General features: G+C 37.0%; 2 protein-coding genes across 4 annotated transcripts in view; both read left to right on the top strand.

The window, feature by feature from the left end:
• Positions 1 to 1382: 1382 nt before the first annotated feature.
• LOC139122554 (disks large homolog 5-like) lies at positions 1383 to 115533 on the top strand. 3 transcript variants are annotated; one of them, XM_070688044.1, is made up of 21 exons: positions 1383 to 2010; positions 58366 to 58428; positions 83792 to 85367; positions 88661 to 88793; positions 90671 to 90792; positions 93331 to 93433; positions 94608 to 94784; positions 95278 to 97205; positions 98073 to 98232; positions 98760 to 98862; positions 99171 to 99342; positions 100303 to 100615; positions 101569 to 101671; positions 101990 to 102212; positions 102875 to 103089; positions 105432 to 105473; positions 106010 to 106111; positions 106310 to 106437; positions 109918 to 110027; positions 110928 to 111037; positions 111880 to 115533. In XM_070688044.1, exons 1-21 carry the CDS (start codon positions 1722 to 1724, stop codon positions 111984 to 111986), a joined length of 6279 nt encoding a protein of 2092 aa, XP_070544145.1. In that variant the 5' UTR covers positions 1383 to 1721; the 3' UTR covers positions 111987 to 115533. The 3 variants fall into 3 exon arrangements, with proteins under 3 accessions (XP_070544145.1, XP_070544147.1, XP_070544146.1); XM_070688046.1 differs by lacking the exon at positions 1383 to 2010 and adding an exon at positions 47345 to 47388; XM_070688045.1 differs by lacking the exons at positions 1383 to 2010; positions 58366 to 58428 and adding an exon at positions 75904 to 77437.
• A 2738-nt stretch (positions 115534 to 118271) lies between these two features.
• Positions 118272 to 121896, top strand: part of LOC139122553 (peptidyl-prolyl cis-trans isomerase-like) — a 5276-nt gene continuing 1651 nt past the window's right edge. The window contains exons 1-4 of the mRNA XM_070688043.1: positions 118272 to 118472; positions 120314 to 120344; positions 120881 to 121066; positions 121343 to 121418. Coding sequence (XP_070544144.1) covers positions 118404 to 118472; positions 120314 to 120344; positions 120881 to 121066; positions 121343 to 121418 — 362 coding nt within the window. The 5' untranslated portion in view covers positions 118272 to 118403. The remainder of the gene's footprint in view (positions 118473 to 120313; positions 120345 to 120880; positions 121067 to 121342; positions 121419 to 121896) is intronic.

The following is a 121896-nucleotide window of genomic DNA, read 5'->3' as shown; positions in this document are numbered from 1 at the left end:
ACGTCCTTTTCTCGTTGTCTGTTGCTATTCAAAATCTGTATTCAGAAGCAGAACATTCATTGTCATGGCAGCCATGGCAGCGTTTATACATCGTTGTCTACGACCAGGCACTCTAATTCCTACCTATTTGTCGTTGGTTATGTTTTGTTTGTGTACATATCATATAATGTCTGCTTTGTTTACAAAACATTCGATAAATAGACCTTGAAATTTTGTTGTTTGTGTTGTTGCTGTTATATGTTGGATGTGTTTATATAAGATGAAGTGCAGACCCTAGAAACTTTTTTATTGCGGCCATGGAGCTCCATGTTGCGGCCTACGAATAAAGTAAAAGATGCCGCAAGAGGACTTTTGGATATATCGGAGATGATTTTGACTGAACATCTTTTGTTCGTTTACGGTTGATTTGTTCTCGACTTAGGCCTACACTGAGTTGAAAAGGTATGGCTGTCCAGAATTTTGTGTTACGAATTTGACAACTTTCACTAAAAATATTACCGGATGAACATCGTGTAATATTTGCCAGCTGCAAACAGGCGCCCATGAAAAAAAAAATCCAACGACTAATTTGGAGGAGGGAGATGACGGTTTCAAAAAGTCTTGACGTTCGATATCGTCTGAAATGAAGCTTGTCGAAACCATTGCTTTCATTATCCGATGCAACGACTCTTTTCAGTTTGCAAATCAAGAGTTCTCACTTGCGTTGTTCAAAACTTACAGGCAGGGATGACAGTCAGGCAAATTACAGCAGATAAATCTAGGCCTTCGTTAGCCTTTTGATCCAGGTTTGCTCGTACCCTGCGACAAAAGACGTGATAGGCAATTTTAATGTAGCTGCGATATTATTCACGTGTTTGTTTTTCCCATCGAAGTTATACGGTGTTTTGGACCCTGGATGTCATCATCGCAAACGTAAACACGACGGGTGTAAACACAAACGCCTACCCAAGAAATGTCAAATGTTAAAGACGCTCCGCTATCGTACTCAATAAAGTACGAGCGATGTTTTTATTCTCGTTAATGAGCATGTACAGTTGGCAACAGACAATATTGTCATCCCCCTTTATCAAGTTGCTTATCATCGGTAGGGTCACTTGAAAGAGTTTGGTCGACCGCCGCCCGCTCTCGGTCACCGCGAATAATAAACACTCGGTGCTCAATTGTGTATTACAATTTGTGCAAGGCAGCATGACTGGAGGGTTTTCGAGTTTCGAAATAGACTGCGGCCACAAACTGTGGGAAAATGAAGCGGCAATACATAAAGCAGGACAAATCAACTACATGCGGAAGTTACCTGTGCAAGGGGCGGGGCTTTGCCTTATACGGAAGTGTAATCAACACCTGCTCGCCGTATACGGAGAGTTGGGTACTTGATTGACAGCCAGCAGCTGTTATCATTACCATGCCAAATGAGAGAAAGATGGCGAAAGAACCCGTTTACGTAGCACCGATATCCTCGATACTGCCAAGATTTCTCACGATCGGGAACCTGTGTTAGCCTACCATTGCACATAGAGGGTAACCAATGACTTAGAACACCAACAGCGTGGTCAAATGAGTGATTTTTAACGGGGTTTTGTGTTGGGTCGCGGAAGAACCGTTCCAACTGTACCTTTTGCAACTGACAAGATGGCTGCCTCTATGGCCAACCATATTTGTGATCAAATAGTTCGTTGGACAGACACAACTTTCGGTAACTGTTAATATTTTAAGCATTATTGATGCTCAGCAAGATGGAGGAGAAACACAAGGAACTCTTACAACGACATCGGACTAAATTTGTTCAGTCGGTCGAAGTGGAACGCCTGTACCCCATACTTCAAAATTCTGGTGTACTGAGCCCGAAAGACACCGAAGAAATCGGACGAATGGGAACCCCACATGGCAAAGTGGAAAAATTACTGGATATTTTGCCGATCAAAGGGGGTCAGGCCTTCAAATCGCTGTGTCTCGCCTTGGAGACCACGTATCCACATCTGCTGACTGTGATGTTTCTGGGTAGCAACGTAGGTAAGTACGAGGCTGGTGATTGGAACAACAAACCGGTTTATATATACACCGACTGTCATACTCATACTCAGTGTGTGCAGTGACAGTGGTGTTTGAACTCTGAGCATTGCAATGACCAGTCACAAACTCTGTGGAAACTTCAACAGCAAGTTTGCACAGCCATCGAGTTTGTGTGTTACGATATTCTGCGTCGCCCGCTGCATTTCACGGCACACCTCTGATGTTTCGTTTTGGTGTATGATTCACATTTTAAGGTGGTGTTTGAAAACACGCTACTCACAGAATGAATAATTGAAAGGTACAGAAGAAGCCATAGTACTCCCCAGTCACTGGGACCATGACAAAATGAAACGGGGTGGAGCTGAAATTACTTCTCTACAGAGTTTGAAGCCAGCTGGAGATAGTCACCCTCCATATTAAGTTTTTTCTGTAATTTCAACCCTGCCGTGTGTTGTCTATAACCCCATGCAGAGAGCTAATTGGTCCTGGTATTTGTCGTGAAAGGTGGTATACCCGTTATTTCAGCAGTACCTCCATAGTGTCTCCCAGTTCGCCATTGGACAGCAAAAACATAATTCCGGGTGACTCAACTCGTCTTCGGTCGTGTTGGACCAACAGAGTCAGTTGTCCCTGACAGCTCCTGTCCCTTGCAAGCCTGTTCGTGCAAGAGTGTACAGTCAGTTGCGGTTATTTGTCGAGTTCATTGTCACTGAAATCTGGCCGAGCTCTTTTTTCCATGCCAGCCCAGTGAATGTGTGATTTTTGGACTTGGCCCAGGATCTGAACAGCGGAAGGTCACCGCAAATTGTCACAAGTTGGAGTGTCACTATTGTTTCCAATTCAGTAAACAGCGACCTATTGTAGTGCTTGTTAGTTCTCCAACAGAACTAGTCCTTGTTTACGGGCATAGAGCAGTCTACAGGACAATGGAAACGGCACAATTCTAATTTATAAGTCAAATATTGTGATCTTATTCAAAATTTTCAAACTTCTATAATTGAATAATATTAGTTCAATATCCCCGTGTTCATTTAGCCAGGCATAGTATTACTCTACTGTTTCTTAATACTTCCCTCTATGATATCCTTCTTATAAAAAATAATTTCCTGGCAAAATCTTGGCAACTTGACAGTGTTTCCTGTATTCTAAAACAATCATGCCACTTGTGTTTTGGATGGATAGGCAATTGAGATCAGACAGCTGACAGATTAGAATGACCGTTTTGCAAGGGCTAAAATGTGGTTTCACCTCCGTGAATGAAATCTGTACATATTCATAGTTAAACTTTTTGCATCGCTGCCGGATGTTGTAGTTCTACCGTGGGGAGGATGGATAAGCCTTGATCTGTACTTACGGATTACTGCCACTTTGAACAGTTGTGCTTTTGGTTTAACTTGAATTCAGTTTGACAGGTTTGGTGGGGGTGATGATGACACTTACACAAAAAAAACCCAGATAGGAACTTGTGGTGGTATAGCTCAAATCAAACAAAGGACATGTGTGGGACTGAGGGAGTCGCCTGTCAAAAGGGTTTCAAAAACTGAAAACCCAGCTGACTCAGTTGTTTCTGTGAAAAACAAATGAAAAAACTCCTCCCTGTATTGTTTTATACAGTAGGAATCATTGGTAACTGTTTAATACCATTTTTTTGTGTCACAATGACTTGGCCTAGGTCACCGTTATTTTAGAGGGTGGATCCTGTAGGGGATCAAGGCTGAAGTCATTTTCAGATGGTGATCGTTTTTGTTGATGGATTTCTTCGGATGACTGTTCAGAAAGACAGTCAGTTGGACGTTGGTTTCGTGGAATTAAGAGTTCTTTGGACTTTGACAGACATGTCCAATTTAAAATTATTGCCTTATCCAAATTTATAAGTGTTAAAAGATGCTTGTAACTCATCATCAACTCCTAACCAATAATAATCTCAGTACCTCACTTCAATAGCTTAGAATCAACAAGTGAATTGCTCTGAAATTGTAATATTCTGTAAACTTAAGGCATCAATTGGCAATTGATTGAAGAAGAAAATGGCTGTAATTTATTTGTTAAACAGAAATAATTTTCCAATTTCCCATGGATAAATTATTACCATAGTTTAATGAATGAGTTACCAAGATGGACTAGTGTGTATTCACTTCATACAGTGAAGTTGTCAAAAAATGTACAAACATTCAAAACTTCAAAAGTTGACAAGGCAGCATTGTATCACACCAAAACCCGTCAACAAGATTGTAAATAGCTACCCCATCTAAAATGTTTCCACAGATGCAGAAAATGCATAGAATGAAGTACAATATTTGGCTTTTGTAACGTTTGAAAATAATTTCATACTGGCTATCAGTTTGTGGGAGTTTGCAATGATACAGTTTATGCATAATTGAAATCTGTATCAAGTACAGACCCTGTAGTGTGTAGCTATTAATGATTCTGTTAACAGCCATGGATATTGGAAGTAATTATTGGGTATTAGTACTTCAAATGCTTCAGTTCATTGAACAAAATAAATAAATAGACCTCCCCACCAAGCTAACCTGATTTATTTGCATTGCATTGATATAATTGTTGGGATTATTCCAGCATTGTTTTCTCTAATTACTGTGGATCATTTAGATATGAATTGTTGAATTGTTGGTGGCAATACCCCATTATTGTCACTCTGGTAATTTTAATTTTGACATAATAGGTATTATATCATCAATTAACTGTAATTCATATCAGGACCCTTTTTTCTAAAGTGAAATTTGAAAGTAATGCAACATCCTGATTAGTCCTTTTAGTGCCAAAGTCAATTTTTGTCACCTTTGTGGAATAAAACCCAAACAATTTTGAAGCAATGGGAAACCATATAAATTCAGTCCAAAACTGTAAAAAAATTTACAGAATAAGGCATAAAAAATTACAAAATGTTGCACTAAAATTTTGGAGGGAAAAATTATGGTTCTCAAATGATTAAAGAGAAAGAATCATTTCCCAGCCAGGTATTGTGAAAACTTTGTGCGTCAATTCTGATAGTTCTGTGTATTTCTGTAATATTTCCTGGTGACATAAAATCTTTGCCTCTTGTGTTTCTATAAAAAAGCAAAGCTTGCCTAGCTTTTCTTGTCGGAAAGGCAAACAACAATTTTTGTATAAAGACTGAAGTTGTAATGACTGTTAAACATCGTAGGGTGTGCATAGATGTACATCAAAGATCAAGACGTGTATCTTTGTCGTACACACTTCGAAAATCCAAGTTCAAGGAAACTTCAAACACATTTGTCACACATTGAAAAAGGAGGGTTCACTTTAGAAAGTTTTTCCAATCAGAAAACGAAATCACTGTAAATTTACCAGTCTGAAATTCAAAATGGCTACCGTCCCTACAGTTATATCTGTCAGGTGGATTCTTGAATTGTGAAAACAATAGTCAGCACCCTATCTTGATTTTAATGTTCAAATAAATTCCTAAAAGCATGCTCATAAAGAGATAGTGCTTAAAGGACTTACAATTTTCTTCAAATCTGTCCCCAAGGTGCATTTTTTCGCACAAGATAAAATGGTTGTTGCTTTTTAATTGAAGTAAGACTTTGTGATCTTTTAATATTTTATTGTTACTGACAGTGCTAGAATTTTTGGAAAATTCCAGTCACACTTCATGTTACCAGATTACAAACTGTTGTTGTACTGTAGAAAACTGGGTCCACATGAAGCCCTATTAGTATCGGTGTAATTCTGGTGGGCTGTATTCTATTTATGTTGTGAAAGAGACCCCTTAACATCGCACAAGCATAGAATGTAACTCCCATAAGGCAAGTCAGTTTCTCTACTCCTGTTAGGTGCACCCAAGATGTTCTGTAAAGTTCAAGGAATAAAAGGTTGTAAGTTTTAACCCTGATTGTTATCAAATTGTGGAATTTTGGCCCTAATGTGGTTTTTAGTACACTCTGTAAATGGGCAGGGAAATGGGTTATTAAAGAAATTATTTATTTGATAAAGTGTTCAGAAAGTACTCAGAAAGAACTTCAACTATTACAATACGAGGATGTCATACACTGGATTTCCTTTATAATTTTATGGGGTTGTATGGAAACACTCATGTTCTCAGTTTGTGTCCTATACATGTCGGTATATGGAGGTTGTAGCTAGACTGCCATGTGTGTAAGTATTGTGAAGCTAGTTACCAGTACGTTGTTGCCCATTGCATTCACTCACAGCATTCAGAATTCTTTGTATGGACTCTCAAACAAACATTGTGTCCTTATGATTTCACTCTGTGAATTGTAATTAAGATTGTTGTCACAATATTTTAGAAATATACTGAAACTTAAGTTATGCCTTACAATTCCAATACTCTGTAATTGAGTTAATTCAGTTATTAATTTATTATGATACTCTGGCTCCTTTATTAGCTACAGTCAAATCGTGTATCTTGAAATTGACAGAAACTTGATATACTGCAAATTTCACTTTGGTTATGAGGATTTTGAAATTTCTCATCGGGCGTTGGGCTTTGTTTGTTGGCCATGTTTTCTGATGTGACAGACATAAAGTACTAGTAGCCTCTACTTTACATGAATCAGAGAAAGAACGTAGCAATACTGGTCCAAAGATATCATAATGTTAGCTTCAGGTAACGCTGAGGACTAGTTGAGACCAATCTTGATAGAGAATAGATGATTTCTAAAGTTTTAGAATCTGAGTATCAGAGTATATGCATATAATTTGTCTATGCCTGTGCTCACATGCAACTGAAAGAAAATAGTTTTACACTAGTCACTAGTATTACTGTGTTTGATTATGTATATTTGTGTATCTGTTCTTTGTCTCTATAGTATTTGAGATTGGCAGTTTGTTTTCACGGACAGTGTGCTTGCCAATTAAAGAAATAACAAGGTGCATTGACCTGTGCCATCCGCATGTTGGTACCTTTGTCAGTGTAGGGTTGCCCAAAGTCAGAGCTCGGGTAGTACCGACCATTGTTTGGAACAAAACAGAATGCATCAAGTATCCAGACAAGGGGGAGGTACAGTCCAAGGGTTAATTCACGTAAATGCTGACACTCGCATGATGTAATGCTTAGAAGAGTTAGCTCAGTTGGAATCCATCTGTTAGTTTATTTCCAACTATGTTTTTGGTTTTCTGACTCTAAACAGACACAAAGAATGATCTGTGTTTCATTCTGGCATTGAAGAGGAAGGGTGACATTGACGTCAGCGTCATCGTAGAAAAAGTTTAATTGCTGGTTATCATGTCATATATCCCAGTTGTAGCGTTCTAAACTCTTTGTTTTTACTGTACATATTAAAGTCTCCAAAATAACACCCTGCTAATTTTGCATTACAATAATTATGTCATTGATATGCAATACAGTTAAACAATTGTTTGAATTTCCCTGTTTCGTAACAGAACTTCGTATTTCTTTTTCATTTTTTGCATGCAGTGTTCTTTCATAACTCTGCTTTCAACTGCTAATGTTAGATTACTGGGCAGGGTATCTTGGAAATTGAACTTCTCCGGTACCCATTATTGGTGCACGCGAAGTCCGTGTTTTCTGATGGACTGCCTGGCTATTGAGGATTTAAGTGTCAATTACAGGAGGCTCCCATTAGCGAGGCGGTTGTCAGGAGTTCTGGCCAGCATTTTGTCAAGATTTGTGAGGTTTTTGCCCAAGGTCTCAAGTGTATGTCTCCTGGCTGATACGATCCACTGCTCAAATGAGCCATTTCCAGCGTATCTCTCTCATCACGCCATCTGTCAACAGTGGGGATTCAGTCTACCCCATCAACTTAAAACCCCCCTTACCTTACCCTCCACGAGGACATTACCTCACACCAAAACAAAAATGATCACTGTTAAAGTTTAATCCGGCATTTCACCATTTACGTCAGTGTTCATTTGAGGCATGTACCTCCCAGAAAGCAAGATACAGAACAGAACGCGGGGAGCTAATGTCGGGCAGATTTTTACTAGGTTATAACTGCTACCATTTTCACTTTATTGTGGCCATCTTTGTCTACTTAATGTCCAATTTCTTCCAACTTAAGAGACTCCAGACAAGGCCGTGAGTGAGGTCACGCACAGGTCTTTAATTTTATCCCAAAGTACACTTTTGTTGAGAGTTCTAGTCCCAGTGATCTCATCAGTGGCTTATGTTTGTAGTTCCTCTGATAAATAAACTTGAAAATAAACTACTGATGTTACAGTTTCTGCTCAGAAACCTTTCTACTTTCAGAAAATTATAATCTGTGGTAAAAAAAGTTTCTTCTCAAATTGGCACAAGCAGTTTACATTAGCCAGTAGGATTTTTCCAAGCAAAATTTTGCTGTACAATAATTGTCCAGAAAACAGGAGTAATTTTCGATTTTCCATAAAAGAATTTTTGGTTTGTTATTGTCTGTACAAATGAAAGATGCAATTGGTCATAACAAGTGATGTTAATTAATGTCATGGCAGAGAATTGTGAAAATATTTTGGCATATTTGCGTGTATCGTGTGAAAATTGAAGATGTGTGACTTTAGGTTGTTGAAGTTTGTGGAAAGAAAAACTGGTTTCAACTTGTTCTAACAGCATGTGTGAGATGTTACTGTTGTAGCTGACCTCCCCATCTGCCACAGATACTTGGCTTCCCAGGATAATTAAATCATGGATGACTGACCCACCGACAGAAAACACCCTTGTCTGCAGCTGTTGTGCAAAGTTGTCACAAAATACTCATCTTTGTCCAGGTTAATGTTCAAAATCATTCGGTTGAAATCAGTCAAGAAAAAGTGAAAATGCTTTTGCTTGCTCATATTTTTCAAAATCAAATTTGAAATTATTTAAGGCAAGCATCATTGTATTTTGGTCATATTGAAATATGAAATTAAAAATGACGATATTCCGTCCATTCAGTTTCTAAAGATGAGTGTTTGCTTAAAATCTTATTTCAAAAGAACTTCACTTAAAGCAATATCTGTCGTGCAGATCTGATGATAAAACACTCATTAAAATTAATGGACGAGTTTCCAATTTTAGAGTCTCCATATTGTCTGCTTTATTGATCTTATAGTGATGTGATTAGTGGAAAATTGGAATAAAAAATTAACACAAAATTACATCGCTGAGAAAGATAGCCTTTACATGGAGTGCTAGGTATTTTGTCATTGGTCCAATCTGAAGAGAAAAAGTCAGCCTATATGTAGAAGTCAGCTGTGTTTGTCCTCTTCAATTGAAGTAACTGGCACTTAATTGATAATTCAAATGCTCCCAGGGAGATATTTATACTGTTTCCAATATTTATATCAGTAATGGAGGGCCTGTAAATATCAGGTATAGTCGTGCAAAAGTGAAAATTGCTTATGCAAGCTATTTTGTAAATTGTAGTACATGTTTTCTGAAATTGATAATAAATCTGAAACGTGGTGAGGACTAACAAGTTACATACACAAATATATAGATTATTATATACATACACCCCTGTACATATACATAGATTAATTTATGCATATACAATTTGCGATATATGTCCATATATACACAGGAATACATACATATATATTTGAATACATACATACATACAGATACATACATGTACATACATACATACATACGTACATACATATATACACACATATATATACACAAATATATGTAAATATATAGACACATTGTCACATGCAGTTTTGCACAATTGTGTCTGAGATGTGTGTGTGGGTATGTATGTGTAAAGGAAATTCATGTTCTTGGAAGCTTGCAACAATAACTATCACTCGGCAACACTTTGACAGATTTCAAAAATCATGTTGATAATCATTTGAATAAATTCCAATATTGACGATGTTTATTAATTTCAGTGCAACATGCATATCATTATATCCAAAGGTGAATGGAACTCCGCCCTAAGTGTATGGAAATTTTAAATTTTAAACCCCAAAATAAAGTCGTCTTCAACAGTATGATATTTATGTCATGCTCCTGGGTGCAATTTAACTTTGAACTTTGATTTGAATGTCTCCACAGGGTTTTGAGTGGGCATGCTTCTGTTGTGCCTCTTTTTGTGTGAAATAGAATTCCCCATCCATAAGAAATAAGATTTAGCGTACAGCACAAGGAACTGATGACTTAGTGGAGACAGGTGGAGTGATGTCAGTGCCTGTGTGGGTGTACAGACGACTAGACACATTTGTAAAGTTAATGGCTCCATTCGGCGTGGTAACCAAACGATACTTGTCTCACTGGACTGGTTATATGGACTGATTTGTCGACATTTTGACCCGTCGGAAATGTTCACCATTTTTCTTTCCAGCATCGATGTGATCTTCTGTCTGATCCTTGGATCTCGGATCGACAGTTATAAACTTTGGTCGGTCTCATTTCTCTATGAGAAGTGATGCTGTGTCACAATCTTAAAGGGCTTGGCAGTGCAATCTTGAGTCAGATGTTTCTTTGCCAAGAGTTCAGTCTAGCTTCTTTTGCTCACATATTAAATCATAAGAGTTATATCAGTCACAAAGAGTTGACACTGCCCCACAATATTGATTCTATGTTTTCACAGCACGATCTTTTGGTTCATACTTCTTTGCAGGAGTCAACACTGATCACAGTCCCTCTGTCACTGGTGATAGAGGGACTGTTCAATGCCTGACATTTCTGTTTCCAAAGTAACTAGACAAAGGAGATGAAAGGTAGTTGATGAGCTCAGTAGTGTTAGGTTCTTATAGATTTTTTTCTGTGAGAGTTGACTCTGCTTGTGAACGCTGCTTGCCTACATCTGTCGACTGTAAGGTGGTTCATTCTCAAAGTTACCACAGTTGTTGTGACAGTTTTCATTTAGATTTAGTCTCGGCTCAAATGTGTCGTAGACAGGGAATTTGGGTTGAATGGATTAAATTGCTGTGGTGATCCTGGAGAAATCAGACAATTGCAGTCTGAAAAACGAAGTATCTCTAGCTATAGCATCACAGATTACAGAAAAATTTGAAAGGGAATTCTAAACCATTTGGAACGCATTGTTGCAATATAGTGCTGGAGGCCATCACACGCTGTGTAGTTATTTCTGGGAGTTTCTGAATTCAAAAGCTAATAAAATGTACAAAAGGACAGGAACAGCTGGTCAAGTGACCCCCAACTTGTCTCTATGATCATATTGTTTTCTGATTCTGATTGTCAAAATTGGTAAAAAAGATGATGGTAGGTCTGAAATCTTTAAACATAATGTCTCATATATAATATATATATATATATATATATATATATATATATATATATATATATATATATCATATATATATATATATATATATATATATATATATATCATACAGTGTTCTCCCCAGGATTTTTTGAGAAGAGGGCGGAAGACGTGGTGCAAAGCACCACAAGCGACCGCAGCGGGGGGGAGGTCAGGAGGGGGGTGTCCCCCTCCTGCCGTTGAGCTTTTGAAAAACAGCGATTTTAAAATGGGGTTATTTGGTGGCACTTGGGGAGTATTTTTTTCAGATTTTTTTCGTATAAAAAACTCAAAGGAAAGGAGATCTGAGACAGTGTACCATAACTTTATTACAGTTCACTGATTTCAATTATGAAGATTTCATTTAGTCCTTTGGGCCTTTGGCCCAAAGTACTAATGTGATGACGCGGCCTCTGTTGTTGCATACAGTGGGCCGTATGCTGTGGACGCAGGTATCTCAGAAACGCTTCAGTAACTTTTTCTGAAATTTGGTCTGGTGGTCACTTTGGCATGTATCTCAAACGGTCTTTTTTCTTTTTTTGATTGAATATTTTAAAGTCACTTTTTTAGCTTTTTTGTGAAAACCACTATTTTCAATTTTTCCTCAAAACCACTGATTTGATTATTGTGATATTTGGCATGGGTGTTCGTATAGTTGAAATGCCGTCAGAAATGTTCAAAATTTGGTGATACATGCCTTTTATTATTTTTAAACAATATTTTTATCCATTTTTATTTTATATTTACTTGATTTTGACTCGCTTTCGTTAAAGCTACCGTCTGCGCATGCGCACAACTCTAGGACAAAATCTGAGTTGAAGAATCGAATCGGACGCCATCTTGTTTCTCGGTGTGGGCACATTTTTTACGTTTTTGAACGTTTCACTGTGCATTTCAATGTATTCTATAGTTATGACGTTGACAGTGCTGCACTTTTGCGGCTGTCGTGTATTTTTTGGTACGAAAGGCGCCTTTGATCGACTGAAGAATGATGGTACCGGCAGGCATATCAGTTCTACTGAGGAAGTAATCCACTGGCCCGCATAGGTCAGGGACTCACTTAGGGGAGAACCACTTGATTTTGTGGGGGGGGGGTATGGAGGATTTTGAGAAAAAAAATTGTCACCAGGTGAAATAAAAGAAAAAAATAAGCCTGTAATGGCTTGAGAAAAAAAATTCTCATAACAGACAGAAATAAATAAAAAAGGAATTGTCATAATGCAGTTGAAATGAGCAAAATTTTGGAAATTCATTCTCATGTGTTCTTTGCTAGCATGCTGCCATAGGCAGCGCAAATGTTTTTACCACAAGCAATTCTCATGTGTTTTTTTTTCCAGCACTTATGATATAAGCATTCACTACTTTACACCTCAGTGCACTCGATGTTTTCCTTCCCTTTTCTGACCCAAGAAATCATATTTCTGGATTTCTGTTGCAATATCTCAATGTACAGGCAATATCTAGATGGGACTATTTGACTTCTGTACATTGTGAAAATTGAAAACACAAGACAGGAGTCAATAAACTAGTGTAAAAACCAATATATTATTCTCTCAACATAAATATGTTAGAAAGATTACAAGTTGTCAAAGAAAAATTGAGGAACAACAAATATAATGAAATACAATGTGTGAGCCTTGTTTCTCTGACCACAAAAAGATAACATCTCCCCTGAGAACTTAAAAGGAATTGACTGTTATAAAGAAAAGCAGGTATAGTACTGATCACTGTTGATTTGCCAAAAAGTGTTCTATAATTTAAAGTTGTATATATACTAGACTTTCCATTTTGTTTTCATTCGTTGGAATGTAAAATGAATATATAAAACCATCCTGTGATATGTGAAACACTGGCTTAAATTTGAAAAATTGCACTGCTACTCCATTTGATAAAAAAATTGATGCAGGTGTGACAGTTGAAATTAAAAAATGCTGTCTCTCTGACAAAAAAAGTTCCCATACCCACTTCCTGCATACCCCCCCCCCCCCCCGAAATCAAATGGGTCTCTCCTTAATATGCGCATGCGCATATAACAAGTTAGCGTTGTTTTGCAAGGACCAGCTCCTGGGAAGTTAGTAATAGCTGGGTGAGAGCGAGAGAATTCGCTCTGTCCTTCTACCTCCATGTCATAACAAACTAGCGTCGTTTTATGTTGATGTACTGTCCTTTCGACACAGCGATAACTTTAAGTTTTCTGTTGCTTATTTTGGGTAATTTCGACAGTTGTGCATTGATTTTGACATCATTGTTGAAGACAGTGTGTGCTTTAGACTGTCGACAGTCCTCGTGCCTTCTTTTGACCGGATCCGGAGTCACTTGCGGTAGTAATCCAACGTAGGCGATCGAGCGCCGAAGGCGCAAGGTCGAGTGCCGAAGGCACGAGCTTGTATAAATACCGAAAGCTACGCGAGACCAAGCAGTACAAGCGACTGGCGAGAGTCTATGTGTGCTTATGTTGACGATTTACGCGCACTTCAGAATCACGGCATAATCCGACATGGTAATTTGGCATGATCATCAGATCATACATGATCCGAGATTGCACTTTAGCAAGGTCATGATAACTAATGTTGTTTGTTTCACTGTGGTTTAATACCTATAGGGCCTATTTCCACTAAAAGAGTATTAGAATTTCCTCCTGGCTACTTTGAAATCGTGCACTGGCATGCATGTAGTTGTCAACATCACTATGCTTGAATGTAGTAGACTCTTACTATGAATATATCGATGTCACTGCATATTGCATATGTGTGCAAGTCACTCCATATCATATCAAAAAATGTAGTATTGCGACGTTTGAGCTGCCACAAGCCAGAATTTACAGTTTATGAGAAAGTTATCTTACATGTAAAACTCAGTTCTACTGTGAACAAAATGCAAGCTATGTTGCTTAACTATGGTGAATAACATAATATTTTGTACCTATCACCGTGTCAGAAAATCAGAAGGAAACAACCACTCAGACAAACTCTGGTCAGGATGATACTGTCCAATTTTAATATGTCTCTCGGCACACACTAGATACTCATGACTGTAAAACAACATTTCCATATAATTGTATATTCAGTTTTTATATTTAGTTTGCTTTTCACCATATTCTATGTCCTTCCCTGCACTACATAATTCAAAATTAAATATTGTTTTGGCCTATACATACTTGAGGGGTAAGCTTATTTAGTCTCATACATAAAAGATGCACTGTTGACCTTCAGAGTCCAAACTTTTTATCATTGTATTGTAGTAAATAGGTGTACACTCCAAATACTAAGTACAAGTGTGGTGAGTGTAACAAGCAAATGTTTTTTAGTCAATGGCCCAAATTTATTTTCTATTTGATGGACAATAAATACATGTGTAATCAATGCCAACAATCCAGTTTAAGTAATTTGGTTTAGATTAGCCATTGTCCATTATATTACAATAGTTTGTGGCTAAATTTTCTCCCCTTCTGTATCATATAAGTTCACCGTTTCCTGTTTTAGATATTGTTGATCCTATTGAGTTCCATCTCTTATTCTTGATTCACTTTCACATTAACTTTCATTTATGTCCAAACAATTTGACTTTTTGCCAGATTTCACATTTATGGCAATAATAAACAGTAAGGAGGCACAAAGGACGTCGGTGCCCCCGGGCCCCATGTTTGAAATTTATTCATCGATGTCAAAATTATCACCATAACACTCAGGTTTGTGGAGCATTTTTTCAGATTTTTTCGTACAAAAAACTCAAAGGAAAAGAGATCTGAAACAGTTTTTCATAACTTTTATTACAAACGAAAACATAGCGAGTCTAGAGACATACATTTATTCATCGATGGCAAAATTATCACCATAACACTCACGTGTTCTCATCCTGATACAAGTCCGACCGAGCCTAAAATTAGGTTGTTTTGCTTTTGGAAGGAATACACAAACGAAATTCTAACCTCCTATAAAAACTTCAGTGTACTCTGCTGTCCTTGGTTACCCTCAAGCTCCTTGCCATGTTTACTCAGCTAAGTCGGTTACCTAATGCACGGTCCCTATGGAGGGACTGTGGCTAACGTGACGTTACGGACTGAGCCATGCAAATATGGCTGCCTTCGATGAGTTGCACATGGGCTTATGATCTCGGATGACATCACAAACTCGCGAGATTTGCAAGATCGATGAGAATTACGTTTGCAGTCTGCAGGATCGACGCTCACGCTCGCATTTTGCTTGTAAATCACTGTCAACTTTTTCCCCGTACATTTTATTGTTTTATTTTTCAAAAAAAATAAATCTTTTTCATTTCTGGCAAGGGGCGCTCGGAATTTACAAGAGGGCGCCACGCCCCTGTTACCTTATTCAGGGAGAACACTGTCATATACACATATACACACACACACACACACACACACACACACACACAAACAAACACATACATACATATATGTACAGAGACATCTGTGCAGTTGCCTACTTGTGAGATAGATATCCCATAGTGCAATTTAGGTTGTCAGATTTAATGTCATCACTTTTCTTTCTAATAGTCCATGTCAACAACCAATGAGATCTGGACGATATTGTTAACTGTTTTCAGCAGTAGGTACATGTACCAAGAGGATAAGAATTCATGTGCTTATTTCAAAACCGAAACAGGAACATTGCTGATACTATTGTTCATTTCTTGGAAAGGGCGTCTGGTCACATGACTTCCAAGATACTTTGCTGTACGCACCATCTCCTATGTTTGCATATGATGTACATTGATGAAGTTTGTACCATGGTTCATTTTGTGTCCTCAGCATTAAACTTTAATTTTAAAAGTAAATATCTCTGTAAATCGGTTTTACTGTATGCAGAAGAAGCGGGCTGCTTTCGACATATACACTGCATCAATGCATATGTAATCTCTAAAAGGAAAGTTATTCATTGATATCACATACATGTATCATACATCATTGTCAGATTCAAGATGGGTTCATTATGACCTCTGACATATTGTTTCAACATGACCTTTGACATATATTAATATTCATGATCATCACTCAGTTGCCATTTACCATGCTTTCCTTCTTTGCATTTAAAACCTGTAGGTGAGTCATTTTCTCTGACAGGAACTAAAAACCAAATCAGCAAAAAAATCAATAACAAAGACAGTGTCAGCACTAATTACGTTTTCCTTCATTACCTGAGGCAGTTAATCAGATTAAAGTTTTCCACATCATCAGATAACTTCATCAATATTAATCAAACAGTTCACATCAAATATTTTCAAAAAATTACAGTTTAGAATTTTCCTATCATTTTGTAACATGAAACGTATTTTAATTTGACGTATATTTTATGGTGAATATGAAATGAGTCCTATATTGAATGTAATTTGTTCAAAAATAGAGGTGGATCAGGCCATAGGGCAGCTGTTGACATTGTAAAGTTATTTCAGTACAGCTATTTTGTGCATAATGGTTATGAATTATTTGGTATTTCTGTCATTGAAAACACGATGAATGGTCATCACGTCTAACCTTGTTTCTATATTTTGATTCTCTGTGAAGAAGTTGATATTAATAGTAGTGTGATGTCATGTATGAATAACTTGAAAGAATTTGACCAAAATACCATGTCTCCTTGGAAAAGTAACAATGTGGAAAACAGACAGCTTTCCTGTTGTAGAGATAGTGCACATTTATATGAATTTCTATTTCTAGTGCTCAGTAACCTTTTCATAATTATTTTCAGTGCTGTTTTCCCATAAAACACCAACTTTCATCTCATCAAAAGCCCGGATGCATTTACATTGTCTCTGTTGACTGTAGGATTATTCTTAGTTTTGACATAATTAACTCAGATTTGATATGAAGGTGCAAAATTGGAGTACAAATTATTTGCATGGATCACCTTATTACAGTATTTTGTTTTCATTGATATAAAGCATGAGTGGGACAGATGAAACATGCCTTTTGGGGGAGGGCGGGGGTTTGGCTCTTTTTCAGTTATCATTTTGCAATATTGTACTATGCATATGCCTTGTTACACGATGGAAACCTTGTTTGTGTTTGATGCTGAATTAAAATAGCAAATTTTAAAATTTTTTAAATTTTTTCCGAATTTTTCAAATGTTCAAATTTTCTTTTGTAATATTTGTTGTTCAAAAACCTGGCAGCAGTTTCATTCTCCAACAACCTATTCCAGCAATCTGTCATTTTGTTCAGAGGCCATTTTTTTCATCAGAAAACTTGATCTAACAGAATGTGTAAAATAAACAGTTATGTTCTGCAGAAATAAGTTTTGTAATCCATCCATGACAGCGCAAATGAAGTTCATTCACCATGAAATGTGTGGTGCTTTGCATTACCTCTAGATCAAATATGGAAATTACAATTAATTTTCAGTTGGCAGGTGTTATTGAAAGTCTTTACAAGGTCTCACTTGATTTAGGAAAGCAATCAAATTCTTTTTTTGCAAAAGCTGGTGATGAAATGCCTAGTATTAATCCACCCCTGGAACATGTATTGTTTCATGAAAAAAATAAATTAACTTCGTATTTTCTTGAATAACTGCCAAAAATTAATGATAAATTTGATGTGAAGTTTTATTTCACTGTAAGGTAATCAGCTTATGGACCGCAAGAAGTACCTAATCATTGAGATCAACTCGTTACACTTTTCTGGTCATTTCCCCCACAGCCTGCTGATGGCTTAGTCTGCGAATATTTGTCACTGCAGGTAGACAGTTAAACATTATAGTTTTGGCGGGAAATGTATATGTGACCATGTAGAATGGTATTTTGACATATGCAAATGTTAAATGAGTGTTGTACAGAAATTATACATTCCCACTGTCCCCTAAAACAAGCAAATATAGTTGAATTGCTAGGAAATTTGGGAAAAAACTGCCAGAGCATATTATGAGGTCATTTGTTCAAATGAAAACAGATTTAATGTAGTAAAAATGGTACTTCTTGAAAATTGGTAGAAACATCAATAATGCATGTTGACAATTCTGGGGAGAGGTCATAATGAGCGTCATTACTAAATTTGGCTTAATCATCTTTACTGCAAATGTGACCAACTTTTCCTGTGACAGTATTGTAGGTCGGTGAATATGCAATTACAGGCATATGGTAGATATTGACAGTAATTTTTGATTTGGATGATGTAACTTGTCATAATCAGTGAGGCAAGAGGTCTTGATGACGTTTAGAAAATCATTTTTTGACCTGTGGTCAAGCACACACAGATGTTTGGCTTCCAGGATTGTTCAAAAATATCTTGAATTACTACATAGTTCATGATTTTTGTGGTGGGTTTTTGGAATATTTAGATTTTAAGAGCCTGACAGTACAACATAAGAAAATCTGTGTAAAATTGTTCATCCTGTCATCAAACAAACACAAACAAAAAACCCCAAAAAATAGCAAATGGAACTCTAGATGAAAAAGCCAAATAAATAAAACAAATAAGTAGATCATAAATAAAATCAAACACACTTAAACAAAGAAATAATTAACAAAAGAGAGGGAAGAAGGGCAGAAAGGCAAGCCAGTCCACTTGTGTCACATACATCAAACTTCCCAGCTCTTAACAGATTATCTGAAAGACCTGGGTATAATAATATACACACATATATTATATTTTCCTATTTAAGTTTCAGGAAAGACAGCAAAAGTGTTATTACAGATTAATTCAACCGCCTATTTTTAACGTGGGAATCCATTTAGTTAATTGATGTTTTCATCATCAGAGAAAAGTTATGACCTTGTCAAGATTGGAGGAATTTTAATTCAAGACTTCAAATATAAACACTGTCATCTCAAGATCTGATATAATTCATCCGCGGTAATCCCGTCTGATCCTGTAAATCTTTGAGATTATGGATGTCAAGTCCAAAATGGCCAAGTTGTGTTTGTATTAAAATGGATTTACTCCCTGGACGAGAATTAGGACATCATGTGTTGAGGGCAGTGATCTCAGCCTTGGCTGGTGGTAGTGGTGGCAATAAAACCCTCCCCATCCAGTATTATTTATAACTTGATCGATGATGCTGGTAGCATTTGACAACAGCCTTTGGTCAAGCAGTGACCTTTGACCCATAGAGCAACTAGGTTCTGATTGGTACCCGTCTCCTTCTCCACCTTTGCCTCCAAAATTTTTTAAAAATATAATTGTTTTCTATAAGTTAAAACTTATTTACATACCTGTATGCTTGACTGCAAGTTTCCAAGTTTCTGTTGATTTGAAGTTACGCAGTAACACTGCTGCTTATAGCCATGTCTGATACAGTTTGTAAATAGACCATGGTGGGATCTTTATTTAGTTTGTAGTAGCTTGAAAATATATGGGTTGGGTATTTATACAGGTATCAGATTAACCCTGGTCTGGCTAAGTTGAAGTGTTGAACATCTGACTGTGCCTTAAGTACCTGCAAACTATTAACATTCAACTCCAGTGTAGAACAACTGAATTTAACTGAATGCTATTTCAAATCTTCAAATATTAATTTCAGTATTACCTTATATGGCAATAAAACAATTTAATTCAAAATAAACAAATGTATTTGACTGTTCTTCCCAGGTTTCCTAACCTGATTTTCCTCCAAGTCTTGATACAAGCTCATATTGTTTTTATAAGTAATTGCATTTTATGAAAGTTTGTTTTGTCTTCCAATCCAATATGGCAGCCATTATTGGCAACTTAAATGTGTGATAATGTGCAAAATTTTAGGCCAATGAATATTTTCCATCAAAAATCAATCATTATCATTTGATTTGCATACTTTAGCAATGCTTATACTCAGCTGTGATGTGAGCAATAAATTCAGAATGGAAAGGTTTCTGAGGTTTTCCTTTTTTGATTTCCTTCAAAGTCAGTACAAGAGCAGTGTACTATGTGTTTTTAGGTTACCATCATGAAGTACCGTACATTGTGCAACCTTTCACTCAGTGGCTTGCAAGCAAAATGAAAACATGCAATTGTTGATGACCTTTTTTGAATCCAATGTGGCAGTCGTAGAAGCTGCACTGAAGATCAGTCTGTCAACAAGAAGGAACACGTGTTGCACCTCTGGTTGTTGAAAATCCTGTGACCACTGGCAGTGTGCCCAATTTTGATCAATAAATAGAAGCAAAACAACCTGTTATTTCATAGGACAACAACTCAAAATTTCAATTTATTGCCAGTCCAGCCAGGGTCTTAAGCAATGTACACAGGATGTGTGGTACAAATTGCTATATGAATGCTGGGAGACTTTTGCATGTATATTGTATATTGCATCTTTCAAGGTCTAAGAGCACTGTAAAGCTTCACCTAGGGTTGCATCTATATTTCCTGATTTTTGGTCAAACCTTGCTGTACAAAAACAAGGTTGTCGAGTTTGTATTGAAAGGGTGGTTACGATGTCATGCGTCGGTGCTAGGATGTTCATTAACCCTTTTCCTGCCAGACAGTAATAACTGTATCACTTCCCCATCAGCCAAGTCAGTAAAAAGCGTATTGAGCCAAACATGACATATTTTCACCCACTTGGCTTGGTATTTATAGCATCTTTTGTCCAAAAAAAATCAACTTTACAGTATTATGTTTTCAACAGCCTTCAAATGTGCAGTATTATGTTAAAATACATCATATGGAATATGTTGTGTTTCATTAATTTTAACCATCTTGACCTGGTGGTGAAATATGGACTTGGCAGGAAAAGGGTTAATAGTGTGTGCAGAGAACCTGTACACAAGTGCACAATAAACATCCTGCTTTGTTGTTTTGAACAGGTAAAATTGATAATGAAAGTGTGGAAAATTCCATGGTAAGGTTGGTAGCAGTGTTAGACTTGTCGTTCTATGTCCCTGACAAAAAGTGATATAGCAGAGTGAATCACCCAATGCCATCGGGCTGTGATGGTGTCGTATACCTCTTTGATATGATTGGAACTGGTCATGCATATCTTTGTTTGTTGGAATAAAACAGATATACCCAGTAATAGTTGAGGTGATTTGATCTAGGATGGAGAAGCTGGATCTCATCTGCTTTTCCAGTTCCGTTTGTGTCCAAATCCATCATCGCCAGGCATGCATCTGTCGTATAGCAGTAGATTTTAGTGTAAAACTCATGTCACAATGCAAGGCTTATCCCTGTTATCTATTGGTATTACCCTCTATTTGGTTTGAGTAACAGCCATGTTTTGGGCTTGAAATGATGAAATATGTCTTTATTGTAAGTTTGAAATAGTTTCAATCTGTTAATTTATTGTTGCTATTCTTGTTCATGCTATGCATTTTCATTTGATCATTATTCTTTGTTGAATATACTTGGAATCAAAACTTTTTACCCTTGTCTTCTGATATGATTTAGTAACAAATGAACAGTAGAGGGTAATATTTTTGCCAAGGGGCGACAGTTCACAATCATCAGTCCGAATTTCGTTGAAAGTATGTCCATGTTTGGTAAACTTGAAGATCAAAGTATCGTCCACAAATTCCATTTGATCTGGTATGTTTTCTGTACAATAACTGAATATGGATGTGTAGTTTTAAAGAAGTAAAATTGCACAAGTTATTGGTGGCCATTTTAAACTGTATTTTTGTGTAATTTCTGGTGATATAATGGGGTGAAATGAAGCTTGGTGGTACAAAAAATTAGATTTTTACTTAGATTAAATCCATTCATCGGATGATTAATTCTGATACTGTTAAACAAATGGGTGTGAATGGTGTTTGAACTGCTTGCTGTCTAGGGGTTCCCAGTAAAGGACGCATAAATAACTTCTCAAGTGAAAGAAAATTATAGATAAAAATAGGAAGTTTGGCCAATCAGCAGCCATGATGGCTAATTTTACATTGGTAGATGTAAGAGGGGCTTTTTTTTGCAAGGTTAAAAGTACAACGACCTCCGTTCAGTCTTACTGGTATCTGTAATAGATAAACGAACTAGAAGTACACAAGCCGGAGTCCAGGCCTTGCCAGCCACCATCACATGTATATTTATTTGCCGGTAAGGTATTGATCTCAAAGGGAAATTTGATTTACAGTGAAGTTATTATATGATTTATATGAAATGTTAACTTTGGAGAATTTTTGTAAATAAACAACAGGTGTGAAATTTTACTGTCGTCTAAATTACGTGAAAATTGCTGGGAGAGAACATTTATAATAAATGAAATATAATCAGCATCAGTGTGAAGGTATGACCTGGTTGATGAGAAAACCATATTGCTAATGAATTAATAATTCATTTTGCAGAAGCGTTCAGCTTCATTGACTATTTATGCGTGTGCCTGTAAATTCCATGTAGATATATGTGTCTAGGGATTCTGTATGTGGAAGTAATGGTATTCTCCAGGACTCCACTGGACAGGTGTCAGTTATCATCAAAAACTTAACAGAACTGGAACTCTTCAACACCTGTTTCCAAGTCAGAAGGTACCTAGTACCTGTTGTCACTCAGAGTAATGGGGCTGTTTCAAAGTGCGGTCTGAGTGTTTGTCAGTGAGGATGAGTTGTCCTGATGTGTGAACTAACACACCTTTTCGAGATGAAGTCAAGAGCTAATGGAGATAAAACAGAATGCTGTGTTTCAAGTTCTGACATTTTCATGCTTATAACTGTTACATTTACACCCTCATCCTGCTAAGTTGGTTGATATTGCACCTATCTTCAGGGTGCCCAGAAGGCTAACATTAAGGAGCCATTGTCCTGCCAAGTCGGTGGAATTCCGTCTGTCATATCCATGACATGTAAAAGACCAAATGACAGGTCCATGTGTTGTTCTCAGGGCTAAACCAAATCTGATGAAAATCAGCAGGTCTGTTCGTAATCAGTGGGTGATTGCCAACATTTTTGCGCAGTCCGCCAAAGTTTCCTTGTTTTTTTCAGATCCGCTGTCAGCGACGCGGAGCTTATCAAATAGGTTGATTTTCCGTCGTCGTCCGTCGTCGTCCGTCGTCCGTCGTCCGTCGTCGTCGTCGTCGTCGTCGTCCGTCAACAATTGCCTTCTCCTCTGAAACCGCAAGTCCAATTGCTTTGAAATTTTATATGCGGTTCACTTGGGGTGACCTCACTTAAGTTTGTTCAAATCGTGGTGAAATTTGCATATTGTATTTTTGGGGCATTTTTTGGTGTTTTTGGTAAAAAAATCTTCTTTTCTCAAAACCGCTTGTCCGATTGCTTTGAAATTTAATATGCAGTTTACTTATGGTGACTTCAGTCAGATTTCTTCAAATCGTGGTGAAATTTGCATATTTGTATTTTTAAGGCAATTTTTTGTCATTTTTGGTAAAAAAATCTTTAAAAATCTTCTTCTTCAAAACTACCGGTCAGATAGCTTTGAAATTTGGTACTATGTCCCTAGGGATGATCTATTTAAGATTTGTTCAAATGTGAAGAAATATGCAAATTTGCATTTTTAAGGCAATTTTTGCCATTTTTGGTCAAAAAATGTATTTCTCAAAAAGTACTGGTCTGATAGTTTTGAAATTTGGTATACAGGTTTCTATAGATGCACTTAGTAATATATATTGAATTTCTGATGAAATCTGTAATTTTGTATTTTTGGGCAATTTTTGCCATTTTTGGTCAAAAAATGTGTATTGCCAAAACTACTCATCTGATAGCTTTGAAATTTGGTATAGAGGTTCCTACACATGAACTAAATGATATGTATTGAAATTATGATGAAATCTGCAATTTTGTATTTTTGGGGCAATTTTTGCCATTTTTTGGTCAAAAAATGTGTATTTCCAAAAGTACTCATCTGATAGCTTTGCAATTTAGTATACAGGTTCCTACAGATCACCTTAATGATATTTGTAGAAATTATGATGAAATCTGCGATTTTGTAATTTTGGGGCAATTTTTGCTATTTTTGGTCAAAAAACGTGTTTCTCAAAAAGTACTGGTCTGATAGCTTTGAAATTTGGTATACAGGTTCCTACAGATGAGCTAAGTAATATATATTTAATTTCTCCTGAAATCTGTAATTTTGTATTTTTGGGGCAATTTTTGCAATTTAGGTCAAAAAATGTGTATTTCAACAACTGCTCATCTGATAGCTTTGAAATTTGGTATACAGGTTTCCATAGATGAACTACATGATATTTATTGAAATAATGATGAAATATGCATTTTGAATTTTGTGGCAATTTTTCCCATTTTGGTCAAATATGTGTTTCTCAAAAGTACTGGTCTAACAGCTTTGAATTTGGTATACAGGTTTCTATAGATGAACTCAATTTGATCTTTTGAAATTATGATGAAATCTGCAATTTTTATTTTGGGGGGGCAATTGTTGCCATTTTTGGTCAGAAAATTTTATTCTCAAAACACTACTCATCAGATAGCTTTGGTTGACATGTTCCTAGGGATGATCCGATGTGATATATTCAAAGTATGATGAAATCTTCAATTGTGTATTTTTGCAGCTTATTTTAGCCACTTTTTTCTGGCCACTGCATTGAGCTATCAAAGATTTCCTCCTTCTTCATCACATGTGTCAAAAATAGTTATTCTCTACATAAACACAGCGGAGCTATATCGGCCGCTAGGTCGCTTGTTCAGATAAATGGTCGAACAAAAATTATAAACGACAAGGATTGAGGTAGGGCTGATGGCAAAAGAAATAGCCCTCATGCTTTTTCCATTTCTAGGGCAAGTGAAGTCTTTAAATAGAATTTGTCTAATCTACAGAAATACCGTGTAAGTGGTCATTTTGTTTGGAGACCAAGGGGGAACGTTGAAAAAATGATATTTGGTGATCTGCATTACATGTCAAAGGTCAGTGCTATGGGAACGTGCAGCAGGGAAAAAATGCAATACTCCTGTATGTTCCCACTGAATTTTCAAGCTAAATATAAAAGGAGAAAATGTAACATTTTGTCAACATTATAATAATTTGAATATTTGCTTCCATCAGTGGAATAACATTTAACATCTGGTATTGCATCAAGTAGTATTAGGCCTTCTATGTTTATGCAAGAGAAAAATAAATATACGAATTCAATTAAGATATTCAAATGGTATGAATGCTAAAATTGTAGAGTTTGCTGGCCTGCAGTGATGACGTGTGTTTTCAGCAAACTATTTCAAAGTTTATTGATCAAATAACTGATACCCGATGCTACCCAGTGTTGCTTTCCTGTTTGCCAATACTCCTTCACTCAACACTTTCTGCTGACAGCAACAGACAGTTTCACTTCTAACAAATATTTTCACATTTTCCACATTTTTAGTAATTTCAAAGTTCAGTTTTGGATTGAAAAAGACTAAACACTTCAATATTTTATAAATATGAGCGAAAAATGTGCAAAATAAAAGCAGATGTTTTCACAGAGAAAATTTTATTCTGATGATGGCTAGTGAAGGTGATGATGTTATTGCTACTGTACATTTACATGAGCTGCGTGGAAGGCAGATTTTCAACATTACTTATTTCCTGTTTTAAAATTCCAAATTTTCTCTGAGGAATTATTTTTATCATAACATAAAAATCAATCCCAAACAACCCTGAAATGTTAATTAACCAAAGAAAGGCCAATTTCTAGAAAAATAAACCTTAATAAGATAGTTTTATCACCATAGTGTGTACGTCAGGATAAGTTTACAGACTGTAAACTTCGATCCCCGACAGTCTTGACAGATCAGCAATAAGTTCAGGAGAACAGGAAAGGGAAAACATAGATAAGTTGCTGTGAAGATATTTGTTTGAGTTTTTGTGAAGTAGGTTTTATTCACCAGATACTGCACTTGTGGGATTTTGGATGGCTACTGCCAAGACTGTTGGTCTCGTCCCACAGCTGTGTGATGAGAATGTATGAGTACTGTACTTGAACATGTTTTAGATGCAACGTTATCATAGCTGTGTCTTTCTGCAAATGTCTTCAGGTGATACAGCTACTGGCCCTCTGACAAGAGATAGGATGACAACGGGTCTAGCATTCTTCAGACATGGTGCATATTTGTCTCGGTAGTTCGGTGAAATAAAATGTAATGTACAGTACCTGTGTTCCCCCATACACAGATGGCAGCTGTGTGGACACAACACAATAGCACATCACATGTGACATGCCATATTCACTATCATTACGTGTATAAACATGATTGCACAGCGGAAATGACAAAATGTTGCTGGTCACATGGACAAATAGGTTATACTCAACTCCCCATAGGCACAAAATACTAGAAAGTTTAGTATATACTTCATAGGATGTAGATGTAGGTCAAGGGTTTGGGTGTTCCAAATTATTGATGACAGTATGTCAAGGTTATTTGTTGACCTTGAATGGTTCACTTCATCTGTATCAAAGCCATTTCTGTTCGCCATTGATTGTCATGGGCTCCTGAAAATGGCACTTACTGGGGTATAAAACAAGACACAGATGATGTCAAACGATAACCTCCCTATTTCTGGTTTGATGGCTTTGTCATTTTAATAACACACATGAACATTCATTACAGATGCTTACAGTGGGCCTAAAGGAAGATCAGGGTTGGGTTTTGCTATCTCAAATTTGTGCTTTGGCATTGTGGCCACTGTTCGATCATGACAACCTTTCTAATTGGCTTGAGCGCGGTAGCTGTGTAGTTATCGTTGAGACATCACATGTTGTGCCCAGTTGACTCAATAAAACACAAAATGCGAAAAATAAATAAAGTTTGCTTGCTCTGTTCACCACATGATCTCGTACCTTTCAACAATGTCATAGAACAAGATAATGATGTAGAAAGATACTTTTGAAGTGATGGTTGTCTGTGTGTCTGATCAGCAACACAATGGTCAATTACAAAGTACTTCATTCTGGTGAAGAAGCTCATCTAATAGTGTACTGTGTAAGGGTCTGTCTGCCTTCCTCATTGAAAGCAGTCGGGATGTACAAAAATCTGGTGTATTATAGTTGATTTTAGGTACATGAATATTCTACATTGAGAAGGAAATCGTTATCATCAAATTTGCATATCTAAACAATGCTTGTTCATACACTTTGCATCTATTCATACAAATAGATTGTACTTCCAGTGTATAGATGTCACTCTGTGATAAAGTAAAGGTATGATGCTCCAGTCCTTCACAAGTATTGTGTGGGTTCGAACCCGATAGAAAACTAGCCGTATATTGAATGGGTCCTGCAGTACAAATAACTTGACTGGTTTTATAATGCACGATCTTAGGCTCATGAATATGCCCCATTGAAAATGGCCAATTAACATGTTATTTGCATTCTCATACAATGCTCAGTGGTGTAATTTGCATAAATGTATACATTTATATAGGGAGTCCCACATTGGATGTAGCTGTGACGGAAATGTATGTAATACTGGTTAAAGTCATTTAATAATTCACTAGTTTGTATAATTGCATGTTTGAACAGAGTAGTTTCATCCTGTTTGCATCTGAAACCAACCTGACATGATTTCATCACGCAACATTGATAGAGAAAAAGGCAAGAAACGTGATCAGATCATGAAAACATGAGAGATGAACGCATGACAGACAGACCAAATCAGAGGATGTTACATGTATCTACAAGCATTGCATATTATGATTGTAGACAAAAGGTAATCACTGGGTTTCACTCTCTCCAGCAGTTCTGATTCAGGCAATAGCTTACATTTCCACCTTGACCAACATAACTGCTTTGATTTCGGGAAAATTTGACTTTGATTTGATAAACTGAGTTACGGTTGATTACAAGATTTTCTTACTCATTATTGTTCTCAGAGGATAAGCAGACTAAGAAGACTGTACAATATCAATATCAGCACAGCTACAGTGATATGACGTTGGAACACATATATCTGGTTGTTTTCATACATTGTAACATTGCAACCAGAGACTTAGTCTGTGTGTATGAAAGGGAGGAGGGAGGCTGAGGGGTCATTCACCCCTCAGGATGTCAGCGTAGAACCTGATGTATTAAAGATACAGCAAAGGGAATTCCTGACAAAAGCTCCCCTAAACTTACACTGGCTTTGTTCAGAAGAGCAATGACCTTTCAACTCAAGTGATGGCATTCATTAAAAAGCCATTTGCTGCAAAGAAATGCTGGGTTTTTAGAAGCCATATAAAAGGCGCTCTTTAAAAAAATCACCAATGGAGTGTTTATGTAGCATGTACCGTACATGTAGTTTGTCTGGACCAAGAGGAAGCAACAAGAAATTTGTATTTTCGTTAAATTTCTTTTGGTAAAAAGGAATAAACGCCATGTTGTTAACAGTATGTGTCAAGCAGTTTATTATAGAACATATAGGGAGCCCACTGTTAGAAAGTGCGATATCCTCTTTGATTGTTAGTTGTTGTGACTAATGCAACCTCTTTGAATGAAAAGAAAGAGACTTCATATGCCAACCTCAAAAAGTATAAATTTCAGAAAATTAGAATATTGAAGAGGAAATGTTTGGAGCTGCGTTGTAGAATTAATTGATATGCTCTGCATAGCCTATTTAGTATTAGACCTCAGAACATCCCTAATGTCTCCGACAGAGTGGTACACACCCACTGCTTTCAGTGGAGTGGATTAACCCATTCAGAGCAAAATGGGAATGAAAGGGTGAACTTTCCACAACTGCCCTTACAGATTTGTCAAAGCATCGGTGCAGTCTGTCTAGGGCTTGCATTTTAGTCATCACATATGTAGTGAACAAATAAATGATTGCCAAGTTCATGCAAAGTTCAAATGGGTATTATGTGTGAGCCTAAGATGTTTGCCTCTGGGTCGTAATTTTGGAGGCAGCCAAGGCCAACATTGATTGGTTCAAACTGTACTGTTGTAGAGTAATTGGTTTAGTTTGCTTTGGTTTCCAGCAACCCCTGGGTCAAGGTCATTCCAGAGATAGACCAGGGTGGGCTTAATTGGTCCGGATAAAGACAAAGGAACTCTGGTTTACTCATACGCTTTGCATTCTATTCAGTTGATCAGCAAAATTCAGGACCTGTTTCTGTCCGATTTTCAAGTCTTCCCATTTTCATTTCCATTTGAGGGATAAATTTGATCATGATAAATGGCCTTGATGAAATATCAGAAAGAAGATGGATTTGAATGTCAGGAAAACTTTAGTCTTAGGTAAGGACAATAATGTGCATGGCTCAATCTCTGTATTTTATTCAGTGTTGTGGTGTTTTCCAGCTGAGGGAGGTTGAGTCACGAATGCAACATAACAATATGGCTTGATATTGATGAAGGATCTGGTCCATGTTTTTAAATGTAGATCATCATCTCTCATTTGAATATTTCTAATGATGTCACCGTACGTTTTGGTAAATATTAGTTGTTTGTGTATCCAGATCTTTTGGTTCATAATGGACTTAGTTCTCTTGAGAATGGTCAACCAAATTTTTCAAACTGTTATGATCTAACCTTTTTTCACCAAACCTTTTAAGTAAGCATTTGAATATTTTTAAGTGGTTTAAACTTGTAAAGAATACATAGTTATCTTGCAGCCTTGGGGTGCAACAACGTAGAGCCATTGACATGTCTGGTGATCTTAGTCTTTTCACTGCTTGGTTTTTCGAAGAGGGCAATAAACTTTGTATTTGTAACATGAGATTTTCCATTTCAGAATCTGCATTGTCATTAAGTGTTTTTGTTGTGATACCTCGGGCCTTCATTGCCATCTTTTTAGTGTTTTCAAGAAGTCATCCTTGGCCAGGTCCAGGGAGAAGTCCCATGCAGGCAGGTTTATTCATGTGGAAGTAATTTATGACAAGAACTGGCTTGTTCAGTGACCTTTAGAGCAAGACAAAAAGATTCAAGGTTTATTTTTCCATTGGATGAAGCTGTCCTTTCTATCATCATTAACTTCAAGTGGGATAGTCCCTTTCCCTGTGGGCATAACCATTCACCTAGATAGAGAGTTTGAAGAGTTTGCAAAAGGCTATTGTGAAGGACAAAATTGTTTCTTCAAATTCCAACAGTTAACTTCAATATGTGGAATCACGATTCTTCTCTCTGCTTCATTATATCATGAATATTTTCTTGTGGTAGATTCGAAAATAAAAATATGTATCGCATGGGACTTTTTCTTCTGAAGTTTTTTTTGATGGAGTTCTTTGTGATTTCTGATAGCTATCTATCTCATCATGCAATGACTTGAATGAGTATCATAATATGTGATAAGATCCTCTTGCATAATGGCGTTCATGATACTCATTGATTGGGACTTTTGGGAAAAAAAAATCATAATCCGTAAAGTGTTTTGTTAACCACAAAGGAATTTCTACTTTACGTTTATCAAAGTGACAGTGGCAGTAATTCTTGATAATATTTTCAAGTTTTTGTTCTTTGTTACCCTTTCACCGCCATGGTTTGGCCTAAAAGCTGTTGGTATCAATGGAGAATGTGGACCTGTTTACTGGCAATGGGAGTGCAGAGGTTAATACAAGTATATCTCCTTTTCTCCCGCAAACCAAGTTGAACTACAAAGAACCGTGACTATATTGAAGTGGTAGAATGGAGATTTGACCTCACAAGGCCTGAGGTTAAGCCATTTCTGATGAAACTACAGCGAAACTGGATCAGTGTGACCTCCAGAAGAAATTAATGAATGCAGAAAAAACGATGTTTACTTGACTTATTTTTAAGCCAGGTCATGTCATCATAAAGTAGTTATTCTTAGAAAGTGGCCACAGTGTGTGTAAAATCGCAGCCTGGTTCAGAAGCACATTTCTATAATTAGGCTTGGTTTCAGGGAGTTTCCAGAGTCTGTGTTTTCTTAAATGAGTCTTGTTAAGCTTTGTTTCACATCTGTTTCAACCACACCTCTTCCAATGTGAAACATTAAACTCCCGCTTGGATGGGGACACTTTCGATGTCCCTACTGTGGCACTTTCCCTTCAGTGCTACTGGTGTTTCCCATGGAATGCTGGGAACAGGAGTTCACTGACAGTTTTAATGGCTACTGTGGTGCATATATTCTGCTCGCTTACGATTTTGTATTGAACATTCTGTATCATAAGTGTGGATTTGGTTCCAAAACTAATATTTTTACAAGCAAAATGGAACCATCATAGAGATTTGATAGACATTTAACCCTTTCACCATCGTGGTTTGTCCCAAATCCATTGTTTTCTATGGTAAAGTTGGACCTGTATACAGGGTACTGGGGGTGAAAGGGTTAAACGGTGAATTTACAGTCTTGCCACTATTGATTATGATCCCTCCTTCCGGTTATTGTTCATCTGTAGGTAACTGACTGTGTAGCTACAGCCAGCACTGTCTTTAATCTAGCTGTGTAACTTCAAGTCCATAACATTGCTGATTGTCATAAGGTTCAAACATTGTCAGTTACAGTTGTCCTTACCCTGTGTATAGTATACGTACCGGTATATCACACACCACTTAATTAAGGCACTTTAAGATCTACATTCAGCATAAGTTTATAGTCTGAATTTTGTGTGTCATTACACACCATGGAAAACTTAGCTATCTTAAAGATGTGTCCATCACAGTCTTTCGTTAACTGAGGTTCTTACAAATGCGAAAACTGTGTTTGCCAAGCCACAAATGACTGGGTACGCCTGCTCTTGGGAGGTCTGTGATCGGGCTTGTCATCCAAGATGGCAGCCCTCATGAACACTTCCATTCAGGATCTGCCTTTCATGTACTGTCAGTACCCAAGATGACTGCTCCATCTCTGCCATCATCAGGTCAAAGGTTAGCTCCCATCATGCAAGCAGTGCTTTGACATCCCCTCAATACTCTGTAATTCATGTCAGAAAAGCCGCCGTTTAGAAAATTAGGCAGAGAATAAACTGCCAATGAGAAACGCAAAGAAGCCACTTGATTATTTTAGGCTGCACCTCACAATCGGCCGCCCTGTAATAGTTAATTGCCTCCTCATAACTTAAGACTCTGCCCATTAAACTCTTGAATATGTATGGATTGTCTTTGTTTCAAGCAGTTTAATGCAGTACTTTACACTTAACGGGAAGAGCTTTCCATATGAAGAGACAAGTTTTATCGGTATCATTGACTTCAACAGTCTTGATTGTTTCATCCTTGTCGTCTGATGGGGCAGGTGTTTGTCAGATCTCTGTGTCTGTAAATCTGTCTCTGTATGGATTTGTCTGCCTCTTGTTCTCAGCAGTTTTTGTTAGGGTGTCGTAAGCGTCGTTGACACAACATTTAACTTTGATTCACATGATGCAAAACAGGTCATGAGGCATAGGGTTTCACAATATGTTGGCTGCTTTCTAATCATTTAACATCTTTTGTGTCTTTGGTTAAAAAATAGATGAAGCAGTGGATTTTTGTTTGTTTCTTGCCTCTTTCTTAGGAGCGTTGTTCGTGGTTACAGGCTTGTTACTGAATATAGATGCATGATGACATTGGGCATTACTGCTTGAAATGTGGACAGATTTTGTCAGTGTTGCATGCATGGCGCTGTTGTTGCACCTTGTAGTCTGAGCTGTGAATATGTCTTTTAATGTTCGTTGTAACATTTATTGTCATCTTAAGCTATAATTTTGTCATTCTTCAATGTGTAGTTTCCAAAAAGGTAATGTAAATTTGCGGAGAAATATTTATTTTTGCACATTAATTAATGAGAGGATAATGACATCATTAGCAAACAGCCCTATTAATGAGACTACAAGTTCAAAGATGTTTTCTGAAACGCTGATATTTTTCTCTGGCATTACAACAGAAATTACAAAAACACTCTTGTATGTCACTTTACCATGGTTGCAACAACTATTTCTTGTAGCTACCAAAATAAAAAAAAATTCTAGTGGGATTTTATCTTTCAGATCCGTGCCCTAAAGAATCTAATTTTGCAAAAAAACAGATGACTTGTTTGTTTTGTGTTCAATTATTTTGACAATGATGATAAAAGTAAATAATGACTATTCATGGTATCATCTGTCTAGGAAAATTTTGACCAATTTTCCTGCCTATAAAAATAATGGAAATATTTCACTTTAAGCTAGACTTGGCGGCTATAGATTTTAGTGTTTGTGGGACCTATTTGTAGCCTGAATAGCACTTTGTATTCTTTCGCCATGTTAATGTAGTGCCACTGAAATGTGTGTTTGTATGTAAACCCTGATTTCTTCGCATGGGAAATTTTTTTACAAACAATATTTTCATGATTTAATGGCATATAGAAGGCTGTTCTGGATATTGCTGTTACTTAGTGTCATAGCTGAAAACAATTGAATTTTAAAATGTAAAAATTGTGATGATATCAATATTTGTGAGATACAGACATCTGTGGCCTTCTAATGTTTTGATTGCAAGCTTTGTTCCTCTGTATTTAAAAAAAAAACAGTGTGATTTATCACCGGGCTAGCAGTTAATTTGGCTCATCTTTCAAGTATGAGTTTGCCAGTGCCGACATTTGATTGGGTCAAAGGTTAAATTGCAGTACAAGGCAGTTTTTGAGATGGAACAAAATTTCAGTTTTTACTCAACTGATATTTGAAATAATTTTGGCCTACTAAAATGAATTTGTTTATGATTCCAAAACCAGAATTGTGACTGTGCAGTATTGAAAGCAGGAAAAAATGTGTAACATGTTCTTTGTCTTTTGATGTAAAATATACCATGTACTACATGAAATGTCTAACATCCACTCATAGAAGATGCTGCAACATGATTGACAGTCTGTGTAGGGCATTCAATATGTGCACTTTCACCTAGAGCGCCCTCGAGAGTGAATTGCACAATGATTGCGTTCAATTCAGGTGGCAGTCAGCTTGTCATATCATTCAGGGTTTGAAAATGAATATTCCCTCGCATTCACTTTAGAGACCAATAAATTTGTTTTAGTTGGGTGAAATGGCTTGGCTGCCAAGAGTGCAATTAGTTTAATCGTCCAGGACTCCAGAGTGGATGCAATGAGGAGCTGTTAGTCTGACATGCTTGAATTTGCTTATGCGCGATTTGATTGCCTGCCACCCGCTGGTGCTGAGTGTTGTTAAAATTGGGAAGTTTTTCCGGATCAGCATACACAAGCTAGGAGTCAAGGAGATAGCATGAGTTATCGTCACCAGGGTGAGCGAGGTAACGTACATACATACGTTGTGTCTGTGCATGTCATGACATTGTGATTGAAGCTAGTTTGAACATTGATGTTGGAAGTTGGAGGTGAATGCCTATAATATGTACTGCTGTGTCGTAAGTCTGCATGTGAGATTTTGATGCGGAAATGAGACGTGTAGGTTTCATGAACTGTGTACGGCAATAGCAAGAAGAGCATGAAACACAAAGATATCAGACGAATGTAAGCATGTAATATTCTGTGGTTTTCAGGTAAGTTAGTAAGGCAGATTGCCAGAATTCATAGCAGCAAATTACAGCTAATCAGTCAGTGTGGCAGGAAAACAAATTTAGCCGCTTTTGTACACATTGGGGGAAAGAAAACGGGGAAAATTTTCTTAGGAAAAATTATTCAGATGGGCGGAGAGTTCAGATGAGGTCATCGATAACAAGAATCAGAATCAGAGAAAATGTCAGATTGTTAGTTGCAGGGTGGTGCTTGGCAAGTTAGATGCCAAAACTGACAATAGAACATGGCTTATAGTTAGATAGAGACCTGAACTGCCGACATGGATAAAACAATCAATAAAGCAGTTTTGTTTGTGCATGTTTACCGACAGCGCCAGTTAGAGTGAAACAATGCAGTACGCCCGGTGTTGTGATTTTATTTTTCATGGGAACAACACCTTCTTTGATTATTTATGATATTAGCTGAATTATTTATGAACCCTGGAGGCTTCAAGGACGAGCAGTAATAACATTGATGGGAACGGAGTGATGAATGTTCTTACAGGGAAATATTTCTCCAGAGTGATGCAATTACGAATTTTTGTGACCTGAGAATGTTTGATGTTATTGTGGATAAAAATAGATTCTCTCAGGAGTGTTTATCAAAGTGACAAATCTTGATAAAATATTGCGTGATGTTAACAGAGAGAGAACAAGGGTTGCATGACATCTTTGCACAAAAAATGAAAGCAGGATTTGAAACAACATGTTCTTAGTAGTAGCTGTTGAAGTATGTGCATTCTGTTAAGGTTTCTGTTGCTGTGGCCCAATAAGTCATCTGTATGATTTCCCGCCAAAAATTGTGAAAGATCATGTCGTAGGAGGTACTTTTTTATGCTGTTATGTATTGATTTTAGACAAACGTGAGTTACTGCCAACTAATTTGGTCTTTGATAGTAAAAAGTGGATGTCACAAGCCAACGTGTCACAAAATTCAAATAAATGTTCAAGAAATACAGAGATGCATTGTGTTTTACACAGTGTGCTTGCATACAGCATGGCAGGCATTTAAGGATGGAAAGCCAAGAGTGTGTGTCCTACAGCACACGTAGTTCAAATATCGTCCTGAACTTTACAGAAAGGTGAAGTTGTATAAACCACATCACCTGAGTAAATAATTGGATTTTGATTTATTGTTATTAGCCTTGATGTCAGAAAAATCGAACCGCAAATTGAATTTTGAATCTACCCACATACTAGCAATTGGCAAACAACAAACAAAAAGGTGTGAAAATTATGTTGCAACCCTGAAGTAGGTTTAGCTCCCAAGGACTGTTAAACACTTGAGTTCAAGTGGTCCAATGATGTCATTCAGTGGTGTGTCAAAGGTCAGATTGAAGATTATTGATGTTTTGCATTTCTTAGACGAACAGACAGTGTCGTCTGCGAGAGATTCTAGTTTTAATACGCAGTAGTTTGCAAGACCAGGGACGTTGTTGACCATTTTACAGGTTTGCAAATGCATTCCAGTGTTTAGGAAGATTGTCCAAGATGTAGGAGCCATGTTGTGGTCTGCCAAAGTTCAAAGGTCAGAGGAACTAAACCAGTACAGAACTTTGTAACATTCACGTGGCAATGGTTCTATCTTTTTTATCAGTATTTTTTATGCATTGAACCATAGTTTTGGTGACAGTTTCAAGTATTTATTGATTTGCATCATTGGTTATCGCCAAGCAGACCAGATTTCGCCATTTGTTATTTTCAGGGGATAAAATCTTGCCAATAAACTGATCAATGTGGCTGTGTTGGAGTTCTGCACATGAACTCTTTGACAGAGGTACAGAGTTCAGAAAACTGTTATGTAGGCCCCTTTATTGGGGAATGGGTCTTTACAGCTGAGCAAATTGAGCAAATGCATGTTTTCACATACATGATGGTTTGTAAGGCGCAAAAAAAACGTCTTTTTCATTGGTAATGATTTTCCTTTACCTATTATAGGTGGTAGCTTTTCGAAAATCGATTATCTTGTCATTCCCTGAAGATTCACCAATGCATTGTGGGATACATCTATTGTGACAGATATGCTTTGTTCTGTCAGGATTGATTGATTGATTGATTTTTCTTGACATGTCCCTGAATCAAAATGTCTGATTATGACAATTTGTTCTAAATCAATAGCTTTGCTGCTTCAAGGCAGATGAAAAGCTGTCGTCTCTGGTTGCCAGAAATCAGGTCAACTTTCACAATATTTTGCTGTCTTATTAGGAGGGATGAGAACTCTAAAATTTTGATGTTTTGCCATTCTTATATTGCTGTAATGTTTCTGTTTCACCAAGGTCAAGCTAGTCAGGCCAAACGAGAAATATATAGTCATAAATAATTTTTACTGACACGTAAAAAAATGAAATATAGTTTGCTGTTTTGGTGTGACATGACAAGGAGGTGGGTATTCTATTGTGTGCAGTATGCAATCAATAATTATTTGAGGCAGAAGGGATAAATTCATAATAGGTAGTATATTTTTATATCCATGATTAAAATTTCAATCAGATTTCAATTCTCTATGCATGTCACCTCTTAAAAAATGATGTGAACCTTTATATTCAAGAAACAGGTCATCTGTATTCTGATCAAAAAAATGTCAAGTGTTGAATTTGCTAGCATGACAAGTTTTTGGACACTTTCGCCTCAGATTGGTGATGACATCTAAGAATTGATTTAATTTTGTAATTTAACACAATTTTATTTGTGCTATGAATTTGCAGCTGATCTTTACAGTTTCAAAATTATTCTGACTTTGATAAAACATCATTCTCAAGACAATTTAGAGAGAGAGGGAGAGAGAGAGAGAGAGAGAGAGAGAGAGAGAGAGAGATATTATCTTGTGAATGAGATCATCATAAGGACATGGTATGTTCAATCTTATTAATCAAAAATGTGTTCATGAATTACAAAATGCTTTAAAGACAAGGTATTTTTAGATGCCTAGTTATTCAAATAAGCATGTGATGGCCATTGTGTTTATTGAGAATCAGGATGAAACGCTATGCAGAAATTGGAATACATTAGATATTCTGAACCAACATGGAATTGTGTCATGAAATTTGGGAAGGTTGTCAGTCATAGGCTGTGTAAACTTCTCTCAATGATCATGCTTTCATATATTCCTTTACACAGAATTTGTGATGTTTTGTGTGATCAGGTGCGGCATCTAATATTGAAGGACAATGAATGATTTTGAAATGTTGATATTCTTATGGACAGATCTGTCAGTGTCGGAAGATTCCCACTTTTCTGTTACCGTGAGGCCTAGAATACCTCAAGTGTTTTCCAGGTGCTGTGTGATTGAGGTAGTCCATTTTGCATACATGTAGCCATAGCTGTGATTTTACAGTTTGTAGCCACATAGGTGAGAAAAATGTATAAATTATGTACACCAAGAACAAGAGAATATCACAGAAAGTAGGAAGGCTGTATAATTTAATGCGAGAATCTGAAGGGCTTCCCAAACCATGTGAACAGGGTGTGTATGCGCAGTATTAAGCGCCCCAGTAGTTTCAGTTCCAGTCTAATGTTCATGAATTACAACCACATTAGTGTACATCATAAGGATTTCAGAGCAGCTGAGCCAACTTTGGAAGATGTTGCCGCAGGTTTTTTTGTATCATTTGGATGCTTTGCACCAGCTTAATTTTGGAGGGAAATCGGTGAGTGGGTGTACTTTTAGGGCATAAACCAATTGATTCTTGGTAAGTATATTGCTTATATGCTACCTCCCATCTGCATTGGGAATTGTAATCAGACATTTGGAAATTTGGCAAATCCCTAATATCTGAAACTTGAAAGTGCAATCAGTTTTGAAATCCTGGTGCATTTATACCTCTTTGCTGGACTCCTAGAATGGTTTGAAAGTAAATGAGTGTACATAGAACTAGGATCATGTGATTGTTTTAAGTGTTAGTTGAGAAATATGTGAAAACAAAAACTCATCGATCGTTTTTAAAATGTAGATAAATCCGACAATTTGTAGTATCTGTATGCTGTCAGTATTATTGTTGAAATTTAGACTAGTGGAAGTTTATTGTCTTGCTGAGTTGGATCTCACCATGTATTTGCTCTTTCTTACCTGTATATTGCATCAACCATATCAAAAAATATGATGGATTGTACCACCTTGCTATTGACAAGTAGCGCCAGGTCTTGGTATCACAAAGAGCCCTGTGAAATTATGACGTATGAATTTCTGAACCGGTATGTTTTGAATTAATGCGAAATTTCCACTTTACACAATAGATTGTGTGAGATGGACAGGACCGTAGATGAAATGTACTTTCCCTAGTGTATATGTAATTTCTGTCAGACGTTCAAATTAGTGAAAAGTTCCCAGCATAACAACAGAGAATCTTCCTGAAAATATTTCACAAAAAGGCAGCTTTGTTCCTGCAGCAAGACAATTGTGCATTCTCGTTCTGCGCCATGGCAACCTGACTGGAATATCAATTGATGCAATTTCCCTACTCTGTTGTGAAATCTCGACTTTGGATCACCAATTTTATGGTTAAGTTTTCAGTGCCAGCTGCCCCCTTCCAAACTTTAATTTGAGATATATTTTCAGGGTATTATTCATCTATTGTGTCCTTGACAAGTGCTTGTGATTGATGTCGTATCCTTGTCTCATATTATTTGCTGTTGTCAACCGTAAATCCTTTGCAACTCACGATTTTTGTGATTGTTTTTACGGTTTTTTCACATCTGGTTGGTTTCCTTTTTTCATTTTACTACACGAGTGCAGTTCACTTCAAGGAAAATCTTAGTGCCTTACGAGAAAATACTGCAAAATTGACATTTTTGTATCGCATCCAATGCAAAGAAAATTAAATGTGCGATTTCTTCTTTGTTGAATGAATCTCCAAGGAGAAAATTATTCATGGTCAAAAAAAGTGTTAATTTGCAGATTAAGGAGCAGTCGCAGAACAAATATAAAAAAAAACTGGTTTCACTCTATACTGGGTAAACTAAACATAAATTATTTACAAAATAAAAATGATGTGAGAGTATGAAATGTTAAACAAAGCTCACTAGTTTCACTGTTGATTCAGTGCTGGCCGACTCAACTCACATTTTGTGAAGTTTGATAAAGATGGATGGCATTGCAGGAACAAACAAGTTTGGATAAACTGATATGTTGGTGAAAATCTAAGAACAGTACGGATCAACGGTAAGAACTTTTTGAGTGAGAATTCATGAAATAACTTTACTTGTTGTTACTATTACTGCGGTGTTTGAAGTACAGGAAGATTGCAGAAGCAGTTTCTGCTCAGAGTTCACTACTACAAAGTATTAGTCGGAGCATTAGGTGTAAACACATAGGTGAGTTACTTCATTTCTTGGAAACGTAGTTATGGTCTGAAAAGAATAACTTGTATGCTTCTGTGTTGGTCAATCAGTGTCTGCTTTGGGCGATGCTACGCTGTAACCAGTCAAAACAGGTTGTTAGAGTCACTTCTTAATCTTGATATGACCTTATGGATCAAAGTTCTCTCTTGTTTTCATGGTTATCTACTGAACGTATACAAATTTAACACTGGCTTTGATTTTCACATTGATAAAAAAATGCAAAGTTGGCTTGCAGACGGCATTTTCTTACGTCTGATTTGAAGTAAAAGCAAGACACACAACATTTGAAATGGCCCACATTCGGTGCATGTTTGATGTGCAAACAAACAAATGATGACCCCTCTAGGTTAAAAATAAATTCAGAATAAATATTGGATTATTTTTTGGCCACAACAGGTGCAACTGTTTATGTGACTGAGTTGTGGAGGTAGTTGAGAATTTACAAACAAATGGACGACTGACGTGATGCCTTGTTTGAATTTTCGTGATATTCAAAATTGAAATTTGAAAATTGACATTTTTAAATGAAACCGTAAACTTTCACCTTTTGGGTATGAGCCTTGATGTACATGTACAGCCTTTTTTCTGTACACAATATTGTTGATATACAGCCCTTTTCTGTATACAGTGGTTGGATCATGATAATTAGATACCAGTATCCAAAGTTGTCCAAGAATATAGGCCTTGAAGAGTCAAAGAGATGATTTTGACACAAAGGTTTGAATTTGAATTTTGTAGTTGTAGTTTTAGAAAAAAAAAAGTGGTGTCATATAGGTTTCAAGTCACAGTGACAGTGAGATTTCAAGCAGTCATACATGTATACTGTAGTGTTGGCCATCTTGTGTCTTATGTGAAACAAAAATGTTTGAGACTGATGAAGAGAACTGCATTTCCATCAATAGAGAACCACTATGGTTACTTCTGAAAGTGAAAGCAAACTGGTGTTATCATAATATGGTGTGTAGAGATACTTGGGTTTGGAATGAGGCATTGTACTGTCTGCCAACAATGCATTATTCATTATAGATAGAAAGTAAATAACCATTTATGTTTCTAAAGATGGCATCCTTTAGTCCACACTTGCTATCAACGCTTTCAGTTTCCCCTGTATACTCATACAGAGATCCAACCATACCTGTGAACACAGTGGCATTGCATCGAAATTATAGATGCATCAGGGGAAATGTAGAAATGCCTGTGTGAAATAATCGAATGACCCAGCTTTCCATCAACCACCGCTCTCATGTACAAGGACATTACAGCCCTATCAATCATGTCTCAATGGATCTGGTATCATGTGATTGCGTGATTGACCCAAGAAAAAAACCCATATAAACACACTGGATAGTTCAGAACTGTTTTGTGTGGACACATTTCATGAGTTGTGAAGATAAGCTGATTCGTTTTGATATTGGGTGTTTATTTTTAGATCAGTTAATGATATACTCTGGCATAGGGGACAAAAGTAGTGTCTAGTCAGAGGTCATTGACCTTTGACCCAGGTTAAGGTGAACTCTGGTCATTGGCATGTGTGACAGTCATGTGATTTGACCGTTGGTGACATTTTTAAATTCTTAAAAAAATCCACTTTTCTTTTGATAGCTTGTCTACAAGATTAATATGTTGTGTCTTTTCCGAGATTACCCTTAGAGACTTGATTATTGAGCTGAGTCAAGACTTTCATCTCCCCTTGAAGAAGTGACTGTCTTTGTAACAGCCAGTGCCACATGCATGTTTGCATCCTATCTTTAATGAGCTTTTATCAATAACCAAAGGATGCTTTATTTGTATTCAAAATGAAGAAACCAATATAAATTGTAGGCAATAACATATGGCCCCAGTTTATTAGGTTCGTGTATTGGCTTATCTGATTTCAAAGGATAATTCTATTTATTATTTCAATTTTGTCCATTTCAAGAGTTGCGTGTTGTTTCTGTTTGAACATACATACAGCCATATTTCATCAACGGTAGAACAGAATTAGAGAAAACCCGCCACAATAAAATAAAGCAAATAGTTTTCAAATGATTCAAAAAAGTAGACAGTTTGTGATTCAGACAAAAATGCACATTGTCATTTATTTCTCGATGCAAAATTCAAGATAGAGTGGACACATATGTTGCTTGTTCTTATCACATCCAATCTTTACATCAAAGATTTGCAGCCACAGCTGTGACTGTAAAGGCCAGGATGTATGTACATGTAGGTACACTGATCACGTATGTGTGAAAGTTCTGCATTTCTAACATGGATTGATTTAAACAAGAAAATCTTCCCATTCCTTAATTTAAGTTTCACATCTGATCTTTTGAATATGTCTATTTGTATGTTGAAAAGTAGCTTCTCACCATTATTTCACAGTCTTTAATACCATCTTGATATGCTCTGGTGACTCCACTTTTGTTGATTTGCGTGTAAATTTGTCTTGAAATTTTTAGGTAATATGAGGCCAGAACTGGTTTCAAAGTAAATGATGGAAAACTTGGGAGGGTACAAAATATGTACGAAAATGAGGATGTTTATTCTGAGATTGTGAAATTAGGGGCGAAATGTTGATGTCTGTTCTGGAAAGGAAATAGAGGCAAAACCCATTTCTGTCTGGCGTACAAATCGTGAAAACAGATTTTCCTTGTCCATGAAACTCATATAAGCAGATCAGTCATGAGATCTTCGGCACATAAATTTTACTGAAGCAATTTTTGAATGCCGGATATAAACTCAAGTACAAGATACGTACTTTGTCTGTGGAAGTTGTTAATCATTGACTCAGGATTGGACATGTCAAGTATTGTAACAGGTGGTTTAGGATGTCGTGTCATAACCGTTCAATTTGACTGTTATTTTCAAACAGGTGGACATTCATTGAAGTGTTCTATATGACAGTCTCCCTTGATATACAAGTGTCAGGTCTCTCAGGACACGCTCTAGAATTATTTATTTCCTTCATGTTGTTGTTTAATGTAGTATGCACCTAAAATGTGAAAGACTTATGTGAACTTTTGCCCAAACTTTCCTCAGTGAAAGTGTCAAATGTTCTGTTTCAAAATTAAGAATATAAAGAATAAAAATCAGGGGTCACTGTACAAATATTGGTACTAGAGAAACAGAGTTCCCTCAGTTTTCTAATTTTTAAAATTCAAAATGGCTGCTTCTCTGTGTACCTCTGTGTGGAAAAATAAAATTTTCCAATTTCACAAATATAAGCTGGCAAAAAATTTTAATCACTCCCATGAGCTTTGAAATGAGCCCCCACAAGTGGTAGACCAAAAACAGTATTGTAAAAGTTTGAGACCAAAAACAGTATTGTAAAAGTTTGAGAGTCCAAATACATATATCCATCCCCGAGGCGTATTCTACCAAAAGTTTTACACTTCCCCTATACAGTGGTGTGTATTTGTAGCCTTCTTGGCAACTTGTGAAGTCTTCACATCATGCTTGAAAAAAGGCTGTAACGTATTTTTTGAGCATCCTTCATTACTTTTTGAATAAAAAGGAGAATGCCCTGTTCTTCTTCATTTGGTGAAAGTAGGGTGGATTAGAATATGAAGTATTAGCCTGAAAAACCTTGTGTACTGTGTACAATACGATAAGATATTGTCATTGACAAATGACAGCAAGACTACGCTTGAAAATTCAGTTGTCAACAATAACTTATACATCATGAAAATACAGGCAGTGTTCACAACCTCCACACCGGGCATTTAAACGAGACCTTAGTAGAACAAGAAACTGTGTTTTACAAACAGAAAAAAGATACAGCAAACACATCACAATTACAGCAATTGGATATTTTACAATCATTGTGAAATATCTGTTACAACTGTCTTTTGCTAAGTTGAAGAACACTGTGATTATTTCTAGCATTGTGACATTCTAACTTTATTCTAGAGAGTATGAGTCTTTCTATCTCAGATGAAAGACACCCTTGGTTGATATAGCACTACAGAGGGGTATGATCCACTTTTTTTCACGGCAGCCAAACTTGTATCTTGACTTCATCTGATAGTTGAACTGGAGACGTGAAGATATTAATTTATGCAAGCATATTAATAAGCTTTGTTGAAGTACGCAAATCTTATGATAATTACCTTTAATCAAGAGAAGATATCTCATGAAGCTTTGATCGTCTACTATATTCTGAAATTTGTTTTGTGAATGACAACATTTAGACATTCCTATTGGTGTTTACCATATGTGCATGTGAGAAGTTTTGGTGGTATGAAGACTCCACCAGTGTCTTGGGTCGTTAAGGTCATGGGCGTAGCTCTTTCTTACAAATAGGAAAATTTACACATGTCTCCAACTAAACATTTCATTACTTTACTAAATGCATTCTTGGCCGTTGCTGCTGTGTGGGACCTGCCCAAAATACTGTAAATTGTACATTGGAATTTTTTAATGGAATGTTTAAAATATCTCTCTGTGGCAAATTCCGATCCGCTCGTCTGATCATAATTATGTCACATCGGTAACTCCTCACTCAGGAATGGGGAGAATTCTGAAAAATATCTGGATGGTGTCGTGATCGGGAATTCTAGTCTTTTTTTGATATTCAAACTTCATCCAGAAGGTACATTATGAATCACAAATCTCAAGCAAGCTCAGACTTCTGCTATTGTGAAAGTAACAGCTTTGTTCAACATCTGGCCAAAAACGCCATGTTTGTCCTGGTCAGGACAAAGACGTCTAGAGTGTGGTTTTCATTGTGATCAACTTTCTGACTTATCTCTGTCTTCTTGAGCTACCATACTTCTTATTGACTGCAAAACAAACGTAATGACAATTGTATGATTTTGTAATCAATTAGTCGTGTGTACTGTGGATGCTGATGGATGTAAGACCAGTTTGAATTGGCTCGGATGCGGGACGGGGTGGGGCTGAGTGGAGGAAGAGGAGGGCGGTAGTTCTAAACTTAGCCGTGTATCACTCAAGTGTTTTCTAGTCTCCAGGCTGAGTTTTATCAGTTGAGAGACAAATCTTGCTGCTTCTGGAAATTATCTTTTAATATCTAAGATATCATAGGATGCAAGAGAAAATCACAGAATTGTAGTGAGTGAAGGCCCAGTGCAGGAGAAAGCAATTTTAGCCAAACGAAGAGAAGTGGGGTAGCGGATAAAGTAGGGCAACATTTTGAGTCCATCTGTCATGTTGTACTGAGGGAATGTAAAGAAGAGATGGTGATGAATATAATTGTTCATTAAGATTGACGTTTGCAGCAAGGAGAATGAGCCAAGGTAAATGCTGCCTTTGTGCAGGTAATTACAGGTGTGTGTTAAGACTGATGACACGAGTGGGTAATTGCTGACTGTCTGGTGGGAAAAAAACTGATGCAGAACTGACGAGTGGGTCTCTTCCGATAGGGGTTGAGTGGTGTACATGTACTTTGATTGTGTTAGGGGTCAGACATGTGACATCATCCATGGGGTGTTTTTAAAGTTGACCGTTTTTGACTGACTGAGAATAAAGGTCCAGTTTACCTGTCAAATGTTCGATGGACTGATAAATGTGCTTTTGATGGACATCCGCTCTCTGTCTGACTCCTGTTTGCAAATCAGAAAACCAAGGTACTGATGTTTGAGACCGATTCCGCAATTTACGAACCATTAGTCGCTAGAGATGTATATAATTTCATCAGGTTTCCCATTGTAACTGTGAATAGAAGCTCTGTAATTTTTCTCCCGTTCCACTTTCGTTCACGCGGTTGAACAAATAAAAAGGCGACCACATGTTCAACTTGAGCTGATTGGAGCAGTACATTACCCGTGGTGTTTGGTTTCCTGTCAACCAGTCCTGCCTGCTTTATTCCACAACAAAGAACAATAGCCATTAACATCACTGTCACAACTGATAAACAGCTGTATATATCTGATGTTGTGTACACAATAAGCTAGCTAAAAACAAATGAGAGGAAAGTAGGGCTCTGGCTATTTGCTACAACAGAAATTAACCAACTGGTAACGCAAGAAGTTTCCAGTGTTTTGGTTAATCCTCAAGTACTTCCAGTACAACCAATCAAACGTACATGTATGGTCAGAACATGGACAAAATGTAAATGAAAATTTGAATTCACTGACTTCGGAAAATCTCGCGTAATTCTTTGATTTGTTTATTGGCATTAGGGAAGCCAAAATAAAACTCGTATCACCCAGGTGGTGACTGTGTTTCTTGTTGGCAAATGTCCTTTTGACAAGATTTTCATTTATCGTGCTCACCATTCAACTGATGGGGAAAAGCAAATGAATGCCTCCAGCAAAAACTTGGCCAGGAGTTGGACAAACAATCTTATGTGTATAAATTGGAACAAAGACCTCACTTTTAAAACTCTTGAAGAACTGAAATCTTCCTTAACTCTTATATCATTTTTTTGATGTCTTTATGTAGCGAAGGTGCCCTCCTTATTTTTTAGAGCCGTGTATACATTGCGTGGGAGCAGTTTTGACTGGTTGATTTCCTTCTGTTGGAAAGCCCCGGGCTGTAGAGGAACCAGCTTCCTGTTTTTGAACTACTGTGTGAGCACACATCTTTTGTCAGAATTGTACCTTCCAGGGCTCCTGGCTTCCGAGGCACACAAATCATTGTATTGAATACTGCCCTCAAGGGGGGAACCTATCCCACCTCTGGTCGTTCAGATGTGTGAAGGTACTTTTCAAGGCTTGAGTCAGATACAGTCAGGAGTAGTTTTTTTCTGTGTGGCAATCGTGTATTTGTCATGGTGTACAAATAAGCTTAGATAGGTTTTGTAATTTATCGCAAATTTGTTGGGAAATATTTATTTGGAATAATGGTTTTGTTTTCAATGCAGAAAAGTTTGGCCCAACTTTTTAAAACACTGGGTCACATCCTCATGGTTACAGTGTTAGTCTAAGGGTGCCTGTCATGGTGAATAAGTATAGATAGACCCTCTAAGGTAACAGTAAATTATACTACAGTTCAGTAAGGGCCCAGTATTATTCAGTTTTGCCAAAGTTTTGACAAACTGTCGGAATAGATTTTTTTGATTGGGAACATTTCCAGTTATTCGTCATGGAGTGGAAATGTTTTTCTCAATTCAACGTGGCACAGCTGCCGCTGTTATGTTTTGCCAACCGTCAGGTTTTGTCAATGGAAGATATCTCTGTGAGCGCTGCAGCCAACACATGCGTATTTTATCAACTAGTGAACATGATTGTGAAGAAAACCTTTTAGAAAGCATCTTAAATAAAGAACAAGCCATTCTCACCTGATAATTTTATATAATTTATGTACATTAACTACAGTATCTCCAGGGATTGAAATGTGTTCTTCAGAGAATGATGATACTGTTTCAGGTCATGCATGGATAAGAGTGTATCGATGCATACGAGATAGTTGCCAGGAAACATAGCTCAGCCATAGAATACAATAATTTGTGATAAAAAACGCATGGAAAATTTTTAACAGAGATTTTGAAATTTGCAAGATATGAAGAATTTCTTCCACTGGAAAGACAAATGTAAAAGATTTAGTCATCAGAATATCAACTTTTCAAAATAAAATGTTCAAATTTGCATGAAATCGTTGGATTTTTTTACTTCCTGTGTTAACTTTGTGAAATTTGATCTGCAAACATTCCAAGATGGCCGACTTGAACCCGGTAAAGGTGTTCTTCAACTGGACAGGTAAAATGTGAATTTTTTTTCTGAAAATTGTGTTTTGGGCTTTGACATTTTTGTTTTGTAACACTTGATAAAAAGAATGTGATGTGTTTCTGTTCTCTTTTCTTGATTTTTGTACTGTTTGGATAATATTTACGAAACACGTTACTGTGTACTATGCCTGACCCTCTGTGTCTGTACCTTGCCAATATCTGTTTGATTGTGGTATGTTTCCAACACATTCTGGTTTGGTTGTCACCGACAGGTTGTGGGCTAGGCATGCTGGCAAACATGATGTGACTTCTGTACATAGTGCATTCTATACAACTTTTTTCCCGGTCAGACAGCATTCTGTGTTGTATATACGGGCCATTTGTCCGTCTGAGGACCCTACATGCATAGAAGTTGTTTTTAGTTAGCATACACTGTACCCATTGTTTGTGTTGTGTTTGAGACTATGAGCATATGTGACGACCATTTTTGGATTTCTGCCAGGCTTTTTTAGGTGTTTTCATTTACATGAAGTCCAACTCGAATCAAGGACTTTGGTGCTACTGTACGACAGATCAAATAATTTTGCATTTGAAATTTGTAGGTTGTAATTAAGATGAGTGGTTAAGGTCAAGGTTAGTGTTAAATAATTCAAACTAAATTTTGAGCCAAAATACTGATAATATCAGGCGGTGACATATAATCCCTAATGACAGCATTGTTGTGTGCCATTTTTCAGAAATTGATTTTTACTAGTTTCAACATTTGCAAAAACATGTACTTGGTAAAATTAACAGAAAAATAGGTTTTAAAATACATTCCATTTGTAGGTAAAATAAGACTGTCCAACTAAATTAAAAACACAAAAATGTAATTATGTCATTTTCATATATGCAACTTTTAGATTATCTTTTTGGTTGAAGGTAAAGGTTAAAGTTTTTTTCTCAAAATGACAGGATGAAAGGGTTCAGAGGAAGAGACATTTAGTGAAACACTTTCATTTTTGAAGTACAGTTTACAGATAATACATACCTTTATTTCTTATCCGTAAATTCAACAAAAACCTGCATACTATAATGACAGGTAATACAACTTTCATTTTTGGTTGTTGAACTGCAGCAAATTGTTATGTTGCAAATTTGATCATTTTAATCATATTTCTGCAAGTGGAAGAGTTGTGTTTGTTTGGTCTTGGGTCTTGTTGATGTTTTCATGTGTTTGTTTTGTAAAAATTGCCAAAACCTTTTGCATGTTTTGTTTCTTTTTGTATCGTTTAGTTACATCCTATTTAAAACATGTACTATTGTATCTCAAAAATTTTCATTTGAGGGTTTTATCTGTTTGATTTGTCAAGAAATATTAACAAAAAGGCAGATTTATAACTGTCTCAACCTAAGTCACTGCAAATGGAACAACCCACACATCGTAAATCGTGAGATCATACCATTCACGGGTGTCAAAAGGGGTGACTTTGTTTGCTTTCATGTACTGAACTACGACAAAAGTGCCCGTGGGAAAATCTCCCCCAGTGTTTTTCACGCAAACTGTCCAACTATGAGCCCGGTCCAAGGATGAAGCAATACATCCTTTGTGTGGTAATTGTCCCCTGTCAACAATATTAACTGTTCCTGGGGTCTGTGGGCATACGCCTGATTTATAAGTCCCATCAATACAGAACGACCTCTTCAAAGGTCATCAGAAGGTCACACCTATTCTAAATTGCCCTCTTATGTAAAGCCCATTACTTGATTGACATATTGATGTTTATCTGTAGTTGTATTGATTTCTGTAAATAGCTATCCAAAATCTTGCTTTTGTTTTCGAAGAAAAAAGTAATTTGACAGGAAATCTCTTTTGTGGCGTATTAATAGGCAAATAGAAAGCTGACTACATCCTGTGATATGTTGAGTTGACTAAAGCCTGGATCACTCTAATCTTGAGTTGGTCTGTAAAACATTTCCTGGGAATTGTTTAGACAAGGTTGACAGGGCACTAAAAAGTTTTGTTTTACACATCAACCGGGCTATTCATACGCAAACAGAAGAGTGTTGTTGTGAACTACCTTTTTCAAAATACAGTTAACTTTTTGGTCAGCAGACCTCAACTATCAATACACCGTTGATTGTGAAATGCTTGAAGTTGTCATCCCATCTATTATTTTTGTTTTTGTTTCTTTTTTTTGATTGATTGATTATATTATTTATTATATTATTGTTACCAACTAAAATTGTTTCGTCATTGATCGAATGAAGCCTGCCTAATATGCTGTCTGACTGTCAATACGTAAATACTTACATAATGAAAGTAACGATAAGTCATCGATGTACTTACTTGTGTTATTGCTGTAAACAGGATGTCAGGAGGCATTTGATTGGCAGTCAGCCTCTTTGTCAATGTGTTCGATATGGAAAGAAAACCAATCAAAAAGACTGTGAAACAATGACCTTGTTGCTAGTTATGGAAATTTGCCACGTTGAATTATATTGCACCGTGTATTTTACACAGAAAAAAGTGTTTTTCCGCAGTGCTGGAACATGTTTACTGTGCATTGGTTTCAATTGTCATGATTTGTGGGCAATGGTTGAGCAATATTTTGAAATTGCTATGAGTGTGTCGGTGATCATTGGTTTGATACTTAGCTTCCCTTTCAGTTATTCTGAAACAGTCATCGTTTTTTGAATTGATCTCTGTTTCAGATTACAACGTCTCTAAAAAGGGGATGCAAAGCTTTAGAAGGATTGAACAAAATTATTTTTAAAGTGAAATGAAAGGCAGTACTACTTAATCGTCCTGAGCCAGTGCTTCCGATTTCTGCAAATTTCGCGTTTTTTGTTCACATATCTTTATGTTATTCTGTGTTACGCTACAGATGCAGGAATTTCAGTTTTGATACACATTTTGCCCTGTTCATGGGACTTCAGTTTCGACTTAAAACTTTTGTACAATGAGGAAATCTGTGAATGACCTTCAATGACCTTCACATAGCAGGTGTTGGGTACAGTGCTTGAGGGCGCTGTGCTATATTTACTTATGTAAGGCATATACAATAAGTCAGATTTACACTTTTGATGGAAAATTTATACACATTTATCTGATATACCTGATATGACAGGTATAAGACATTTGTATGGTCTGTATGGATATTAATGAAAGATTTTAAATTCAGTGTTGAATCATAAATTTTTGTGCAATTGCTGGGAAAATGAAGCTGTCAAAATAAAGTTTCCAAAAAAGCCCCAAAATAAAAAAAACAAAACAACAACAACAAAAAACAAAAATAAAATTACTACACTGTGAAGAGTACAAGTATGCCATTGGCAATGAAACTTCAGGCTTTGATGACTCTCAAACAAAATCAGAAAGCAGGATTAAAGACTTAAAAAAAAGAAGAAAATTAATAGCTATCTGCTGCAGAAAGTTACTATTACATTGTCCAAGAATATATTGAAAATTATTTATATTAAGTGTACACGGACAGTTATATAGGTTGGTTATTTAGAGTCATGGTGCGTATAATACATGGATTTATGTACCACCGTACCTGAAGTAAAAAAGTATAGAGAGTTTAGTGACACATCCCACCTAAAAAAAGAGAAAGAAAGAGAAAAAAACAAATGAATAAGACATGTTTGGAGTGGAAAGGATTCATTTACAATTGGCTATGTTGTATTTCATAGTTCTGAAGTCAAAACAGATGTGTTTAAAGAATTGGATTTTGCCCGCTTTGATTTTAAAATAGGTCTCTCCTCGGAACTGTTCTTAGCATCATTAGAACGAGTTATGAGTGTTGCACCATGGTAAATATAAATTTCCACTTGTAACACCTACATGTGATTGTAGTGTCACACTTTAGTGAAGGACCAAAATGATTTTTCCAAAAGAACACATCCATTTTATAGATCTTTTCAGACTCTCAACTTTTGTGTTTCCCAAGGTTTTGACAAATACCAATCTCATAAAAATCATCCTTGTGGATTTTTATTGGTGGTGAAGTCCTGACTGACCTTGCGTGGATTTTTTTAATGTTTATTGATAATTGTCTGAATGGATCAGTTGTGTTGGATACTATCAAAGTGCTTTTGTATTTTGCACTACACTCATAGTTCATGCCTTTTGAATGACTGTAATTTAGAAAAGAGGATATTTTTAGGATCTGACAAATGTGTGAGATCATTTTCTTTCATACTTAATCATCATAGGTGAAGTTATAAAAAAAACACATTTTTAATTGGTATGAGAAATCTCACTGCTGTGTTTGTGTGGTCAGTTGTGCCGATGTCTTTGTGTTTGTTGGCTGTATAACTTCTGTTCCTGGAGTAAAAGTTTGATTGATTCGTAGTCGATACAAATTTTAACAGAATCAACTCATTTTAATGAACAATATATCTGCTGTCTTGGTAATGTAAAATGGATAACATCAGAGCCTATATGCTACCCACTGTGACAGGAGCTCACACCAGTCTTGTTGATGTGTCTGCTGACTTTTGACAGTGGTCAAGGTGCCTGGCAAGTAACTTTTAACCCTTCAATCTGCCATGGTTTGGCCCAAACCCACTGATACCAATGGTGAGTGTGGATCTGTTTACAAGGGATTGACGATGGACAGGTTACTTTCATTTTCCTCAAACACTGTTCTGATATGAAGTTTTTCATGATTTGACGTGATATTTTGAATACTATAATCTTGGTGTGTGTGTATTTTCTTGAATTTGAAAGGGACAGATATTGAAAATCAAATAATATTTTCATTATCTTTGTTCAAAAAAAATACACACTTTCTTTCTTGTCCCTAAAGTATGTTGAAATGCTAGGTATTTGCCTTGCCAGCCCAACACATTGTGTAGAATGTATGCAGTTGTTGATGACAAATTAACTATTTGAGTGCTGTAAATTTTCCCAACAAAATTTTAGTGTAAAATTTTACCAACTTTTATGAATTTCTCTGTAATTTTTTTGACAATTTTGGACTAGGTGGACATAACTTTTCATTGGTTACAGTTTCTGATCAAAATTTTGGAAAAAACTGAAAAAATTTGTGTGGGTTACATTTTATACAGGAGACAAAAGTTGAATTTGGCACTCAAAGGGTTAATTCTAATGGTGACTAAAATCCAGTCTCCGAGACAAACAGAGTACATCACACAAGTATGGGCTGTGTTGATAAGTTGAAGACTGGGCGTTTTTGACATGACTCAGGAGTAGAACAAGAAAGTGTTACGTACAAATATAAAAAAGTAATGGAAAGTGCATGAAACATAAACAGCTAATGGAGCTCTAGTGTTGTGGCTGTTCAGCAAGGGCTGGATATTTGTTTACGGGTTTGTTGACTCCGGTGTCTGATCATGCTTCTTTGAATGGTGTTCAGAAAAGTAGACTGCGTAGGCGGTGAAATGTCGCTGGGGTTAAGAAGCTCTTTAAAAGTCAAAAAAGAATCGACAGGTTCTGACAGTGAGAAATTGCAGTTGTCCATATGTTCGGGATGTTTTTTTGTAGCGGTGCTTTAAGCTTTATAGGATAGGATTTTGCCCTTTACAGTGTGTGTTTACTGAAGGTACAATTTAGATGGATGTCACCTAAAGTTCAATGAGGCCAAAGAAACACATAGGAACCGACTCCTTTGACATTTTTTAGCGATTCAAAACAGAGGATTTACTCTGGATTGTTCAATGCTGGACTTTCAGCTTTTGATATACTCAGTCATTTTGGAAAGAGCTTTTTCTGACTGTGTTTTATGGGTGATGAGATGCATTGCATTTCATGGAAGCTGGAACATATTTATTGATGGTGGTGTATCATGAGGATAAAGCAAACAGTGGGTCCAGGTTGGGCATTAGGTTTGGAGATAATTAGAGAATAGTGGCATTTTAGGTGAAATTTGTAGATTAAAGTGTAAATGGAAGTGAGTTTAAGTGAGAAATATAACCACAGAACATTGGAAAAGGCTGTATTTTGTAATGGCTCTTCTTCTGCTGTCTCTAGAGGGCGCTATTGCATCTTCTCCTGGCACTGCAGTATGACAGAGTACAGGTGTTATTTGCTGCCAATTTATCTGTAACATGTTGACTTTGAGAAGTGAGCATAATTAATCCAGAAGTCATCACAAAGGCATAAAAGACATTCTTTGGTAATCATGCCATATTCATTGCATTTTAATATTTTCAAAGCACGTAATCATTCAATTTTTGTGTATTCTTGGTGATAGCAGTCTTTTGGAATTATTGCATAAATTATCACAGATTGTTCCTTATATCATATTGCAATATCCAATTTCTCTATTCATGAAAATATGTGAATTTTAAATAGACAGTATTTGCAGACCAGAATAGTGTTTACACAGAAAGAATTGCAAATATAGTGAGGTCTAATGACATGCTTTGGTAAAAACTTTGTCACTATGCTGTTATATTGTTGTTTGGTCTGTATCTCCATGGTGAAACATTTTTGAGCAAAGACATGTATATGTATGGTCTATCCCCAAGTGATGTGGTCAATCTATTTTGTAAATATTTGACCCTCCCCATAATTAACTTTTTTACTACTATTAACCTTTTTACTACTACCATTGATTTCAATGGTAGTTGTGGACCTTGTGTACAAGAAAAGTAGGGTAAAAGGCCAGCTTTTGTAATGCCAGTAGATCTGTAACATTAGATCTGTTTGTAAAGTGTGAAATAGGGTTGAACATGTCTGACAATTTTTGTTTTAGCCATAGTTCCAAAGGTCATACCTTTCAGTTCAAATTTACATGCATGACAGCAAGTCAAATTCATGCTGACCTTGTAGTGGAGGCCATATCTCATTACTCAATGACTTTCCAATTATCTCATAAAAAGTTAAATTTGATTCAAGAATCATGAGTTCAAAGTCTGTCAATAGTCTGAGTACAGATTATTTTTGAAATGGGAAAATTACATTTACTATTGTTCATTGTTTTGAATTTGAATTTTTAAATATTTTTGGAGGTAGTATCAACAGAAAACATATCTCAAAGTTCAACTTCAACTCTATTAAAAGTATGTTGACTTGTTTTAACATTTTCATACGATTTGTGACATAAAAGTTATTTTATCTAGTATTTCTACGTATATGTGACAGTTCATTATCATATCAGGTTAGAACTTGATGTCACAATCTAACATAATTGATGATGCGCCAAGGGCATCTTCTTAGAGATGAATTAATCTCAAATTGTAATTGATCATAATTGCATCTTTAAATATTAATAAAGACATGTAATTTTCCCTCCTGTCACTTTCTAGAGAAAATTTACCACTTGATTATGAGAGCTTGGAAAAATGTAATTAATTTTTAATGGCTTTTCCTTCATTCTCTGGAAGGAATGTGCAAGTTTTACATATGAACCTGAAGAAAGGAGTTTCTAGTCTGGTCGTGTGAGGGCGCTGTGCAGAACTGCTCTTACTGTTCACACATTTGTTATAACTTCATTGAGAGAGGGAACGGGTGTTCTCCTAGCATCAAAATTATGTTTGTGTGTAGACACTTAAATCATTGAGAAAGAAATTGATAACGAGACCCAGCAGTTTGGTCATAAAGATTTATCGAATTTGTTAAATCTTTTGTCTTGATAGTATGGAACTCAGATGCTGTATGTCTTGTGTACATGTTGTGTTCTCATCCTTATAATTTGCCTGGCCTCCTTCAGTATTTATACCGTTCTTTATACTGCTCTCTGAAATTTACGAATGATATTATAAAATGAATTTGAAAGGTCAAATGTCAAAGCCTCCACCATGACAAAGACGTGATATTTCAAGTTGCCATCTTCCCATTATCAGTTACACTGCGTAGGGAGGATCACATGAATGTTATTAGTCCCCACGGACACCGTCCGGGGGGACTTATAGGTTTGGTCATGTCCGTGCGTGCGTGCGTGCGTGCGTGTGTGCGTGCGTGCGTGCGTGCGTCCGTTCACGCAGATATCTCAGAGATGCAAGAAGCGATTTCATTCAAACTTGGTACAAGGATTACTTCATATGTCATACAGATGCACGTCGATTTGTTTTGTGATACGATCCAATATGGCCGCCAGGCGGCCATTTTATTACGATTTTTTCATGTACAGAGCCATAACTCAGACATGTTTCAACCGATTTTATTCAACGTTGGTACAATGACATTGACCAATGTCATAGATATGCACATCATTTTGTTTTGTGATACGATCCAATATGGCCGCCAGGCGGCCATTTTATTACGATTTTTTCATGTACAGAGCCATAACTCAGACATGTTTCAACCGATTTATTCCAAGTTGGTACAAGGACATTGACCAATGTCATAGATATGCACGTCATTTTGTTTTGTGATACGATCCAATATGGCCGCCAGGCGGCCATTTTATTACGATTTTTTCATGTACAGAGCCAGATCTCAGACATGTTGCCACCGATTTTATTCAAAGTTGGTACAAGGACATTGACCAATGTCATAGATATGCACGTCATTTTGTTTTGTGATACGATCCAATATGGCCGCCAGGCGGCCATTTTATTACGATTTTTTCATGTACAGAGCCATAACTCAGACATGTTTCAACCGATTTTATTCAAAGTTGGTACAAGGACATTGACCAATGTCATAGATATGCATGTCGATTTGTTTTGTGATACGATCCAATATGGCCGCCAGGCGGCCATTTTATTACAATATTTTCATATACAGTGCCATAACTCAGACATGTTTTAACCGATTTTATTCAAAGTTGGTACAAGGACATTGACCAATGTCATAGATATGCATGTCAATTTGTTTTGTGATACAATCCAATATGGCTGCTGTGTGGCCATTTTATTACGATTTTTTCATATGCAGAGGCAATAACTCAGACATGTTTCAACGGATTTTATTCAAAGTTGGTACAAGGAGATTGACTAATGTCATACATATGCATGTCAATTTGTTATGTGATACGATCCAATATGGCTGCCTTGCGGCCATTTTATTACGATTTTTTCCTGTCGAGGGCCATAATACTCTAAGGCATATCTTAACCGATTTTATTCAAAGTTGGTACAAGGACATTAAACTATGTCATACATATGTATGTCAATTTGTTTCTTGATATGATCCAATATGGCTGCATGGCAGCCATTTTGTTACAATTTTTTCGTGTCCTTAGCCAAAACTTGGGCATGTCTCAATTAATGAAGAGGACTCTATCCTCTTAGGACATGTAATCAAAGTACCCATTAACAAGTGGGGACTGTGTCATCAACGATGACTTGTTTGCATGTTAAAACTTGATTTCCAACAGAAATTACAGCCTTATCTAAATTACTTTAGAATTAAGGTTCATCTTGACATGGAGAAAGTAATGTGGTGGATATTGTGTGCACGACATACAAATAAAGTCGTAAAAGCATGTTGTATATTGAAGTTCCCAAAGTTTGTGCAAAGTGCGGATTTAAGTAATGAAGGTGCATCTATAGATCAGTGGACCCAGTCATTTGTATGGTGGTAATCTATTTTTGTAAGGGTGCCGTTATATTGGATAAATTGAAACATGGCGCCCTAGGATAATGTTGAAATGTGTTGTACTGGTTGTTTGTCTGACAGTCTTACCATCAAAAAACAAGGTGTGGTTATGATAGAGAGATTTATGATTTGAAATGTAGGGGTGCTTATTGGAAATATTTGATATCATCGACATTTATACTATTCCTTGTGAATACATCAAGCTGACTTCATTTTAATAAAATTACTGGTGATGACATGGATAGTGGGGATGATGATGATGATGATGATGATGATGATGACGATGTGATTATATTGAATATGATGATTCTGAAATTAGCTAAACAGAATTATTATTTATCGTCAATTAACCAAATATGTATAGTATGTATGTACTTCATTTTTGCATTGGTCAGCGTCCTTGAAAACCACGATTTATTTTGTGTTGCCGTAACCAGTCAATTGTTTGAACTGACTGATTTTCAAGAACTCATTGACAAGGTCTCTTAAAGTAGCAATGTTTAATTTATGAAAAGTGCATTTGTTGAAGTGTGTACTTGAACGCCACAATGGTTTAGCTGCATAAGTAGGCAATCTGCCAGATTTGTGTCTAGTTCTGCTTGTGAGTATGGTTTGCTAGTGTTCATGCAGCTGTGTGAAGCATGAGTATGACAGCGACACAGACAGCATGAAACAAGGTTGGTAGCAGCTTTGTTAAAACTGACCAATTAGTTTCATGAATATCACATACTAATCCAAGTGAAAGTTCATGAAAGACAGACAGACAGATAGATGGATTAAATCGGTCCAAGTCGGCCAATGTTAATCAAAATTCTGGCATCTGAAATAGGTCTCCAATGGGACCCAACCGGATATGTCGGAATATCCGTAGAAAAACAAAAACCAAATGGCCTTGCGATGCCAAACACCTGAGATGCATGTATGTTTTTAATCTGTATTCATCAACTGTAGTCTATCTTGTGGGGATTGTTGTCGCAATAAGGATGAAAAATGAGACTGAAAGTATCGTGATCTGAAAGTTCAGGGTACTGTGTTTTGAGAATCAGTAATGCGGCATCTATTGCGGGCAATTGGAAATTATGATTGCAAACACACAGTGATTAAACATTTGTTTTTATTCTGATCTTGTATTTGTTCTAATAACAGTACGACGAACACGTTTCTGCATGTTTTAAAATAACTCCTACTCATTATGCTTGACCGACAATCATCATACAATTAGAGTATTTTTTTTGAATAAGCAAATCTTTTACACTTTTACTTCTATGTGACTAAAATATTTTTCTGAAAGTCAGTGCACAATATGTCAATTTAAATGAAATCCAAATATTTTTCCGAATTTAACTTTTTTGCGTGAAATTTATGGAATCTGTCCATGGTCAACTTTGCTTTTGCATCCTTCTGTGACAAATTTGACATTTCTATCGCATTTTAGCCGAACAAAGTTTCATTTAGTGACTAATTAATTTGATAGCCAGAGTTATTGAAAAACAATGTCTTTTTTGTATTTTACAGGTTCCTCTCAGTCAACAGTGTCATCATACACATCGGAATCAGACGTTGAAACAGATCATAGAAGTAAGTGAAGTGATAAGAGCTTTAAGTATTCAATATTTTGTTGAATCCAAGGATTCTAAATACAATCTGAATAGGTTGCTGTGTCTTGATATCCCTAATGGGGGTCATGATGAGAAAGCGTGTAGTGGGTTCCTCACAGGCAAGGGTCAGCACACAGAAAAGATGACTATCTCTCCAGTTAAAAGCACTGGAGATCATCTGCACTAGATAGTGGTTGTATTTAGCTGCCATGGAAACAGCAGTGAATCGTAAACCTCAGTGCCAGTGGTTATGCTTTGCAAATGGGAGATTTTATGATACTTCAGAGAATAAAATGTGCGTGTTGCATTGTGAGAGTGTGGGATTTGCTTCCAGCTGTGGTAATTATGAGATTAAAGCCAGCTTTGTTTTAACATGTAGACATCGGGGAGATTAATTTTCTTTTTCCTGGGGTGGTGTGTTCTCTGGGGAGATGTTTGGGAAAAATGATAGAGGATGAAAGGCCAGGTACCGTAGGATGAGTGAGAGATATGCAAATGATACAAATGATAAAAGAGGAGGAGACAGTGTTGCAGGGGATTAGGAAGGGTGTGAGGGAGCGCTGGTGGGCTCTGAGAGAGAGAGAGAGAGAGAGAGAGAGAGAGAGAGAGAGAGAGAGAGAGAGAGAGAGAGAGAGAGAGAGAGAGCTATGTTAGAACAGTTATGAATGTTGAACATCAGAGAACAAGAGATTGACAATGGAATATGCCAAAGTTGACAGAAAACTATAAATGAATTTGAAATTTCAATGTCTGTGTGTACAAGACATGAGAGGAATAATGTATAAGAATACCCCGCTGATGGAATATTTATTTTTACTGGTAATATGTGGAATAGATAATTAAGAGAATTTATTGTGTTGTCAATGTTCAGATGATGAAATAAATTCACAACTAATATCATTGTAATACCCCTGATTGGAACAATATATGCATTTAGTTGACTCACTATTTCTTCATCTATAAATATTTAACCAGCAAGTGTGTACTGAAAATTTTATAACTTTTTTCACGTTTTGGTATTTTCCCATGAAAAAAAAATTTGAAATATAAAATTTCTGGTAGTGATACTTGTCACCAATCAAACCAAGCTTTTGTGAAACAACAAGCTGGTACAGCTATCGTAAATGTGGCTTCATATAAACCTGGCTGTTGGAAAGTCCTTGTACATCAAGTATGTTGTCAGATTAAATTATGTAATAAATTGCTGGCTGATGTGCTGGTTTGACCGTTCCACAATGATGACAAATCACATTCACTTGACTATGTTGCCTCCTGGTTGTGCATTATTAGTGCCCATTTCATTCAACTGATACTTGTGAACTTGTCTGTCAAGATATTTTCCTGTAGAACATGAGGCGTTTGAAATTATCAACATTTTCTGCATTTTCTGAATGTTAAAAGTACTCCAATAGATGTCAAATTTGTGTTTGACCACAACAGATGGAAATTGGTATCAACCGCCCACAGACTTTTTATGTGGTTGGTCATCAGTGATTAAACAAATGAAAAAAGCCTACATATTTATATCAGCAATTAAGCATCCATTGATGGGAATAATGTGCAGAGAATAGGCTGATGATGATATTATTCAAGACATAGACTTGGCTAACAAGCAAGTAGGAAAGAGCCATCAAGCCGGAATGGAAACATGTTGTTTGTGAAATATTTCACAACATCAACTGCCTTGTTTTCTAGAGAGTAATTTTCGATTGTGTCACTGCACTTGGAGTGAAAAATATGATGCCTTTTTTCACAGAAATTAAATATATCTGTTCAATATCAGTTTATAGTAATTTCTTACCACTGTAAAGAAATCAGTGTCCATTTCCCCAACTAACACTTAACCAATATGAGCACTAGCAGTAATTTGTGTCCATCTGTACCTGCAGAGGTTCACGTTATTTGACTTCAAGTGTTTTCAGGAGGTTTTGTGACCAGAATATAATCTACGCCACGTGGCCCCTTTCTTTGCTTCCCTTGGTGCTCATTGTTTCAAATGGCAGTATTGGACACATCAACAAAAAAATAGGGGGAAGAAAACATAATCAGACCAGAATCATCAGCATTGACATGATATCTGCAAACTGAACATGGAAATTTGGCGTGTACATCTCTTATGCATAATTCAACGGCCCGCTGTCAAGACATCTTTAATACATGTGTAACATTGTTCAGGTTGTACACAGTCCAAGTCAATCAGCAACCCAGCAGTGAATAATTCACTGCTGTTTTTCTTCTCCCAGCAGCCCATTAATTCATCAATACCTACCCCCCTGTCGACTGCAAATTCTATTAACTTCCTATTCTGTATTTACAATTTGCCAGCACTTAATAGAAGTCGTTGGGTATTGTGTTGAAAGCTGTGGGAAATTGCCTTTTTTTCCTCCACTTCTGAAAAGGTTTTCTGACTGCAAAATGTTTCCGTACGATTAGCAACTGTCACTATTTCACCGAGAGTGATGCCATGTTTTGAGTCCCTGCGGACGTATTGAAGAATGCAACTTTGCTTAATGTCTGTTCTTGCAGCCATTATATTGCTCTTGCATATCTGTTTCTCTATAATTATCAGAAACTATCAGGACTCTGTGTTTCAAACTGAAATATTTGCTGAGTTTCTTGTTTAGCATGTACAAAAATGATCTCTTCCAGTTTATTTTCAAGTTTGTAGCTAGCTGTGACATCCCTGGGGATATGAGGCACTGCCATTATTAAAACGACCTTCAAGAAATTATAATATTTTACTGTTGATAGACAAATACTCTATTTTCTGTAAGCGCTCATAGCTCTGTTAGCACTGTTTATTCATTAATTTACATTATTGTCATCTTTTTGATAGATCACATTTCTTTATCCCTTTCACCACCATGGTTTGTCCTAGATCCATTGATATCAGTAGTGGGTGTGGACCGATTTAAAGGGAATTAGGGGTGGACAGGTTGTAATACTGCATGTTGAAGAAATTAAAATTTTTCATGATGGAAAAGAAATTTTCTTAATTTTATCATACTCTTTCTATCGTTCTATTCCCCATTCACATCTTGTGTGCACACTTGAATATCACTGCTTCTGTTCAGTTTACATGATCTTATTTAATATTTTTTGATAGCTTTGTGTTTGACTTATGCGTTTGTCACTTTTTGATAATTTTCTGAAAAATTTAAACTCTAGAAAATTGTCCAAGCCAAGATTAACCACAAAGTCTTATCAGAGAAAAAATTTTGCCAGCGGGAGAGTATGTTTTGCCTGTGTGTTTGTGTGGTCATGGTTCACGCTTTGATGAGCCGGTACAAAAGAATGATGAAATTACAAGCCCAAAGGCATGTACGGCACATTGATAAATTAATCAGAAGGGAGCCATTTTAAAGGAGCACTCATATTTGTAATCCAGCAGCCAGTAGTCCCAGCTGAAGAGTGTCCTGTGCTTTTACTGTTTGATGGCTTGGATGAATATGTTGACAGTGAGAGGGAGATTAATTATGTCACATACCTCCGTGTATGGGTATCCCTCCAGGTTTTTCGAGTAGAAATAATCATACTCTACTGAAATATTTTTCCTTTGTGTTGTCATTAGTCAAATTACTGCCATCTTGGCCTTTGACACCGTACAGTTTCAGTTTCTTTGGTGCCTTCATTTTGAAATATTAATCCTTTCTAACATTGAACTTTTTAGCTCTGCTGTCAGCTCAAGTACATAATTCTCATCCTGTTCACATTGACAGAAAAATATTAAATCAAGTTCATGTATTGTAGAAAAGGTAAAATAATATTTCTGTACAGTATTATAAGGATGATAACATTGATCTACTCTACATTTGAGATATGAATTTGATTTTACAATTTTCAGAAAAACACAGGCTTAGCTTATTGTGATATTTTAACAAAATTGTGCATGATAGAAAAGGTCATCTTTTGATTAATGATGATAAATACCAAATCGTTCATTTTTCTGTCAATTTTCAAAATTCTCTGAGAATACGCCTTGAAGTAAGACCCAGAATTGAGATGTGTCGCCAGTTCAAGATAAGGAATGGTTTCCGTGTAATTCACGATTTTTAAAAATCAAAACAAATGCACGTGGCTATCCCGGTTAAATCGGGGAGCTTTTGTAAACATTGTGGACACATTTGCATTGCTATGTCCATAATCCATCGTGAGTGACACAACGTTGCGTTGCACTAGCCAATTTACATAATGACGTGCTGTGACTTCTCCAAACACCAGGATTACTTCCGTCTGTAAACAATAAACCGTAATTAAATGTTTGTCGAAGCCTAGTCCAATAAACAAGTATTCGTACAGTTCCAGACATAGTCTACACCAGGGAGCAAGTCATTTTTCTTAGTGTGGTCAAGACATCGTGTCAACGACGATTTCTCAGCAGTGCGACGTTTTATCACTCTTTGCTTAGGGTTGGTCGGAGCCTGCACACGCCGCTTTACGGTGGTTGACGTCTTTTTCGCAATGTTAGATACACAATTACACAGTGTTCATTCTAGGATTTAAAAACAACGGGCCACTGTTGGCCCCAACTCCTGTCCCAAGGGGGCCATTTTAGAAAATCGGGGGCCATCATCATCACACATGTAAAAACCTTAAATTTTCTGCAGAAATACTATAGTCTATCAAGTCAAGAAAAGGAGAATACCGGAGATCGGGCCCCCTTGTAACCAACCAAGCCTACTGCAAAGTTGTCCCTTGTACGTACGCAACAGGCTATGATGGCAACAGCAAACCATTTGGTTTGATTCAATTGTTTACGTAACTTATGTGATGAATTATTGATATGTCGGACTTGAACAACTGTACAAATTGCTAAGGACTGTGATTTTGACTGTGGAAACGATGATGATCAAAGCTTAGCGCACCGGTAGGGTTTCTCCGCGAGTGGCCTTCGATTTGCACTCATCGACAATTAGGCTACTCATACACTGATATAGTACGAGACTGTAACCCGTACGACCTAAATAAAGTGATCGATACATCAACTTTTAAACATAACTCGTATGTATTAGCAAATTTACGATCATTGATTCTGGCCAAAGGGTTTTACACAGCGGTGTTGTTCTATGCAAAGACCTGGCTACTCTGGAAAACGAGATGTGTCCGACCTAAAATGTGTTGCTCTTCAAAACGATCATGGATGTTTTCCTTGCAGTGTTCAACGTTTCGTTTGTATGGACAGTAGACGTTGCAAATGCTTCAGTTTAAGGGACTGCCCGATCATCCTGGGTTCATCAACTATACCGGCGTTAAAAATCCGAGTGTCGACTAGCTTTCCACCATTACGCAGCGGCCAGTGCCGTTGTTTTATATTCATCGGCCATGCCACATGCGTACGGCTCCAAAACACCGTTGCCCCTACATCAGTCCTTTCTACCCAGCTTCCTATGTACCACCATATGCTGTAGTGCGTGGCTGTATGGGTATTTAATTGCAAAGGTTGATAGGTAACTGAATAGTTTTTACATGTCACACTATGACTGAGGTAATGACCTTCGGGGAGCTACGCGAATGTATGAACTACGTGAACTCTGCGTGATCGACCCATTCATATAATGTTGCGCCCTTAGTGGTGCGTCAAACGTAGTTGAGGGCCATTCGAGATTATTTGCGCAATGGCGCGTCCAAGAATTAACTTTGCAATTAGTGCGATAGTACACTATCAAGACTACGGTTCTGCAATGTGTACATAGCGTGTGAGGGGAGTGTGATCTGGGGACGCAAACAAGCTTATTTCCATATGAATTTAGGACACGCCCGCTATCAGTAATGACTGCTGACGTCATTGTTTTTCCCACTGAAGCCATTCGCTGTGGCGACGTGTCGACACGCAATGCTCCAAAAATTGGTAGTTTTCCGCGATTTATTTTATTTTCCTGGGACTTTTTCTCTGATCAACTGTCATTCCCGGTCGACATCATCACTAGGTAACAAGTATGCCCGTGTTTAGGCTCATGCACGTTGAATTATCAAATGCCGTGGCGTAGAAGTATCAAAACATGTTTTTCGCGTTTTTCTCGAATTCAATGTGTGAATGAGGTACCCTTCTTTGGCACCTCGTCAATTCGCGCTCACAAATGGTAGCTGCTTGAAATTCACACCGTCCATTGGAAACATAATGAACTCAAAATCCGTGTCTGGGATTTCTTTATCTGCCTTTGTTTTTTTTTAATGCGCTCTTAAAGGTGTTGGACGAGGGTGCTTTTCAAGGAATTTTAATGATCACGCCATATAATTTGAATGGAGCCTCCGAGAAAAAATCGCAGACACGGTTTTGAAGGATATTGTCAAGGCTTGCCAATGAGGAAATTCCAACGGAAATCTTGCAGCGTGTTCGCTTAAGGCGGGAAAACCGGTTTTGGAAGGTTCAGCAAAACGCTTGTCACGTGACTCTTATGCAAATAATGACCGTGTACTGTACTTGGTCAGATAGCTCTATATCAGGGCTTTCAGAAAATATATACTTTATTGGGGTTTGGAACGTTTTCAATTGAGAAAAAAATAAAATCTGAAAGTGTCTAAAAGGTATTTATCATCCTTAATACAGCAAAACAGTATTATGAGCTTTAATATTTATTTATTTGAAATTATTCCAAGTTATCTTCCTTAAGATAGCAGGGGCTTATTCAGAAATAGCTTGATCAATGGGATCTTGTCATTTGTGTTGGTATGGTATGAATTATGATATGGAAATACCACTCATATTTCTGTCATTTTTTTTGCAAATGAGTTATGGTTTCTGTGTTATTTATCAGCCAACACACTTTCCCTGTGTCATGGTCCGGTTCCCGCCTTGGAACTTTTGCTCGTTTGTCAGACTTATTGTGAAATCCTTAAATTGACTCAGGCCAATATAATTTATAAATTATATGAAGAAGCATTTGGAGCTTGATTACTCTGCATAGTTCAACCGATGTGATGCTCATTGACTAGTTACCATGTCAGAAAAAGAATTTCTCAGATGGGAGGATACACATTGCATTGAAATGAAAGCTCAATGGCTGTGAAGAAACCAGTTGTAATTTTTTTCAGTTTTTGAAGAATTTCTTCATTTGCATACCTAATGCAGTAGTCTGAGTGTTTAAAAGTACATATAGTGTTTCCTCGTATTTGAACAGTGCATATAGTTTGTAAATGTGTGATATATTGATGTGAGAAGTACATTAAAAGCAATTTACATCCAGACAGCCCTGCCGATGCACATCAGGCAATGATGAATGCACATACATTTTATGCGTATGTAATCTATATGCAGAATATTCCAGTGTAATATTAGTGTAAATATGGAACCTATTTTTGCCTTCAATAAGTCATATTAGATGTACATTGGTTATATTTGGTTATACTTGTTATAATATATGTGGTCAGTATTCACAGGGTTGTTGACCTGTGTCCACTTTTTGTGCATTGGTCAAAAATGTCCTCCGTTTTGAATAATTTTACATTTTAATTTTAACAAAAAAGGAAAAATTAATGAATGTACGTCATGATAACATTTTATACCTTATGCAAGGGTTTGGGGAAATGAGAAATGAAGGGAGTAGACGTTATCATTTAATAGTGTGAGGAAAGATGTACATTTTGAATCTTATCACGCTGTAGGGATGATGTTTCTCATTAAGGTATCATAAAGTAAAACAGGTTTAATTATTGTTGACATGTAGAGGTGATTAATATATGTATTACCAGCAGTTTATATGGTAATTAACATTTTATCTGTCTGAAAATTGCTAGACTGTCTGCCCATATTATCACCATTGAAGATTGTAATGGCTTGCTATTCATGCTTTAGACTGCAACATTGTTTCCAATGAAATCATTCAAGGGATTGACAGTGTGAAAGTGCCAAGGAGAAAAAAGATGTGGAAGTGCCATGGAGTTGGCACTGAACCGCTATTGGTAGAGTAAAGTTTCACTCAAATAATCATACAACCTGCAAACAATCATTGGAAACAAATTAGCTACTTGTAGGTTTGAAAAACTAATATTCATTATATAAATATAAATGATATTCATTGATGTATCAAAATTGTGTGAAATATTTAGTTGATTCTGTGGTGCCATAATTTATGCAAATCATATTAATGAGTATTGTTTGATTATGCAAATGTGATTATAATGTCTCATTATCAAGTGACAATTTTCATCTACCTTGGATTGCGCATTAGCCATCAGAGAATATAACTGCATAGGTCAGTCACTGCTCTCAAATTCAGACTGATAAATATAAAAATAGACCCATTCATCACCAATTAATAGTTATATCAGCTGTGATCAAAATGATATGCCATTATTGACATGGAGATGGAAAGATGCTAACCAGAATGTGATCCATTGGTAACAATACACTTTGATAGTCCAGTGTATTTGGTGTACTGAGTGTTTTCCTGGCATGACAGATAGTTCTTGTATAGTTATCAATTGGATTGGATTGTCAGTAGATGATGATGATGATGATGATGATGATGATGATGATGATGATTAATTAGGTCACTAGGTGTGGGCAATTTTCTGATATTACACTACTAACATATGGAGTAAAAGATGATTATTTTTTTAGACAGTTTAGTTAGGCTTTCTGACAGTACATGTATGATATGGAGAAATGTGTTACTTTGTTGCTGGTGATGTATGAAAATTACATGTCCACAGATCCAACCGACTTCAAACTTCATTTAAGTCAGAGAAGACAAGATATTTCTATTCAGAACAGGAGGTGATGAAAATGGCATTGTATCTTTGGAATTTCTTCTGTCTTTTTCATTGCCAGTGGCATTGTTCAACCAAACAATGGGATGTATTTTACAACTCAGTGACTGAAGTAATGTGTCTGGATAAAATTCTCTGTACTACTTAAAAAGAGATTTAGGTCATTGCTCTCAATGTATGTCAGGAGGAGCGTCTTTGAAGGTCACCTTATGTAACCTGTGACCTATGCTACTATGACCTTTGACAGTATTCAGCGAGCATTTCTTGTTGTTGGAATACAGAAAAGCTTTCAACCAATACAATCGTATAGCTGTGTAAAAGCATACCATCTGATGGCAGTATCATAACCTATAAAGTTTTATTCATTTGATGAGCCAATAAAAAGTCCCTTTATGGTGACTTGGTTCAGGACATACTCAATAAATTTTACTTTTTACTTGTTTTATAGTTTAGTTACTTTAGGCAAGTGTAGTTACACCATTTCTCTATTCTATCTGGAGGGTACAGTCAGCTACAATTGATCAAAAACTTCTATTTTGATGAGGATGTAAGGATTAATACAGCTGAATAGACGATTTTCCGCTGATTGCGAGATCTCGCGAGACTTTAATACATGTCCGTAGAAACAGGTTTCCAGCTTAGTAATACAAGTCAAACTTTGTATGGAACTAGAAGAAGTGCAGAACTGAGCAAAGGTTGCAACTTCATATATATTATGCAGTGTTTAACGTAATTAGCGACTTGTCCTGTTTTACGCAGTTTGTCCTGTGTTGCGAGAACGCGTCCACTGCGAACCACATATTCTCGCGATATCTCGGAATGTCACGCGCGGTTCGGAACATGGTCTATTGCACCACAGGGTTATATGGGAATGCTTGATAAAATTTAAAGTTTATTATATCGGCGAGGTACATGTAGACGATTATGAACTGCCATGAGGTATACTCAGTATGTAAGGAAGATGATGATTGGCAGAAGGCACACTGTTTATATAATAGTTTATGATAGGGCCTTCCTATTGGTTGATTTTCTAACTGTGGTGAATTCTAGCCAACACCTCTTGTGTTCTTGAATAGAGAGTGCCAGAACTGCATTTTTCATATTCAATTTAATGATGGGAAACACATTTTCTGGTGCAAATATAATGGTTAAAATGTGAAAAAAGACTATTTTTCAAATATTATTGGTCACCAACCCAGGGTTTTTTGGTGTGCAGTTAAGGTATATTCAGCAGAATGGTGTACAATTATCATGCTGTGTTCTTCCTCTCCACATATTAAATACTATTGTTACAGCTGCTGGTCACAGAATTGGTAACATAACAGGTGACATCATATAAATCATTTATATGTTGCGTCTGACTTTTTATTTACATTCACAGGCTGTAAGCCCAATTTCCTGACAGTGTGGAAGTTTGATGCATGTTTTTCAGATCGGATGAACCTTATTTTACGCAGAAAAAGAGACGTTTGTGAATGAAGTTGAAGAGGAATTTAATTTTGTTCGTCATATTGGTTGAGTTGTATTCTGCAGACCAACTTTGTTGTGAAGCCAGTCCATCCCTGTATGATATATGCCATTGCAATGCGTACACACGTGTTGTTTTATTCTTTGAAGATGTCTTTATGGCATGTTGTGTATCCATCTATTTGTTTTGGATATTTAAGCACACTAGCAGTTTCTATGCCACAACGACAACCAGTCTAATATCTTATTCAATGAACTTATTCAGATGGGATATTTTGAGAGAAAAATAAATGTTTAGCTTTCCTGTGATGATTTTACAGAGTAAAATATCTGAATTGCAAACATTATCACATGGACTTTCAGTCTCTAGTGAATTAAGCCGATAAAGATACATATATCAGCACTTGGAACTGATGCATTCTGGGATATGTAACTGCACTGGCTGAACACTGAGGTCTTTTAAAGTCTGAATGATTCCCAATTGTACCTTCTGAAATGTCCTGAGAAAAAAATTGCTGGTTTAGTGGAAGTTTTCACAATCCATGCTCAGTAAAGTGCCTTTTCCTAATCCTCGTTACTGGTGTAGATGAATGTGTTAGATTTGTATGTAACTTTTAAAAGTGATCGATAGCAAGCCTTGAAGGTTCAAACATTACATAAGTTTGTTGATCTGAAAAGGTAGAGTTGTTGGCAAGGGTTACTCCAAGGGTCTGATGGCTTACTGATATTTTAAGCATTTTTTTTTCAAATTGATGTCCTGTTTTCTTTCATAAGAAAGGGTTCGATGTCATGTAAGGTCTGTACAAAAATGCAGTCAAATCAGGGAGATTGAAATTAATTTGCGTGATGTCATTGATAAATTAAAGGGCAGCAGAGTGGCCCTTTCACTGACTTGATTAGTCAATTCAGTCTGATAACACAAAAGTAACTCGGGGACAAGTGCCAATGTAAATGACCAGAGACAGCTGAAAGTAGAGCAGTAGACAAAGAGTGTTGAATTTGAACCTGGGATCAGTCATTGAACACACAGGACTGTTGACATTACGTCCTGTGAGCAAACTTGTCATGTCTCCTGTGTTCCCGATGTGTTTTTTCTGAGTAAAGAGAGAAACACGCTGTTTGTATTTTAATTAGCTGTGTTTGTCTGTACCCTATGTGTTTGAAATATTTGCAAATTTATTTTGTAGAGACAAATCGATGAGAACAGGTGGATGTGCCAAATTTTTGTTATGTGCTGTAACCACAAGAGATGTACAATACACAGTAAATGAATATTGGAACTGTTATAGTTTCTTCAGAGGGGGATATGGGTGGGATGTTGCATTTAAGAATTTACCCACCCCTAATGACTTGTTAAAAAATGGTAATGTTGACGTGTTGTTAAACAAAAGAGAAGGAAGGACGGTACATTTGAAGAGAGAAATGACTTGCTATACCGGTAGCTGTCAAGATATAGTGCCAATGACAATGACAGAGACAAAGGAAATAGAGAGTGAAATATGAGAGAGGCAGATGGACTTGGAGGAAGTGGATTTTTGGTATTATCATTCTGATAGCCAAATGTGTCATACCATGAATATTAAGTGAAATATTGTTATTTCATTGTCCAAAGTTATCAATAATTCATCATTTTAATCCTGTCGCAAAAATTTTTGAAAGGTTTACTACTGTTTAGTTTTGGGTTTGTTATTTATTTGAATTGTGAGGCCCCATCCACATGTAAATTGCTTTGATTTGATGGTCTGTATACGTATAAAGATTTCAATATGTCTTTGATGTTTCTGCATCTTAACACACATTGTGATTTACCAGTTTGGTTACCATGTTAAAGAAGACACCGATAAAACAAAAGATTATTTAAGTAAAATAAACGTTCATGATGATGATAATGATGTTAATAATGATGATGATGATGACGATTATTGACAGAGAGGATGAAATTACGTAATTTTTTTTCATCCATCAATTGAGAATACATTACGTACAGTCTGTTACATTTTTCAGTCTAGTTTGACGATACAATCCAATATAAAATATTCTCTTATAAGAAAAAGAGTTATAAAAAAAAAATCGATGTGCATGAAAAATCATCACAGTATAATTTGTTGTAGAAATCACAGCTTTAAAGTCACTTGAAAAAAATGTCTACTACCGTAACACTCCAAATTGGGTCAGTCTCTTCACAGACGAAAGCTTTCAGAAGTTAGCATTTTGAATTTTCATCAGTTGCTCTGAAACTGATCGCAAATGATACCATTTCAGTGGAATTTGGACATTCATTCACTCTAAAATTGCCTAATTAAATAAATAGTCAATGTTATTTTTGCTCTGCACACACAATCAAAGAAAAAGAGGTGGTATTGTTTGGTTTTTGCATCAGTAAGTTAATTTTGGCGGCTGTCAATTTGATAAAGATTGAGCGTGGGGTCCATCAGGAATTGCACGAACTCAGTATGTAATTGCGATGACTATTCATTAGGGCTTCTAGAAAGGAGAAATATTGGTTTATTCTTGAGTGATTTTGATAAGTTGGAAGTGTGTGTGCACAGGTTATCAAGTCATACAGCAAGGTGACCATTCCTCAAGCACACAGTCATGACTGATTGTCAGTATGTCGTACACAGACACTCAAAACTGTCAGTTATCAGAAAAGGCAAATTGTTTGTTTTTATGCATAATGGTCAAGTTTGAGTTCATGTCATATCAGTGGTTCTTTGACAGGGAGTTGGTAGTAATTTTTTCCCATAATGCCTCAGTGCACGTTGCTAGGTTATGCACATTGAAGTTGAATGGCATTGCACTTTATACACGTAGTTATTTGAATCTTAGGACCATCACCGCTGTGCTATGGTTTAAACTCAGAGTTTGGAAAGATGGCTGTATAAATGAGTACACAGGGATGAACGGATGAAGATGTGCACAGCCTTGTTCAAAAATGATGTGACCTGTATATTGCTACATTGAGGTGGCTTCCATGTATTGTCCTTAAATACAATAACTGAATGGTAAAAAATTTTGAACTTTCACAAAGCAGCTACTTTCCAGTAGTACAGCAGCTACAGTGAAATGATAAAAATTGTTACGCTGCAACATACATGGCTGACTTTAATAATAAAGTAGGCACATTAACACAGAACCTGAGTCCGCTCTATTTAGACATATTACTCTTGGAAACTGAAATGATATGGCAGCCAACCATGTCACGACAAATGCAAGCCTAAAGGAAAGTTTCCCCAAACTTTTTATCATTATATGACCCCAGATGAATTTATTTGAGTTGAGAAAATCAATTTTGTATTCTGAGTTGGGTTGAAAAGGCTTGAAAAAGGTACAAAGTCATGAGGATTGTGAGAAGTCGCATAATGTTTGATGATTTGAGTGAGTAAAAATGACAAAATTCTATCATCGTACATGTATACCCATCGCATGAATATACACCAGTTCAAATTGAAAATTGTGGACCATCACTGTGGTGTACAGTAGCTGCAACATGCTTAAACAGAGCAAATATTGTTTGTAAGAATCAAATTCAAGAGACATTACTTTGCCATGAGTTGAATTGTATCAGTCGCACTTTGCCGTAGTAAATCTGTCTTTTCAACAATGGTGATGCAGTTGACATTACCTCAGAGCATGACATTGGAACACATTTTGAAAAACAGCTTAGCATGAAAACATTCGGTCTTTTGCAACAAAAAGTACAAAATTATGTCTACACGCTGTAGCCTATTCTAGTGCTGGTTATATGTAAAAAAAGACCAACAGGATGGGTTTTATTGCTACTGGTTAACACAAAAGTGTAGAATTGACATTGATTGTGGCGACTACACTTGAAATTGCAGCTGACAGATGAACTTAATTAAATGACCCTAGAGCAAAGATTTCATCATAGTATGATTTAGCAAAAAGACTTCAAAAACACTCAGTGCAAAGAATGCATTGATACACTGGTAAATATTCAGCAACTTTTCATCCCCATTTCTCTCATGGTCGTTTGTAAAACATAACAAGACATTTTTTCTGATTGATTGTATGAAATCTTTACTGGCTGTCGGGAAATAATGATTTGATAGTGAAGCAATCCATACTTTGTAATGAAAGGAAAGTTTGTCAGACAGAGCATTATCAAAGCCAAAAAATCATTGAGCAACTTTACAATCGTCAAAACAACTCCAATAAAGATTACTTTCATGCGTGTATTTGCAGTGAAAAGTAAATTTCTGATCCTGATATCATCACTTTTTGGCATCTCCAAACGTTTCTGTATTTTAATATTTCTGTTCTTGAAACTGGCATGGTAAGATGAATACAATATTATCATGATGATTTGACCTCCTAATATGGTATGATGTTGCCGTGTCATTAGCATGCCGGATGGCACGATCATAGATGTTGTAGCTTGTGGATTATTAGATCATTGTCATTAAAAATATGCCTTTATTATCTACTCTGTCAAACTGTACATAGCATATTGTCAGATGTTCTGTAATGTATTTTAGATCTCCTGTGATAATGATCATCGGTCAAATGACATTTTTGAAAATAGCAAGAAAATTTCAAGCGGTTGTGCATAAGAGTCAACTATCTTCAGGATCTATTGATAATATTTGTTCATCGAGGAACCATAATATTTGTTTATAGGGTAACAGTATAAATGAAAGTTTAATATACACAATATTTCTCCTGTCATTATCAACTGTTGAAGAAGACATAAAATGCTTACTTTTTTGACAAAGGGAAAGCTGTTGGCACATTGTAGATTTTTGGGCTAGATAAGCAAATTGTATAAAATTCATCAATAACTGCCAATCAAAATGGTTTATGTGTCTTAACTCAAAGCAGAAAATATTCAAACTCTTGCTTCAAAATGAAACACTGCAGTATACATGGAATCAATTTACAGAAAGACGATGATCCTACAAAGACAGTGTTCGGAAAACTGTTATTCTAATATTTTTTTCCTGATGAAAAATTATTTCAAAAACGGTATAAGGAATTGAAAAATCGTTACCCATCTTGACCCGAGTTATTATAATTCATTGATCACCAGATGTAATTCCTTTACTATCCGGAGATATTGACTTCTCCGCATGGATGACGTTCCGTTGTCATCATGGCATTATTCCATCCCCTTCATAAGTATCTAGATTATTGATTTTCTGCCTGATTCTGGTGAATTTAATGCATTTAATGGAATAATATTATGATTGATCATGATGGAAGAGGGAAGGCTTGGAAATTTTCCACCCATCAGCCTGTAGATGGAGGATCTTACTGCTATCACCCCTATATACCTGTACAGTGGTTCAGCCCTACTGTTGAAAAGGAGAGGTATGTTCCAAAATTTGGGGAGGAAAGGGTTGATATTCATTTGGTTTATTCGTCGATGTTCTGTGATTTTTGCAACTTTCAGACAAGGATAATGGAAAAAACCATGAAATTAATTTATGTGCTTCTTAGGAAAGTAAGAGATCTGATATATTATGAGGGCCAGCCGTCTAAGAAGTTTAATCTTTGTTTGCAGAAAATCAAAATTTGAAAGGCACAATTTTTGAATAATGATTTTCTCAAGAGGCAAGTAAATATGGCAAGGATATTTTGACTTTTCAACCATACCCTTAAAATTACAGGTGTGTAATTTGTGGGTGAGAAATATTTAAGTTTTGAATCATTGGGAACTGGAATAGGTTTTTAAGTATCTCTAATCTCCATCCAGTGCACCAAGGAATCCTGGGTAATGCTTGAATAACTGTGCTTGTCTTTTTCCCCATTTTCATTGCCAATCAACATTGATTTCCTTTGCACTCATTGTGTGACTTTCTGTTCACCTGTTATGTGCCCCATTCAGGTAATCTTGTGCGGAAAATGTATAAATGTGTGCAGTTGCCTTTGCTTGCCATTGTGTGCTGGGATTTCTATATCTCATCTAATAATCAGCAAGAATTGACATCTCAATCACAATTTTTAGATTCAGTGGTTGATTGTCTTTGTTGAAAAGCATGCGTGCTATATAGTGGATCCAAATGCTGTGTCTTTTGGCTCAGAGACAGGTATGGTGAAATTGTTTGAAAAAAAAATTAATTTTACAAAAAAACGAGCACGTTTGTGGTAACTCTACATATCTGATATGAAACACAGAATTATTTGTTTTAGGATATCTTTCATTGTTTTATATCATGATCAAAATGTCCGCAAGTAGCATATGTAAATATGAAGTCTACAGCAAAATACACTAGTAATAAAGATTGCTTTTTTCGCTGTGCCGCAAAGTACACAAATGTAGTGAGTAAACCTCCATTGTCAGAAAGTGTTGACAACCCTGGAGCAGTGTAATCATTCTTTGATATCAAAAGCGAGATTATGAAATTATCGATGTGTCAATCCATCAATATGCGTTGCTATTGTGTCGTGTTTTGTGTCAGGTATTGTGCGTTTGGCAGACTTTGCTGTAATTTTCAGCCGCGTAAGAAAAGATTACCTGAGCCTTTTGTCAGCGAAATGGCTTTTATGAAAATGATTCCATTCATGATGGAGGTCAAATTGGTAAAGCTGACTGTACGTTGTACCTGTGTTTTTGTATGCCAATGAGAAGAAGTGTCATGTCCACAATTTGATTTCTCAAGTTATATAGATAACCACATCTACAGAGCAAAAAATTTAATTTAAAAAAAAAAAAATTGAAAAATTTTTCACCGAAAATTTCCCAGTAATTTATAGTTTGCATACAAAATTGCGACCATTCGAATTTTTCTGTTGCAGTTTATCATGAATTTTCTGAGTTTCAGGTCTTTTTGATAAGCTTCCATAGATTTGAAAATTAATACTTTGATAGTATCACTGTTATTATTTAGTGTTTCTGTTGAAATGTAGACTGGGTCAGTATTTTGGCAAAATTATCTTACAAGGTCAACTTGCAGTCTGTAACTATAAGATATGAATGTATATTGCAGTAGCCATAACGCAGTCAGGTTTTATAAAGTCAAAGTCAGATAGCTGTGGCAAACATTTTGGTTTTTGCATATCAATATTCGTTGTTTTTTTCTCTGTCAGTGTGAACCAGTTTCTTTTATTGGGTCATAAAACAAAGAAAATAGATGCCAGCAATCCATATTAAGCTCAAACTGATGCAGTAATGCATAATTTAGTAGAGAACCAGCTGGCTTGTAGTGGATGAAAAAACCTGCCCCTCAGAATGTGACCTACTGTCCCCATTTGCAAAATGGTACAGACCAAAGCACTATTTTCGTACTCTGTGTAATTTTGTATGTTGATCAATTGCGAGTTCTGTCTGATGCACGGTGGACTACACAACCATGGAAGCCTTAGTTTTGTAAGGAGCTTGGAAATATCAGACTTGAACGGACCACTTGTCTGGAGTTTATTGAGGCCTTGTGAGTGGAAAAGCGACCCGCTTCAAATGGAAATATGAAATGGTCTGGTTTTCCTGGTTGTGGTTAGTGTCTCAACTTCCCTTTTCAAAGGTTATTCTGAAGGTTTCTGCCAGTGCCAACTGGATTGAAAAATAGTAAGAGTAGTGTCTAAAAAATATCTTGCAGAAAATTATAGTTTTTTGTCAGGTTTTCTTCCTTGAGTAGTCCTAAGAGTCCAGTTTTTGTTGTTCATTGGTGAATAGACACAGGTGTTAGTTATTTTGAAATTTTTGTCCACTTTCACAAGATGACCTCTTCACATGTCTTGGTATGAAATGATCATTTCAGGTGAGTGAAAGTGAAAATATTGTTTGAGTCTCAAAATTTCCAAGTACAGTAGAAGGTGCTTTTGGAAATTTCGCAATAATTGATGAATATGATAGAGGCGGTATCTGACAAAAATTAACCTGCAAAAAACTAATTTGAGGTTAGAAAGTGGGAAAGCTGTATTTGTGGTATTTTCAGTATATTTCTATTGTCTAGTTATTAAATTTGTAAAATTCAGGTCAAATGTTTTATCTAGGGGATTCTTGGGTCATTAGATCATCATCAGAGAAATTTGATGATATTTTTATTGAGAAAAATAAACCTTACAAAAACAACTGAGTAATAGACACTACCCTTCAAATTTTTAATGAATGCACACAGCCATTACAAATTTGTGAAATCTCCAGAAAGAGTGTAGTAAAAACTGTTTTTGGAAAAGTTTTTGTGTTTTTATTTTTTTGTTCAGTCAGTTCATGCTATAATTATTCTTGAAAGGTAGAATATTGAATTTTGAATAATATGTTTAAAAATAGAATTTTGCATTGTTCGTACTGGTAGTATATAGGTTGCATTTAGCATAGCTAGGTTGTGTTTTTGCAGGAAATTTCTGGGAATTGAGTGAATTTCTTCAAAAGTGTAAAATTCAAAGGGGAGGTTCAGGCTTGGGTTGTTCTTTTTTGAGGAAATTGTCTCCTGGTGGTAGATTTAACCTGTTGGTTTGTTTGCATTGAAGAGTGCTTCAAAATTAAAATTAAAGCCAAAGATATTTGAATTGCTGTTTGATTTGTGTATTAGCATAATTGGCAGTCTGATGTTGAACCGGATGAAATAGTGTAGTTATTGGAGATTAGACATCATAGCGGTTATGCAAGTGCTGTTGAAGTGAGTTTCTCTCACCTGGGTCCGCTACACTAGACTCTTATTTCTTCCAAACCACTCACGAAATTTTGCAAATCCTAGAAGAGACTAACAGCTAGACATGAAACATGGCACTGAACAAAGTCACCAAGTCGTCTTCCTCTTCTAAACGCCGAGTGGATTGCATGAAACTTTTCCTGCGTAGAATCCAGCCTTTCTACTTCATTGAACTCCATGGGAATTCACCCAATACAAGACGTACGTATTCTTGATATTTTTCTGCATTTGAAATTACTATTGTATGAATTGTGAAAGTGTTTCCCCCCCCAAAAAAAATAACAATTTGTCATCAGTCTTTTCAGAATCATGAGATAAATACCTTTCCATTTTAATTTGTCATTAATTTCTACTACTATATAGTTTTATTGGTAATATTATGTAACGTAATATCGACCACCGGAAGGGTCCTTTGTTTTGAAAAAATGCTGTCGTCGAATGAAAGAGTTTGAAACTAATATCAAGGTTAGGTTTACGACCAGCATGATGCATCACTTTAATTATACCATTGTGTACTATTCCACGGTGTGCTGCTACGAAGTTTTTATTACAAAAATTTGAATTTTAACTTTCGAATTGGTAGTAATATCACAGAAAGGACAGACAAAATATGGAGAAGAACATGTTTAAGAAACAGGTGCAGTAGTTATGGATTGAAAATTTAGCGAAAGAAAAACTTGCCAAAAGATGTGTGACTGAGTGTAGAGATGAAGATGAGAAACATTTAGTCTCGAGTTGAAAAGGTCAAACGTACTTCTCCAGGTTTGAAGAAAAATGAATTTGACAGTATAGTTTGAGTTCAGCAAAAGTTGATTAACCAGACCTCTTTAATTCTGAAAGTGACTACTGACCCGTTGTAATTCATTGGAGCAAGTCAAGGATTTTTCTGTTACTCCTGGGTCAGAATGATAATGATTTGAACTGATGCGATGATCACCTGTTAAAATTTAAAACCTTAGTCCACTTGCAGAGAGTGAGTAGTCAGACAAAAAGCCTGCAAAAAAATGTAGTGAATCAGGATTATTGCAAAACGTGTCATAAAACAGGTTTTGAATTCACGCAATTCTGAACTATATTTAGGGAAGCAACATCCAGCCGTTTGGGTCAAGGCTGCTCTCGGGGATGATACGTGCTTAAACGATGCGTTGTGTTCCCCCATTGTGACTGTCTAATATTTCATATCTAAAAATTACAGAGGTCGCCTGGTGTTGACCTTTGGTGAAATAGTTTATGAATCTTATTTGGGGAATGATGACCCGGGTTGTTTGTCGGGACCAGGCAAAATTCCTGTGGCGAAACTGAAGATGCTGGACCATAAATGGTGTCCATCCATCTTATCATTTGAGATGAGGAAGAAGAACCTCGTACGTCTAATCTGACAAATTAAATTTAGTACTTTATGATGTTTTTATATTTAGCACATTCTTTTTGTCCAGGCAGGAGACACAACTCGCATGGATGATGTTAGTTTCATTTGTTACTTTTGGTTAAATATTGTTATACGTGTTTAACCTTGTTACTGTTAATTTTTATCAGAAACAATCATTCGATAACGGTACTTTCTGTACAGCAGTGAATTGAATTTTTAGAGCAAACTGTAAACGTGTGGTGATATGAAATAAAAATTTGTCAGAAATATTACATGGAACGTCTGAGCATTCAACATTGTATTATACCTGCAAGCAAATAGCTATTGATTCTATTGATGCGTACAGAATAACTGCAAATGACTGCAGCGTTGATTAAACTCAAATATGATTTTGACCAAAATTCTGAATTGCTCATTGAATAATTATAGCTTGTGCAAAAAAGGAGAATTCTCCAGAAGTGTAAAGCTCTTTGAGATGCTTTCCAATATTTGTGTATGATCTGTAATAATATGAATAATATTCTATGTTGGAGAAAATTTCCTTTTCATTACAATTTTCAGAATTTTTGTGTCACCTTTTCTCCTCGTACTTAGTACAGATATGTTTCCTTGTCCTGAGCTGTCACCAATGATTTCACAGAGGGGGGTGTACAAGTCTTGTATTCATTTGTGGTCTCAAAGTACAAAAGGTGCAGATTACCTTCTGAATGGAGAGTGGAACCGAAACTCTTCTCATTTCCTGTCCTCTCCCATTGTCTCTTCACGAAGCACACCTCTGAAATTTCCTGCCTCTGTGTTCGCCAACAAGTTTCATTCATACAGCAAAGAGCAGGAAATATTGATCCTTTTTTTATTGTAGATATTTATCAAATTATATTTGTCATTTAAATTCCCTCATTGTAGATACAAAAAGGTAGTCTAAAAAAATTTTGGAAAATATTTATTTTCCCCCATGTATCCTTGCAGTATTTTTGCAATTCTCGTCTTCAATATTATCATACTTATAAAGGGTTGGTGAAACTGGCATGGTTATTGAAGAGATAAAGGAACAATTTCAGAAAAATTAACGTTCTTTTGTTCGGGAGAACTCTCTCAGTTCTCGGTTCACTAACTTAATCAATATATTCTTCAAACAATGCTATTGGCTGATTATACATTATTCCATGAAATGAAGCCCTGGCTTAACCAATCAGTAGGGACGTACTATTTGTTTCTCCCTGGCCTATCTTCATCACACATGAGCAGTCAGCAGGTCAAAGAGATAAAGATATAGAGCTTAGTTTTGATGGGCCAAAAAATTGTAACAGTTCTGGCAATAAAGGGAAAGCAAAGAAAAATTCATAGAGGGAAATTATTGTTTACTTAGTGCACGTGAACTTAACATATTTCAAAGTGTGCATACTCAATGTTTGATGAACTTCCAGATTAAACTTATTTTCCACAAATTCCATTTGATGTGGTAAGTTGTTCATTCTATTGTATCAATAGTCTGTGCATGGATGCTTGCTTTTAGGTCGTCAAAAAATTGCACTACTGTCGATAGTTGTTTTTCACTCCAGTTTCTCAAAGTTTGGATTTTATATCATGGGCTGACAAGAGACATCAAACTAATTTCAATCAGGTGGAAAAGAATTCGTTTTTAAGCCCACTATCTGAAAGTGTGTGATATTTTACCAGCATTTTGATGGTGGAAATACAGTGATCTGATCATTTGAGCCTCAAAAGTAATGGTGCTAAATATGTGCAATTCAGTACAGTTTGAACCAGCACTTTCAGGTAGAGAAAAATCCCTTTTTTAATGGTGTAAAATTTGAACGTTGGGTTATAGTAGGAAAAGCAGTGGGTGTACCACTCAGTTTTGACCAGTTCATATGTCATGTGCTTGTCAAAATCTCACCATCTTGTTGGTTGGTATAACAAGAACAACCAAAAATTGTCCAAGTTTTGTAGGTTCACAATGAATAAGAGTCTAAGATATTCTCTTGTGGAGGGAAAGGTGTTGATTTGTGACATTACGGAACGGAGATCACCGCTCCAGACAGTTCCACAACTCAATCCAAAACTCAATTACCAGAGTACGTGATAGTTAAGTAAGTATACTTAGAGGAACATGATTGGATTATCTGATATGGGAATTCATTAACCTCACACTTCTTCACGACCGTTGAGTAGACAGCGTTACTTCTAATATTTATTCCACGGGTGCGTCGAGTTAAAAGTTCAATATTAGTGGCCGTTTCACATTCCACCGAATGCCAGGCAGTTTTCATCAGCAGTGTTGGTGAAGTTTAGCTGTATTCAGCCACCAGAGATGACTGCTTTAGAGCAGTCTCCTGGGATTGTCTCGTCAGTCTTTTGCAATGAATGGAAAATTTTCCGACTGAATTGGTGCCGTCATAAGTAAAATGCCTGGCATAGCATGAGAAAATTCACTTGACCTGTCTGGTAGAAGTGTGTATTTTGTAAAACGGGAACTTGTCCATTCTTAAGCAAAATGGAATTTGAATTGAGCCTCTCAAAGTGCCGATGAATATTGCGTAAAGGAATAATACAAACTTAAATAACACCTAGATAAAAGCAAATTATACCTGTTTTTGTCCTTTGATTATTTCTTCAAATTTATATAGCATTTACAGAAGCTAAGTTCAGTTTTTCTGTAACATATGTGTGTTTCCATAACAAATCTGTGTTTCCATAACAAATGTGTGTTTCCATAACAAATGTTTCTGAAATTGGATAAAAAGGTAATAATAAAAAATTATGCATATTAATATTTTAATCTTGTTCATTTTCATAATTAGGATGTATCTCATAAAAAACATGTTCTTATTGCGACCAATACTGTTAACTTAGTAACAGAATTATAATGGAAACTAACAGTTTAAAGATTGCTGTTATTTGCTGTGTTTTTGGTGAAAAATTGTATTTACTATTTGTATTTACTATATGAAGATTAGTTTAAAGCTATCAAATTAAATTACATGTTAAAGAATAGGGTTAAAGATTCTAACAGGTATTTTCTTGTGACTGTTCATTAACGATTGCATCGCAAAAGTTACATGTGAAAATCAAAATGCAGACTGCCCGACAAAAACTGTCCCTATCCTCACCCCAAAAGAAGTGATCACGTACCATGCATATGGAACATTGCAACTGTAACACTTGATGTATTGGCTATATTGATTACAATGCGGACATTGATGTTTGCGCTGGGAGAACAATGCCCTGGTGAAGCCAGCATTCGTCACAGGTGGATCATATTTTTTTTGTTTTAAAAATAGCAAAAAAAATTCAAAGCTATACCACACACATACAGCACTAACAATCTAACTGGCAGTTTTAAACTGTGTTCAAAAATTTGAGTTAAATGTGAAGCTTTTTTCCCACCAACTACTCATTCTGCACTGCAGCTTCAATGAACCATGCTGATATGTTTTCATTGTACATGAATGGAAGGTAATTGGGGAAAAAAAATTGCAAAATAGGGAATTTTTTTTTGCTATTGACTTGAAAAGGGTTGATTGCGTGAGGAGTCGAACACTGTAAAGTTATTTTATTTTTCATACCCAATTTAACCTGTTGTGGCTTGTAAGTCATTATTTGGAAAATTGTTCAACGGTTCATACCACCCAAATAATGATTGTTGTGTCACAATTTAAGTAACTGAACAATGTGAAAACCATGGCACAAGCAGTCACAAATGTGCATCACCTTGTTGTGGGCAGTTCTGACATAACGACCGGAAAACATGTTTGAGTGAAATAAAATGAATAGCGCTTAATGGAGGGGACGTTGCAGGTCACAGGTCATTTTGCAATTGTATACCTGCATTTTTCATTTCCTCCTCTGAAAATTGCCATGGGAACAGCTGAAAATATGATATTTGAAATGACTTTTAGGTTAAATATGGAAGACAGCTCATGGTTAAATTCATGCCATAGAAACAAACCTTGCACACATTGACCAGTGTTGTTGTTTCATATTTTGCTGAAACGGTGTAATTATGATCAAAAATATGTCTTGCGGTGCATAACAAAATCACCATGTCGCATGCTTTTTCCAAGCAGATTCGCTAAAAATATTCCTGTTTTCCAACGCGATGCAAAGACACGTTTCTGTAACGTGTTACTTTTATGTGAAGAGGTTACAACATGTAGTAATCATAGATTAGCCTCTGGATGAATTGGAGCATAAAGTCTGCATTTGATACAGTAACAAACATTTTTTTTAAATCTGCTTATTGCTTTAGGGCCGAGCATTTTAGAGTCTTATTCACTGCAACAAATAATACGTTATTCCTCTCATTATGTTGTAACAAACTTACTGATTGGTCAACTCTTTTCACCTGGCATTGTTGATGTTTCCTCCTGTCCCTGTGCCTGGTGAACAAATTATTTGCATCTAAATTTGTTCCATTAAATTCATAATGCAATTTATTCAAGTGTCAAATATTTTTACTGAAGTTGTTCCTGGAAGGGTGAAAATTCTAGCTCAGAAGTACAAATTAAACATATAAAGCTATGTAAGAAAACTTTACATATCATGAGGCAAAGGAGCAGAAAACTTAATATTTATATCGACTGTATTTTCATTCACTGCTATTAAAGTCTATGGCTTGATTTTCCTTATAATGGTCGTGTTGAATTTAGCCAAAGTAATCAGGTTTCAGGAAAGAAAAAATCTAGAACATGAAAATGTTATCTGGAAAGATTCTGTGAACTTTTAGAAGTTCAGGTTCAAATATGCTGTGTGATTTGATTGTTATGCCTTGAGAGAACAATTCTAATGACCCAGATTACACGATGTGTATGAAAGCTCAGTTTCATCTAATCCGATAATTTTTTGCAAGGAAAAGGCAGTGAAATTGTGTCTGTGAATGTTGTGTGTTACATCCATGCAAAGGAGAGATCAGGTGTGTTGGCAGGCTGAGCTATTGTGCTGTAAGCTGCCTGTTTACCCTCTAATGTGTCGGTGAGATAGCATCTGTATGTACAGTACCGGTAGATGGAGGAATAGATTTCGTTTCATACCCATCATCACCATGTATGCATTTTGCTTGTGAAGCCGAACTGCAAAGGTGATAGCTGATGCGATGATGGCAGGCGGAGGTAAGATAAGGTTTCGTCTAATGTACGTGTATACATTATGTAAATGTGATTTTGAAATGTCGCTTTTTTCTCTGACAGGTCCAAGACTGATGATGTCTGCTGGGCATGATTTGTGTCAAGAGAACCTACGTCTGCTCAAAGCCGAGTTCAAACTTGTGACCGACGAGCGTGACCAGTATAAGGGCGAACTTGATCACTACAAGCGCCGGGCGATCCAACAACAGAACAGTGGGAGCATAGGCAGTATGGGCAGCATGGACGAGACAGGAGCACATCGACGGAAACGCGATAACCATTCCAACAGAGACTACGACCGGTTGAAAAATGAATGCCAAAAAGCAAAGAAGGATTTAGAGTCCTTGAACAACAGATACATGGAATTGAGTAGGAAGTGTAAAAATTATGCGACTGCTTGCGAAAAACAGACCAAAGAGTTGAGGTCCTTTGAACAAGAGTGTTTTGATTTGAAGACAGAAAAGCGTAGAGCCCAACAAGAAATTATTGATTTGAAACAACTACATGAGGACGATAAGCGTGAACTCAATTCTCTGCGTGAAATGATTAATCAGCGTGGTTCGTCTGAGGTGCTCAATAAAATGTACGACACCGCTCTCGAAAAGTACGAAGGGATGAAGAAAAGTTATGATGAACTTCGCCGAAGGTATTTAGACAAAGATGAGGAGTTGATGCGCATGCGATCGAAGTTTGAGGCAAAGCAACAGGAGCATGAACAGCTGATCAAAGATAGCACAGAGGCAAGGCAAAGATTCCATTCAATGATTTTGAGTCGGGATGAGGTGATACGAGATCGGAGCCGTGAGATTGAGGAGTTCAAAAAGGGGCAACGCAAGGCAGAATTGAGTCGTAGTGATCTCATGAAGGATATTGAAAATGCCAAGACTGTCATGATGCAAGCAGAGAAGGATCTTGCGCGAGTCATGAATGAGCGTGACGATGCAATACAAGAGTATTCTAGGGTTATGAGCGAGCGTGACGTGGTACACAAGGAGATAGATGCGTTGCAAGACGAAGCTCAGGCAGAGAAGCGAAAGAGACAACAGTATGAGGAAGAAAAAGCAGCTGCCATCAGAGAACGTGATATGTTGAAGGAACAGTTACGTATGGTTATGAAGGATCGCGATGAAGTCTTCAAGCAAGTGCGTGATATGGACAAAAAATTTGCCGAGATTAGTACAGACAAAGTCGAGGTATTGAAAGAAAGGGATGAGGCAATGAAGGACTTTGAGAAATTTCGATATGAGCGTGACATTGCTCGCAAAGAAAGGACAGAAGCCATGGAAGAGCGGGATAAAATTTTACGAGAGTGTTATGATGTGAAGCAGCTACAACAGTATGCGTCCAGCAACTTTGAGCATGCCCACAAAAAGATTGAAAGCCTGAAAAAGGATGTGGAGAGACTTCAGGACGAATTGAAAGAGGCCAATCAGGAAGCAGAGGTTGCTAAACAGCGACGTGATTGGGCGTTTAGCGAAAGGGACAAAATTGTGCTGGAACGTGAAAGCATCAGGACTTTGTGCGACAAATTGCGTCGGGATAGGGATCGTGCTGTTAGCCAACTAGCTGAAGCAATGAGGGACTCAGATGATATTAATCGGCAAAAGAATGTTGCAACCAAGGAACTCAAAGATGTACGGTAAGTAGTGTTTTCTACAGCTTATTAATTTAATCTCCTCTTAGGCATTGCAATCTTTTGAAAATGTGTAAAAGTTTTTCTCAGAATCAAAAAAATTAGCTCAATGCTAAATGAAATTTTCAGTCCATCAGAAAAATAGGGCTGTTTAAGGTTGCAGGTTTGTACAAATTGTAGCTAAATATAGCTACTCATGCATGACATTGGACAATGCAGCACAATATTTGCACAAATTCTGTCTTTGTCACATGAGTTGCTGGTGTTGCAGCTTTTAGTCTGAGTTGTTACAATATGTCCTTTGCAGTGTTCATTGTTACATTGGCAGTTGCCTACCAAGTGGTGTCTTTGTCATTCTTGCATGTGTAATTTCCAAAAATTTAAACTGAATTTGCATACAACTATGTTTTTTTGCATGTCAATGAGAGAACAATGATTTGCATACAGGCCTAGTGTCAGAATATTTGTAAAAAAATCAAGAACTTTTTGGTGGCATAGGGTGGTAGCTCTCATCTTCCCAGAAAGGCAACCACAATCATTGTAAAGGTTTAAATCATGGCTTCCAGTTGTTTGTCCCAAATTAGCAGGAAATTGTGGAAACATTTTTCAAAAATTGAAGCAGGCTGCTGGTATCCATCAGCAGTCTGAATCACTGCATAGTTGTAAAAATTCAGTCATAAAAATGCCTTACATCTGTTCAGCATGTATTCTATGGGGACAATAAATGCTATGTTACCACATGGGAACGGCCTAATGTTTTGTTAAAAAAAAATGTAAATGGCTCGTAAGAATGGCTGATACACACTATAAAGTGGTAGCTGCATTCATGAAGGTTTCTGTGATATCGGAATGCAAAAGGGAACAAGAACGGAGACACGTGGATTATCCATCATTCCGATGTTGGCCATTTTGAGATATTGGCCATTTTGAGATACATCAAGGATGGTGATGGAATTATGATGAGACGGACATGTGAGCTAAGTGGTAGTGTTTGAAGTCATTAAGAGAAGAAAGGTGATACCTGGGTAGAGAAAATAGCCCAAGCAGACAGTATTGCTTCAACTTTTAGTGACCTGAATCTCTGACGTCGCTTGTGAAATTGCAAAGTTGTCTCAAAAGAGGTTGCTGACTTGTTTTCTTGGTGTTTGAGACTAAAAGCATCCGTCAGCGTAATTGAGTTTGCCAATGGTGAAAGTCATCTGAATGAGGCTAGTGTGTTTCTCCTCACATGGCGATGAAAGACCAAAATCAGCCGTTCTTCGATTTGGAAGAGGCTACTTGCTTTTGAATAAAATTTGCAGACTTTGATGTACAGTAGCTACATAGATGCATGAACCCACAGTTCATTGCATGGTTTGTGACTAGTCTAGAAATAAATATTTAAAACCAAGGAATTGTCATTGTTCACAACAGAAAAAAAGTCTCGTATCGTCAGCCTTGCCATTGTCATGTTCTTGCAATTTTCCATGTTAAACCATGTTAAAATACTGATCCGTGGGTTCAAAATAGAATTGAAAGGCTATCTAAAACTTGAAATTCCATAAATAAATCAAATTCAGAAAATATTCACCAGTTTTCCTTCAGTAACAACTTGTTTCACTTTAGGTGTCATTGTTCCTTGTTCCTTAAAAACTACCCCGGCGAAGTATTTCGTGTAAAACTCAATTGCCAATTACTTTGTAAGCATACCAGCAAAATTGTCACATGTTGAATGTATTGTCTTCCTGGCAGTTTTTCATGAAATTTACACTGTGAAAACTTTATTATTGGCTGTATTTTAAAATACGATGAACCTTACACGACATCTGCAAACTGGCCCGTATTTCAAAATGTGATAAAATATCTTCACATGATAAAATATGTTCATACCGTGACTAGAGTGTGCTCACTCCAAATTCAAGCATCTCACATGTAGAGAAATTCTCCTACCTGTAAAATATAATGAATTTTTATCACCCTAGATCTAATTATACCTTGTCTGATCAGTTTAAATTTGAAACTAAATGAGATCACGTTTCTGTGGTAACAAAAGAAGTGACTCAGTCCCACTGTGGTTATCTTAGATGAGAGCGTGAAATTTATCTCCCACGCACCTGTGTCCCTCTTTGTCAGATGCCCCAAGGGAAATGAGACGTTTATTGTCTCACTGATTAAATTTCCATAATTTTATTGTTAAACAGATGAAGCACAGCAGGTTTTGAGTTCAAAGCTGTGAAAATGGTTGTGCTGGACAATCCACCTGTTTGTCGTGACGTCTGTTGTCCAGCATTTGAGATACATTGCTGACATAAATTTCGCTTCCCACAATGCCTCGTGATGGATGTGTCCCACAATGCAGTGTTGTGGATGTACATGCTGGTTGTTGCTGAATTGCTACTTTGCATATGCACCGTGATCACAAGTGAAACTGAACTATCATGAGCAGAATGAAATACAAAGATTAGATTTTAACGGATTATGAATTCAGTCGTGTAACCTGAGACGTCTTGTATTAAATTTTGAAAGTGCGTCAACTCAAATAACCAGAAATATGAAATTTTAAGTGTGATATTTCCTGGGAGGTATGTTTTCACACATCTGAAACAGTGATCTGAGTTACACTAAAGCAGAGGGGAGGCCCTATCTTCAAATGATCATGGTATCGTATAAACACAACTGCGGCCAAAGATACGCATGGCGTCAGCATGTGTGATTCACATGCAGTGATTCGGTACAGAAACAAAATATCTCAAAACTTTGAGGAAAAGTGTTCTGTTATAGCAGTTCAAGATGAGGAATATGCTGTCTATGAAGCAGGACGTAGCCAGGCTGGAAAATTTTACTTTCTTATTGAAATTTGGTTTTGAATAGTTGTTTACCGTTCCTCAATAGCAACCAAAGTGGAGTAGAAACCTTAGTTTTCCTTATGTTTAATTTGCAGGCAAGTCATGAATTTGAAACAAGTCAATTTTAATGATGCATTTCCCCTGCTACAAATTTCTAAAGCCTAAATGTACCTTGAAATTAACCATTTTTTGTTGAAAATTGAGCTGCAATTGTTTCATGAAACCCCTATAAGTATATCTTTACAGTAGATATAGGTAGACCAAACTGCATTAACAGAAATGTTAATTTGGTGGCAGCTACATTTAGGTATTCCTTAGACTATAATAGAGCATGTGTAAATCATGATTGACGCATTTCCCTATTTGCTATATCGTAAATTAGCATGAAAACCATGGGGTTTTTTTGATAAAATGTGTTTTATACAAAGGAAAACCATTTCTGACTTGCCTTTCAATTTTTCTTCTTCACTTCAGAGAGAAGCTGCAGGTTCAGGAAGAGAAGGAGAGTCGCATGAAACAGCTGATCGCGCATCAGAGCCGTGATTCTGCGATTGATGCCGATTCTGGTGAATGGGAAACCGAAACTGTGGAGCTGGAAACAGAAAAGGTATCTTGATTCAAAACGCCAATATGAATATTTTTGTGCAATCTTTTGTCACTTCAGTTTCTCCGTTTTGTCTTTCGAATGACTGAACCCCATTCTCTTCTGGATTTCATGGTGCTTGTGTCTGTCTGGCAAGCCAGAGCTTCACTTCTGTGCCAGGGATGCAAAACACAAATCAAACTCTGCTGCTTGGTGTCTGGCTGTTGTTGTGAAGACACCATTAGTTTTAAGAAGGATGCCTTTCTCATACTCATTACCTTACCCTTCTTAAAGTGTGTCACTACTATCGTGTTTTCATTACTGTTGTTGTGGGCTCTGATTTCAACAATGTGAAGGTATCAAGTAGGTGGTTGCCCATTACCAAGAGAGCTACATTTTGCAGGCCACTCTCTTTATTGGCAATTATATTTTTATTGAATGTTGGCTGATTAACATGTCATCGTAAAATATTTTTTAAGTCATTATAAACAATGAAAAACTGCCATTTGACAATTGACCAGTCATAACATCTCATTCAGGAGGATTTATTTTGTGATCAATTTCTTGGTTATCATTATAGAGGGCAGGGGCTTTTATTGGGTGTGTTTCCAAGACACTTCAAATAGTTCGATATTCTGTTTTGAGTAGAAGGCAAGAACCACTGGGACACGTGGAATGCTTTGACACAAGTTTAACCTGTTCACCCCTGAATCCCTGTGAACAGGTCCACAGTCAGCATTGATAACAGTAGGTTAGGGCCAAACCATTGTGGTGAAAGGGTTAAACTTAGATGCCATAGTGCTTTCACAGTATGTACCATTGTATCAGAATGCCTATTCAATACGTCTTCAAAATGCCACAGTGACAAAAACAAGTATATGAACCAAAAAAGCCAACATGAAATTTATCATTTTCGGATGTTGTTTTTTGGAGTTGGATAATATCCTCACACCAGACGGGCTCTTGCTGATCAGTTTAGCTCTGTTACAATGTCTCAGCCTGTGGCCTCAGTCACTTTACAGCTTAGTCTTTCTGTTCTAAAAAAGACATCTTATTTTCAGGCTTTATTCTACACAAAAAAGTAGAAGCTTTTGGTTTTTCTGCAGTATTGTGGCAACTGAAATTGGATACAGGTAGAAAGGCCGCATGCCGTCCACAGACATGAGGGGGATGATAGCATGTACTCGTCTGATTTTCATCTGCTCAGTAATAATATATAACAGTTTGCCAGACATTTTGAAGTTAACAACTAACATGAAATATGGAGAAATCAAATATCAGGCTACATTTAAAAAATAACAAGGAACACAAACCATTTGAATTTCACATTCGTAATCGGATAATAACTTTTCTGGCAGAATCCTGGTCTGCTAATTGGAAAATCAGATCAGTGTCTCAAGTGGTTAAAGGTGATTGCAAAAATGAGTCACTAGAAATATCTTCTTCGTGTCGGTTGTATCCTTAACAGAATTAATGCTACGGACACCTGTTTATTATAGTCCACAGCAGTGCTCTTAACTTTGTACAATAAAGGTGATATAAATGTGAATTCATATTTTCAAATGAAAAAGAATTTGGGTATACCAGTAAATTTTGCCCAAATTCCATATACCAGTACAAAGTTTACTAATTGCCATACCGCCAGGCAGCCTTTTGTGAAATCAGTGATTTCAGTAAGGTACAATACGATTGCGCTTGTTGTTAGCTCTTTAACCAGCAGGTACACGGCATCCAATACGTCTGGCTATCTGATATCAGTGCAGTCTGAAACCTTGCACCAATCAGGATACAACAAGTACGCCGACCCTATCCTGGAGTTTACCACAGTACTAACAAACTACACCCTACACCCCCAACATCAAATTACAGGCCTAATTTTCCATTTTCTTACTCGGTTTCAGGATAATGTCAACAATTTGGGATTTGAAATTGGGAATGCAAAGGAATATCCGCAAAGTCCGGACGACTGTTCCATCTGCATCACCAAAGTGAATAAAGGCAGTATTGCTGATGGCAGACTTAAGTAAGTTGTCAAGGGGGATTTAGACACAAAGCTGTGTACGTGTGTAGAATACAGCTGAAAATAGCTTGATCAGTGTACCCTCCAACTTCCTAGATTTCTCAACTCTTGGAGTCAATTTAGGGATATCTTTAGAAATATTTTTTGGTCAAGCCAATATCAAATTGTGCATATTTTTAACATTTTCTTATGTAAAAAAGGACATAGTGTAATCTTGGTACATTGTATTTACTTAGAGGGTAAACTGACCAAGATTTGTTCGTCTGTGTTGTTTGAACTGAATAATAAAATATCTCAGCCAAGTTAAAAATCACCAACCAAGTTGTAATGCCATTAGCTTATGATGTGTGGGTTTTTTGTTGCTCATTATTCAGTGTTTGTTTATTCCTTTTCTGTAAATAGCTCTCTCAGAAATGATAGCTTGTAAAGCCAAAATTCCCAGTAATGGTTCTAATGAGAGAGTTTTCCCCCATTTTCAATTTCAAAAACTCATAAATGATAAATTACAAGCCAAAGTTCATAGTCGTACTTTCCACAAGTGACTTTTTTCTATTTTCATTTTTAAATTGGTTTCAATAGATGTAGAAAATTACAGTGTGAAAATTCAGACATCAATTTTACCTGATCAAAAATATCACCAATAGTTATCAGCTACGTGGAAAAAAATTGCATTGAGTTAGATCAAGTAGCTTAATGGATTCAGTGTCACCCTTTGAAGTACGTCATAGTGTCCACAAAATGTAAATGTTTGTGCCCTTGTAAAAAGCAATATAATGTAATTTGGTAAGTATATTTAAGTGAAATATGTACTCTTGAATGATTTTAAAATGAAATATTGGCTTGGTACAGTCAAAACCTGTCATGCAAACCATTTGAAGTTATTTTGAAATTAATTTTAATGGGTGAAGTTATTTGTTTTTGAGTAAATGCTGACATGTCGAGAATAACAATTTTGACAATTTATCAGCATTTTGTTTTGAAGTACCAACCGTATATTTGTCCCACTCTGTAAAGCATGTTTTAAAACCCAAGATTCCATTTGTTAACGCAGCCTGTAAATGTGAGCTACATTGCTATTTGAAACAATTGAATTCACATCCCTACATCAATTCAGTTTAGTTGTCAATGCATATCATGCAATTTTGTTATACCGTATGGTATATTTGACAGTGACTACAAGTTTCTCGTTTCTCAAGATATCTTCCCACCTTCACTGAATTTGACAAAGTAACATCAAATTTGAAAGCGTCGTCAGTATTCTCAGTTGTGTATGGATGGAACTTTTACTGTTGTCCGTGCAGAATTTCAGTTGTTCTTGAAATAGGTTGATTGGTTTTTTGTGCAAATGAAAAAGATATGTTGAAAAGATTAACAGAAAACTAGTAATGTAGTAAGCACAAATGATTTTGTCATAACAAATCTGCATACCGGTACTACTTTAATGTCAACTCTGCAACGTTAATAACTTGCTTCAATTCTCCTTGCAAAGCGCTGCCATTTTCGTGAGTTTATCTTGACTGAATCTCAATTCCATTAGGTTATCTCTGAACTTTTGCCATGGAGATTTCTGTCGGAAGTGGGAGAAAGATAAACTTGATGTGTATTTGTTCTCATTTACTTTTTCTGATTGATGATCTAATTCAGTTGTAAAACATCAAAGGCTGTATATGTCACTGAATTCCAAGAGATTTTCAGAAAGCCGCCAGGAGAATTTCAACGAGGATATCTCATTTTATACATTTTTTACGGACAGAAATCTGCACAAACCAATTTTCGGGTTGGTTGTGTCATATCCCATGATGCAACAATAAAGCAGCTAATAATTAAGACTGATAAATCATAAAGGAAAGGTCAGCTTTATATAGAGAAATTGATTTAAGGAACTTTAGCTTGTTGAATCTGTGAATGTGATATTTTATCGTAACACGACTTGTACTAGATGGTGCTAATTTAATGTCAAAGTTTCTCATCACAAAAGACTATAATAGTGAGGATCTCACAATAGTGAACGCCAAAGTCTATAGATCTGCTGGCCCTGTTGCAATGATATAATAAAAATAATTTTAAAAATGTATTTGGATTTTCACAGAGACAAGATGGTGAAAACTTCATTTAACCCAGACGCTTTGAAATGAATCAATACAAGCAGCTAGCCAGACTAGACAGTGTTGTAAAAATAGCGCTGATTGCAAATGTCGTCATTTTTCTTTCATTAATATGCAAAAATAAATATTCATCCTTATTTTCCACAAGAACTATAAAAATAAAACTTGCTAGTGTTACAGTGGCTACTAAAAGTCATACTAATTCAAATGAATTTATGGCTCAGACTACAAGCTGCAATGACAACCGCAAATACAACAACTAAATTTGTCTGAATTTCAGGCAGGGTTGTCCGATGTCGGGCGTGTGCAGCTAATATTTAGTAACAAACGTGAAATCACTATCAGCGCTATTTTAGTGTTTGAAAAAACTTTCCTTGAAGTGAATTCAAAGTCATAGACTTTCATTTAATGTTGAAAATTCTTTTTGTCTGGACAGGGTGAATGACTGCCTATTGAAAATCAATGACGTGGACCTTACCAATGTGGATCCCATGCAAGCAATACAGGCTGTGAAGAGTGGTGGCGGTGTGCTAAATATGGTAAGTGTCTGTGTCATGTCTTGAGTGTGGTAAGCGTGTCTATGATGAGCCAAGTGTGGTTGTTTTCCCATCTTCTGTGTATGTGGCATTCTAATGTTGTGTGTACTGGCAGTAAAATGGCCTACATATGGTAATTGGTGTGGTGAGTGTGGCGTTGCCAATAGGTTGAATGAGGTATTGTGGAAATGTGATGTGGTTACTGCGGCAAGTGTTGAGACTGTCATTATTGTGGTAGAGTGCTGCTTGAGGTGATTGTGAAGTTTGAACAGCATCATGGGACTGTTGTGGTATATTTTGGTAACAATATGTGTACATGATATACTGGCTAAGTGCTGGAGTCTTAATATTAAAAATATTATGAATAATGCCATGATGCAACATTTGCGATTTTAATTGGTGTGGTTTAGTGGGTATTACAGTTTTTCTGTCACGATGAGCTAAGTATGATGTATACTGTGATGTATTTCAGTAAGCATGTGCTCAATTTGTGTAATAGTTTAGTGTCAGCTTTCCCAGTGTGCCTGAATAGCTCATTTGTCGACCACGTGGCCAGCTGTTTTTAACATATCTTGATAATTTTTCATACTTCAAAACCATCATGTGCCCTTTGTGTTGTGATAGATACAGTCCACAGTTTAGAATCACATATGGTATATTTCAGTCAATACTGAAATGTGTCGTGAAGTTTCTTTTTCCAGACAAATAAATAAATGTTTGATTTTAATTGCCTCAAATATTTTGACAAATTTATTTATTCAAAGATGTTTGGCGTGGGTGTCAGTAATTAGTAATAATGTATTGCAGGGGTAATGGATCAACATACACTCATCTTATTGGCAGTTTCAGGGGAGTTCAGATCAGTATATTACAGTGTATGTATTTTTAAACTCCATAATAAGCTTATAATGTTTCAACATCAAATGAACCAAAACATGTGTCTTTTATGCTGATGCCACTCCTATCTTATTTGAAATAACTGCCTTCTTAAAGTATCTGGCTAAAATATAATGTTTTTAATACTTTCGCTATTTTAACAAAATGTTGGGGAGCTATCGCGTTGCATATTTATTAACAAAATTTAAGGTCAAACAATTTTGTTTTCAAACAGTTATGCCTCCGAAAAATTATGTCAAATCCCCATTATTCATGTTGTGTTCTCCACTGTCCCATACAGGTTATCAAGAGAAGGAGGCCCTCTAGTGGCAGAGCTTTGCAACCCATTCGTCTTAGCATCCAGCAGGGCAGAGACCATGGGCTTACACTTGAGCAGGGTATCTTTATTAGTCGAGTAACAACAGGCTCTGTTGCTGCCAAAGAGGGTAATTTAGCTGTTGGAGACCGAATTATCAATGTAAGTTTGCTGGTTGTGAACTTCTTTGAGACATAAAACCACAAGAAATTATACTCTGTTGACTTTATAATTGAGAATTGATAAATGTAGTGCCAAGGTGATGAACATAATGATAGGAAATCCAGATGGAAAGAAAGAACGCAGGCTAAACTTTATCAATTTTTTAGTTTTGAAAACTTTGTTAATATTTCATATGAAAACAATTTCAGACAATGGCATTTCTCAAATTGGGCAGATCAGCCGAATATACATATATATTTTAGTCTAGCAGTGAAATATGCCAGTGTGAATGTTGCATTTATAATCTCTTGAATTCATTATGGTTCCCTCTTGTAACTTTCTGCAAAAGTAAGTTGGTGCAGATAAAATGTAATTATTCTGGAAATGCTAATATAAAGGCAAAAGTTTAGCAGTGTTTGCAATTTTGTTACATGCTTTCATTGTTACTTGTTCGTATAATTAGGTTTATTGCCACTTTGTTCTTTGTTTACAGGTCAACGGTTCTCCAGTAGAAAACAAGTCAGCAGCCGAAGTTGAGAAGCTGCTGCTTCATGCAGGTGATTCAGTGTCTTTGTCCGTTCTCCGGAGTCCGACATCCTCCACAGCAAGTGGGAACAGCATGCTGGATTCATTGAAGGAAAAGGACTCCCAGTCTTCGAGGTCCAGTCTGGCGCGGTCTCCGTCCCATGGGGAAGGAATGGAGGACCTCCGATTGCAACTTCAAAATGCAAATTCAGTCAAGCACTCCTTTGTGCAGACTGAGGACATCTATAATGTGCAAATGAATGCTGCGAATGTTGAAAAGGTTTACCCTATTTGCATCCAGCACTTAGCTCAAGAGAAACCGGTTGGCGCGGAGCTGGCCGCGCCTAAGCCAGTCAAGCCTGTTGTCAAGGAGAGCCCGAAGTACAGAGACCCGCCAAGTTTTGTGCCACCACCGCCGCCTCCTCTGGAATCTCCTGATGAGGACAGTAAATTAGCATCACTACCACGGATACATGGCCGCAAGCATCTGAGGAACCGGGGCAGTGGAAGGGGCTGGCCAAAACAGGAGAGTGGAGGCACCTGGCCGAAGTCACAGGGGCCACCTGATATGTATGAACTTGAAGGCCAAGGTGTTTATATTGTACATAGGAGACCAAAACCAAGACCCACCATTCTATCCACTGGCTATGAATGGCGGTACGCACAACAACCGAAAGACAATAGCAACGGGGAGGTGCCACCCGTGCCCCCCGACAGGGACTCGTCATTGAAAGCCTCCTTTCGTCATAGCAGGCAGTCCTCTACACATTCTTCTGACTCGGCCAGCACCATTGTGGCAGATAATATGACGCCCCATCACACGCCCACACCTTCATCAACGTCGACGGTCACCATGACTCCGAGCCACACTCCTCAGTCTTCAAAGGTGTCAAACGGTCCCTCAAGTCAGAATGGGAGTGCCCGGAACAGCCGCGAGGAGAATGAAAACATGCGTTTAGCGACTGTTCATTACCAAACGAACTCTACACCTGAGACTGCAGTCGACTATACTGTCGTTTCGGGAACTGATATTAATGCAGCACCTGTTGTTGGTCGCCCTACATCTGCGCCTCCGAGGCGCATGCAAGAGGAAGTGCGCCCTCACAGCATAACAGGTGCTGTTGTGCATCAAAAGCCAGCACCAATGGAGACAGCTACAGTGTGTGTGGCAAGGAACAGTAATCTGCCTCCGCTTGTTTCCTCAGCTGATGTCATGCCTATTCCTGTTTTCCGTGCAGAGGCAAAAATATCTCCGAGCAGTAGCTACGTGAACGGCACGCAGATACGAACTTCGCCCCACTCTCATCCTTCTCCCCACTCTGCCCCAGCGACCACCACCGTGCTACGATTCAAAGAGGTCCCCTTCTTCACTGCCCAAAGCCGTGTCGTCTCGCATGCCAATCAGCCAGCTATTGCCACCCAGCCACCTATGCCAAGGTACTCAACACACTCACCCAGCCAATCGGTGTCCAATAATAGGGACTCAGAAAGAGCAGGCTCTGATTCGCCCAACAGCATACTTTCAGAAGAGTTTTCGTCTGGCAGTCCAGGGTCATCACGCCGAGATATCAACAGGAGCTTGGATTATTACAGTTCTCCCAGCCACAGCCCACAAAAGAGACACACATACAACAGCTTTGATATCAATGACCAGTACAATCCACTGCCTGCAAATAGAACTCATCGGATCAAGTTCCCGGCCAACCCAAACCGGCGGAGCCCTGGTGGCCATTCCAGTAGTTCTTTCGATAAAAGTAGTTCACTGTCCATGTCCTTTTCCGACAGGAGCAGCCCGATTTCACCACCGATTCCAGAAAACGGTTCAATTCAGAGCTCCACAAGTTCACTGTCAGTGTCACAAGGCAGCAATTCAATGCCAAGACAGTTGAGGCCAAGGTTAGTCCATGTACATCACTTTCTCAAATATTCCAGCATACATACTTTTCACACTTCTACTGTTTCACTGTGTTGTAGAAAAATTTTTCCAACTTTCTTTATGTAGTGAGGTTCTTATACTCACTGATCGCTTTCCTTCCAAGGGGTCATATTTCAAAATATTCCGTTGATTTCAGTAGAAAGTGCCGCCTTACCAATAGTTATGTGAAATTGTGTCTGCTTCAAACTATCCCCTGCCAGTTCTATTTGAGTAAATAAATCATTCATTCAGGGCCCACCACCAGTAATTTTTAAATTTGCCAAAAAGAAAGAATAACATCTGATAAATGTCTTTCAACACACCACAATGCTCTTTTAAAATTACATTTGAAAGTAAAGAGGGTGTGTTTTCCCAATGACTGTTGTCATGATCACTTGGTGAAGACTCGTGTGAGAAGTTGAGTCTTGTAGTTTAGATAAAAGAAATACCAATACACCACTGCTGTTAGGAGTCTCCCAGACATGGGTGTCATCCCAGACATGGGTGTCATCCCAGACATGGGTGTCATTCGCCAGAAGCCAAGCATGAACATCTTCTGTGGTAGCATGATGAATACTAATACAGTCACAGTGTCTGTAAGTCTATTGAAACCCGTTCAAATTCTTTTAATAGTGCTTTGAATATAGCTCTTGCTACATGCCATTGTAAAGGTCGAAAGGTGTCACCGGTTTTTCACGATTTTGTCACAGAGTAATCTTTGTGTTCCATCACATCCTTTTCACTGAGTCAACCCACCACCACCACCACCACTACCAGCAGTAAATAATTATTTGACCAAGTGACTGAAATTTTAATTTCGTTTGTTTGTTTGTTCTTTTCATCTGCAGGTCTGATCAACCAAGATACATAACCATAGACAAAACTTCCGAACCGTCCTTGGGTTTTTCAATAAAGCAGGGTCCTCAAAGTGGTGTGTTTGTGGCATCCGTCAATGAAGGAAGTCTAGCTGCTGCCCATGGCTTGGATTATGGTGACCAAATTCTAGAGGTCAGAGTTCAAATGTCAAAACACTCAATTTATCAGTCAAACTCACTGTACTGCATGGCTTCTTGCTAAATATCAAATTTATATTTGTCCAAAATATGTTCAGTTGATAATGCTATTTATAGTTTTAAATCAAATTAGCGTATATATTATGAGAGTTAAAGAACAATTTTAAAGTGTGTTAGATGTGTATTTGTACTAAACAGATTGAGTTGTAATAATTTGAAATGGCATTGCTATGCAAGTTGTGCATCAGAACTCTTGTCTTTAAGGTCAGACATCTTGTTTATATGAAGTCCAGTCCGATATCTTCATGGAATTTTCCAAGTCTAATATTACTTTTAAATCGGACCAACAAAAGCCTGATATTTTACCCTGAGAGACGGAATCATATGTCCAGGCATGTTATTTGCTTGCAGTGTTGAGTGTCACTATTTAATCTCAGTGTGGAAACAGGCATTTTCTGGGCGTTTGCAAATTTTCTGTTGACTTTTGCTCATGTTTTGCACCCTCTTTTTTCCTCTTTTCAGTTCAACGGGATCAATTTACGATGTGCAACATACAACCAAGCAGCAAATATACTGCGTCAGGGTGGCGAGAGTGTCACCATATTGGTCCAATACAACCCCAAGAGTAAGTTCAAGATATCACACTCTTTGCAATAATCTAGCAAATAATATATGAAGATTTTATCATATAATATTCGACACTGAAATACAAATTTGTCAAACAAAGATATCATTTTGCACTCTCTTCTTTTAACAATGAACAAATTTGTTGTAGGGTAACCTAAAGTCTGTTGAACTTTGAATCTCAATGCTAAAAAGCTTCTACAGATGTTTTCTCCGCCTGATGGTTTTGTAAATATTGTATGACTTAGCAGATGCAGTAGTTTTTAGGTCCAGATTTTATTTTTTGAACTCTTTCTCTTTGAATGTCAGAACTTGAGGACGACAATACAGTCTCTGGTTCAAGTTCAAGTGCTCAGTCCACACCAACAGCTACACCGATAAGTACTGCTACAAACTCACCAACAACCAGCCAATCACAGATGGACTTCTCAGAGTCTGGGACCATGACCCCACCATCCCCGAGAAACGGCTCCAACATGAGGTATTGTATGTTGTTGTTTGTATTGTGTAGCCCAGGTCAGCTGAGGTCATGTGGTCATCTTCATGACACGTGCACTCAATAGATAAATTATAGTACAAATATCCACAATATCTTATGTAAAAATACAGGCACATTCTGCTGTCAATTTATAAACACATTGAATACAGTAGATTGCTAGACCATAAAAATTTTTTAACTCGATGTCCTCAACTTCTTCATGTGAGCATGTTTACAATATCAAATACTTTTGCAGTGTAAACAGATGCTTGTAAACAAATCTGCCATAGAGCGTTTGGCACCAATGAATTACTGCCTTCTGGTATGTAAATGTATGGACTTCTTGTACAAAGGTCAGCAAGTAGACATTTTTTAGGCAGCCAAATGTTAGCAATGGGAATGCATGTTGCATTTACAGCAAAACTTTTCAAAAAACTTTATGTCTGCTATATGTGCGGAATTGCATTCAAGGCAAGTAACACTATGGAGTAGCAATTTTACCGGATAGGGAAGACACTTTCCATGTGCTTATATACAGTGCAAGATATGAAGTACGTGAATATTCCACAGACACAGATACAAACTCATAGTGTACATACATAAATACATACATACATAGATACATACCTACATACATACATACACACTATACATACATACATACATAGATACATACCTACATACATACATACACAGTATACATAGATACATATGTACATACATAATTACATATGTGTGTATATATATATATATATATATATATATATATATGGATATATATATACATTCATACATACATACATACATACATACATACGCACACATACATACAAACATATGTAAAATACATGTAGCTAGAAAGACACACACACATAATTCTTTGTCTAGTAAAGTTGCCTTTAATGATAGTTGAAAACAAGCCACTATCCTGACATCTTCCATGATATCTTTCTGTCACTATAGCCCCATGAATAACCCACCAGGGTCAATGAACATGCCAATGACATTAGACCCTCAAAGATTCCGATTTATGCGTCATACTTTACCGACCACGGGCATCACAGAAGAGGACAGCCTGGATATGCTGACTATGGGTGGGGTGCTCACTCCCTCAGAGCCCCGCTTTGTGTTTCTTGAAAAGCCAGCATCTTCAAGCTTGGGAATCAGGATTGTGGGCGGCAACGCTGTTGGGATATTTGTATCGGAGATACAGTCTGACAGTGTAGCCAACTCGCCTGATGGACGAGGACTCAAGCAGGGTGATCAGATCTTAGAGGTGAGTTAATATGACCTGTGAGGCCTAACATAGATATATACTGAACATGTGAGAGCTGAGGCAAACCAGTGTCCTGATATTTACCATAGGAAATAAGAAAATTCCGATTGAATCTTATAAAATGCAACATGTATGAATATTCAGCATTGATTATGGGTCAATCTCATTTGATTCACATACTTTAACCCTTTTACCACCATGGTTTGGCCCAACCCATTGTTATCAATGTGTTTGTGGAACCGTTTACGGGGAAATGGGGGTGAACAGGTTAATCAGCATTCATATTTACCGGTATATATTGCATCAATAAACATTATTTCCTGGCTGTACCAAGCATCATATGCTGAATGGGTTTAACCCGGACTTTGAGTTGACCATGGTACGAACAAAACCATGTGCACAACTGCCTACAGAAATATGTGTATTTCTATGTGCTTTTGTATGCATAGGTTGGTTTGTATCGCCATCACGTCCTTTATGGTGTACTGATTGAGTACATCACCACACATCCTTTTTTCCAGTGAAATTCAGCACATACCTTGTGTCCATCCTTATGGAGGCCATGGCAGTACAGAATATAAAATTGAAGATATTGTATGCGTTAGAAGTGCTTTATACGAGAGGCTGATAAGACTGAGCAACAGACAGAGCGAGGGGAACTTAAAAAAACAGACTGATTGGATTTCTTGAAAAGTATCATTCCTGCATTATATATTCATTTAGAAAGATTATGTCATTCATCAGAGAAGTTTATTTTTAGTATGCCCCAAATTTATTGTCAATATTTGGTCAGTATGGATATCATCTCTTAATGCTGTCAGTTAGTTTCATAGTAGAACTTTGTAACAAAGAGGAACTATTGGATGGTGATTTTTAACAATATTAACCCTATACCTAATCTGGAGTCTGTTCATACTGATTGTCAAGTATTTCTTTTGATGTTTTACCTGCAGTTTAATGGAGTAGACCTGAGATCAGCAACTGCAGAGCAGGCCACCATTGAATTGCAGAAACCCACTGAAACTGTGTCCATACTGGCTCAAACAAACATTTCAAGTAAGTTGTATGGAATAAGTTATGTTGTTGTGGCTAAAATTATCACAGTGTGGCCACATAATAAAGGAACCAAGGTGGGATGGATGGAGGGAGGGAGGGAGGGAGGGAGGGAGGAGGAAGGGAGGGAGGGAGGGAGGGAGAGAGAGAGAGAGAGAGAGAGAGAGAGATTTTTCAGGCAACAGTACTGTAATAATAATAAAATAATGTAATAATAAAAACTTGTCTGGTACATTTTCGTAGTAGTATGTGTGTTTTTGGGTCAAACTTTGAAATGTTGTGTCAGAACAGTTTCTAATTTGATCTACTTTATCATATTAGAATTCAAGCAAATCCGAGACAAGCCTGGTGATCGCTTCTTCATCAAAACACTGACTGACAGACTGCCTGAGACTGAGGGGGATCTGAACATTAAGAAAGACGAAGTTTACTTTGTTGACGATACTATGTTCAAAGACACTATGGGTCTGTGGAGAGCTTGGAAAATAGACACACCAGGAAACAAACCGGAGCAGATTTGTGGACAGATCCCAAGCAGGGCTGCGTAAGTATTGATTTATCGACCTTGACAGTGTCAGGAAAGATTCTGTCTTCCACAGCATCTACCTACCAGAAAAAAGGTCTATCAGAAAAACTTTTATCAGAAACTTTTTTGTACCACATCCATCTGGCACTATGTACGGCTGCCTCACTAAGTATAACGATATTGGTTGCCTGACTTTTAGTATTTCTGTTGAAAAACACGAGTCACATTGGCAGTAGCCACTGTCATTGTCATTGAGTAAAACAATCTGATGATTTAAATATATTCAAAATCACAATAATTGTGGCAAAAGATAAAACTAATGGAAAATAGGACATATAGTCAGGAAAAGTTATCACTTTGTAAAAATGTGAGGGATATAGATAGTTACTAGAAGGCAGGAGACATCTGAGATTATTCAAAGGCATATTCTGATACCTATATTGTGAAAATATGTTTTTTTAGTGCAGGGTTTTGTACAACACCAAAAGCAAACAATTACCCATATCAGTTCTCCTACAGTCAATACATTTTTCAGTGACATCAACCAACTTTGGAGGTAGTTTTAACGCATGTGTTTAACCTAGAATCTTTTTCAAAATTCCCTGCTTTGTCTTTCAGGGTGTAAAAGAAATCAGCATTGTTTAGCTTCAAATCCATTTCACTCTCTCTCTTACAAACAGATTGGAACAAGAGATCATACGGAAGAGAAGCTTTTCAGAGGGCCTTGCCGAAGATGAACTGCGGAATGCCTCATCCAGGCGTGGCTCAGCATCTGCCAGGAGGAGTTTCTTCAGACGGAAAAAGCACCAACGGAATAATTCTAAAGATAGTCGGGAGCTGAGTTCCATGGATGGTTCAATAAGTACTAGCTGTGATAGTGTGCCAATACACGAAGGTGAGTACAGACATAGAAAGGTCTTGGCGAAAGCTTCCCAGGCATTCACAAGCACTGACAGTGACTTACACATTGCCTCTGCTATGGTGGTGCTAATTAAAAGATCTTCTTGAACATTAGTATAGATAACCCATGATGCAATGCAACTGACTGTAACTTCTGGCTGTACCTATGGCACATGTGCCGTGGTCCATGTGAGGTCAACATATTGAGTACAAGTTTCAAATGGACCATATGATGTCATCAACATATGAGTACAGTGTTCTGTATGATGTCAACATGCTGAGAATAAAGTTACAAATGTTCGGTATGATGTCAATATATATAGTACAAAGTTGCAAATGTTCAATAGAATATCAACATATTGAGTACAAAGTTTCAAATGGACCATATGATGTCATCAACATATGAGTACAGTGTTCCGAATGATGTCAACATGCTGAGAATAAGGCCAAAAAAAAAAAAAGAAATGTTTCTGGTCAGGCCTTTCTTAAAAAAATGGTGCGGCGACGCGGATTTTTTTTTTTTTTTTTTTTTTCTCCTCCTCAAGGGAGGGAGGAGGGTCAGTTAAAGCGCCAAAGCGTAGCGGCTAATTTGCATAACATTTGCATATCATTAATTTATATTTGCATATGGATGGAAGCTTGCACATGCATCCACAAATACATGTACACTCACAACAAAATGCAATAGTAACACACAAGTGTGCAGTTTGAACATCATGGAAACTCTTTATTACACTTAAATAAATCATCACAGTATTGTAATTACAATTGCAATTAAAACAGAAGATTCAGATTGAAACTTTGAGAGCAAGAAATGGTTCGTCTGATTGGAGTTTCATTAATACATATATTGCTAATAAATTGTCAAAACTTGCCAACAAAGAGGAAAATTCACAAGTTTAAGCTTTACACAATTCAAATGTAATTGAGTTTTATATCATTTTTGAACGACAAACACCGCGAATAATTTTTCATCACGGGTATAGATTTCAACCAGCGCGGCCCCCCCCCATAACTTCTACTGCCACTGGACATCGTCGTTCGATTCTTGATTTTAAAAATACCACCAAGATGATCACAAGACATGAACTAAGTATGACTAGAATCCCTTGAAAATCAGGTGTAAAATATTTCAGAGGACATGTCAGAGTGGCACCACACGCGACGCCAGTATCAATGTCAACACGTTATAAACCCGTCGACCAACATGGCCGCCGCCATATTGAAATTTATGCAATGTGAACTTGATCGCGATCGTGATCGTACTAGGACAAAACTCATCGTTGTACGATCATAATCAACCACACCAGTTAACTGTTGTTTCTTTTGCGATTCATTTCGTTGATCAAAGCATGGGAATGTGATCAAAGGCCCTGCTAGTGCTACACCGCCTACCTCTGTGAACACTTGTCCGCGATGTATACTGAGTATTAAAGGTCTTTGTTGGTCGTAATAGTCGTTCTGGAATGAAAATTTGTGAACAACCCAGCCGATTCTTCTGTTTTATCGTTCCTCTCAACACTTACGGACAACTTATCAGATGCATTCATACTTCACACCTTCCACCAGGTTGAAAGTTGCAGTGAGCGCTAATGTGTAGACAATGCATGCATCAGCTGGTAGCTACGCAGAGCGTGTGAACTAAAGGATGGCGGGACTATTTGAAAGCGTAATGGGGAGAATCAAAGCATACGGGGAGAGGCGAAAGCTTAGCGGGACCGCTATGTGGTCTGGGGAGAACACTGAGTTTTACAGTTTTATCAATACAGTAACATTTAAATTGTTCATGCAGTAACTGATCATGTGCCCCAAAGAATTTTCTCTTTCTCTTCAGCCGTTTTGGTTTGGTGTTATAGTAATCAGTATGTAGTTTGCCGCAGCCGCCGGCCACAAACCAGGAAAAAAAAGGGTGACGCGCTGTTGTTCAAGTGACGCGCGCGCTGACCAGAAACATTTCTTTTTTTTTTTTTGGCCTAAAGTTACAAATGTTCGGTATGATGTCAACATATATAGTACAAAGTTGCAAATGTTCAATAGAATATCAACATATTGAGTACAAAGTTTCAAATGGACCATATGATGTCATCAACATATGAGTACAATGTTCCGAATGATGTCAACATGCTGAGAATAAAGCTACAAATGTTCGGTATGATGTCAACATATATAGTACAAAGTTGCAACTGTTCAATAGAATATCAACATATTGAGTATTAAGTTTCAAATGGACCATACAATGATGTCAACTTATTGAGTACAAAGTTACATGTCCTGTCATGCGTAGAAAATCAAAATCCCACATTATACCATATTTGTTTCTTCTTTTCTTATCTGCAGATTTTATTGTGCCTACATATCAGAGGGTGGAGAGGCTTGACAGTAAGTTCAAACTCTAATTTTTTTTCAGCAGCAATTTATCTTAGCAGATTTGTCTTGTCAGATCATAAGTTCAGCTGTAACATGACTTGATGGAAGTAAGAAATAACGGGAGTATTTTCTTTGGGCACAGTCCTATCGTCTGTGTCAGACCATGCCGACAGAAATGTAAAACCCATTTATAATATGATATTCTGTGTGTTTCATTTTGCTGTTTATGTATATCAACAGCAAAGCATTACAAAGTGGTAACCCTGTCATTTCTCTCCATGTGAATTTTGCAGTATAGAATCAGACATGATTGTTTCATTCCGAGTTCAAAAAAGTAGAAAAAGTGGAACCATGTTAAGCCTTGTTACAACTCTACATTATTCTAAAGAATATACTTCTGTTTCATGATCATAAAAAAAGACCCAAAGACAAGGAGATTTTCACTGTAAGGAGAATTTGGCTCAGTATATTTCAGGTGCTCCTAGTTGTGCTGTCATGACTATTTAAAAGTCTCATACATTTCCACATTATTTTGTTTGTGTTCACAGGTAAATTCAAGCGTCCAGTTTTGTTACTGGGAACATTTGTTGACGCCGTCACAAACAAAATGGTGCTGGAATCACCAAACAAATTCTGTCGCTGTGTTCCCGGTAAGTTTTTGCCAGATTTGAAATGGATATGGATTTTTCACGCTCAATAAACTCTAAGCAAGATGTAAAATGCTTATTAAACTGGTACCACATTGTTAACCTAAATATACGTGGACGTTGTTAAATTACATTCACAGTTTGCTCATTTTGCACAAAACATCCATAAAACAGAATGTCGTAATTCTCATTTGCCTTCAGAAATTGTCAGAGCTTCCCCACAGTCAATAGAGAAGAGCATATTAGATTGCTTGATCATCGACAAGAAGAGAAGAAGAAGCCATTATGAAATTATCACTGTCGCTGCCATCAAGGAAGTTTCAAACAAGGTCAGTGGAAATTCTGATTCCAAAATGGCTGCTCACAGTGACCTTTAATGAGTGTACATATTTGTGATTGATTTACTCAGAGAAGTGTGTGATTATGCAATGGCCTCCACTTCCTCATGGCTACATCTATCAGTGTCTGATTGAGTTAAGATGATAAATACCAAATCGTTCATTTTTCTGTCAAATTTTCAAAATTCTCTGAGAATACGCCTTGAAGTAAGACCCAGAATTGAGATGTGTCGCCAGTTCAAGATAAGGAATGGTTTCCGTGTAATTCACGATTTTTAAAAATCAAACAAATGCACGTGGCTATCCCGGTTAAATCGGGAGCTTTTGTAAACATTGTGGACACATTTGCATTGCTATGTCCATAATCCATCGTGAGTGACACAACGTTGCGTTGCACTAGCCAATTTACATAATGACGTGCTGTGACTTCTCCAAACACCAGGATTACTTCCGTCTGTAAACAATAAACCGTAATTAAATGTTTGTCGAAGCCTAGTCCAATAAGCAAGTATTCGTACAGTTCCAGACATAGTCTACACCAGGGAGCAAGTCATTTTTCTTAGTGTGGTCAAGACATCGTGTCAACGACGATTTCTCAGCAATGCGACGTTTTATCACTCTTTGCTTAGGGTTGGTCGGAGCCTGCACACGCCGCTTTACGGTGGTTGACGTCTTTTCTCAATGTTAGATAAACAATTACACAGTGTTCATTCTAGGATTTAAAAACAACGGGCCACTGTTGGCCCCAACTCCTGTCCCAAGGGGGCCATTTTAGAAAATCGGGGGCCATCATCATCACACATGTAAAAACCTTAAATTTTCTGCAGAAAATACTATAGTCTATCAAGTAAGAAAAGGAGAATACCGGAGATCGGGCCCCCTTGTAACCAACCAAGCCTACTGCAAAGTTGTCCCTTGTACGTACGCAACAGGCTATGATGGCAACAGCAAACCATTTGGTTTGATTCAATTGTTTACGTAACTTATGTGATGAATTATTGATATGTCGGACTTGAACAACTGTACAAATTGCTAAGGACTGTGATTTTGACTGTGGAAACGATGATGATCAAGCTTAGCGCACCGTAGGGTTTCTCCGCGAGTGGCCCTCGATTTGCACTCATCGACAATTAGGCTACTCATACACTGATATAGTACGAGACTGTAACCCGTACGACCTAAATAAAGTGATCGATACATCAACTTTTAAACATAACTCGTATGTATTAGCAAATTGACGATCATTGATTCTGGCCAAAGGGTTTTACAAAGCGGTGTTGTTCTATGCAAAGACCTTGCTACTCTGGAAAACGAGATGCGTCCGACCTAAAATGTGTTGCTCTTCAAAACGATCATGGATGTTTTCCTTGCAGTGTTCAACGTTTCGTTTGTATGGACAGTAGACGTTGCAAATGCTTAAATTTAAGGGACTGCCCGATCATCCTGGGTTCATCAACTATACCGGCGTTAAAAATCGAGTGTCGACTAGCTTTCCACCTTTACGCAGCGGCCAGTGCCGTTGTTTTATATTCATCGGCCATGCCACATGCGTACGGCTCCAAAACACCGTTGCCCCTACATCAGTCCTTTCTACCCAGCTTCCGCTATGTACCACCATATGCTGTAGTGCGTGGCTGTAGTGGGTATTTAATTGCAAAGGTTGATAGGTAACTGAATAGTTTTACATGTCACACTATGACTGAGGTAATGACCTTCGGGGAGCTACGCGAATGTATGAACTACGTGAACTCTGCGTGATCGACCCATTCATATAATGTTGCGCCCTTAGTGGTGCGTCAAACGTAGTTGAGGGCCATTCGAGATTATTTGCGCAATGGCGCGTCCAAGAATTAACTTTGCAATTAGTGCGATAGTACACTATCAAGACTACGGTTCTGCAATGTGTACATAGCGTGTGAGGGGAGTGTGATCTGGGGACGCAAACAAGCTTATTTCCATATGAATTTAGGACACGCCCGCTATCAGTAATGACTGCTGACGTCATTGTTTTTCCCACTGAAGCCATTCGCTGTGGCGACGTGTCGACACGCAATGCTCCAAAAATTGGTAGTTTTCCGCGATTTATTTTATTTTCCTGGGACTTTTTCTCTGATCAACTGTCATTCCCGGTCGACATCATCACTAGGTAACAAAGTATGCCCGTGTTTAGGCTCATGCACGTTGAATTATCAAATGCCGTGGCGTAGAAGTATCAAAACATGTTTTTCGCGTTTTTCTCGAATTCAATGTGTGAATGAGGTACCCTTCTTTGGCACCTCGTCAATTCGCGCTCACAAATGGTAGCTGCTTGAAATTCACACCGTCCATTGGAAACATAATGAACTCAAAATCCGTGTCTGGGATTTCCTTTATCTGCCTTTGTTTTTTTTTAATGTGCTCTTAAAGGTGTTGGACGAAGGTGCTTTTCAAGGAATTTTAATTATCACGCCATATAATTTGAATGGAGCCTCCGAGAAAAAATCGCAGACACGGTTTTAAAGGATATTGTCAAGGCTTGCCAATGAAGAAATTTCAACCGGAAATCTTGCAGCGTGTTCGCTTAAGGCGGGAAAAACCGGTTTTTGGAAGGTTCAGCAAAACGCTTGTCACGTGACTCTTATGCAAATAATGACTGTGTACTGTACTTGGTCAGATAGCTCTATATCAGGGCTTTCAGAAAATGTATACTTTATTGGGGTTTGGAACGTTTTCAATTGAGAAAAAAATAAAAATCTGAAAGTGTCTAAAAGGTATTTATCATCCTTAAAGGGCCCATAGCTGTATGTTTTGATTCTTTTTCAATGCTTTTGTTTCTAAGCTCAACTACAGTTTCTCATTCTAGTCCCAAAAGCTTACTGAGGTAGACATGATCATCATCTTGTCAATTCAGTCGGTACATGTGGAAACTGTGTTGTTATTGTTGACAAGTGAATTTTGGTCCTACACTAGAAATCAAATTCAATAACAGTACATTCTACACACATAGATGTTATATAGAGAAGATAAATTATATGTGTTTCGAAATACTTTTGGGAGTAAAAGAAGAACTCGCAGTTGACAAGCAAAACAAAAATGGTGAAAAGTCATAATCAGTTACAGCTACTGGCCCTTTGATAGCAGGGCTGTATTTGATTTCAAAGAAAGAGAACATGCATTTTATTTCTTAAGACAGTTGAAATCTCTCGGAACTACAGAAAATGTAAATTTTTCATGGACACAGTATCTGTTGTCCACTTAGCTTATGGCAGCATAGGCCTCTGATCTACGTCTATAGTGAGGATCAAAAAATAAGTTCACATAGATTTGACCAGGACTTCCCCTCTGCTTTGCACTGTGCTCCTTTTACAGTCTTTCAAACATTTCATCCAAGAATACCAATCTCCAATGACTTTGCCCTCATATCATTTCACAGCATCACATATTTTCCAGAAATTTGAAATTGACTTCGCTATGTTTGCCGCTTTATTTCAGAATTGCCATTGCATACTGGATGTGTGTCCGACAGCTGTTGAGAGACTTCACCGGGTTCACTTGTTTCCCATTGTGATATTTTTGAAACACAAGTCAGCCAAACAAATCAAGTGAGTCATACCTTCCATCATCATCATCAGTCATTCATCACCCTGCTCACCCCCTCTTTGAAATGGTGTTGTCTGTGATGTGAGCCAACAAGTTGGCTGAGCAGCAGTGGCTGGTTTGCCCACAAACTTGGCAACAGCGTTACTACAAATACTGACAGTTTGGCATGCTTGAAAACAGAACAGTGGAGTTAAATCTTGTGATGTGAATAATTTACTGAAAGATCAAGATACAGATGTCAAATATCAATTATAAAGCTTCACAAAAATTTGCTGATATTTTTGTAATAGTGTTCACCGTACTTTGCTACACTCGCTGACTGCATGACAGTACAATTCACATTTTGCATCATCATCAAGGTCAAAATACTTTGCTGCTGTCCTTTGCACTCCTCTATAGATACTTTGGTTTACCTTTGGCAGGCCAAAAGATAGTCTAGTCATGTGGCCTTGTGAAAGATTATGCAAATTGTGCAGCCATGTATGAGAGAGATGTATGGAGACTTTGTTGATCTTGTGTCTGTGATGATTATAAAGAAAAAATAATTGTTTCCCTGAATAGTGATGAAGTTGAGGTAGGGCACCATCTTATGGCAAAACAATGCAAAGTCTTTAACTTTAAAGCCATTAATTACCATAATTGTACTTAAATTGGCAATTCTCAATCCATAGTTCTTGCATTAGTGATTGTTGACATTGACTGTTTACGTGAGTTTAGTCCTTTTTCTCCTTTGAAAATTATTCACAGTTGGTGAATATGCACTGAGGTAAAGCTGAAAAAAGTCACCTCTTTTCAACAGAGACATGAGCCCAGAAGGGGACATTTCATTGCTGTGAAAAATTCACAATGATGAAATGTGTTGAAACTAAATGAGTACACTTTTATTGCTTTTTGCACAACAGAGAGCAAAAGGACCCAAGGTTCCTTACAGAAAAAATTACCATGAAACAAGCCAAGGAAATGTTTGACATCGCTACCAGAATGGAAACTGAATTCAAACATCTATTTACAGGTAAGACTAAAAACAAACTTTCCATCCTCTACTGGTTGGTAGGGGTGGGGTTGGCATGGAAAGGAGAAGGGGGTCAAAGTTCAAAAGATACTGCTGCTGATAATACTTTGACATGACCTTTGAACTCAGATTGTCCCTGTGTCAAAATCTGGTTGATATTTCAAAGTGTGTACAATTTGCCTGTTTGCTGAGGTTTTCAGATGCCCAGTGAGTCATCTGTATTTTCCCAAATTGAGGAAGGACTTGACAAACTTTGAACGTAATTAGTTGGATTTGGCACTTTAAACAACTGAAAGGTTGATATTAGGTACAGTGTAAGTTATTTGCTGTGTTTATAAACCTGATTATGAGACATTGTGTGTTGCTGGTACTATAAGGGCCAGTAGCTGTAACATGATATTTTTTCACTATTTTTGTTTTAACCCTCAATTGCAATTTCTATACTCCTGCTGTTTAGCTTGCTAACACAGCAGCTACACATATAGGATGCACTGTTATTGTTTACATTTGAATTCTAGTCTAGACCAGAATTCACTTGTCAACAGTAACAAAGCAGTTAACACATGTACAGGCTGAGTTGACAAACTGAATACTGTAAATTTCAACATTCTTCCAGGAGTAGAACAAGAAACTGTAGTTGAAACCCAAAAATAAACTTTAAATAAATCATCCATAAGTTACAGCTACTAACCCTTCATTACACCGAAGATTATTTACATTCTATATGCATCATGTGACAGATGATTTTAACCAATGATGGAAGATTTGACTTTTTAAGAATTTTCAGCACGTTTTGATATTGCTCTTTTGACTGATCTTTTTCTAATTTGTTATTTCAACAGCAATTGTGCAAGGCCCAAATCTGGCGAGACTGTGCATGCAAGTCAAAAAGGTGGTCGACCAAGAACAGGGCAAGACACTTTGGGTGCCTTCAAGCAATACCATATGATTCAACTGAGAGTGGTATAGTTCAGTGGTATAGTTCCAAGTAGTGCAGTGTCTTCACCAAAGACCAACCAGCATGAAATGCTGATGTCATCACTTTTCGCTGTCAACCTCATAGAGTACAGTTACCAACTAGTGAACCCGCACATTGTGTAGTTTTAACAGCAGTAGAATTACTGACATTGAACGAAGTATGTGAGAATGCTTCCCCTTCAGTGTGCTTCTCAACTTTTATTGTTGTTGACAGACCAGAGATAGGGCTAGAAATTTTACAGTTTGAGTTCGAAAAGAATTTCTTGAAGAAAACAGCCCAAAATGACAGTTTTTAGCAGGCTTGAAGGGGTACACATCTTGCTACTATCACAATTTAGTCTGTAATAGCACCAGTCTCCATTGTAGAGCACTTGCGAAAAAGAGAAAAAAAATTGTCTGTTTTAAATGACATGTCGATCACATTTTTGTAGAGAAGTAGATTTATTAGGAAGTTTTATTCGATATTTTAGGTAAACTTTTGTCTGCTGCTGGCGGCTCTAAAGTGGGAGAAAAAAATTTTCCTAGTTTGTGGAAAATATGTTCCTGAGTTCGAAAAAAAAAGACCGTGTTAGCTCTACATATTTTTCGGTGTTCAGAACACATTAATTATGACTCGTCATTGGTCGAAAAATTTGCTGCTATGATGGAGGCAGTCTGGCCAATTACAAATGGCCCCCATTTTGATGCAGGTTTTACTGGGAATTCGACTGCATTCTGAAAGTCAAACCAAGCAATATGGCAGATGAGGACATTTTTATTAATATTGTGAGATGTAAAAATTGTATGTTTTAATGAATTCTGTGTTGGGGAAACAAGCCATTATAATCTCTTACAATTTCAGCAGGTGTCACTTACTATCTGAAAATTCTGATATTGCCTTTTGAAGTTGCGTTCAGAATTTTAATAAGATGCTTCAGGCAGAAGTATGGCCATTACATTTGACAGGGATGAAGAAAAATTAGAACATGTACAAACTTGTTTTTGTTGACATTGTGGCGGTGTAGTGGAGCAGAACGTTGGTATTTATTTGTTGACTTGCTGATAGAAAAACGTGCCGATGTCAAGTATCTTTTCTGCATGTCATTAACCTTTGACCCAAGTGATGAAACTCGTGACCTTTGACCAGTAGGATCAAACTTGAATACCTGGCTGGAATATTTTGAAGTTGAAGTCTGAAGGAAACATTTCCTGGTGGAATTACCCTTCCTTGTCAGTTGTATCAAGTAACCTTTATTCACTTTGTAGTATTTCAGTGCACTTTACAGTCTCTCCCCCTTGAAAGGAACTGTTTCTGAATGCTAGACTGATTTCCAGTTCTTGTGTGGCTTTGAAAATGGTCTCAGAAAATAAAATCTTAACTTTCATCTTCTTTTAAGGTGTGAGTTATATGCAACTATTTTCAAGAATTAAGACTCTTTACAACCTTTTGGATTTATGTTTGACAGATATTGTCAAAGCAAAAGTAAACTAAGTGAACATTGGAGTCAATAATATGAAGGAAAGATAACTTGCATTCTGTCTCTTCTGGTATTTTCTATTCTGCAGTCTTCACAATTCATGTAGATGAGTTTACAGAAAACGGAAGGTCTGATCTGATTGGCTACCATCCATCACCAATCAGATGGTGTTTGAATAAATTATGTTAATTTGGTGACAGATTGTATCCTATGTACCATGCCACTTATGCTTTCAGTTTTTACTTGTCAAGAAGGTGTAACTGGTATAGTGAACAGCTGGTTTCCCAAGAAGGAGGTTTACTGGAAGATGAAATCTTACGGATTACTTGTTTATATGATTATAGAACAATATGAAAATGGCAAGATAGAAAGGAAGGACATCCATATGTGAAAAAGATTCAGACTGACTCACAAAAGCAAATTTGACTTCTTTTACGGCTGTTCAGCATTCTAGAAACAACTTCACAAGTAATCTTAAGGATAGCATGATGGCATATATATACTTTTATTTGGTTCCCCCTGAAATGTAAATTTTGAAGCATGTATGGTATCTGATATATGCAAATTATAAAGATTCTCAAAGGAAGAGGTGGGGTAGAGCTATGGTACAACAAAATTTTTTCAAGTGTTTCTGCAAATTTTGCGATAGGTTTATTTGTTGCTGAATTGGTCACATGACAGTAACTGTGTATCGCACAATGGTCTTCATAACATAGACATTCAATTTATGCACACTCTTTGTCGTAACTTTTGATTTTTTGTAGACCTTCGACGTCACTGGAATCACACAGAACAGTGTCAGCAGATGTAAATTTTCCCCAAACTGTGTTCATTTTCCTGTCACTCGAATTGCTTCTCCATTCAACTTGGGCACTTTATCTGTATATATTGATCTGGGCAACTTCCAAGAAAATTTTAGGCTTCTCTGTGCCTGAAACAGTTCACTCAAAGAGAAAAATAGACAACAGAGTTTCAATGTTTCATAAATTACTTTTTCTTCGCTGTTTGTAGAAAAATTCACTCAAGGTGCAAGCCGTAACAACATCAGCATTTTCTAAAATCATGCCAGTTGCTGCGTTCAGAAAGCAAATTCGCCTGTACTTTGCAATTTAACTTTATTGCTATAGACTGCTGTTAATGAAAAGAAACAAACCTTAGAGTTGCAAAAAAGTTACAATAGAGGGGAGAGAGAGTTGGGTATAAGAAGTGGTTTTCTATACACAAATAGCTGTTAGGCTTGGTGGGAATGTTGCTTCAGGGTGAGAGATGTCTTTTCTGTACACAAATTATGACTTTAAAAAGTACATACAAGCCTTTGCTAAAACTTTGCCTCACTTTGCAGCGAAATAAGAAGCTAGTTTTTCCAACCACACATGCAATTCTCCACTAATTCCAACGAACAAATCAGGAACTCATTATTGAAATAGACTTTGCAAAATGATTCATGGTTCTGCAAGGTGTGTGAAGGAATATTTTCACAGGTCGTCACATACCAATAGAATATGTAATATGTGTAAATATTTGCCTCATTCGCATATTGAGGTCATGGGATGACCCCACAGAAGGTGTTCCTACATTTATGTCACAAGAAAGTTTATACATTGACGAGATCTTGTGTGAAAATATTCACTTCAGCTGGTAGGACTTTGTTAAACAACTGTGAAGAGTTGAACTGCCTTCCAGGTATCATAAAAGGGGTATTCTGATTTGAAAATTCACACACAAGAAGAAAGTTATGAATAATTACAACCAGGAATATTCTTTGTAATTGTTTTGCCTTTTCAATGTCTGTGGTGTAAGATTAGTTGAACTGCAACCTAATAAAAAAAGCAGCAATGTTAGAACAGTGTTTGTTTAAACAAAATATGGTGCATTTTTCAAAGTTCAAGTCTGTGAAAGTGTAGAAATTTGAAAACCCTGAACAGATGAATGTATTCTTTTCCTTCAAAAGACGACTTAGCTGTGAATTGCTTTATGTTTGGTTCGTTGGTTGGTTGTTTGTTTCTGCTTGCAGTGAGTGAATGTGGCCAATAAAGAGCTTCTGTGGTCTTCAATGTAAAAGTGTCTACGTGTGTGTTTGTTCTCCCCTCATCAACTCCAATCAGTCCCTTCTTTCATAATGCAGTGAGCCAGTTTTATTGCAAATATTACAGCACCTACAGCTGCTGTAGTGAAGCATTTGTCATTCTTTGACATATTCTGGGAATGGGGGGTATAATCATGGGAAACAAGGGGCTACATTACTGCAGCTGTAAAAGCGCTAATAAATTATTTTTAGATTGTGATGAAGGGATGATAATGCTTAAATTCTTTACAAGGGACAACAGACCTCAAACTAAAGCTGTAAATTTCAAGGGATAAGCCTTAAATTTCGATGGATAGTAACATGAAAGTTTGAGTGATAACACAGTTTAAACTCCTCTGTTATTGATTTCAAAAATAGGGTGATGCTGTGAGGTATGAGGTCATTGATTTTACTCAAGTTCAACTTCGGTTGCGAACACCTTATCTAATAGGTGCTGACAAAACGTTCTCTGTGCTGCAATTATCAGGTCTGAAAGTCTTTGTTGCCTATAAACTAGAAAGCCATAATTTCGTATAATTAATAATGAGGTAGTTGTATTTTTTGATTGAAAATCACTATCATATGCCGTGAAAACAAACTCTAGTATTGACTTTTCGTTGGAATATATGTCCTCTTCTTACCACTGCAATATTCTTCCTCAAACAGATTTTCATTCCCTATTCAAAATTTTCTATTCAAAATCCTAAGTTGCGATAGTGCACTTGTACAATAGCACTATCCTTGTGATTTTTGAGTCCCATATTGATGAAAATAACATTATCAATTTTTGAAAAACTATAAAGTCTGTAAAAAGTTTTCCTGGTGGAAAAGCTTTAACCCTTTCACCACGATGGTTTGTCCCAAATCCATCGTTTTCTATGGTAAAGTTGGACCTGTATACAGGGAACTGGGGGTGAAAGGGTTACAATGAGTCCTTGTAAGTGGTAGGGCATCCTCAGATATTAGCAGTGATATATAACATAAAGCCATGCAGTATATAGAGCAGTTTAATCATCAGAAGTGACACCGATTGCTTTGTTCATTGGTGAAAAGCAAGTTTGATAACATTTGATGAATTTTGAGGGCTGCCATGGGATTGCTAATTTCTATGAAATTAGTGGCAAACACCTAGCTGCTGTTACTTCAACAAAGTTTTATATCTTTCAGTGATAGTTTGGTTTAAAAAATAAACTGACTCCCAGTTGCCTGGCTATTGTCAGCAGCAGTTACTAGCTGGGCAAGCAAGGTGTTAACCTAGCTCTGCATGGCAGGGCTGTGTGTTACCGGCGTTATGTGGTGGGAGGCCGTATAACGCCGGTAACACACAGCCCTGCCATGCAGAGCTAGGTGTTCACCCAATGATCTACACAACAGTCTACCCACTTAGCATTACAGTCTGCTGAAATAAAAAATTACATCATGGGGGGAACAAATGAAAAGCAAAAGGTTTTGCAGTGGAGAATATTGACAGTATATCTTGTTTTTTATTGCTGACTATCAACCATAGTGTAAGTTGAGATCACAAAAACAGGTAAATATGACACTATGCAGGTGTACAGTTCCTCATTCTTCCCTGGATCTAGAACCAGATCCACAGCTAACATTCGAAAGTCCTTTTATAATACTAGTACCAACGTCTTGCATGCAACTATAAGGGACGTACCACCAGAGGTAGATTAATTGATGTAACAAACATGATAGGCAACAACATGCATGTCCCAAAATGAAACCTTTCCAAATGTTACCCAAAATGCAACATTACAGATTGCCCTTTGACCTATAAGTAAAGTGACAGTCTCTTTGAAGAGACAATTGTTTATTGAAATGAATATTTCCGAGTCTTTATACCTATAGATCATTAAACACATGTCTATTGTGTGACTTTACTACCTAAACATACATATTGCACCTATTAAAAGAATTGTTTGTTCCAAAGTAAGGTTGTCCACGACTCAATGAATGAATGAATAAATTGATAAAAAAGAAATCAATATCTTATCATTGTCCCATATATATATATATATATATATATATATATATATATATATATATATATATATATATATATATATATATATATACACACACACACACATATATATATATATATATATATATATATATATATATATATATATATATATATATATATATATATATATATATATATATATATATATATATAATACACACACTATTTTGGCCGGTACCTATATGCCTGTGATTTCATCAATGGATAGCATTGTATACTTCCATGATGAATTCATTTTGTCGCAGTAAAATAAATAACTTTATTTGCTCTGTAGATTGAAGGATTATTTTGATGATCGAATTAGTTTGTTTGTGTCCGCTGATTACTAATTAAATAGGATGTCTGCATGCTGGCACGGGGATTACAATACGCGAAACCTGGCAACAAAAAATAAATAAAGTCGGAAGTTTACAAAAGCACGATCGTTGTTTCTCTGCTCCAGTGTAAAATAAAAGAAGAAGAGAAACTGGGTTTCCCCGCTTGAAATCTAGACTATATACAACTCCAAATGTCTATTCCTCCGCCTTCTTGAAAGTAGTTCCTAACCAACTCTTAAGTCTCTTCATCGAAAAAGTAAAATGAAGACTTCTGCTTAGTCCAAAGTTTACGTGGAAATTGGTCACATCAATTCACTGTGTAAATTTTTCCCATGAAGAAAAATCGCAAAAATCTGCAATCCGCGGTTTGATCATACATATCTTTGGCTTGTAATGAGGTCCCACATCACCCACGTGGTTTGTCTGGGCAACTCACAGCCAGCCTTTTCTTTGAAACAACGCCCGAGCTCTGCAGTACAAAATTGCATTCCTAGGCATCAGACGATTTTTCTGCACTATGGCTAAGCCTAGGGTTTACTTCGACATGACTGCTGACGGCCAGCCGCTTGGCCGTATAATCATGGAGGTGAGTTTGCATCAGTCGTTTCTGAGGATTTCCATTAGCATTGCTCGAGTTAGATAATGCTTCGCATTGCTTGAGATGATGTCTATGTCTTTGATGTCTGACTGTCACCCACTCTCTTTCATAACGGCTACCCTTACCTGTTTTGACTAGAAAATGCCTGCAATCCGGAGACGTTGCCTGTACTCACAAATCTATTGCCAAAGTTCGTTTTCGCCATATTTACAACGAGAATCAGACGAATATCTATATAACCTCCGCCTCAGTGTGCGAAGTCGTACATAGGGGGACAGGCTATGCGGATGTACAAAGCCTCGTTCAATAACTGATTCGAATTTCCTGGTTTCTGCTGCTGCTGGTTTCTGTGCTGCAGCACATCTCGGGCCCCTTTTTCTTATGGATGCTAAATGCTACGATAGCGCTGTTTGCCTTTGTAATGAATACTTGTCGCAGCTATGGAGGTTTTTGAGTTTTCTCGTCATACTCTGAACGTGCAAAACCCGCTAATCTATGTAGTATCAGTAACCGTTTGTCCTTACTCTGGGGGTCACTGTGGCGGTCGGTTCACGACCTCAGCATGAATGTGCCTAATGTGATGGGGAAAAGGTGTGAAGCGACGGTCCATGTGCGAAATGCTTCTTTACACGTTGCCGAATGAGATAATTGATTTTGATACAAATTTTGAACTTGCCCTTGAGGAAATAGTTACGTGAACACCGCAGGTAAAGACCCCTCCGCGCGAAGTGGAAATTTCCGAAAGCGTGATTAGTTTCGCTTGGTAAATTGTGCTTCGCTTATTACAGTGTGTGTACACTGCAGTGTATCTCGCAACCGAAATGTCAATACGCTGTCTTTGAAACGTTTCTAATTTGTTAGTTGATAATAAATGCGAGCATGAGGTGACGAAACCACACGTTTTCAGATGATTGCCCGTTTTCCTCTGCCTTGAAAATAGGAACCCCAGATAATGTGCACTCAGCATCTTTTAACCATACATAGTTTTCAGACTAGGAAAGCTGTTTATTATAATAATTACGATTATGCTTGACAAGACATGAGACACTGAAAGCCTTTTGTAGAGACTGAAGTGAAATCACAGCTTGGAATACTTGAAATCTTCAATACACAAGCGTATGTAGCATGTTTTGAACAGGAATCGCTGTGTGCTTCACTAGAGGTTTATGTGAAAGGTCACGAGCGAGGTCAATCATGTCAGGGTCACATGAACAGTGGTACATAAACTTGCTCTCTTCAGCACGTTGATCTGGGACTGCTCTGCATGAAATATGTATCACACTACTCAAAATGCTGTTTTAACCTTAATCCATGCATGTAATTCACGTTTGCCTTGAGTTGGTAGAGTTTTCTCTTGTGCTTGCAGTAGACCCTTGACCTTTCTGTAAGTGCAGATTGTGTAATTGTAGTATGGAAAGAGCAGCCATTGTAAATCAAAAGACAAATGTTATTTTAAATTTCCCCGAAAATGGTTAATTGCTGAAATAAATAGGAATGTAAATGCCGGCAGAATTTTGAATAAACAATCATTAATTGAAAAACACAATTTTGAATGGTGATTGTGTATCACACATGTGGCAGACAAGTGTTTTTCTTAGCATATCAAAAAAGCTAAAACCCTGTCCCCTCTGAACACATGTCACGCAAGTGTTTTTATTCATGGCCTCCCCAAGAAAAGTTTTAAGTTCTCCGGCCTCCATATAAAGTATTGATTTGCACCTGTTATCTTTGCCCACATACATTAGAGCTGAAGGGAAATAAAACTTATCATAATTGGTAATTTTCCATCAATATTCACCAGTTTCAATCTTTCCTCTCATCCTTTTCAGCTGCGGGCAGATGTTGTTCCCAAAACAACTGGTGAGTTAACTCATTTTTCAACAAACTGCATGCCAATATCTGTACGATGTGCATTTCAGGTCGCAGAAAATTTCACTTGCATTTGAGGTCGCAAATTTTGTCAAGTATTGAAGTAATTCTAAATTGCAAACTGACAAGGACAACTGTCCCTTGTGACTTCTTTGCCTGAAATACAAATTTTGTCAGTGTTGCAAGTGCTGTAGAATAGGTATGAATCAATTATATGATTTTTACCCAAGTTGAAAACCAAGGATACGACTTCAGTGGCTGGCAAAATTTTCAAAAACTTTTCACAGTCACATAGGGACACCAAGCCCACAACTGTTCAAGGAGCAGTCAACAGTCTAGGGTACTACCTGAAATCTTCTTGCCATTAAGACAGTAAACCACAAGTGAAAATGCCGTCAAGAAAAAGCAATGTTATTCCTGACTTCTGTCATCAATATTTCTTTTACTGTTCAATGTTCATGTAATCAACATGTGTCATCAGATGAAATGACTCAAACAGTTCACTGCTATGTGTGCTCCATCCGTAGAGAACTTCCGTGCTTTGTGCACTGGTGAGAAAGGCTTTGGATACAAAGGAAGTACTTTCCATCGTGTGATTCCCAAATTCATGTGCCAGGGAGGAGACTTCACCAGAAATGATGGAACCGGTGGAAAGAGTATTTATGGAAACAAATTTGAGGACGAAAACTTTAAACTCAAGCACACAGGACCAGGTAATGATTGATATTTGTTGGGGTTTGTAGTGTATAACTTTCAAATGTTTTGTAGCAAGGGTATATGTATTACGTGATGGGTCGATCACCAATAGATACAAATAGGTCAAACCTGGAATTTGAACAGACCATGTGCACAAAAAATAACATGTATTTTCATAGGTGTTAGTACATGTTAGTTTGTTTTTACTGCCATAATGGGATCTCTTGGTTTTTATCAGGCATCTACATAATGGTGGATTTCAAAGTTCTTAATAACTCAAAATATTTTCACAGGTATTCTGTCAATGGCAAATGCTGGAGCAAACACGAATGGTTCTCAATTCTTCTTGTGTACTGTGAAGACAGACTGGTAAGTTATCAAGTTTACATTTCACCCTTATCCTACCAGGCAGTATCAGTTCCCTATTTGTCATGTTCACAAAAAGTGGCATTGCTAAACTTGTGCTCATTGTCACCATCTTGGTATTGGATGTTACTGCAACATAGTCAGTAAAAATGTTCAGAAGTGTATATTTTCAGTGACCTGAAAATGTTCCAAGTCTTTCATCAAATTCAACAAATGGGACATGTCTCATTGGTTTTAACCAACTCTACCCAATGGTGACGTGAACTTGGCAGGATAAGGGTTAAAGGTAAAAATCTCAAATTCAAATTTCTACAAGACTTTACAGCTGTTTGTATAGGATATTTTTGAAGCCAAATAAACTAAATTTTAGAATAAATTAAGTTTTGCGCTGTCAAGTTTCTTTGAAAATTGAAAATACAAGGTGTAGTCATGTAAAGTGCTAACAGCGAGTATGATTGCCATTAACCCTATGAGCGCCAAA

This window comes from Ptychodera flava, chromosome 22 (genome assembly GCF_041260155.1).
Source record: "Ptychodera flava strain L36383 chromosome 22, AS_Pfla_20210202, whole genome shotgun sequence".
Taxonomy (NCBI): Eukaryota; Metazoa; Hemichordata; class Enteropneusta; family Ptychoderidae; genus Ptychodera; species Ptychodera flava.
This window is presented reverse-complemented; position numbering and strand designations above follow the sequence as displayed.

Coding starts and splice junctions, on each gene's coding strand:
- LOC139122554 (XM_070688044.1), top strand. CDS start 1,722: ATGCTCAGCAAGATGGAGGAGAAACACAAGGAACTCTTACAACGACAT. Junction 85,368..88,660: donor AAGGAACTCAAAGATGTACG/GTAAGTAGTGTT, acceptor TCTTCACTTCAG/AGAGAAGCTGCAGGTTCAGG. Junction 88,794..90,670: donor TGGAGCTGGAAACAGAAAAG/GTATCTTGATTC, acceptor ACTCGGTTTCAG/GATAATGTCAACAATTTGGG.